The 144,123-nt window shown below is 40.1% G+C and overlaps 2 protein-coding genes across 7 annotated transcripts; both read right to left on the reverse strand.

Moving 5' to 3' along the window:
- Positions 1-894: 894 nt before the first annotated feature.
- On the reverse strand, positions 895-60,123 carry NEDD4 (NEDD4 E3 ubiquitin protein ligase). 5 transcript variants are annotated; one of them, XM_030497134.1, is made up of 29 exons: positions 59,940-60,123; positions 48,008-48,081; positions 46,306-46,384; positions 45,181-45,219; positions 44,691-44,744; positions 25,424-25,474; positions 22,586-22,647; positions 19,755-19,857; positions 18,702-18,871; positions 18,004-18,121; positions 17,714-17,881; positions 15,858-15,923; positions 15,130-15,249; positions 14,529-14,735; positions 13,657-13,734; positions 13,363-13,417; positions 13,214-13,272; positions 12,237-12,302; positions 10,072-10,301; positions 9,331-9,452; positions 9,161-9,231; positions 8,019-8,114; positions 6,855-6,928; positions 6,646-6,706; positions 6,019-6,078; positions 5,811-5,918; positions 5,092-5,188; positions 2,761-2,833; positions 1,200-2,683 (listed from the first exon to the last, which is right to left on the reverse strand). In XM_030497134.1, the coding sequence occupies exons 1-29, from the start codon at positions 59,982-59,984 to the stop codon at positions 2,581-2,583; spliced, it is 2,709 nt and encodes a 902-aa protein (XP_030352994.1). In that variant the 5' UTR covers positions 59,985-60,123; the 3' UTR covers positions 1,200-2,580. The 5 variants fall into 5 exon arrangements, 3 of the variants coding, with proteins under 3 accessions (XP_030352994.1, XP_030352992.1, XP_030352993.1); XR_003993098.1 differs by lacking the exons at positions 44,691-44,744; positions 45,181-45,219; positions 46,306-46,384; positions 48,008-48,081; positions 59,940-60,123 and adding an exon at positions 38,574-42,253 and having other exon boundaries at positions 895-2,683; positions 13,214-13,285; XM_030497132.1 differs by lacking the exons at positions 44,691-44,744; positions 45,181-45,219; positions 46,306-46,384; positions 48,008-48,081; positions 59,940-60,123 and adding an exon at positions 38,574-42,249.
- Positions 60,124-70,176: 10,053 nt separating this feature from the next.
- On the reverse strand, positions 70,177-119,931 carry RFX7 (regulatory factor X7). 2 transcript variants are annotated; one of them, XM_030497274.1, is made up of 9 exons: positions 119,599-119,931; positions 97,529-97,562; positions 89,806-89,888; positions 88,857-88,979; positions 82,742-82,858; positions 79,996-80,080; positions 79,106-79,313; positions 78,155-78,450; positions 70,177-77,219 (listed from the first exon to the last, which is right to left on the reverse strand). In XM_030497274.1, the coding sequence occupies exons 1-9, from the start codon at positions 119,742-119,744 to the stop codon at positions 73,905-73,907; spliced, it is 4,407 nt and encodes a 1,468-aa protein (XP_030353134.1). In that variant the 5' UTR covers positions 119,745-119,931; the 3' UTR covers positions 70,177-73,904. The 2 variants fall into 2 exon arrangements, with proteins under 2 accessions (XP_030353134.1, XP_030353135.1); XM_030497275.1 differs by lacking the exon at positions 119,599-119,931 and adding an exon at positions 95,874-95,950 and having other exon boundaries at positions 97,529-98,378.
- Between the last annotated feature and the right edge of the window lie 24,192 nt (positions 119,932-144,123).

Raw genomic sequence — 144,123 nt, forward strand, 5'->3', positions numbered from 1 at the left:
TGCAAGAGCAAGGGTTTGCAATGTTGGTCTGTCTCCACTCTGCCACTGCCTCACGACAAACAGGTGGCCTAGGACAAGTCCTCTCCTGACCCAGACCTACAAAGCTCTGTACCAGCCTACCACCCCTTACACAGATCTCCCTGCAGCAGAGTGGCTCCAGCCATACCAGCCACATCCCTTGCCCCTCCTGGTCCTTCCCTGGCTGCCTCTGAGCATGAGCAGGCACAAGAGGTGGGCCCCCTTGAGCCTGCAGCATCCTCCATCACAGCTGCCTCGCTCCCTTCACCCTGCCCCAGTACTTAGCACAATTGACCTCTCTTCTCTTACTTTAACCACCAGCTGTTATCACCATTCCTCAACGAACTTAGTTTAAAGCCCACAGAAGGGAGCATCTGCATTCTGTCACCCACCACTTCTTGGTGTGAACTCTTGGTTCAGGCCCATCTGGCTCTGAACCCTTCCCTTAGTGAAACTTGTTCCTTTCTTCATCTATTCCAGCACCATAGTAACTTTGTAAATTCATACCCAAGGGTGGAGAAGCCGCCTTTCTTCTCATGCCAGAAGTCACAAGCTTCCAGCTTCACCTCTCTTGGGAATCTGGCATTTCTGAGGGACCTCCACACCTTTTCCTCTCTGCCGTGTAGCATTTCTAGGCTGGCCATACAATGAAGGCTCACTGCGACCTAGAGCTCTTACAAAAACATGGCATTAATTTTTCACAGGCTGCATATCTGGGAGCAGAACACCAGGGAACAGCGCTGTTGCATCTCAACACCTATAGAAAAGTAGCAGTGTATTACGATGGAACTGCTGCCCAAGTCTGCCTAGGAGCACTAAACAAAGTCTTGCTATTTCAAGACAATCAATTTGCACTTGGAAGAACTGAGTCACAACTTATTAGAATAAACTTTTATTTACCGCTTTCGGGATCCTTATTTTATACTTTATGCAACAAACCCTGCTACATTCAAATCTATACAGATTTACTGATATATCATTCATGTTTTACAAAACCGGATATAGATTTGGGAAATCTGTATAAGTTACCTTTATTTACATGTCATATTCTCAGCCCTAATGACCTAGACAAAGGATAAAACAAAGTGGGATTTTAAATATCCCTTAAGACCCATTACATTTGTTACATAATTTACATATCTTTATAGAGAGATGTGCTACACTTTCTTCTTGCATATTTATAAAGACTAAACAGAAATTTCCTGGCCAAAGCTAGGTACTGTCATTTCCGCAGATCATATTGGTAATAAAATGTTAAAATTAGAGCAAGCCAGGTATATAAATCTATTTTTTCTTTTAGAACCAACTTTCCTAATCACTTTAACCAGCACTTGCTCAAAAAAAGTGTTAATATTAATACAAAAAAATCCACATTTACAAAAGAAATCAACCTAATATTTATATGACAAGTTGATCTACAATAAATTGCACATTGTTGGTTATGACTTTGGTTATACTGTATTACCAAATTTGGTTTCTAGACTAACACTGGAGGAAAGAAAATATAAAAATGCAGCTGTAGAAACTAGCACAACCTGTAAACATATTACAGAACCAAATTCTGCACCTGACCACATGTGCATAACCCCCCTGCAGCTCAGAGAAGCGTGCACATATCAGACTGCTGAATTTGGCCCAGAAACCCCTGTAAACATGTTCTTTATTGTTATGTAGTGCAATACTGCAAGAATGGATAATAAAGGCCTCTATCTGTCAGTAACTAATACTGAGTGATATCCATACAAATTTCACTTTAAGATTAATTTGTTGCAAAAGGCTGAATTGAAAATATTATCCATCATTGAACTACAAATTTATCAAAAGTGATGAACGCTCAATAAACCAATGACAGTATACAAATTCAAACAAAGTATATAATCTCTCATTACAACACAATTATGCTGCTTGTCTGTTTCATATAAAAATCCTGGTTTTGTTACACTGTTTTAACAAAAGCAAGTTAGAAACAGAACTCTAACAAACACAATGTGTCAGCAAGTCAATGCTCTGCAAACCGATGGCTGATAATGCAAACGAATGCTTTCCTTTTACTAATATGCTTTGGACAGATGTGTAGCAAACAGCTTGAAGCAGCACAGATTATGATATTGCATTACATGAAGTTGGTTGGTTTTGGTTTTTGGTTGGTTTGGTTCTTAAAACAGTTTAACAATTTCAGTTGTTCCTCTTAAAGCAGCAATTCAAATTTACACTCTCTGCAAAGATTTCTTCACAGTTTTACTTCAGTAGTTTACTGCAGGACAGTCTGTCAAATACTGTAGAAGAGGCAACTGCTTAAAAATATTTTAGGTTTTGAAATACTTGGCACTGGCCCATCCAATGTGTATATTGTAGTTATTAGCAAAGTACACAAAACTGTGGAAATGGCAAAATACATTTTCAGAAGTTAGTGAATTTTGAATACTTACTTTATAAGTAATACTATGAAGATTCAATAGCCATGTGACTAAATACAATGGTAGTCCCTGGAAAAATCAAATTTGTCTGTAAACCCTTAAAATTAAATTGCAGCACTGGACCAATACAAATTATGTCTGTGTCTTAATCAACCCCATCAAAACCCTGAGTATTTTCAATCGCCAGAAGAAGTTTATCCCGTAAATCTTCAAACGAGTCATATGGAGGCAAATCCAAGCGGTTAAAGCTGAAAAACAGATGAAAACACTTAAGTATTTCATCACTCTTACAAAAGGTCATGATTTACCTAAATTAAATACTGACCAGGTATGAGCTCTTGGCAGTTTTTCAGGGGTGCCCCACTGTTCGACTGTAAACAACTGTGGTCCATTTGAACCTGCAGAAAAGAATACGCCATTTTTCACCCCATTATCAGGTTCTTTTGTAATCAGAAATGCAAGTTAGGAAATGTTTGGGGGTTTTTGTAAAGCAATTCTGATTTCTAATGCAATTAGTCAGAATTATTTCTTCCTGTGTCTTAATTTCAGGAGACTTTTACCCCTTAAGCTCAGAAGTTTAAGACCTAGGTGCATATGCATAGTAGTTGGCATTGAAAATTTTATACAGAAGACTATAATGTATACATTTTGCAAGTAAAAATTTAGACAAACATGAAAATAAAACAAAAGGAGGAGAAAGCCCTTCCACAACTACTAACATACACAAAAAAGTAGGAAATACCAATCAATGCACAGAAATCATACTTCATACAAGTCTAGTGAATGAACGAGATATGTCAGTAGTTGCAGGAACACCTCCAGCTCCTCTTCTTTATTTTCTTCTTTGGGTTACAAGCTTCTTCAACAGAAAAGGCTGGTTAGAAAAGCTACCTAGTGAGAATGCCCGAGATAAGGATGAAGCAGAGAAGCAGCTCTATGACTGACAGTGCATCCTACCACGTGACAAGAAGATAAACCTCCTTTTTAATAGCTAGATAATAACAACTCTGTATTTTAGCTATCCAACTAATTAACTAGAGGCTGACAAAGCAGGCTGAGAGGGAGACAACAAATAAGAATGCCACGTCTGTTCAGCGTCTTAATTCTCAAAACGAGTGGATTTGCTTCCTGACACCAAGCACTCCCTTTTTATTAGCAGAAATGCCTCTCTGGGCCAGAAGAGGGAGATCTCCGGCTAGAAAGCCAGCCCTAGGGCTGCAGCCCGAAGGTGGGGAGGGAACAACGACAGGGGCAGCCCGGCAGCAGCAAAAAGCCACGTACCAACACGAAGCACTGAAGAACCACCTACAGTTCTTCAAATACAAGCAGATACTGAAAATGTGATTGTGATCATTACTGGGGTTTGGTACGGATGGCATGCTGGCCACAGTAAAGCAGAAATAACTGTAAGAGAAAGAAATAAAGCACTGTGCAGGACAACTGCTAATTGAATTTGTCATTAATGAGTGAACACAACCACAGGCGCTGGGACTTGGCCACAAGACTGCCCAAGGATATCCTAATCCCTGGGTAGACAGGAGCTAAGAGCTTCAACGGTTTCTTTTCCTATATCATTCCTTAGTTCTCTCTGTGATAGTGGTTTTTAGACAAATAAACAATAAAACAGAGGCAGCAGAATTCCCACTGGGTTCCACTGCAATGAGCATGTGCTGTAAAACCAACAGTATCGAGGTTCAGGTGCAACAGCAGACACATGGCTCAAGTCTGCTGAGGGCACTGTCCTTCCCATCGGAACTCTCAACTCTCTGATGGAATGTGAAAAATAAACTGAGTATTTACGATAAAAAAAAGGAAAAATGGCAATACATCATGGGTGGTATTTGTTCACAGTTCTAGTGGTTTACAAACAAATTACTGTCTTGTTTACACAGAAGGAAATGTTTATTCAAACATGCAAGTTAGGCTCTTCAGCTATTTGCAGAGGATCTCAAGCACTTTTAGCCTTAATAAAGTAGTCTAGCAGAAAACATAATTGCTGATGGCAGCTGAAAAGACTTCCCATAAGCAAAACACCCCAACCCTTTGTGGGCTGTTATATCCGCTTGCTTGAGGTCTTTCCACAGTGGTTTTTCTGGCTTTGGTATTGAAGTCTGCTCCCCACTGCCATCTGCTTATTTCAGCCTCTGCATTGTAGGTTCACTACTTTTCTTTTGGCATTATGTTTCACTTGTGTCATTTCAGTGGTCCTCTTTAGAGTCTATCGTTACAAACAACTGTATTTGTACAACTGTAGCTTGTGAGCAGATAAAAGTAGCTCAGGAACTTAGGAGAATCTCAAGTTAACTACTGATGCCAGCATGTCTTTGTAATCAGAACTTAGATTACAGAGAATTTTCTTCAACCTCAATCACGTTAAACAAGGATTTTTGCAGTTCTTTAGGACTTGAAAAATCCACATTCCTTTGAGAAGCCCTATACTTTGAAAACTTCCAAAACCAGAATTAAAGTATTTACAGAACATGGGAAATGTGTGATCTAAGTCACTCTAACTTTGCTTCTTCTAACTGCCAGTATATAACCCATTTTTAAAGCAAAATTTGAAAAATTATGTGCCTATCTTTGAAGTCAAATATCATGACAATGTCAGTATCAAGTTCTCTGTTACTTAATTGTGAACATAATCGTAAGTACTCACCATACAGCTCAGCAAACCCATTCATAGGTACACGTGATGTGCCAGTAACAAATTGAAGTAATCTTATTCTCTTTTCAGAGTCCATCATTAAGACTGCCTATGTATGATTAACAGTTAGAATTAAAGATTTATTTTTATATTAAGATTTAAAGCTAGCAGATTTATGCGACACAGTTTCTATTTCTAAATCATTATCCTTTACATAGATGCATTTTTTTAGTGACACATACAGATCACCTCTCTGCCTATTGCTAAAAGCTATGAAGTCAACAATTTTTTAATGGCACTGTAACAGGAGTACAGTTACTGGCTTAGCAGGCTGTTAAAATACTTCCCTTGAAGATTTGGCCCCTTACTTGCTTTGAAGTTCCCTGATGTTATGAACTAGCAGCTAAATTCCTGTAATTTATTAAACAGAAGAGTTTAACACCTCTTTAGTGTAACCATGCCAGAAAAACCTACACAGAAATATTTTTAACCCCCGTCAGACATGGATTATTTATTTTTTTAAAAAGTAAGCATCAGTAGTGTATTTACATTCTTAGCATGCATCTCATCTTTAGTTTTCTTACTTTCTTAGGAGTTTTAATGGTCAAATATTTACAGGTAAGTAAATTCATGAATCATACGATAATCTAGCATAGCTGAAAGGCAGCAGCTTTTGAACAGGTTTTAAGTAAAAAGAAATAAATAAATAAAATATAAGAACTTCATGATACCTTCCAGAACCATTGTATTACTTGATGGTTTACGTTGTAGCCATTTTTGTATTTTGTATGTAGTTTCCAATCAGCCACGTCCACATCTCCCAGTCCACACATTAATAACTACACAGATAAATAAAACACAAAAACAAACACCACCAAAGTTGAAGTCAGTAACATTAAGTTTGAACAGAATTAGTTTTCTTTTCCATGATACACTTACCTCTAGCTCATTTTCATCAAAGATTTTAATCAGATCCTGCGGTATTAGTTCAAAAAAGCCCTAAAAAGATGAGGGAAGTTTTTAAAAATCAAGTCAACATTATTCAAGCATTTTTTGTTCACTGAGAACAATCTTTAGACGCTTTAGTAAACAGAGCCAAAGCAATACAGCAAATAAAGTTTTTGGACACCAGCAGTCCCTAGTTTGGTCATGCTACTTTTAATTCTGACTTTTCTCACGTCTTTTTTGTGCAACACTGCTTGGTAAATATGTAAGTCCGAATATCATATATACAAATAAGAATAAAGCAGCTGATTTAAATCAAACTAACAGAATTAATTTTCTTCTCTGCAGAGATCATTAAACAGTTTGCACTACAGCTAAAGCTGTTAGCCAGGATTGAGAAATAAGCAAATTTTTCAATATGAAATAAACACCTCAATAAAATGCATCAGAAAGATTTTTAAGTCTGAAATAATTCAAAGCTGACACTACAAACAGTATTACTGCCTTTTGTAACACCTGTAACAACATTATCTGTGGGTCTTCAGGATGTCCAAAAAAGCTTGTCTTAAAATTAGACAGAACAAGTTCTTAAAAGAATTTATTTTGTAATTAAAACTATACCTCTTTAAAGGCTGACATTTGTTTCTGTACTCTGCTCACAAATCTCCACTGAATTACCAGACTGTAAAAACAAAACAACAACCCACATTTAAAATAAATGCAATTTATATACAAAGCAACAACCTCCTTTTGTTAATACAACTAAGACAGCTCCTGTTACTAGAGGGGCAATTCAGTGAGACACATTACACATAATGACCACTACTTACTGAATGTAGTCTCTCTTGTTCTTGTTGGTGACAACTATTTCTGATCCACCACTTTTCAATTCATGTTGATGAGTCTAAATGAAATATACAGAATAGGTCTTACATGAGATAAATATGTAACAAAATTCACGTGCTGATATTAGGTGATTTAGTTAACTCCTGAAGACTGCAGAATTTGAAAACTATGGGAAATAGAACCAGTTTCAAAGGTCACATAAATAAACAGAATTTGGTTCATTGCTTAAAAAAAATATATATTATTCAGGGATATAAGACTCCAAGGGGGCAATCTCAATTCTTTCTCACCTGTTAAAATAATCACCTGAGTTTGCATATATGTTCTCAGTAATGTAGGCTTCACTAATGGCATATTCAGTAACCCAGATTTTTTTTCCAAATTTCAAAGAAAAACCCTTACGGAACAGTATCAGCAATGGTCCCGATAAATAGGTGAATGAATATGCATATCTATCTGTTACATACCGATTGGTACTACTAGAACCTCAATAGACAAATATCTGATTTTCAGTTCATTACAGATGTACATTTTTATGCTCCTACTTGGGATCACTTTAGTTACACAAGACCACAAAGGCTATTATCCTCCTTAGATCTACTTGACACCTGTAATTTGGAATTTGTATTTAAGACCTGTCATATTTCTACATGACTTATCTTGGATAGCTTTCTACATAACAACAGACTTGTTTATTCCATAGTTCTCTAGTGCTTCTTAGAGAAAAAAACCCTATTATTATCTCTCAGTGAAATTCATGATTCCAACCATTTCCAAAAGAGCACATACTTTCCAGCCTACCACATAAAACCAGTGCCTACTCCAGATTAAGTAACAGGACCATGGATATCTTAATCTCAGTTGCACTCACAGCAACAGCTACAATTCAAGTACTATTTAAGAAAAAAAAAACCATGAGCTATTTTTTAAGCTTTTGCTTATTTCCAAGTCCTTTATCACATCACAGCCAGGCTAACAGAGCACTGCATAAGCATGTGCCAGCTAAAAGCAGCAGCTGAGTGAACAAACCAACATGACTGTGAATGAAGGGTTTTTCTTAATACCATACAGATAAAATCAGCTAAATTCATATGTCAAATAGTTTTCTTTGATGTTTTGTCTATTCTACTTTATATAAACATACGAACCTGACCAAAAAGTTCCTCATCAACTACAAATCTGAGGTCCAGTTCTGTTGGATCGTTTTCAAGAATCCATCGCAGAGAATTGTAATATTCACTATCCTAAAAGAGAGAATTACAAGGTAGTAAATACAAAATAGAGCAGCTACCTTGGAGCTACAATAGGCTCCATTACAGCCCAGTGAATGCTGCTACCTAGGATAATCCTGTCTTGGTTACAGAGACTCTGCAATTGTACAAAGCTACAAAGACATCTGAAACTCAGCAATCTCAGGACTAAAAATCTCTCACGTAGCACAATGGTGATAGGATGTCACAGCACTATCTGAAGTAATGTATTTTGAACTTTTCTCCAACTCTCAGCCTGTATTTATCTTTAGTTGTGGCTGCCCCATCCCTGGCAGTGTTCAAGGCCAGGTTGGACAGGACTTTGAGCAACCTGGTCTAGTGGAAGCTGTTCCTGCCTGTGGCAGGCAGGTTGGAACTAGATGATCTGTAGGAACACTTCCAACCCAAACCATTCTATGATTCTATAGTACTGGAAAAAACACTTAAAAGAAAACATGGCACATCTATAAATCTACTACTGAAACAGATAGGAACTATATTCTTGATTCTTACAGGACAGCAAAATCAGTAATAGATTGAAAAGACTGAACAAAAATCACTCTGCCCACAACTACTCTAGATAAAAAGCATTATCAGGGAACCAAACCAACAAGAAAACTATAAGGGCCATGCTTTCCTCTAAAAATGTTACGTTATATCACTCATTAGTATTTTCAGTCTCTGAAAGTATAATACATTTCTTTTTAATAATCAAAAGACACCAACTAATTTAAAAAACAAGTTGAGACAGGGATCCCAAAGATTTTTACAGTTAATTTTTAAAACCTTAGAGTTTAAAAATATTTTAGGAAAACATCATATGAAGTTCAGAGTAAATTTTTCAATATGGCTTAACTGACTTAAACCAGAGTCTATGTCTCTCTTATTTCCTTTGGAATTTTTAATTCCTATACAACTTAGACTTACGAAAGATGTAGCCTAAAAGATCTTTGAATCATGCACAATCACAATGTCATCAAAGCTATATATATAAAAAAGACCATGAAACCCTAACATACATGATAAAGCAAATTACATACCACAGACTCCATATCATGAAGTGTTATTGGCTTTTGGAGCATCATCTTGTAAAAAGGACGAATAAAAAAGGCTTTAAAGAAGAACAAATAAATTGAACAGTACATAACTTAAAATTCAAAATACCTACAATATTAATCTAAATAGTATATTAAATAAAATAAATACTAACCATCCAAAAGTTTGCCATGGTAAACAGCCATTCCAGCTACACGACCTATAAACTTGAAATAAGAGAGATGATCTTCATTGCAAAGTCCAGAGTTTGGATTGATCTGCAGAGTATAGTTATCTCTGAAGTTGAGGGAGGAAGCAGGGAAGAGAAAGAAAAACAAAATGTTGTGCTATTGGAACTGTCCCACATTTGAAGATCTGAAAGACATCACTGGTTAAATCAGATATTACTTTTCATGAAGTTGAAAAAATAATCATATTTGGATTAATAAATTGCTAATCTAATATTAAACAATACTCAATAGAAGATTCTACTGGCACAGCATAAATAAGAGTTTTGAAACACTATGAACTACCTTCATAAGTTAGAGATATACCAAAGAGCAGAGATTTAACACCTGTGGTTTTTAAAGTAGTCAGAATAACATTCTCTGCATTATTTAATACTGCCTCTTCTGTAAGTAGTAGATGGTTGCAAGCGGATGCCTGTCTATGCAAAGATGACACAGGTTATGTTAGATTGCTGAAAAAACAAAAATACTGGTACTGTCTCTGCATTATTCTTCTGTCAAACAAAGAACTAGATGCAGAATATTGCAGTTAATAACTAAACCCTCCTATATAGTTGGAGGGGGGAGTGAGGGAGTAATTCCATTCTTAGAGTAGACATGAGAAATACAGTTGATCTACTTTCCCTAACTAAACTAGTTTTCACATCTTCCAGACTTGTATTACTTACGTTGCTGAATATTCAAACAATCCATAATAAGGATTAAACATTTCTTTAGAGAGAAGGAAGAACCATTCCCTGGCCACTCCTCCATAGTCTAAACCTTTTTCACCATCAAATTCAATCCAAAGTCTTGCTTTAAGGAAATCTGCTCTCTTTACAGCTATAATCCTTCTATAAGAATCTTCAAGGATTGTTGTGCGATGAATTTTCATTTCAAATCTATTTGGAATATCACCCTAAAAAAAAAAAAAAGGAAAAGAAAAAAAAAAGGAAAAGATAGAATAAAATACAGCATCCTCTAGTCTTGCAGAGTGTGCAAATTCTATAAACAGACAAAGAATGGCATGCAAATCCTTTACTTAAAGGATTTGGAAACATAACACAATATGATTGACATAAGGTTCTATTTACATAGAACATGCATGGAGAGTTTCAGATACTAAATTCTATTTCATACCAAGGAAATAGGGTTAAAATAAATTCTTACTAGTAACAGCATATGCCCAGTTGCTCTGCATGCACCAAGGCATAGGATTTTTTTTAGCACTGAAAATTCATCATAATTTAAGCTTGATTTAAAAGAAAAAGCAAAGAAACAAATGAAAAAAAAACCCCACCACCAAAAAAACCCCCACAACCCACTCAGAGTAAGCCCCTAATAAGCCAGGAGTAAAACTTTGTTGAATCATTAAATCACTGTATAAGAATAGAGTATTTTCCTGATTTCGGTTGTTTTCAGCCAGTTTATTTCAGCAATTACTTCAGGCAAAATTGAGAAATTCAGTGAAAGTGGGAACAGGAAATTTTAACTCGTGCTGCTCTATGACTCAATGAGGATGATGCAATGAAACTCAATATATTTCAAATTTCAAAGAACACACTGAGTAGAAATAATGAATTTTTGAATGCAGAAGTATTTAATAAATCACTCTGAAGAGCACATTTGGATATGCTTCCTTTTCATTTTCTTATACTGCTTAAATGATCTATCTTAAATTACAAAAAACCCCACCTAGAATGCTGCATTTAAATGTAGTGCCTATTTATCCAACAACAGCTTTATCCAAACTATAAACAAAGTATAATTGCTTGGGGTGGGGGAGCACATTATTTGTCATTTTCCAAGTTGCAAAATACTTTACAATATCATATCTATTTACATGGAATAATAAAATCAATTCCTGAAACCAAACTTGGCTGACTAAAATAGCATTCCATAATTAAATCTCAATATAAATCAATCCCTAACCCTAATAATTGTTTAGGTATTTGTGAATGCTTAAAAGGCAATAGTAACCTATGCTTTAAAATCTACGTGTGTATTTAACTCTTTAATGACTACAATTACATTGTGTGGCTAAGATGCCCATCACTTCTCAGATTAGGATAATGACATTTGAATGAATGCCAAGCTTGTTTGACTAAGAATACAAAAAGTGAGGTGCATGTAATTGCCTGCAATTTACATGTCAGTTCAAAACACAGAGACAGGATAGAGACAGACTTGGTAGGTAAAAGGTGAACTATGGGTCTAAACTCAAAGGCTATATTCATATATATAAAATATCTCCCGAGGATACCAAATTTGACTGCAGTTCTGCAGAGAGTCATTGTTATCTGAATATCCAGATGCTATTTAGAGTCTTTTATGCTACGTGTTATAAATATACCTGGCACTGCCACTTCAAACTAGAACTTGCAAATGAGATTCATAAACTTAAGATTTTAAAGCTATAAGAATTTACTGCAGTCATCTAGCCTGATCAAGATGACAGTACAGATTTCTATCTGGACAGTCTAAAATCTATTCGGAGAACTTCTATTTCCACATGCTGAGTTCCAGAAACTATTATGCTAGATCAAGGATTTCCAAACTTTTCTGTTGCCAGCCTGCTTCCAAGTTCATGAGTTATTTTAACCTTTTAGAATTTTTACTTTCTCAATTAGATCACTTGCAGTCTCATCACTGCATAAAGCCACAAACTCTACTGTCAGAATAAATGCTACTTGTTCCAAGCCACTGCTTCACAAATGTATTTGTGATCTGACAGTAAACTTATCTGCCATAAGCAGGTTACAAAATTCAATTTCTTTTCACTGTAACTTAAGCTTTCCTTTGTTTAGGGCTGTAAGTTTCTTAACCTTCTACTGCATTCCTACTGATTACCAACCTGTTTCTTCAATTTCTTTCTGAAGAACTCATACTTCCGCTTATAGTCCCTGGAGTAAGGCACAGCCTTTGGCGGAGAAAAAAAAAAAGAAAAAGAAAGAAAAATAGTGCTAGAGATACTCTTAACAATTCATGTAATAGAAACTACTCTATATTTGTGAAAAACAGACAACGCATTTAAGTTCTGAGAAAACAGGAATATATGTTTTACTAAGTATGAGGGGAGACTTTCAGTTTATAAATACAAATAGTTCAAAACATCTGGAATGAAAAGTACTTCTTTGTTCAGATCATTTGTTCTGATCAGTTCCACAGAATTTATCCTGTACTGTACTATTAGCTGATGCAAATAAGATCACTGACTGACTCAGATAAAAGCGACCAAAATGCTTTTGGTGACTTACATAACACATAGTCTTTCCCTGCTGTATCATGACAGACCTGGCTACAATCACCTCTGTTTTCCACAGACAGAGAAGGTTGTTTACATATGTGGGCTATTAATAAACACAGATATCAGATGAACACTAAAACCCATCTATAATTATAATGTGTACCGTCTTTGCAATTAGTCCTGGTAATTTTGCACTTCAGATTAAGTATCAAGGCTAGATAATTATTTTTCAGTTGGAAATTAATTTAATTCCTTTTAAAGACTTTTCTTTTTTTTTTTTTTTTTTTTTTTTTAATTTATTTTGGACACTGTGGATAAAAAATAAAATTCTTTGTCTGCTTCAATCCCCCTCGCCCCCCCAAACTTTCCAACTACTATGAAAACTGATTTTTCTTTCTGGCATTTAAAAAACATTTCCACCAAAAGCTTTCTAAACAGTCCTGAAATCAAGAAATTAAAATGCCTTGTTCAAACACCCTGGAAGTTTCATCTTCTAGACTAAATACCAGATAAATGACAAGTTTGTTTGAATTCTATTAACAATATTCCTGGAAAATACATAAAGCTACGTAACGAAAGCTTACTGGTCCAGTTATTGCCACATTCTGCAGTCGAGGATCCTCCCACTGTGTTTTCTTTGTATCTGCAAGACATTTCTTAATTAGTTCCACTAATTTAGCTAATGTTCAGATTTAAAATGATGAGTGGGTGGAGAACACTACATAGTACATACTGTGGTTTATGAAGAATATTCTTCCATCTGTGTGAGTTCTTTCTTCCCACCCTGGCTGTAAGAAGGACATACTTTGATTACAAATTTCTGACTGTATAGTTTGCATAAAACTCAGCATGATCTGCAATTGGAGGCATTTCTCCTTTCCATCTACCCTCAGCACTGGAATTCAACATAGAGTATTTTTTTGTATAAAAAAGCAGGCTCCATTTTCTCATGTGCAAGTTTCGATAGGGCTAACCTAAGTAGTTCAATTGTTATATCAGCAAAAAAAGTTTCAAATTGTTTACTCACTGGTAATGGGCCCAGATCTACTGGATCTAGGGAAGTCTTTCTCCTTGGATGAGCAGAAATTTTCAGTCTTGGATCTTCCTTTGAAAACAAAACAAGTAGCACGTTAAAATCCTTTTGTTGTTTTGCTTTTAAAAACTTCATCTTTATTAATGATTGTGTAAAGAATCTGCCTACTACCATCTAGAGAGTTGTTGCATATTCTGTAGCCTACATATTCTGTAGTAGGGGGAAGGCGTTTGTGTAAAATGAGGTCTTTCCATAATCCTAAAGAAATGAATATTCATTCTGAATCAATTTAATGCATTTCTCTGTTTCTCATTCACTGACAGTAATACAGACGTACTCTGTAAATGCTGAAGTCCATAAGCAGTGGCTAGTGGTGTTCAGTGCCACTCTGTAGAACTGCAGCTATACAACTCCCTCATCCATGTTGGATGAGGCCTGCTTTTCACAGAAATCTGCACTGTGCACTGAACCATGTGACAAATTCAAGGTAATGGATTTCCTGTAGAAGGTAAGTTCACAAAACTGATTTCTGTTAACAGGACATATAAGCTAGCATAATTTTATAGTTATGACAGAAGAGTCATGTAGGAGATGCTTTATGTCCGCAAAACAAATCCCTATACACATCAGTATTTTCCTCCTTCCAAGCTAAACTTTCAAGTACCAACACAGTTTGTAAAATTCATAATGTTCTACTCATGATAGATAATGTAAATGACTTTGCATTTTTCTTTTACATATGTTTCTTAAGGGACGTGACACAACTATCTTGGCACTAAAGAAATCTACAGAAGCTTGCTGAAAGCAGCAAAGCTTTGACTCGAAAGGAACTGGAATTTCAGTCCATGAGAGCAGTTTTCCATTACCCATGTTGTAGTTTTGGTATTGTGGTCAATAAAGAATGGTCTCCCATTAGGTGCATGTCGAACTTCCCAGCCTTTAGGGAGAAATCCTTGCTCCGTTTCAGGCTGCTGCTGAGAAGACTGTTGTGATGAATCACTTGATGTTGCTTGTGATTGTCTTCCCATAGAAATGCTTTGTGTAGCTGACGACTGACCTGTTTCCGTAGCAGTCTACGGTAAATGACAAAAAAAAGTATCAAATCAAAGCCCTGTAGAGCAATGTATTTTTTTCTATTAACCCGTGTTTTGATTCATGAAAGAAGTTTCATAAAGCAAGTGCCAGACACTACACAGATTTTAGTCTAATATCAACAACACTGACTAGCAATCACTGGTTATGTTACAAAGGTTAAAAGAAGTCTTTCATGGTACATTCATAATGGAGTGACTTGCCATAAATATTACTGTGTGTAACTCTTGTTGCATTCTCTCACATATTTTATGTAGTGCTTTACCAGTTTACTCCCTTTTGCATTTCAAAGCAATCTCTACTTTACTTCTATTATGTGAAATGTTTAAATGGTTAAATGATTTAAAACATTAATGATTTGAAGACAGACAGTACCTGTACAACTGGTTTTACCCAGGTGGTGGTTCTAGAATTGTGGTCTATATAATATGACCTCCCTTTTTCATCTTGTCGTTCTTCCCAGCCTGGGGGTAATCCAGATGAAGTAGGCAGTAACTAAATATTAGCGATAATAGAAGAAAAACATTAAGAAAACCATGAAATTGACTGAAAAGGCTTTCCTCTATCCAGTTAAAACAACAGAACAAGACTATAATTCAGAAGGTTCATGATTTTCACAAACAAAATATAAAAGCAGTTTTTAAGTCCTTACTGAATAGTATGAAGTAACAGGTTTTTTTATATTCAAGCTCCTCCCCTAAAAGGAATCATATTTATACCTGGCTTAGGTATGGCTGATCCAGCCTAATACTTTGGCTTATAGTTTGCAGCATCACCAGGAAACATAACATAAGGATAGTGGTACGGCTTTTACTTACAAAGCAAACAATTTGAAAAATAAAACTATTATCTTCATGGGAAGACTACTTCCTTCTGCCTGCATTAAGCTAATGATAAACTAAAACCACATGGTTGGAAGGTGAAAGCTTTACAACTGAACCCCAGTCTTGCTAGACTCCTAATTGCAATTTTGTTAGGACAGCTGCGAGAAGCAGAAGGCCAAATTTCATTTAAAATATCAGCACATAAGAAATAGTTTTAAATTAAAAAATCCTTCAGCTTCTCTGCTGCCCAAACCTGTTTCTTTGGGGAAAATGACGTACCACTGGATGTGCAGGCTGCTCTTCAACTCTGTATGTTTGCAGACTTCCTCTTCTGCTGGAATGGTTCTTCAAGTAGTAAAGAGGAATGACATATTAGTTATTATTGCAGATTTAAGGATGGCAGCAAACAGTCAACAATGGTTATCACACTTTAAATATTACAGTTTTCATCTTGAATGAAGTGTCTTACTTGTTTTGAAACATCAATCTAATAACATTTCTAAAATTCCTGTTTTAACACTGCTAGAAATATTAAGTTCCACATTCTATTATAACCTTTAAACAGAATAACATAGAGGCTTGTGAAAGTTCTGAAAACCCTGACAATAGATGTTTTCACATGTAAAACACCGGAGTGAATTATAAGCAGTTACATTACAATTGAAATGACAGTATAGAACTTAGTGCATTACCCTGTCAGTAAACTAAAGCCTGTGACAGATCGGGGCTAACATAACTTTTCAGAGATTAGATTAAGTTAATAATGACAATATATGAGAGTCTGAGACATCCAGTTTGAGAAGAGTAACTCAATCCCTGGACCTTGTGTAGGCATCCACCTTTCAGCTTAGAATCATATTTAGATTTCATCTGCTACAATTGAGCAACTGTATTTCATCTTGCTCCTGAACTTCCCAGTTTATTTGAAGGACTGTTACCTCTCCATGTACCCTTTTAGAATGTTTCAAAGAAAAAAGCATAATTAAGTTTTTTTAGTTTTTTTCTTTGGGGTGATGGAGGTGAAAGGAGGTAAGACTGTCGTTCTAGCTGGCTCTTGCAAATAATTTGAACATCTGCCTCTTCCTTTGCTTAGGCCACCCAAGCAAGCTGAAATACAGTTTTCTTGTTATCCATAGGATTTTGAATAGCAGAGATTGAGTAAAGTCTTGTTACTCTCACTTTGCTGTTTCTAGCGACACTAATGATGCTTTTGTATCAACTTAGAAAAAACAGTCAATTCCAAATTTCCATTTGAAATGGCATTCTCAGCATCACAAAAGCTAATGATTTTATTTAAATACCACAACCTTACAGACTGGATGGTCTGGGTCACCTCTATAGGCTTTCCTGAATGGACAGCGGATTTCTCAAGTCACATATCATGTTACTAGGCTGTTTGTGGAGCTCGAGTTTCACAAGACAGCTGAGCATATTTAATTGCTTGCTACCACTGAAAAGACAAGTCTCACTCCTGGCTATGCACTCCTGCTGCTTCCCCTTTGCTACCATCGTATTTGTCAGACAAAACAGCATGCTCTTTCAGTGTGCTAACTGCAAATAAAAACAGAGTTGGGAGGAAGAAAAGAGAACAGTTTTCTACTGGGTTAGCAAGCTGAACAGACTCACTGAGAGGTCGCACAAGTTTCCTAACTGCCACAGGGCTGTGGAACTGTACAAGCAAGGTCCCTTTTTCACTGCTACGGAGGTACCAGGTTTACTCAGACCAATCATAAAATCTTTCCCCCAATATTCACATTGAAAAATAAGTTAAGACTTGCCCTAGTGGAAAAAGTAACCAATATAGCACAACTCCTTTAGAAATAAGCTGTCAGGATATAGACAGCTTCCTTCATCTCTAGTTTTCAGCAGCACTCAGTATCACAGCAAAGGGTAGATTTACAGACTGAAAAATATTTCATGCACGTCTGTTTCAATCTCAGGCAGAAATTCATATAAGCAAAGTAGGTAAGAATAAAATGTTTGCTTAGATGGGGTTCTAGAGTAAAAAGATTCTTAAATCCTCTGTATTCAAGATGAAAAGAAGTATTTATGGGTCTAATTCTAACAGTAGTAACATTTTGTGCAAAATATTGTAGATATTTCTGTACATTAGAACAATGAGAAAAATGATTTACAGTGTAGGTGGCTGACTGGCCAGTAGCTGAACTTCCAGAGGTAGTAAGTCTGGTATTCAATTCTTCTGCAAGATGAGTCTGTATATCAGAATTACTCTGAGAGAGAGGTATTTGAAGGTTCTGATTGCTATACATTGTTGCCTCATCTTCAGTTATAATTTCCCAGCTCTTTAAAAAGAAAATAAAGAAAAATTCACAAAGTTATTCCAAATTACAAATAGTTAAGACAAGCTTTTTAATCAGATAAAAAAGTTACTGGCATTTCAAAAACATCTAGAGATTGTTTTTACCTCAGGGGAATCTCTGTTGTCGAGATTTTCTGTATCCTCTGATATCTGTCGCCTATGAGTGAACACATGCTGGGCCTCCAACTGCACACTACCAATGTCTGCAACAGCTACATTGTCCCTGTTGAAGGACAGGAGAGAAGTCAGCACACAGTAGCCATGTTTTACCTTTCAACAGTAAGCTAGGCTAACATCAAAAACATACAGAAGGAAAAGAAACAGTGAGCTATAAAAATAAATGTAAACTGTTTAAAAAGAATAAGCATTCATGTCCACGTAGCGTAGGTTTAACTAAGAACCAAACAGCATTCCAGGTATTATTTTTGTAATTCACATGCTAAGAAAAACCACTACAACTGAAAAAATCAAGGTAAATAATTCAATGCAGTCCCTGCTGGGAAGAAGGAACCAGGCTTAGAGCTGGAATTGAATTCCCTTCCATTTCTATAGTTTCTATCTCTTACAATTGCAACCAGTTTCTATTTGAATGCATACTTCCAGAGAACAGAAAGAACACTGTGCGGTTAAAATTACTATTAACCAGTGACCATTACACATGGGCTTGAAGGTTAAGTTATGGAAAAGCTCTCTACTAATTCTCAAGCTGTTCACTTTCTAGTTGTCCTCGCTTTCAATGTAACTGGAGTGAACTAGTTACACGAGTTAATATAACACTTGAATTTTCAGGCCAAAAGACGTACTGAGCAGTTGGTCTTTTCCACTGTGTTCTTCTGAATTCGTGATTGACATAGTAGGTCCTGCCGAGGATGTCTTGCCTTTCTTCCCAGCCTGAAGGCAGTGGAGGAGATTCCTGTTGCTGCTGTTGTGGCTGGCTAGCAGCATCTGGTTGGTCCAATATAATCCACCCAGGCTGAGAGATATAATATTGACTACTTTTAGTATTACCAAAGTTAGAAAAAGTATTTCTATTTATACCATCCTCCTTTTAAGGTGCAGTTCCAGTACATCCTAAGCCAGTAAAATTGGCTCTGGTTTTATTACGTATATTTCTTAAGAAATGATAGGACAAATTATACGTGCAGAAATCTTATTTTCAACTCAAGTTCTTTAAACATATTAGTATCAGAAGTTGTTTATTGTTTATTCCAGGAAAACAAACAGCATTCATAGAATAGATTTTAAAACATAAATTTCATTTCATAAATATGTCGCAAATGTACTAGTCAGATGAGCATACCATTTTGTAACAGGAAGTTTAATCACAGCAAAGGAGGCAATGCTGGTTAGAGTTGTTTAAGTTTTGGAAAAAAGAAATCCATTGATCTAAATTGGATGTGTTTACAAAAGATTCCAAATGTAAAGTATTTAAGATCAAAACATCCCTATAAATTGGAGAGAGTTGAAATTCTAAAGCCAGCAAGATGTCAGTGTCTGGCTGGGGTCAAGCAATGTTAAACAGCAGTAAATATACTGGGCAATGATACTTCCATTAATTCTTAAACAAGAAGAATTACATAGTCATATGGCAAGTCAGTACCAGAACAAAACCAAAAGCCTAACGTATGTTTTCTTTTTTAGGTATATTGACAAAGCCACCCCTTTAGTTAGAAAAAACACTCCAGAATTTTTACGCAGTCTTACAACTTTCATCTAAGATACAAGCCATTGCTTTTAACTGTTTCTAAAACACTATTTATAGTTCTGTGATTCCTAACATTCCTTTTTACTGTAACCATCCTTAATAGCTGAAGACATTTGCTAGGCTTTTCAGCAATAAATACGACTTTTCCCACCTCTAATTCTTCCGCCTGTTCTGTGGTTTCTTCTTCAGACCCATTGCTTTTAGGTAAGTATGTCATTTTTAATCGAAGGTGGCCTTTAACTCTTGATTTATGGCTGCAGAAGAGAAAAGAAAATGTTCTTATTGTGCACTTGTTAAATTGTTACCTGGAAATAAAACAGCTGAAAAAGCAATGCTAGAGGATTCCTTATAAGTTTATCAACACAAACTTGGCTTTTTATTATTTAATGAAGTTAAATAATGGTATTGAGTTTTCAGACTTCTGAAAACACCTTGATATTATGTATCACAACTAGAAACCTTTCTTGCCAACTCACTCTTCTGAAAACTTCCCCAGTAACCAATGAACAAGAAAATACGAATAATGACAATTTAAGTCATATAATTATGATAATTTGACTGTGTGCAGTCAATCTATCAAGCATTATATAGGACTACTTTCCCTAGAATTTCAAGTTACAGCAAGCTCATATATACCTCAGCATCTGCCTCTCTGTATTTAGCTTAATGCCTCATTAGAAGCCTGAAAATAGGATTTTCCCATATTGATTTTATTTAACATTTTCACTTGGTAAAGAAACCTGCCGAATTATCGCATCTGTTTGACTATACGTATATTAAAATAAAAAACAAAAACCAAAACCAAAAAACAATTAAAAACAAAACCCCCAAAATAAACAAACAAACAAAAAAAACCACCCAAAAACCACACAAACACACACTTCCCCCAAAAAAGCCCCCACCAAAAAAGAATCCTGAAAATATCAACTACTGAGTAAACTGGATACCTGCACACCAGTTTATTAAAGAAATAAAAAAACCAAACCCAAAACAACAAAAAACCCCAAACCAATCCACATCACTAAGATCTAATGCTTTGGGTATGGTTTTTGTTTGTTGCCATGCAGAAAAAGTGAATTAGATTTTCTGGTATCCATAAAAAATTTCATGTTGATTTATAAACATGTTGGTTTATAAACATGTTCATTCAGACTGCATTTTAGTTTCAGAAAAGCCTGTATCTCTTTGAAAGAAGTAACCTACTCTCTTTTTTCCCAATACAATAGTTGAAATAATGCACTTCAGATATTAACATGTTAATAGTTCTCACTCAGCTTGAGGTATTGGAAAGATAGTAACCTTATTACTAATATTCCTAAGTAAAAGCAAATATGAGCAAAACTGAAGAGCATACATTAACAAAACTAAAGCATCTAAAAGTTACAATAAGATTTCAAGGCAGAGCAGTGCCCAAATCTCTGGCATTACAAAGCATTGCCCAATTCCTGTGGTAGCCACTACAAGAAGAGGTCAGATGTTTGACTAACAAACAACTGAAGTTAATTTATGTAGAGACAATAAATATTATTCTTTATTCATTTCTAGGATAGGGAATGTAATATTCAGAATAATAGGAGATTAGAATGAAACTTAACAGTCACTAACTCTGTTAAAAACATCGATCTGCTCAAAACTGAGAACTAAAATACTTCTGCTACCAACGTGGCTAAGAAAGATCTAATACATCCCACATGTTATTTCTGATGTTATTTCTAAATTGGAACTTATTATCTGAAAAATTAGACATGCATTTTATGTATTTTATTTCTAATACAAGTTTCTTAAAACCACTCAGATTTAGGTTAAAAATCTACATTTTAAAACCAAACATGAAACAATTAACACTAATAGAATTAAAAAAAAACCAAAAAAACCAAAAAAACACAAAAAAACCAAAACAACTACTTTTTTTTTTTTTTTTTTTAACACAGGCCTGAAATGTTAAGCAGCTTTAAGTTTTTAAGTATAAGTTATGTTTCTAATTAAGGTCAGGTGAAACTGCTTACATGAAACAGGCAAAAAAAAGAAACAGGAAGGCAGGAAACAATTTCGAGTTGAAGGGATAAATGATTTACGGCGTAATATTGGTGACCAATTTCACTGTTCAGCAAAACAGTAAATTGCTTCAGATGAAGTTATAAAATGAATTATACCATGGCCTGAAGAAAAATGGCCTTACAAAATTATCTATAAGTATTTAAACAAATTGTCATGGTTTAAATCCAGCTGGTAACTAAGTACCATGCAGCTGCTCACTCACAGCCCCCCCTTTCCTGAGTGGGATGGGAAGGAGAATCAAAGGAATGTAAAACCCACAGGTTGAGATAAGAACAGTTTAATAAGTAAAGTACAATATACCACTACTACTACTACTACTAATAATAAGGGAAATAACAGGGGGAGAGAATACAAAACTAAAAGGGGAAAGGAAAGGAAAGGAAAAGAAAATGATAAAAACAAGTGATGCACAATACAATTGCTCACCACCCGCCAACCAATACCCCGCCTGACTCGAGCAGCGATCTGCCCTTCCGGGTGACACCCCCAGTTTACATCCTGGGCATGACGTGCTGTGGTATGGAATACCCCTTTGGCTAGTTTGGGTCAGGCGTCCTGTCTCTGCTTTCTCCCGGCTTCTTGTGCCCCTCCTCACTGGCACAGTATGAGAGACTAAAGTCCTTGATCAGAGTAAGCACTACTGAGCAACAACTAAAACACTGGTGTGTTATCAGCATTATTCTCAGACTAAAGCCAAAACGCAGCACTGCACCAGCTACTAGGAAGAAAATTAACTCTATCCCAGCTGAAACCAGAACACAAAAGCTGACTTTTTAGTAGAATCACAAATACTTTACTCCATGGATGCTCAAATTTCTTCAATGAAAACATAAAAATGTAGACAGTATTTACATATGTACAAGTAATTACATAACAGCATTTTTTTGATGTGAAAGTTAGAATTTTTATGCAGTATTTACTAACCTTCTTGGATGAAGAACAAAATCCTTAAACGTATATGGTCTCTCCATACTTGGATTTTCTGTCTGGAATAAGACAAGTTTTTTCAAGAAAAATCTGTACCAAACACTTGAAGTTAAAGAAAATTATCAGAAATTCACAGTGAGTTTCTTCAAAAGCCAGATAACATTTTAAAATGTAAATTATAGCTTTGAGTAACAGCGATACCAGCTTTAATCCTTGAAATATGACTAAATCTCCACTTCAAGAATAAAAAATTACCTTTCAGTGTATATATATACACTACAGTTTCTAAAGCACAGGAAAAAAACCTGTTAAGCCTGAAATCAAGAAATAGATTCTCAATTTTCACATTTAAAATATCTACCATAAGTTCTTTTTCCTCCCTCAGTATTTTTCAAATATTTTTCCACAGAACATACATAAAGAAACATTTCTAGCTTTAGGACTTGGCGATAAAAATAATCACAGAAGGATCTATTCTGAGAACATCTCCGTTACGATTCACAACAGTGAAATTGCTCAACAGAAAGAAGCACAGAAGTAAACAGACATAATTTTATCAGTACACATTCCACAGACAGGTAGAAAAACATACATGAGGGATCATTAAAGAAAACAAAGATATTTATTTTTCCGATTAACAAAACTATTTATAATCCATTTGAAGTTCTGCAATTCTTACAAAACCATTTGATTTTTACAATACCATATGTTTAGGAACATTTGTCAATCTCTTTCATGAGTCCTTTCCTCCCCTCCTTTTTCAGCTGTTTGCAAATTCTGGGGAGTAACTTTATGTGCTTGTTAATCAATACATTTTAACCATTTCAAAAAGTACTGTATAATACAAGGAAAGACTTGCAATTGCTTTACTTGTAGGCCTTTTATTTAAAAACTATGGTACATGATGCAATCTTCAAAGGTTAAAGTAATAGTATTTGTAAAAAATGTGTGTCAACGTGTGATTCAAAAGAAACAACAAGAAGAAAAAATAAAAATCCAGAATCTAAAGGTTAGACATGATTAAGATAGAGATTTTAGAATGTTATTTGGAATTGTTGAAATTTGTTATGAAAAGTCCTAAGATTAAGCTTGACTAAATTTTACTGAATGTGATAACTATTACATCAAATCTCAGAAACAAAATGCTCTCTTGTATTTCAGACATCTTGGTGTAAGCCCTTACTAATGCAATTTCAAACTAATACATTCAAGTTGAAGTGTTCCACCCTCACTGAATTCAAAAGCGGATTTTCATCCTGTAATGATGTATTACACTGGTGTTATCTGTAAGAACAGGTTCTACAATTACAATATGAATTGTCTTACAATTAAGGTAAATACTTCTTTGAAATTAAAACAAAATTAAGCTTGGGGTTTGGTTTTGTGAGGTTTGGGGCTTTCCCCACCCAAAACATCTCCCCAGCATTACATTATTTCCACCAACACACACACTCAGACACTGTGGAAATACATCACAGAGGTGAGAAAAAGAAAAACATTATCTTCTTAATCTAAGTTTTATAATGATTTATTGGCTTTCCAAAAACAACAGTTGCCTTAGATTCAATACTTCAATTAATACATTTTTGGTTTGGAAAGAGCTAAATCATATCTGCCAACTATCTTACTTTGTAGATGATTTGCCCTTTATACATGTTCCCAACTATCAGTGTTTTTTGTTATGAACACTCTGTATTTGCATAGTACCAAGCAAAGCCAAAACTGCATGAAATAAAGAATTTATAAACTGATTTTATTTATCCAAGATATATTTACTCATGCAAATGAAAGACTTTCCAAAAACTCCACCTGTATTTGTGCCAGTAAAGTAGAACAGATTTAGATGGTAAGACTAAGTCATTAAGACCAAGAAGTAACCAGGAAGATGGAAAGACAGAGGACAGGAAAAAGTCAGCATTTGAGGAAAGGTGAGAAAATTGAGAAAACTGCCATGAAAATACTTAAGTGCGGCTCTATAAATTAGTTCATGCTAAGACAAAACAAAAAAAAGGGAAATGCACCAATATCTCCAAAAGAATACAGACACTGCTGTCCAGCTTATTAATGGGAAGTGAAAACAGAGTCAGCCTTCTCCAGAGGGACATTAGAGCCAGTCTTTCCAACCCACCTGACTGAGGCAAAGGAGTTAGTGTGATCTTGTATCCCAGTTACAATGGGAAACTTGGAAATGTTCTGCCACGGTTGTTAGTCTGTCTTTAAAACAGTTGCTTATAAATCTGTTGGTATTTGCTAATGTTCTGAAACCTCAGAAGAAAATGAAAAGCCTCACTTATTTCAGTGTTCTTGGTGATATTTGCTTAAAACTAACAGTGTGCTTTGCAAAGGGAATACAAAACCAAAACCTAAAAAAATATATTTAAAAAAAAAAAATGTACAAAGCAACCCTAGCTCTATTTACCACTATTTCCCACTTACCCTTTCCTGTATCTGCTTATAAGAATAAGGAATATTAAAAGTAAATGTAGACTTTAAAGTATGTTGAGAAATATGACAATAATTACAATCTCTTGTCCTCAGGACTGTTTCAAACCTTGCATTTTTATTCTTGAAAAAGCTAAAAGCACTCCTAACTCTTGTAAGCAGCAGAAACCGATACCTAAACACAAGGTAACCTACATTTTTTGATGAATATCAGCACTAAAAAACCCTTACAAATCCACAAAAGAAAACCAAAACAGAAAATCCACAGAGCAGGAGAATTTAATCACTTATATTATGAATACAGTTGAATTCCTTAGAAGACTAATGCAGTTACATAGAGAATCATTTTTCCCTTTCACAGTCTTAAAACAAAAACAAACATAAAATACAAACCGGTAACTGATAAAGAGGAATATCCACTTGCCCAAGAAAATCATCTCGAGTCTACAGAAAATAAAAACAAACAAAAACACAGAAAGTTTAAAGTTGCAAAGTGTTTTAAAAACATTGTTCCAAAGCCCTGATAGCACAGTAACGGTCTCTAAGAATTTGAAGACACTCTTAAATTACAGACAATAAAACTTGTACTGTACAGAATGAGTTCTGACTCAAGACTCAGAGACCTGGACAGTTCAGCCTTCCTCTAAATAAATGAGGATTGAGAGAGCTGGGGGTACAGATTTAGATTGTTTTTTAAATCATATACAATAATGCTAATCAAACAGGAGGGGGTTGTTCAGCATGACAACCGGGAATGTCAGCATCTCCAGTAGAAACATCGTCCTGAAGGACCTTCCTCCTAGGAGCACCTGACAATTTCTTTAAGCCAAGGCAGCTGTTTATAAGGCATATATAAACATTCTTTTTCTTTTCAAAATAATACAACTACTGGCAAAAATAAGGCAAAGAAAAATAAGTTCCATGTATGATAAACGCTTTGGAAGCTCCAGTAACTCCACTGGTCCCAAGCCTGGCAATAGGGGCTTCACGTCTGGCATCTTCCCTACCCCTCTGCCTGACATTCCTGTTAACATCTAAAAAATGTGCTAAAACTCTATGAGAAAAACCACTTGCCTAGACACATTGTGGAGTTTAGTTTTAACAACTAAAATCTGAAAGATTCTGCCCCAACTTGGATGTCTGGACTGTCCAACTGTGACCAGACTATGACTCCAGCAACTTTGCAGCCTGATTCCCTCCAGCATATGCTGTAGTCCCAGTGGAGGGTCCGACAATACCTGGTATCATTGTATAGTTTACTTTTGATCACTGATTTTTGCCTGCCAAAGAAATTAAGATTTTAGTAATCACACAGGTAATTTCAGTATTCGCCGATAATCACTGCCAACAGCCAAAGTACTTTACTTGACTCCTCGCTGGATTACTGGAGCATATGTTGGTTCGAGTTCAGTTGTGATTTGAAAGCTTTTACAACACTCCGCCAAAACAGGAAAACCTATTATATGGGTCATTTAACATGAAGACATATCACCGCCTGCGTGCTAAAATCAAGAGGGCATGAAATTTTTAAAAAGGTATGTATAAGCCTATGGCATTTTTCAAAAATCTAATCCATAACAAGACTACATTTCTGTCACAAGACTACTTTCTTTGCATAGGCAGAGTAAGAAACTGTAGAAGTCTTCAACAGCATAGCCTGTGTAGCCTCTGGATTTCTAGTCTTCCTGATTTTTCCAGCTAACAAAAGAATTGGTGCCTATTCTTTCCTAAATCTGTTGGTGTACCACAAGCTTTTATTCAAACTCATCACCCAAGGATTTTGATGGCCTTCTTCCAAAAAAAACTTTCCACTCTGAGGGTCTGCATCTCACTGACACCTATTCCCTTCACCTCAGGGCCTTTCACTTCTCTTCTAGTACAACTATGTTTTTAGTTTTCGATGACAATGTTTTACAGTATTAAAGCTCCAGTCCAAGCTTTCTCATTTGCTGTCCCATTGATGCCATTCTCCATTCAAACAGCTCTGACATTAATGGCTACAGGTATTTCTTGAAGCAGTTCCTTCTCCTGTAAGAACTCTGGTAGCTTTTTCTTTAGCTCTGTTCTCTTTAAGTTCGCCCATTTCATCTTTAAATTATACATGCATATGGAGAACCACTGCCTCACATTTGTATAAAATTTTTATACCTCAAAAAAAGCACAAGCAGTCTGCAGAGCTTGTCATAGATGATAACATGCTAGAAACCTAGAGATACGTATCTTCAGATTGAATTTGTAGTGTGTATGTCTTACATTCAGATTTGAAGGGGAGGTGGAAATAAAGACGAAACACCCATCTTTTTAGTTCACAAACTCATTCGAAATAAAACGCTACAACAGGTTTTCATACCTGAAGAGTCCGAAGCTTCGCTGAACTACTGAGGGAAAACTTTCTGTATTATTACAGACCACAAGCTTCTGGAAAAATATAGCTATCATTTTTGCCTATGAGGTTCTTTTTAAAATGGCACAGCACATACCTTAGACATGTTAAAAGGCTTAGTATTTGTAAAGTTCTTGGCAATCCTCAAGTGGAACATGCCTTTCAAATAAATTACTGGAATGTGGGACAAAAGTCTGCTGTATTTTAGAAAACCTCAGAACATTGTGTTTGTTACCAGCATTATTTTAGTACGGGCTCCTGTTATTCACTTTATTATTCTGCTGCCTCTGCTGCTATTTTTAGCAGAGCTAGCCTCGATAACCAGTCTTTAACAGCACTTTCTCCTCCAGCCAGAGAGTAAAATCCTCCAGTGGAGATTTTTGTTGACCTCCAAATAACTAACACATAAATCAGATAGCAGGAATGCTCTTCAGCGATGTGCCTCACTATGACAAGCTGATTAACTGCCTTCAAAGAAATGCCAAAGAAGCTCTGAAACAGACATCGCACACAGTAACAATTAAATGCCAATGGAGCTGAAATTGTTTGGATCTCCATTTCATGAGGGCAGGCATTGCAGTTTTTTCAAGACAGACAAGTGGGTCAGTTGTTCTTGTCAACTTCTAATTTCTTAACAGCCAGAGAACTCAAACTTTCTGCTTGCCAAACCATAAGCGCATAAACCTCGATTAATGATATAGTACACAAACAAAGAGGCCTTTTATTTTACTGATTCATTGGTTTAGTCTATACAAAGTTATTAAAAACATGTGAGGACAGACATCTGCTGTATACAATTCATTTAAAGAACTCTGGTGCAATGCGAAAGTGAATGCTCAAAAAGGAAAAGCACCAAAAGTAATCCAGTCCAAAACTCATTTTCATCTATTTTATGAATATATACTTAAAACACCTTAACAGTTAAGATTTTGGATTTATTTTTTTTTCTGCAATTCCCATCAGAAACTGGATAGAAATAGATTTTAAACAGACATGCTTAACTGAGTTGCACACATAAGAGCAGTACTGAGCACATTACCTCTAATTTATCATTTATGTTTGAATTTGTAAATTTATCAATTTATGTTTTAAGACAGTTAACTGAATTTAGTGCCTTTCCTAATTGCTGGATTCACTACAGCGCCTTCTGAAACAGCTCTTGTATAGGACCAGGGTGCTGAAATAAGAGATATTTTCTCTACCAACTTGTGTGACTGATTTTGTTGGTGTTAGTGCATGAATTAGAACCTAAGTATATTCCCAGTCTTTCTCTGACTAAACAGACAGCATGTTGTGCCTAGGCCGGTCTTCACACAGAAATCTACAGCTGTATGGCCAAATGAGAAAGCATACAGCTTTTATTGGAGGGAATGTAAGTATCAATTCAAATTGAAAAAACAAACAGTGATCTGGACTATCACTGCTTAAGAAAATAAGAGCTCAATAGATGCCTTATAAAACCAACATTCTTCTTGCTTAAACACCCAAACATCAACATTAGATACAAGCTTGATGAGAATGGAAAAAAAAAAAAAAAAAAAACCCAAATACCTTTCCTGAGCTACACTAGCAACCTGAAAAATTTTTCTTCTCATGCTGTGCTGAGCATATTATTTGGTTCTCTTGAACTCTAAATCAAGGAAAGTGAATTTTCTTCCATCAAATACTGCCAGCATATGCTATTCGTCATGGGAAAATAAGAGTTTCAAAAAGCAAAATTCAATTACCATGCTAAGATCTTACCAAATTCTTGGATTCTAAAAGTAATGTTTCTATCTTGCAAAGTGACATAGTTTGATGCATGGAATTCATTACACACTCATGTATTTTTAAGGGGGAGAGGTAGATAGTGAGGAGAATTTTTTTAATACCATGTAGGCATTTCTTTTTAGTTGTCACCTATGGTCAACTGGGTACGATACTGAGACAACCGAATCTATCAGCATTTTCAAAATAGAGAAAATACGTACTGTCAGATCAACAGTTATTATGCAACATGTGTTTCTGCAGGACCTTCAGCCTTGCTGGCTGCTTCAACAGCAAGGTGTCAGCATAACATGCCTCAGCAGTTTTACCATCTGTTTAACGGACAGCATTTAGAAATGACACGCAAGTTATTTTCACTAATTCTCCCCTGCTTCCAGAGATATTTTCAGATAACTGCTTCTCTAAAAAGACCAGAGCAAAAGTGTCATCTGTTTCTCTGTTTATAGCTTACACTTTTTATTTAGAACCAGAATCTTAGAAGTTCATATTTAGTACACAGTAATTATTACTCCACTGAGTGTTTGCTCCTTTGAGAGCTTGTGCTGTGCTTAAAAGTTCACTAACAAAGCAAGTTCAGATGGCTTGCTTTCCTTTTTTTTTTTTTTGCATACAAGGATTCTCACATCGATAACAGGAAGACGGGAAGTTGTCCAATATAACCAAAGCAAACTTAAGCGCAACATAAACAGAGAACAAGTCGAAAGTTAGTAATGAGTACATTTTATTCATCAGGAATTTGAGTTCCTTTGGTTTTATGGACATATGTGCCAAATAAGTTACCATATAAAAATCAGGAACATTACATTTTATGAAAAGTCAAGAGCCAATCCAGATTTGGCCTCCTGTGTTAAACCAACCAAAACTGGAAAAAGTACCAGAAAACAGTACCAAATATTTAATTAGGTACTATTTCAACAAGCCATTTCCTGACATCGTCAGTTAACTTCATAGTAGCATAAACCAGAAAACTTTTGCATCTATTTGTGGAAGCTTTTGTGCCAAATTTTAAGACTTGAAATAAAGTTTGAAAACAAACTCAAGTAGTAACAATTCCAGACGCACTTCTACCTTCACCAGTTAACACCATAAAACTTAAAATAGTCAAAAAAATATAAACCTCTATTAAACATTAAACCACATGTGTAACTTGCTCCCTGAAATAAACAACAGATAAACCAAATATGACAGATGTTAACCTCAAAGGCTAATTAACACACTCAGCCAAAGGACTCACTACACAGTCAGCTTTTTGTTATTCAGAGCAAGAGAGAATAAACAGAATATAAAAATAAAAAATTACTAAAAAAAAAAAAAAAAAAAAAAGAGGCAAGCCATTTGCCTGCAAAAGGCAGACAGGCAATCAGAGCATCTCTGCATCATGGTCTCACTTCTGGGAAGTTCGCTAGGTCCAGTACAGTGCCACATAGATGATAAATCAGGTTGTGCCGGGAAGCTGCTGCTTCTTCCAGCCCTGGATATAATGTTGAACAGTTGGGCCTGGATGTACAAGTAACTGACCCCTTCTAAGAACCTTCTGTGAACATGGACCCACAGCAGGGCTGGATGCAGGCTGAACGGCCTCAGCCTGCCCCAAAGTTAGTTGAGCAGTTTTCAAAAGCGTTCTTAAAGTCCGCTGCTCTGAGCTACTGCTGATCCAAATTCAACATCAACACTAACTCAGGAATTCCCTGCGCTTTTGCACCAGCACTCAGCTGGCGGCCACTGCCAGCCACGGTGCAGTTTTCCATGCTCTTCTGCTCTCCGCATTAGACCTCAGCTACCACCAATCTGAACACCCAAGCCCTACCTACTGGCCTCTCCCAGCTCCAAGCCTACACCTACTGCTGCCAGTCCTAAATGTAGACAGATGACCTGGCTACAGCAGAACTTCCTGGTTTGTTTTAAGCTGTGCTATGCTCAAGTTATAAATCGTATCTGTCCAAAACCAGTCTGTGTGAAGTGACCTTGGATGCCTCAACCTCTATGACACACAACAATTACAAGGCAAATAATCCACCCACAATTACTTTACAACAAAAGCGTTATTACAATTTATTTCAGATAAGCTCAACAACATCTCTTACTAAAATTACATTACACTTCCCACATTAGACATGAGTTTTATTGGCCTGTAATTTACCAGATTTTAACCATTTTGGATTTGTTTATAAGCTAAGTATTTGTCCCATATTGAACTTTCTAGAAACAATGATTACTACAACAACTGACTAAGGTAGAAACTATTGAAAAGTAAGTAGTATTCATCATAAATTCTGGAAACCTTTTTCTTCAAAAAGCCCTTGTGCTTTCACGTTTCTGAACAAGGCCCTCTCTCTTATGCTAGGAAAGTCACAGATTGCCAGAGAAATCATCCAGGTCTAAAAGAATCCAGTTCTGTGCCTCTTCCCACATTCCTCTTACTGAGTAGCTGCAGTGTCCCATTTGCATTTTAATATGCCCCAACTTCAATTACTCCAGTTCAAGTTTGTATGTAATTTCAGCCAGGAACTTCCTGATGTCCTCCCTAAATTCTGTTTGCTTATGTCACAGTTGATACAGCAGCCCAAGGTCTAAACAACACATCTATCTGTAGGTCTAAAGCCACATCTATCTGTAGACTTTTCAGTTTACCACAAAGTGCCACAACAGAAGAAAAAAATTATAAAGAGAGTGATGTACTCTCTTAAAATAAAGATTATTATAGATCCATAAACTAACACTGAAATGAGCTACAAATATTTCACTGGCTGTATTTCCAAATCAGCATGTCCTGTTCGTCGCAGGGAGTGAGGAAGAAAGTTCACTTGAAACAGAGACACTTAACAGAAATGCAGGGCAGTCTCCTTCAGACAAAGGTGAAACTCAGTTGAAAGCAATGACTCCCCTGAAAAGGCCAGTCAGTTTAGCTTGCTTGCTCAATCTCTGAAATTCATCCACTTCGGGAAGATGAGAAAACACGTGTTAAAACACAGAACACCACCCAGCCCAGGGTGAGGGGAGAACTTGAGAGAGCATTTCTACCATCTGATCCCAGCTGGCTGCAAGGGCTGAGCAGGCACCAAAGAGCCTAGTAATCAGATTAATGTTCTGTGTAGCTTTGTATCCTTTCCCTAGTAATGGCCAAGAGCAGATGCTGAAGGAAATAATGAAAGCAGTGGTTATGAATAGTACTTTCTCTGATATATCCCCATTTCTAATGAGTAAGTGATCATGGACTTACTGATCCCAACGTCAAAATATATTTTGAGAATGTAATACTCTTTGATGGACCTTTCTTCAACTTATCTAACCTCATCCTGAAATCCATTTCTACTTTTGGTATGTACATCTTTCAGCAGTGAGCTCAGCAACACATAAGAGAACATACTTGTTTTATAAGAGTGGATTCTCTGTTTAAATTCACCTCCCCTGAACTATAGTTTTATAAAACTCCTTTTGCACCACTTCCCTCTACTCCCCCTCTGCCCTATGCTGAAAAACCCTTGGCCTACTTAGTGTCTCCTCACATAAAACTTACTCCAGTCTTGTGACCACTTTTGGTATTTTCCTAGCTTTGTTACACAGGCTTCCTGAAAAAAAATATGCATGCCATGCACATGTGTGGATTTGTACAACTCCAGAATGGTGTTTTTAATTTTGTTAGTTTATTCCTTTCCTAATAAATCCTAACCTTCTGTCTGCCTTTCAACTGTCAACAAGATTTGAGCTGACATTTTCCACATTTTCCTGACCAGTATGGGAGATGATCACCAAGACTGCATCATCAGCTGGTTTTCCACTGTGTGCAGTATTTGGCAACTATCAACACTGATTTTCAAATTGTCCATTCTATTGTCTAGTCACTTACAACCATGAGATTTTCTGCAGCTTCAGAGGTGACAATTGTGACTTTAATTAGCAGTCACGAATGATGAAGTTTTTTATCTACACTTTATGTCTTAAGAGTATTTTTCAGAATTTTGCTAACGGTTCTTGTCAAATATTTTTAAATATTTGTCCTACATTAACCTACATTAACCTACATTAACCTACATTAACCTACATTAACCAGCTCACCCATCTTGGCTTAGCTTAAGACAAAACATCCTTTTCTAAGAGCAGTGCTCAGTCTCCCTCCTTATAAACACAAAACATGTCATATGTCTACTAAATCTATTCCATGCACTCTTTCTTCTAGACTGACCTGTTGCAGTAGCCTGTAGATGCCTTTTTGGCCATTTTAAATTATCAGCATAATACTTACCTTCCTTCAGTAAGGTAACCTGATAGATTGAGAGATTATTCATTATAGCTGGTATTTCAACAATTTTATAGCTGAGCTTCTTGACAATTCTTGGGAGGATATGTGCAGGTGCTGTTAGTTTGTTAGGGCTCCTGTCTTACACTATAATGCTTACACAGACAGATTTCTACATCACCATAACATTTTCCAAGAAACGTTTTTGTTTAACCCAAAAGGTTGATCTAACCTCTCACAGAAAACAAAAAGAACATATTACTAAAAAACATTATAGTCATGTCCATGGTCTCATATCTGAAAGCCTCCGAGTTATAGCCTAATCAGGAGTAAAAGGAAGACTATCCTGCTTTGAGAACAAGTTTTACTTTAACACATCCTTAAATATATACTGAGTCTTAAGAGAAAAAATAACTATAGCTTGTGGCTACATTAAAGAAGTCACACAATCAATGCTTCTCATTCTCTCCTGGTAGATGAAAAGGACATGAAACAACCTGAAGGCTGGATAATTTAAATATTTATATAAGCTGTTTCAGGAGGCCTGCTTGCATGGTTTTGCAGTTTTAGTTTCCCCTTTTGTTGGCATGAGAAACCTACCCAAATGAGTTCAGCTGCAGGCTACAAATACAACGAGGTTAATCACAATTGGTGCAGAGCACAATCAAATCAATCTATCCTTAATATGTACATGTGGTGTTTTCTGGTGACTACCAAGTGCTCAGGCTTTGATTTACAGGGTTATTCAAGTGTTCTGCCCTGACATTGTTACTTACAGCATGACCATATTCTGAAAGTTACATATGATTCACTGTTGCCAAATACAACTTGGTAAAACTGACAGAAAAGAACCTTTGGGATGGAGCCGATACCAAATAATATTAACTGCTTCCTTTGCTAATGCTTCCATGTGGCAACTGCTCGCAGCTAGTCCTGGCTGTAAGGTTTATCACATCCTCTGTGTGTAACCTTTTTCTCTCCTTGAAGAGGATTGCTAATAAAAAAATTAAAGGCATGAAGAAACGTGGAGAAGCTGTAACAAAACTCTGCATTCAAGCAAGATGGACTTGCATTTAAGCAAATACCTAAAGGAGGCCTACAAGAAAGCTGGAGAGGGACTTTTTAAAAGGGCATGTATGTAGTATCTTGTAAGATCCTTCAAGATATGCAATACTAAACAATATGAAAAATTTTAGGCGATGAGGTTATCATAACACAATAGCATAGAGAGATGTCAATTTGTGCTTTGCCTTGTATTGCCTCTATAATCTTTTGCTTCACCTGCCCCTTTTCCATCTCACTTTCTGTTCCCAGATCTAGGACATCGATCCCCATGCGGCCCCTTTACTGAATATGCAAAGATCGAGGTAAGCCACAGTTGTCTTCCCCTTCTCTTGACACTTCTCCCTGATTGGACCATTATCTTCTGCAAAGGATTTCTGCTAAGAGAGAAGCTCTATACTTAAAGAGGATCCAAAAGAGAAGACAACCTCAGACTATTTAGTGCTAACTTGTGGTACAGCGTTTATCAAGGGAATCAATATATTTCAGGCCAAGTTCTAGTCCCCTCAGCATATTCAGATCAGCTGGGAAGCAAGTCAGAAAAAAGAGAGCCATCCTCACACACATTTTGTCCAAAATATACATTTAGTACTGAAAGATTCAAATAGCATCTCCTTTTACAAATACAGAAGGCAGAGTTCCAGAATATGGTGAAAAAAAAAAAAAAGCTTGAGAGTTCCAACTAAAGGTTTTCTTCACACAAATCTGACAGTAGAAAAAAAGTTTTGGTTATTCTACACCACCTCTGAAGTTTTTTTGCTTCACAAATGGGCATTTCATTCACTAGAGACAAACCTTGAGTAAATAACTTGTAAACAAAAGGACAATAACATAACAATTCCCTTAGTTGTACAAGATATTATTTTAAAGGTATACAGTTGCTGAAACAGATTTGCAAATACATTTATGATATTCACATTATGGAATCAGCAGTGATGGGGAAGGAATGGCTGATGTCAACAGGGATGTCAGCATAATATTATTACACTTGTGGAAGAGATTAACACAGGTTTTGTTTGTTTTTTTAAGCTTGTTTATGGTCTACAAGAAGTGGAACTGTAATCACTGCTTCTGCCTTCTCTGTACCTCTTAAAGCTTAGATGTCTAAGATGACATGCAAACTGTTCCCTTACTTGTACCTTCCCAATTCACACCTGTGATGTCAAAGTGCTTTAGCTGCAGATTTATTTCTACCCTAAGCAGGAGATAGATGCCCTGAAAAAAACTTTCAGAACAGAAATACAAAGTCAAGGACAACCTTCAGTGCTGCAATCATGAACTACCTCTTCCTCCTGCTTTGCATAAGTAAAATTCCACTATCTACTGCAGAATCTATTCAATGTTTCCAGTAAAGTTCAGCAGATGTAGGAGGGCCACCACCATTCCACATTTTTAAATTTAATTAAAAATAATCCAAGGCCAGTTGTCATGGAAATGGAAATGTGGGTTAGGTTTTAGTTTTTGGGTTTTTTTCCTGTGGGTTTTTTTTTTTGTTGTTGTTTAGGGTTTGGGGTTTGTTTTTTTTTTAAGTCAGCCTTTAACAAGCTGTTGATTATAGAAAGCAGGAAATCTGATACGAGGTGGCTGAAGGCTAGTAGCTAGGCACGTAAGAAAAGAATGCATAGACCTTTCGCTGCTTCAGACTCTGGAGTCCCTGGCCAAAGCACTGATTTGATTTCATGACTGCCCTGCACAGATAGCTGACATTACTAAATGCTACTCCAGTATCAACTTGTTAAATTTGAACCCAGACTCAGCATATCAATATACTAGGCCAGACTAACTGGAGTCAAGAGAAATATTTTGGGAGTTGTTTATTTTTAAATGAGTCACAATACACCATGATAATTAACTGGACTATATAATTAAATGATTGCCATAGAACCTATTATATTTGTCACAAAGACTGTAATAGCAAATACAAGAGTATTTATCTATTTTATTGCACTGAATTGGTGCACTGTTATAAAGTCAACTATGCTTTATTACTTAGTTTGGTGTGAGAGGCTTTTAAATTTCTTGATAACACGTTTTAAGCAAAATAATTTCTTATAGAATATCCTATAAACACTCAAAGGGCCATTTCAGGACTAAAAGGTTCCTGTGCCTGTTGTGCCATAAAGAAAACCAAAACAAGTATACTGCTATAAAACCTTTAGTGTCCAGTTTGTCTGATGTCAGAGATTTTCAATTTGTATGTAGACATGGCACAAATCAAAATATTTGTAAATATATGAAAAGTACAAGACAACCACAACAACTTGGGATTCAGACTTTTTTTTCCTGTTTTTTACTTTTAAAGTTGTCTCTCTCGTCTTCTAGTCAGAAGCTGAAATCTTAAGAATTCAGGAAGCTTGAAACATGCTGCTACAGTAATGCAGTAAAAATGGTCAACTACCCCAGAAGCATTCTATCAAGTGCTTTAAAAAGTTAAGTCTCCTTAGATTTTATGTCAATCCACTGTAAACACTGCTCCCAAGAAACAAAACAAACTATCGTCAGTCCAGTGTCCTGCAAGGTTTTCTGGAAATGTTTGCTAACAGTCTAGTCTCTGAACTTAGATTCTATTTAAATTGAATTTATTAAAAATTCACTCAGTATTAAAATATAAAATATCTTACATATCAACTGACATTAAACACAGGCGAGAAGTGCAAGTTGACAAGAAATGTACTTGAAGTGCATGACTCAACATGTTTTCCTTTTTACAATATACTTCTTAAAAATAACTAGATCCAGACTACTTAAAATATGTTGTAACCTGTTTCTGCTTATTGTGGAAGTCACCATCAACTTTACGGTTTGATTTTAGGATGAGGAATCACCAAACAGTATCCATAATGATTACCTGAGATCCACTGTGAATTTTATAATGAAGCTTAAACACAGATCACAGTTTTACAAGAGGAAAAGTGCATTTTTTTTCAAACTCTTTTCAATCAAAAAGCAATACAAAACTTCTAAGAAGTCAAAAACTGTAGAATCACCACACACTAAGGGCAACAGTTGACTGAAAGTTACAGGCTAATATCTCCAAGGTAATTGTACTTTCAGTTTAGAAAGGGACTGTCATAACTATGTATCTTTGGCATAAGCCTTTTGCTTAAACAAGCATGTTAAATTGTAGTAGTGTCAACTCACAGAGAATGAGATCTTAAAACAATTTTAGTAAACATTATTTGTTGCACTTTTATCTGAATTCACCATCAAAACTAGTATATACTAATCGGATCATTCAAGTCTTCACAACGTTATTTAAACAGGTCTTAAAATCCACATTTTTTGTGGCTTTTGTCTCACTAACAATACAAAACTGCCTTACGAGTTTATAAGAGCAAACACACTTCTGCAGTTTAGTTGGGACATGAGTTTCATTACCAAAAAATACATTTAATATAAGCCTTCTAGACGCAAGTACTATAATTTGAACAGCAATGTTGTTGGGAGAGGTATTAGGTTACAGTGTACTGCGAAGGCTGAAGTAGTGGTTGGAAGGAGGGGGAAGAAAAAAGAAAAAAAAAAAAGAGGAGAGGAAACTCTGAAAATTCCTGTGGTTCAGGGTGTATGCAGAAACAAATGGTATTTACAGTTTCTCTGCTCAAATATTACTTATTTTTAATTCTACATACAAACTGTTATGTAAAATAAAACATATATGAAATAAACCTAGAAGATTCTACAGTAATACACTCATTTTTAACCATTTTATACGTAATTTCAGTAATTACTATTAATTTACTGAGATGTATTTATAACACTTCATCTGAAGTTTAAAGAATTCCCATGTCCACATAACTAGTCAATAAAATCCCCTCAAGTTCATGTAAACAGGAAACTATTGTTTCTAATATATTAAGTATTTCACTGTAAGACCTATTCACCTATGCTACTGTATGTACCATATTCTAAGAAACAAATCTAAACCCCAAATTTTACTGATAATATAAAAACTAACTTCCTAATGGTGACAGCTTGACACCATTAGGAAATTCTGAAATCATTGCGTTTAAGTCTCTACTATAAATTTGATTATTTTCTAGTTAAATTTCCGCTGTAAAATACTGTCAAATTTTTCTATAAACCAGAACACTTACCTTATGGGGCCTCCACAAAGAAGCACTAGACATTTCCCTTTTAGAGGTTCCATATCTTTTCTTAACAACAGTTGGTTCTCCTTCATTCCCAGGTTTGAACTGTATGTGCAACTGAGACGTCCTTCCACTATGACACTTGCTGGATAAACAGCAAGAAACTTTTTGACGTGATCCTTCCAGCGAAACACTTCTTTGCAAAACATGGTGGGTTTTGCTCATCTGTGCATTTGGTCTTTCTGGTTCATTTATATTAACCTGATATTCTGGATCAATTTTTGAGGGTAAACATGCAGATGTGCTACGTGCCAGTTTTAAGTGAGGGTATTTTGCACTGGAGTTCAGATTTAACTCTGGACTGCAACAGTCATTAACCATTTCACTGCTCGATGCAAATGCTCTTTGAGAGAGATGAACTGAAACACATGAGAAGCCATCAGATACTTCTTCACTAGTTGCCTGCTTGGAACTATTCAAGATTTGACTTTTGTCCTGTAGCGATGGATTCAAGTAAAGCGGTCGAATGTCTCTGACTTCATCAGAAGAGCAAACCGTTTTAGACAGTCGAAGTCCATTGACTGCTGTCGAAAGGAATCCTTTGGAAATGGTTTGATCTTCTTTTTGTGCCAGCTCACTAGGAGAAATAATTAGTTTATGAGATGTTTGATAGGAGCCTCTATGTGGTAGTTGACCTGAGCTTACTGGCGAAGCTGGAGGAGTACTGGAGGGACTCCTAGGAAAAATAACCAGTGATGAACAACGTCGCAATGGAATTTTAGTTTTCTTCCTTACTGACAAAGCATCTTGGTCAAAAGTAGTTTTAGTTCTAGACAGACTTTCCCGAGATGAGCTGCCCCTGTAGGGATTACATTTGTTTGCAGTGCTTCTATATGAAGAATCACCATGAATACTACTACAGAAAGTACCATCACCTGTTGAAAGAGTGCCACTACCACTGTCACTGATGACACTGTTACTATATGAACCTCCATCGCTTGTGGTACTTGCACATGATCCGTAGTCACTGCCAGCACTGCTGAACGATCCACTGTCACTGGCTGCAATACTGCTAAGGCTGCCATTGCACAGAACGGTATTGCTCAGAAGGCTATCATTAGGTCGATGATCAACCACAATTCTAGCTCCACAGTTTCCTTCATTACCAATACCAATGAATGAAGTGTCTTCAGCAGTAGGTTCAGCATCACCAGACCGAAGACATCCACTATACTTTCTAGACTGCAGGGAAATGTGCAGTGAAGTGCTCTTTTTTATTTGCAATGAAGAAACAGTTCCACTTCCCTCTTCATTAATTACTTGTTGCATTACAGGTGCATAAGCAACCTGTCTAGGAGTCAGTTTCATTTGTGTAACATTAGGTGCAGAATTCTGCAGCTTTTTGAAGTACATACAACTGTTACTATCCGACACATCTTCAGAGGTTTCTGATAATGGATCTGTGTTGCTTCTTTGGGTAGCAAAATGCAGTCTTAACCGTCGTGCCATTTGTTCTCATTTCCATGCATGTTAGCAAATGAAAACCACAAAGATCCTTCAGCAGAAATGCTACAGGCAGCTGCACAGAACCTAGAGCTAGTACATCACAGCAGTAAAAGTCCATAGAAGTTGCAGTCTTTGCCCTACTTTCTACAAAATACTAGTGTTAAAAAAAAAAAAAAAAAACAAACCAACTGTACCTCTTGAAATAAGTCAGCGACTCGTTGAACTGCAGTTTCTGGACCGTCTTTGATGGCTTGCAGTCAGAAAGCATTCATTTACAAAGCACTCATGTTCCAGTGACCTCAGCTGCAACAACTGACAAACACTACTGACCTTGTTTCAATTATACCTTCTGCAATTTGCATAAATGAATACAATAATAAACTTCCAGTACTTCCAAGTTTAAAACAGCAACTCCTGCTGCAGCTGCATGAGCTGAGTCAATGTGTCCGTACTTTCCTCAGCAGCGTATGACTACTAATATTTTTACCCATAGGTTTAGAATTACAGGAAGTTGGTAGGAATGAAGTCCCATATAATTGAGTATCAAGTCTAGGATTGAATTTCCAAATAGTAACCATGCTAGCAAACTGCTGAGGTCTGAATTATGCATAAACCAGGGAAATAAGCCTCCTCCCCTTAAAAAAAGGAAAAAGAAAAGAAAAAGAAGGCTTCCTGCACTATTTAAATAACACTTTAAGGAAATTTGGCACTATTTCACAATCTACATGCTGTGAGGCAATCATACTTTCTAAAGATCTGCACATAGTAAAACCTCTCCTGCCAATTAATTCATCATTTTCAGTGAAGAATAACTGAATTGGAACCACAAAAAGTTATTCTGATTACTAATTCAGCATTTCTTTTCAGCCTCCCATTTTAACCTTTCGTTTTATACATTAACCTTTCTACAGTACAGCTATTAAAGGTAGAAAGAAACAAACTATTCTTACAAACTGAACTACCTCTTGTGTGCTGGAAGCCCACAATAAGTGGACATTCATTAGAGTTCAATATGGCATGTAAATACATGAGCAGCTATGCATATTTTAGCACACTAAGCTAAGTATGCGCAGAGAAAAATATGATTACCAAGCACAATTACAGAAGCAATTCTGCACCACTATATACAAACTCATACATTCATGGATAATTTTTGTTCCGTTTTAATTTTTATTAAAAAAAAAAAAAAAATGATCAGTATGTCAAGAAGTCAATATACTGTCAACTCTCACAAGAGTAATGGCATTGAGAATTCCTACAAAATGTTTCACTGGCTCCTGTCGTCTGATAAAGTCCTTTGCTGGCACCTAGTGGGACTCTGGAAAAAAGACAATCTTGAATTTTGCTGTTAAGTGGGATTTTTTTGTTGGGTGTTTGTTGTTTTGTTGTTTGGTTTTGTTGGGGTTTTTTTTGATTGGGTGGGGGGATTTGTTTTTGGGTTGTGACGTTTTTGGATTCCAAACATTTGGGTATGAATGTACTTTTGAATACAGAAGCCATATATGATGCAGTACTAAACGCTACTCCACTGACATGAAATTACTTAGTGCTGCTGAAAAAGTGCAAACAGAAGAGAACACTAGGCCATTTATACTTTTATAGGTCACACTACTAGATTTTTTTCTGCTCCGTATTTATTTAACCTTTACTGTATTTTAAGCTAGAAGGCAGTAAAATTAACATTTATACCTCCTTCCCAAAAAAGAGCCAAGAATCAAATTCACAGTACCCTGTCTGCAAGTAAAAAATTAGTTTTCCAATTATACTCCCGGGCTTACTTAACCTCCGTTACCTGAATTCCATTATTAGAATGCAGCAATAAATGAATACTAGCTTATTCATAAAAGGCCAACAAATACAATAGTTCATTTATTTCATTACGCTTTGCCAACTGGACTTCTTCTAATGTTTTCTGTTGTAGGGGGACTGAGATGGGAGGAAAAGAGGGAAGGAAAATACCATAAAAGACTCTTTTGGTCTCAGTTTCAAGAAGACACATTTGAAATTCAAGCAATATATATTTAAAAACCTAACAAACAAAAAACAGACACAACCAACCACAAAACCCCACCCTAAGATATGCAAGTGAAGAGTAAAAACATACATTTCTTAAACCTTCTTTTCTCCCCAACAAAGCAACACTGTCTCCCCTAACAGATCCAAAGTGTTTTTCCAATTTTTAATAAAGAAGCCTCTAATAAAACAATAAGCTGCCATAGTTCGGTAATGCAGGTTTAAGATTTAAGTGAAATATCACATCACTCTTCCTTAGCTGGAACTGGATAGGTATAGCCAGCCAGCTACAGCTTCCTTAGTCAACATAAAATGGCTTTTAAAATACAAAACTCTATCTTGCTGAATTAGAATATAACAAAACCAGTATTTTTTTCCCTAAGTACCAATAGGTCCATCCAAATCTTAACATCATTGACTTCTTAAGCATCAATAACAGATTCTGGCACTTCTATTGAAATATACAAACACGTGACAAGTTATTTTAAGAGAGGAAGAGATAGCAAGAAGTCATCTAGTCCCTTCCTTCACTAGTCCATCCTGACAGATTTTTCTAATGTGTTTTTAAAGGCAACCATCAGTAAGGATTCCACAAACTGCTCAAGCCCTTTATTCTACTAATGGTTTGCAACAAGCCCATAGAACAAACTGCATTTAGTGTTCTCTTTACCAAATCCGAGACAGGCAATATTTGAAAAGTTTTAAAGCTATTACAGAAAGATTTTAAAACTCTAATTGCTGGTAATATAACCAGTGCAGCAAGACTGTGAATTTAAACCTAACATTGGAGAAGATAAGTCTTGAGACTGGTTTTCAAGAAAGCAACATTTATTAAATACAAAAAGCAGGGATTTCAGGCTTCAACTTATCCCCAAAAGTTACAGTGGGGAAGCTTGTCAATGCTAAACAACAATCACAATTAAGGCAACAATTGGACTTATTTAAAACAGCTCAAGACATCCAAGATACAAACTTAGTGTTTCCAAGAGCAAGCTAAAGAGAAATAGCTAGACAGCCTTTACCATTCACCAAATGAGAGATGCAAAAGATGAAAAATATAGGGGTTATTGTAGAACTATACAATGACTGATGGGGTCACGATGCCTTGATTTCTAAATATAATCATACACAGGAAACAAAACACCATTTCCAAGTTGATGCCAGTAAAATGTTTTATTGGTTCCTCTCCCCTGAGCAAACAGGCCAAATAACTTATCTACTCTAGATTAGATAAAGAATGCTATGGAATTCTCGTGGTGTAAACCACAAAGAAAGCATTGGCCTTCACAAAAAAAAAAAAAAAAAAAAAAGAAAAAAAATCAGGATTCTGACTTTCTAATCATGCCTCCTGGCTTCCAGGGGGTGGCAGTAATGTTCCAATGACTAACGGACAAAGTACTTCAACTTCATGAAGAATACACTGTAGCCCACAACGTCATGTTGAGGTGAACATCTGAGCATCCTGAAAAATCCTATTTAACCTGCCAGGTAAGCCACAAATGCTGGCGATTCCCTTTAAAATTACTTTCTAAAAAATAAAATAGAGACCATATTTGCAGTACTTGGGACAGGTAATACCACCAGTCAAGAAGTAAATGGTTTAGTCACTGTGCAATACCTACAACCAAGAAAGAAGCCTCTTCCTTCTTCTAATTATTCTAGATGTTTTGTGTATATATTTACATCCATTTTCATTCACTCTTCCCAACTTTAGCAGAGCTGAAGCTCCATAAAAGATACAATGGATTACTGAATATATGCAGAAAGCATGAGGAAAAAATACTATTCTTCATAGCCAACACACTATTCAAGCACAAAGAGATCCTTTGTAACGGCTATCGGAATGAAACTGTGTTTGGAGTACAAACTAAAGAGCATTCAATTGCTCCTATTAGTTTCAAACTACTGCAGAAGGAAAAGGTATATACATTCAAGTGATAAGGAATGTCTGTGAAGTAGCCCTAGGATGCAAGTGTCATGACTGTACTGCTACCAACCTTACTCATTTACAATAAAACACACAGACAGAATGATAGGGAAGTAGATGTCTTCCCAGTAAAATGAGAGCATGGTCAGAGGAGGAGTTTTGATTTCACCGAGAAAATAAATGCACGAGCTATCCCTATCTTATGACCTGCCATTCAGAGAGTGACACCGATCTATACAAGATCACAAACCACCATCCACTTGTTCAGATTTTCAAAGAAAATGCACACCTGCTTTCTTTCCTGCCACTCCTCACACGCTGAAGCTGCTCACACCATGTACCAATACACCTACTTTGTGGGAAAAATACATGTTCAATACAGAGCTTTCAAAAATCACTGAAGAATGTGGCCATATCATTTGAAAAGCACTGTAAAAGAACAATGCTTTTATGACTTTAAGCACATTAGAAGATAGGAATAATAATATAACTGCTTCAGAGCATCACAAAGTGTAGTAATGTCAGCGAAGTAAATGAATCTGGTCTGCCTTCAGCTTTAGGTTTCATTATAGAAGTTAAGGGGGTTTGGTGTGGGGTTTTTATCCATGTTGAATCCAGATGAGCTTACTTTCATTCAAGTCTTTAATATATTGCAATATTAACAGAAAAGAACCTACCAAACGGTTTTCATCAAACACTTCAAAAAGGAGTCTGTGTTTCTGAGGATTAACCTGGGAAAAAGAAATATGTTAACAGTTAAAATATATGCTGAATACCAGCATTTGTCTTCACCAAAATCTCTGTGAAGTGCAAAAGAAATACTTAAGCATTAAATTAAACAGCAAATGTACATCTTGTTGCCATTCACTATGCATTTCTAATGGAAACAATAAGCCAAGACTGGTGCTATCCCAAACTGTTTTTAAATCCATGTTCATGTTTTTAAACATTCATGGAATAAAGAAGATAACATCAAGACTGAAAATCTAACTCTGGCACAAACAAAAACATTAGCAAATGTATTTGTCAGAAAAGCAGTCTCTGAACCTTTTTGAACATTAATTACAGACATATTTCTAATTTTAAGCTGAAGTAGTGATAAAACAGTTTTCCTAATGTGCTAACATTATATCCAACATCGGTAATAAGGTTATAAAAACCACTTACTCTAAATAAGAGTTCTTCATTCCACTTTGGGTTTAAGGACTGTATGGCAGGGAGTGGTTAAAGAAAAGGAAAAGAAAATAGGAAGACAGCATTGGTTATTTTGGTTTTGGTGTATGCTTTGATCTTTCACGTCTGTTTTATCCCATGTAACAATCCACTTAAAGTACAAAAGCTTTAAACTTGATATTGCACATAAAAGTCACAGGAGTCTTAAGACTGTTTAAAACGGTGCAAAATGGAGACAAGTGTTCTCAAATTTTGTCTAATCCCCTGGATGCAGAGAAGGGCTCATTATGCAGTCCAAACCAGTTAATTTATGGTACGTTTTCAGTAATAACCACACATTCCTCACACGCAAACATATGTTAGTCCTAAGATTATGAACTCTTAGCAAACGCCAAATCTCTCAACAACATAATCTAGACAGACCAGGCACAGGTGGGCCATACACCATATAACCTGCTCAACTAAACACATCTTTCAACTGTGGCTGTTTTTAAAAACACTAGAGATATTTTCAACTCTCCTCACAGTTAAATTAACAATTATCAACATGAAGGGAAAATGCATGAGCGATCTTGTAACATAAATCACAGCCACTATCTGAACAATGATTTGGAAGAGTACTTTCCCTCTCATGCATACAACTTTTCATTTTTATTTGATCTAATGTAAGTTACCAATGCTAAGACTGACTTTTTCCTGCCTATATTCTTGAGAAAGGAATAGTAGGAGTAGTATCATGACTCAGGTGAACTGTGCAATATGATATTTAAACACAACAAATCAGTTTTATGTTTCAAACATATATAAAAGTTGTACAGCAAGAGAGATACTTATGTCATTAAAGATCTCACAGAATCAGAACAATCCAATTTTTCCATTATTAAATAGTTTTGAATCCACACTCACATCTTCTTTAGTGTTTCTCTGCCTTTCACTATAGTTATTGAAGAGAAAATACCAAAATAATGCCATAAACAGGGATATAGAGTAGGTCATGGAACATTCCTTTCCCCATTCCGTTCACTCAAGCGACATGAATTCTCATATTTCCTGTAGTATTAACTTTTCCTCTAGAGCCTGACAAAAAACCACCACACCCATACAGATAAGATGGCTAACCTTTTTAATAGTTTTTGTCTGAACACTGGTAAGGACTCCATTCGCTGGATCATACACTGTCACTTTCACATATGGGTCACTGAGAGAGGGAAAGAAAGATAAGCATGCTACCACATATCCTTTTTTGTCAGCATTATTAGCAGTTGATTTTTAAAAGGCTTAAATCAATAGAAGCTGTGAAACTAGGAGTTACAGTTACTTTATGAACACCATACACATTTGTACTTAGTCATTTTCTAAATAGAGATAAAACTAATCTGACCATTGTTACTGATTATGACCATACTAACTAAGCCATTTAATACTCTGAATATCACTACAATTTGATTCTCCTCTTTCAGAGTTCCAATTTCATGAGGACAGATTTAATAAATCCTCAAGCATTTCAACAAGACATACGTTAAAAAAAAAAAAAATAAAATCAGTTGTGATTGAAAAAATGTGAAGCATTAAATCTCTTATTTTTAACAATTTACAACACTGGAAATTTAAGTACTTGCTTGAACATGCAGTATTTTTTACTAAATGTTCTATCAGTTTTGCAGAGCGAAATTCAGTTTAACCTGAATTTTTCTGTTGATGAAGGTGTCCTAATATGGTTGCTTAGAACAGCCTACTGCCTCAGATTTGGTTTTTTCCTTCCTGTGGTACAATAAACAACAGATTATATGAATACCTACTTTTCATGAACAGAGCCAAGGCATTCAATTGCTCAAACAGAGTAGCAACAAAAGGTGACCAAGACTGTCTGCCACATGGCAAAAGAGCATACAGTTTTCACATATTTAAGATATGATCAGAAAAGCTGCCCTATTTTGTTTAAAGCACAAAAATTGCTTGTGAAAAAATACTGAAGAGAGACTGTCTGGCTTTAGGGAAAATAGGAGTATCATAAGAGAAATTTTTCTAATGCTAAACTCATGTCACACGTTAACAATTTTGCTAGTGCTAAAATAACAGCATTCCATACATATGCCAAAGTGGCTGACAGCAGAACTAGTACTAAATCCATCAGTACTTTTCTAGACCCTCTGTACATGGGCCAGAAGAAGTAGCTTTAGCACAAGCTGCATGCTGCCACTTGCCAATTCTACAAGATCCTACAATGCATTTCAATTACCAGTTCAAAAGTCTGATCTTTCCTGTGGTAAAGGTTAGTCACTTTGATTGTTTCGTCCCTTATACAGGCTGTTAACTGTCAAATATGTACATACCCAAAGCCTGCAGCCACTGGCATGGGTTTACTACATCTATAGAATTGGTGGATGCTGTTCCTCTGCACATAATTTGAGTCGAAATAGTCTTGTTGCTACCATTATTTAGCATTGCGTTCCTTCCATGTCTTTAAAGCACAGATGAGACAGTTTTTATTATAACTGAACTGTTATTTTAGCTCAGTCTACCTAAAGTAAGATATATACATGTATATATTCTCCATGGCAGAACTATTTAACCATGAAGAGAATTAAGCCTTACTACACATTGTTTTGCCAGTGTATAAGATCTGTCCAAATGAGTCTTTGGCAAGCAAAGAGGTATCTTCACATTTATATTGTCCCTGATGATTTTATAAAGTCACCAGTTAAAACAGTTCTGATGTTTTTGGAAAGAGACACTGCAGGCTTTACTAAGATCTAAACAGATGTGGAAAGAAAATAAAGAAGCAGCTGCCCCTTAATACATTAACAACATATATTCTTACCTGGCTCCTAAGATATCCTTCTTGGCCAGGCCAATTCCAGCTATAACCTTCACCCTGACAATTCGTGTGTTCTCCTAAAATGAAAAATAACATATTCAAGATGCAGTCATATATATTTTTCAGACCTATTTTTAACTTTTAAGTGAAAACAATGACTGGCATCATTTTGAATTTACTCTGAAAGCCAAGTAATGCAGTTACTTGGTCTGACAGAAACAGCTTTAAGTTTCAGTAGCAAATTTATTCTGCCTTTACCCCTTTTAAAGTCTTCTCACCATCGTATCCACATGCGATGGTAAACACAAAATCAAAAAAAACTGTGGAAGTCAATATAGTAGGGTTTGGGGGGTTTAAAATTGCTTTTATTTTGTTTCTCAGCATTCTAAAGGAGTGGGATTTTGGTTTGAGTTAAGGTGCTTAATTCAACATGACTATTAACCTTCTTTCCATTTCCAAATTGTTTCAGCAGCAGTGGTCACCGTGTTCCCCCAGCAAGCCTCACAACACACTTGTATTAGGCTGGATTCAGTACGGATGTACTGCACAGCACACGCATGAAGAGCTTCTCCCAAGGCAATGGTCAGGCCAAGCTGCTAAAGCCGCGATTCACACAGCCCAGTGACTTCTACTGCTCCCAACTGCTCCCGGGGAGGCAAGCATCTGCGAGCTGTTTCCACGAGCAGTTCCCGTGTTTTTCAGCAGGCAATTCTTTGCTGTCTTTTCAGAGTAGGCAAGGACCTTCTTGAGAACATGCTGTGAACAGTGTAACAATCTCCGGTGCACATGGAACACAAGGAATGGGTTGCCATGTACATCTCACCAGCCATTCAAGTGAGTTGCATTAAACACTCAGGCAAATGCGTATGGACCAAGCAAGTTTTCACCTAATGGTATCTTGGCATTCATCAGAGGGTGGGAAATAAATTCTGACCACAAATTTATTTCCTTGGGGGAATGAAAAGGGTATCAAATTTATCAGAACATATTAATAAAGCAGTAAAGAACTCTGGAAAAAAGGCAAGAATAACAAATTCTTGCTTCCATTTTCACTCTACAGCACAGAGAGGCCTCATTTAAACCACTGGGATTTCTGAAATGACCCGTCAGCAGGGCAAGATTTTTAAAAAATAGAAAACTATTTCAGGTACACATTATTCAAATTACAGCTTCACAGGAGCGACATAAGCAATTACTCTCCTCCTGTTAATTAATATAGCCCTGCAGAGTCCTGCACAGCTCATCTGGTAAGCTGCTGAATTCAAGGGGGGGCAGAAATCCCAACAGCTGTGACCATGTCAGAGGAAGACAACAAATGAGCACTGTTTCTCTAGAAAGCAAAATGCTCTGCAGACGGACTGTTTGTAGGCAATGGCTTGTCAGACACACTTGTGTGGAAAGCTGAACCAGTCTAGGTGGTTAAGGAGTTAAAGAGATACCAAGAGCAATGGGTGAAGCAACAGATGTTGTCCCTGGGGCATTCCTGAATTCCACATATGATTCAAAGTGCTTTCAAAAGGAGACTTGTAGGCAGAAAGTTCGCCTTCCCATTGGTCTCCTGTACAATCACAGGGCTGGACTCCCTAAGCAATACCAACTGGAGGGGTTTGTAAAGCTAACAGAGAGAAGTGCATGCTAATCCTGAGGCTAACAAGGTAAAGCTGAAAACAAACCACTACATAAGAATTATTTTAACAAAGTTTACCCCACTCTCTGTAGTCCGAGGTGATTGCCAGGGGATTGAGATGAACAACTACCTACTACCTACTGACAAATACCAACCTACTGATGAAACAGTCAATTGTCCAAGACAATTCCAGCCAAATCATAGGTCTGTTTTCCACCTTTGCCTCACAGGAAATTATCTCCTTCTAGGAAATTTAATAGTTCAGAAAAGAAAAACCTACCAACCAACCATACTGAGCACTACTAGTAGCAGTCCCAAGCTTTCAAAATTCTTAGTCATAACCAGGCTTTAAGGCACATGATGTTACCAATATGTTTTAAGACAGCAATAGAACTGACCAAATTTAAGAAAAATTAAGTATAAAACTATGCTGGCACCAAATAAAGAAGAACTGATTGTTACTATTTTTGTATATCACAAATATCCTAAAATATCCACCCTTGTCTTACATTTCAAAACAGCACCCAATTTGGCTCCTATCAATTACCTGGCTTCAGTGACATTCAACATCAGCAAGTTTGGAGACTACTCAAGCTGAGGAGCATCATGTGTGCACTTCTGCTCTTACTGCGCATTTCTGCACTTCACTCGGCGCACCACCACCCCCTCCCAACAAGAGGCTCCTCTTGTTGGTCCAGCCCATGGGACCCAACTGACAAAATCCAGCGCAAGAAACAATCTCACCATCTCCTCGTCAGAAAAAGAGCAAAGGCAGACACTAGCATAGGATAAACCCCCCTAAAAGACAAATACCTTTTCTTTCATCTGCATTTAGTTGCTTAGACTACAAGCTTTATTCAGCTATTCAAGCATGAGAAAAGTAAAGACAATTAGATGCTTTTGGGCATCTTTTAAAGTCAGGCTTTTTAAAGTCAGTGCCCTTTTAAAGTCAGGGCATCAACATAGTCCACACTGGGGAGATCCCAGAAATAGCATTCAAGCTCCTCAGATTGTAAAGTTGGCTTAATCACACAGTTTACTTATATCATAATAGAGATTTGAATGTATTTGAATGCTGTTTTACAGAAAGACAAGTTGCCTTGTATGTGACCTCAGGAAACTTGAAGCCACAAACCTGAGGCTGGAATGATGAAGGTTAATTTAAACATGCCTTGCTGAGAGAGAGTTTTATTTATTTGGGACCGGTGCCAAACTAGGGCAGCTACAGAATTTTATTTAGCCCAGCAGAACAACTAAGCAAGCTGACATCTGCTTATGAACTGCCATGTAGAAATATCCTCCCAGATTAAAAAAAAAACAGTTTTAAATTCTTTCTTTTCCAAGCCATAAAGACTAGAAACTTCAGGGGGGAAAAACCCACACTAACATGCAAAGGCAATACTTAATCACAAGGGATTAGGTTCCCTATTGTCTTGTCACGCTAGTGTGCAAGGCAGGTCAGGAGAAATTCGGACAGCTCAATCCAAACACAGCCAGAAAAGCCTCACACTGGAAGATCCCATTACACTGCAACCCCGCACATCCTGAAGGGGCAGAGAGGCCTGCTGACAGGATACCCGTCTGCACCGTGACCATATGACCTCTTCTCCCTGCTCACTGACGACAGGCAGAATTGCTAAGGAACTGCTACCTCAGCTCACAAAAGCTGTCCCAAACGCAGTGATGCCAAAGCAGTGAACATCCAAATATGTTCCAAATGAACATCCAAACATCCATGTTCCAGGACTGCCTGAAGCTAATTTCATGCAGCTAAAAATTAGGCGGTGCAAGCTCTGCACAGAGACAAAGAATCAGATACTTGATTCTGGCATCCACAAGGAATAGGTTCAATACCAAAATTTCATGGTTTCAAACTCAATTTTGAACTTTTTCATTCACCTTGCTCAGGAGATCCTTATTGCCCCCTTCATAGCCACACATTCAAGAAATGGTGGATTTGTAACTGCTTCTGATCCACAGGCAACTGCAACTGGATAGTGGTTTTGTGGTCCAAGAAACACACAGGCTGCAGCCTGTGCCTCTTCTACATCAACCGCAAACATTCTCAAGCTCACCTTGCTACTCTTTTCCACCACTGCAGTGCTTCCAGTGGCTCTGGTGGCATTGGAAGGGATAGGCACCTAGTCAGTAACCAGGAACATGCCAGCTACATCTAGCAGCACTGCAGCTTGTCTAGGAAACCGCTTGCTCAGACCAATTTCTCTCCCCAGGGGTCTCTTCTTGGCCATAAATGCCTACCCATGCTTTTGCAGTCCTGACATTAACTGGAAGGGGTCAGTCTGAATTTACTCTGTCTGTGCAGCTGAGGAGACTGAGTATCACTGCTGCTTTGAACACACTAGGAATCTTAGAGGTTTAATGCCCTAGTACCCAGTTGCTCTGCAACACAGACATGCGCTTTGAGAGACATGCACACATAACGGCCCATCAAAGGCAGGAGCTCTGGGCAGAGTCATACAGGGGTTGTCTGTATAGATGGAGCAAAGATGTTCAGCTTCTTTTGACATTTGACTGCCAGCCACTTTGGAGACTGGAGGGAGAAAGACAAGGGGCAGGGCGGGGGGGGGGGGGAGGAAGGAACGCAATAATGGCCCCCAACACAGCATCATATACAAAATACAAGCAGATCATTTCACCATTAAAACTATCAGCTGTAAAGCTGCTCCCTCTGAGAACACAAGTACTCCACTATGAATCAGGCAAAACCAGTGTGGGAAAACAAGTATTTGTTAAACTACTGAACCTGCCCAGGAGTGGCTGCATAAAACTGAAATCCAAATGACACCGAGTGTTTATCTCGGTTAGTTTGCTCCTCTCAACTTAAAGGATAATTTATTTTTAGAAGGTATACAATATTTTTAAAGCTGAGGGATGGGATAAGGGGGGGGGAGGGATAAGGCTACCATATATTACAGACTGCCCTGTCCAGAAATTCTTGGTCTGATTATGTCAGGCAAAACATCCTTTACAAAGCTGAATCAGCAGGTTAGTCATCTTATTATGAACTTTCAGATTTTATCATTATTCTATTGTTAGTCATATTAGTCCATGCTAAAGTACACATTCAAGATTAACTGGTCAAAATAGCTGGGTCTGCTAACCCTTGCCATTTTCACAATCTCTTAACAACGAATATGTTTACTAACAGATCGTATGGAACAAAATGATGAAACAGGTTTCTGAGCTGATATGTAGACAATCAATAACTTAAAGCCTCAAAGCCAATGCCTGCCAGCCTGTGATACTTTGTATGCCTAGTTTTAAAATGTGTTCTCTACACAGCAAAGCAAGAGTCAGACTAATAAGGTGGCACTTCCAGAAGTGGATAAAGCTCATCTGCACAAAAAGTCACTATAAATCTACCTAGATTCAATTAATATACATTAAGGCGAGAAGTTCTTGAACTATTCATTTTGGGCAAGAAACCAGCATTTGGAAAGAAATAAGCTTTTAAGGAGTTTAAAACGTGCTCACAACACGATCAGAATCAAATGGTGTTGCCTGGGTTACAGCTGTTTGTAGTCAATGACTATAATAAAGGACAAGCGTTAACACTGTCCACTCTCACCAACAACCTTCCAAAGTTCACATGGCAGGAAGATAATGCTAATGACAACTGGGAAAGTGACTCCTGCTTTAGCGGTGAAAGTTTAAGACAGAGCAGAAGACAGAAGAAAAAGCACATGCAGCGAGAAAGCGTGAGAAAAAAGGCACAAATAAAGACACTATGGCATGGTGATGACTGTAGTACAGAACATTGAATAACGCAGAGAATGACTAGCAAGTGTGATCCGAGTCCCTGCAGGTAGGCTCCAATCTGTGAGCGTGTGCACGTGCGTGTGTAGAGATACACATATGTGCCTGAAAAGTGTGTTGACAGTTTCACAGACCGTAAATGATGAAACATTTCCAACACAAACCAAATGCGAGAAGATTCACAGGATCACAACAAAGATTTCTAGCTTGTCACCTTGCAAGTATTAGCTGCTGCCTATACCTGAAGCCAGGGAGCAGGAGAAAAAAGCTCAACATTTTTCTTTTTGTGCATTGAAACATTATAATGTTATGCCAGCAAGAGGTATTTACCCTTGCCAATCATTGATGTCTGCAACATCCAATAATTCAACTACGAATGCATTACACTAACTGTTCTCCTTCACTTGGAGCTGTAAGACACAAAGCATAACAACATGCTATTATCTAACTCAGTGGCTATAAAGCTCTGATGTTAATGTAAACACTTCAAGTCCAAACAATTTTACAGGAGTCTCGAACCTGAGAAACAGATTGCAACTTGCTGAACAATGATTCCTGACACATCTCAAACCTCCAGCAAGTGACTGATCAAAGTCAGATTCAGCTAAGCAACTACCATACAGAATTAGCAGTTTGATGTGTGCAAGACACATACAAAATTGAGACAAAATAATTGTCTAGCAATAGAAAAGTTTTCAACTGAGAGGGGTTCTTCAGAGTATGTATTTGATTAGTATTGAAAAATTATTTTTATTGGCTTTCCTATTTTAATTTTGGTTCAAGTTTTGGTTTTGCTTTTACGATACACTTCTACAGAGAAGACTCAAACAGGATGTAAGAAAAAAAAATCAAACCCAGGATGGTTAGTCTAATGTAAAACATAAAACAGTAGTATCTGCTGGGCTACTAGAGAGCTTTTTTTGAGGAAGCCAATACAAAAGTGTCTGAAGTAGTCTAACAGAGAGCATGCTTTGTAGTAAAGAACTGCTCTAGGCAACAACATCCTGTTTTTCTTTTGTTCCAGTTAGACAGGTCAAGAATCAACTGCCACTAAGTCAAGCCACGAAAAGAGCATCGAAAGATATTACAACGATAAAACTGTACAGCAGCATCACCTTTGAAGATTCTGGTAATATCTAGAATTACATTTTAAGGCTTTCTTAAGCTTCATATCATGCCTGCACATAGTGTACAGAGATAACAGAAAATTCAGATTTGGGTATGTGCAGATAAGGCAAGCTGAAATAAACATACGAAGAGTTTGGAAGTTCAAAACTGAAATCAGTAAATAGCCTGGCCTAAAAAGGAAGGGCTGTTCAATGGGCTGGATGTGTTCTACATCCAATGTAGAACGATCCCTCCCATCCCATGTACTGAGCTTGAGAAAGCCAGTAGAAGGGAGGAAAAAGAAACAAGATATTATCAACTATAATAGAGTGTTCAGTGCACATCTACACAAACTGCTGAACTTATTAAGGAACAGCTATAAAACAGCAAGAAAGGTCAGGACACTTGCATGGGTGGAAGTGCACTAAAGCCAAGACCTTGTTAAAAAATAAGTACTTGCATAACGGATAGACACCACGAATATATAGTTTCTTTTATAACATGCTTCTCAAATGTGTGAGACGCCTTACTCAAGGTACCCAGCTTTACCCTACTAGTAGCTTGTATTTCAAGCACAAATCATTGACTAAAGACAGACATCGTCACATAAAAAAGCTCTGAAGCCTAGGAGCAGCTCAAAAACAACACTGAAAGATTACTTACAGCTAAACTGACTACATAGTCCAGTTGAGTCCATAGCTTCTTGCATCTGCCAATTTTAGCAGATAACACCATTGTGCTGCTATAAGTTAAAAACCCTGTATCTTAGCAAGTTTCCTAGACTGTATCTCTCAACCAAGAGCACTTTTTTCAAATTGCATTAAAAGTTTGTTTTTTATTTCGAGGGGTTTGGGGGATTTTTTGTTGGTTTGTTTTTTGGTTTTGTTTTTTCTTACCTTGAGATCATTAGTGACCATAAAAGTTATGTATGAGTGTTTCACAACAAAAACATACTCCTTAATTGCATTTACTGGAATGATAAGCAGTCTTTTATCTCAAAGAAAACTTTCGGAGTCTGAATAATTAAGGATTTGGCTCTTCCATTACCTACACTGAGGTTAGCACAGAAGGTTTTTCCTTAAGCAGCCCAGAAGATACTGACATTCCTCACCTGTCTAACGTTAAAAATCACATTTACAAACAGACCTTCCTCATATATTATAAAGAAAGAGGTACTAAGAATTTCAAATAAAATTCTTCAGATCTTAAACAAAGAACTCCAGCACATAATTATAAGATCAGGCTAGCTAAGAGCACTTAGATATTCTATATTCAGCTTGACCAATTCCATCAGGAGATAGAAACAAAGTTGACAGCATAAGAAACAGACCAAATGAAGTTGCTGTTAAAACTTACCACCTCATTTGAAAGAAAGCATTTCCCACAGAATGGTGAGCTTTAGTTGAAGGAAAGTAGTTCCTGCAATATTCAGACCTTGCAAGTTAGGCACACACATGCGACAGGTAACCTCCAATGATAACTTTTGTTAGCATCATGAGTTATACTAACTGGCAATGCTAACATTCCACCAGAAGATGGAAATAATGAAGGAGACTGTTGTCTTGACCATTCCTTCACAACCCAAAAAGCACCCTCTATGGTGACTATCAGAGCCAAACCATTTTTCTTTGAAGAAATCCTCTCAAAGCAAGCAAAGCGAGTTTTAGACTCAGGAAGATTCCTATTAGAGAACTACACTAATCAATCTTGTAAACATAATGAAAGTAATTAACTTCCACCTGCTCGTTACAGCCCAGTCTTACTAACTAAAAGAACTTAAACATTAGTCATACCACAGGAGAATTTTGTGTTCATAAATAAGGAAGTCTCATCCTTCAAGAAATGCTGGCTGTTACCAGAGATTGTATTTAACACACCTTTTCGACTGCAAATTAAGGAAAAGGTTCAAGACAAGAGTCCACTAATGCAGTTATCCATTTGCCTACAGAATTTTCCTAAATAAATAAATAACAAAAAAAAACCCCATACCAAGCAAAAAAGGTTAATGTTTTCATCAGAAGCAATCCAGAGGAAGACGAGCCATGTCAGTCTCCAACAGATTTCTGGTCATCAGCATAATCTCCAAAACACAGCAATATGAAAAGGATTGTGGGGTAAGGTGTGCAGGAGCAGAGAAACAAACCATGTATCCAAGATATTCAGTTTACCAGCAGCAAGCTAAATAACCATAAACAGCCTACTCCAGAAGTATACCCTAAAGGAGTACAAAAATACATCTAAAGCTTTCTAGAATGGAATACCACATGCTTATCAGAAAACTTGTGACCTGCAGAAAACAAGAACACTTGGTCTACATAGGACAGCTCTTAAGTGATTGAGAAACCTGAAATGGCAATGCAGATAAAAAAAGCTAGTTACCTTATAATGATATTTAGTCAATATAAGAAGAGCTATGCAAAATAAGAAAGTCCCTAAGTCAGGCTGGGAGTGTAAGAACACCGACACAATGAAATTTTTAAATTAAATTGGCTATGAAATAGATTAATATCGACAAGGGGCATAATTTTAACAAAAACCATTCCAAAGCCCAACAATGCAAGCAGGTATTTTAATAGAAAACAGAAATAAATACATTTTCATTCCGGACAGTTCTTCAACAGTTATATTTTTAACCCAGCAGAACACTGAAAAATGAGATTCCTTTTGTAACCAAAAAAATAACAGGAGTATTAACTGGGATATCAACAATTCTTTCTTCAGTCTTTGAAATGTCTCTCAGAAATTACTCTTAGAGTAATGCTGTATTTAGTATTGCAGTCAATTGTCACAAAAGCAAAGTAACTGGAAGTGAACAGCTCAATGTCAGAAAACACTTGACCAAAGTGTTTAACCCACAGAAATCCAAGTCTTAGAAACTTGAAAGTTTTGTATTAGAATGTCCCTCAGACAAAAACCCCGTAGTTATGGACAACCCACCTCAACACGCATGTTTAGGAGCACCAGCAAAGTTACCACTGCTAGGACAAAGAAAAGCAGCAGCAATTGTGTTAGTCCACTCCTGCAGATCTGAACCAACACTTGCAACTGCTTGCAAAGGTAGATATATCCGAGTATGCAACAATAGACCCTGCTCTGAATACAGAATTATTAGTTTTCCCCATTGACTCTTCTAGTGCTCGTTCTTTCAATATCCAAATAAGTCATAAGAAGTCCTATGGATGACAAAAGGATATTATATCCCTTTTACAGAAGAAAATCTGAACCAGATAAATTAAGGACAAATATACATTCTAACACTGCATTCAACTGCCTCAACAATTAGACCAACTTCTCACCTTCTTTTGTTATACCATTTATTTACAATTACTACGTTTACCATATAATTATATGCAATAGCTACAACAAATCAAGATGTTTCGCAGATAACGCCACTTCCTTTTTACCAGACAATTTTAATCCATACCGCAAGCAAATCCATCTTGTAGAATGGGTCGCAGAGCAGCCCTGGGGAAGCAGCAGTGTGCAGACAAACTATGAAAAGCTTGCAAAACAGGGGTGGCGGAGGCTTTTATAGAGAACTCTTTGATGCTACTTTCAGTATGATTTGGGTTTCTGACTCTGCATACACAAATTCGCCACAAAACCACTATCTTCCAGATTTAAACTCCGAGAAGACACAAAAATACAATCTAGAGAGGCAGAACCCTAGTTTCCATTATAGTACCCTAGGCAAAAGCAGCTGGCAGCAGTTTTCCTATAACCCTAAGTTCATTCATTTTGTCACTTGTGCATGCAGAATAACATGTGAAAACAATGAAGAAAACTGAGTTCTTTACATGTGAACCAATAAGGACCAACTGAGTATCAGAGTCTCTGATCATAAAGAAACGGCATGTTTCACATTTGTAACTAGCAGAAGTTTGGCTAAGCTTTTGAATTACGGAGGAAGTTGGATCTGCTGATTTGTTACATATTCGAACTTTCTCTCTCTTCCCCCAGCTGTTCCAAACGAATGTGTTCATGTTCAAAAGGATGGAGGGAAGATCAGAATTGTTCAATTTTGACCAGATTTCAAAATTCTCAAACAACTAAACTGACCAAAGTTTAATAAAGTTACAAGAACACCTGAGGCATGGAATGTTTCAGTTCAACTAGATAGCCTCAAAAAGTTACCGGCAACTGAAAATAGGATCTTGCAATGAGAAGTGCTACGCAACCCTTGCAGCATGCTGGGATCATTTGCTGTTAGAACTCCAATGCAATTCAAATATTAGGATGAAAAAAAAAAACCCCACCCCAAAAATACCAACCCACAACTTGAGAGCTTTGTAGTTAGTTCTCCAGAAGTGAAGCAGAACTTGAGAAAAAGAGCCATGCTACCACAGACTAGGAAGAATATGTCTTAGTTTTACTCAAATTAATTCCTGCTAAGGACAACAAGTGTGCATCGACACAGAGATCATCACTGCCTGGACACAAAACGTTGATCAAAAACCACCTTGGTGAAATATCCTGTTGGCTCAAAGACAACATTACTGACATTTCACACAGGTCACCAAACAGCTTTTGGACGGACAGAACTTTCAGTATTCCTGTACCTGCAATTAAAAAACAACGTGACCTTCTTCCTTCTTGATAAAGTTAACTATTCCATCAACATCCTGCCCTAGGCACAAGCCATACAGACGATGCAGAAGCCCACTCCACCCGTCTACCATGAAGCACAGTAACGGGTACATCAGTGCCAGCCACCTTCCAAAGACCCCCGTGCTCAGGAGCTAGGACCTCATGACAGAAGCGGCTGCAGAAACCACCTTCACTTACCCACGAGTTTATTGCAAAGCCCACTGAAACGCTCACTAGAGCTCACACTCTCGCTCATGGCAACGCACAGAAAAGCACCATCGCTCAGGCCCCAAACCATCTTTTGTACAGTTTCAATCCATGCACCGCTTCAGTGGTTCAAATACTGCCTGTGAGACAGCCCGAAACAAAGACTTTATTCTTCAGCACCGGGGCACGGAGCGGGGGGAGAAGCGGCCCCGCTGCACCCGTCCAGCTCCGTCACGGGGAAGTTGCCCAACGCTCGCGAACTTCTCCGCCCATAGCGGCAGGCTCGCACGGCTCAAACACAGCCTGCAGACAGGAATGCCGCTGCCGGGGACACGGCACCCGCCTGACTGCCCGGCAGCCGGACGGGGCTGGCGGGGCCGAGGGGAGCGGGCACGGAGCGCCGGCCCCGCGCTGCTCCGCTCCCGGGCGGGCCTGCCGAAGCCCCCGCTTCACCTCACGCCTCACTTCACACCACACCTCAGTCCCGCTCCCGCCATCCCGCCGCCACGCCGGACCGCGCCGGGCCCGCAGGAAACCCCCGCCCTAAGGGGAGGCCCGGCCCTGCGGGGAAGGCGCCGCCCGCGCTCCAGCGGCGGGGCAGCGCGGCGTGCCGGCGGCCGCAGGCCTCACCTCCTCGCCGGGCAGCCCGAGCACCTCAACCGGAGAAGCCGCCATGGCCGAGCGGCACGCGCTGCCCGTGGCCCCGCCGCCGTGTTTACCCGCCGCCGCCGCGCGCCCCGCCGCCGCCCCGCCCACAGCCCCGCCCACGGCCCGCCGCGCGCGCCAGCGGCGGCCGCCCCCCGGCACCGCGAGCGCGGGTGCGCGCCCCGCTCCTCTCACACACACACCCTACCCCCCCCTCCCGCGTCATCTGATTGGCTCAGAAGCCCGCGCCACCGCCCACCCGGGAGCTGGCACCTCCTCCCGATTGGCTTCCCGCTCCGCGCCCCGCCCGGAGACACGCGTGGCGCGGGCAGCCTCCCTGAGCTCCGCCGCCCCTCAGAGGGCAGGGCAGCGTCGTGCTACCCCTGCGCGGGGGGGCGCCTCGGCTCCGTCATGGCGTGGATAAATTAGGTGTAATAAACGTTTTCGTTGTGGTTTACATTGTCGGGATCTTGTCCGCATCCCTGCGGGCCAGGCGCACGCTGTGGGAGCTCTTGTCTAACCCCCTCGCACCCAGGGAGCCCTCTGAATTGCGAAAATTCGGGGAAACTGAGAGGAAAAAGTAATCATTGCCAAAGGACCTTGCCAGCCAGGGCAAGGTAGTGCTGCCTTGCAGGGTACGGGAGGAGGAAGGAAGTCCCTGCTGTGTAAAGACCTGACCTGACATAACACCCAAGCAGGGAGAACGCCAGAGGAGAGGAAAAGATAAACTGTAAAAGCCTTCTCTGAAACCAGAGCAACAATGTTGTAAAGAAAAATCTGCTCTGCCCTCCCCACTCAAGCTTCCCGGCGGTACAGCAACACATCAGTCAGGAGCATGGCTGCCTTAAGCCGAGCACTTGAGGCCATTCCCAATCACCATCCAGTAGTGCTTCCCAGCGTCACCCGCACTCCCGCTGGAAGGCCCTCATTCCATGATGGTGTTGTAAATGGCTTGAATTCACACCGCCTTCGACAGCTGTCTGGGAATCACTCAGGAGTCCCTTGCAGAGGACAACAGGAAGAGCTGTGCTAAAAACACTATCAATAGAGTGGTTTAGGCTGAGCTTTGTAGCCATAAGCCAGAGCCAAACTCCTCCAGGCACTGTACAGTCTGCAAGGACAGAGAACGTACCTTCATTTTAGGATGGACACATGGCAAATTGCGCATGTCACTAACAACTAACAAACATAGCAGCACACGTACTGTCAGGGAACTGTTGTTTTTTGTCATCCTTCAGCTCATCCCACCTGGCCCCTCACGGCCTGGGTGACCTACTTCTCTCATCATGCGATGAGAAACTCTGCCCTTTCCACAGCAAACACAGACCCTGGCTCAGCTCTTTGGACTGTGCCCCAAGCAGATCACAAAACACCAGGTAACTAACACCTCCACAGCGGGGCTCAGGCAGGCCTGTGCCCGTTATCACACACACTTGGGCTCTCCTCCCAGGGTTAGCAGGAAGCTCTGGGGAAAGGCAATCTCCACAGCAGCATCAGTCTGTGCATGTTACAAAACCAGTGTAGGGTATTACCTATGAAAGACAGAGTGAGTGTCTGAGAAACAAAATGGCATCCAGGCAAGTGTCTTTGTAGTCATGATTGTCTATGAATACGAGATTGTAGAAACATGGGAAAACAATGTCTTTTATTAGATGAGCTGATAAAGTCTAAAAAAAGATCCACAAAAGCTTTTGGGTAATTCAAAAGAAACAACCTAATTCTGTTTCTGGATCTAGCCTCTGGACACCCAATGTTTCTCTCCAGCTCCCTTCCCTCAGCCTTGCCTAAGAGCACTCTCCCAGCATGACTTTAGAGGCTTGTCTCAATGTAAGTGGGAAGGTTCCTGGGTGACATCCAAGCAAGGAAAACCTGCCTAAGTTACAGCAGGCACGATTCGCAGGTCCACTTGCTTTGTGAGGCTCTTGTGTCTGGGATTGAGCCTAATGTTGATTAGTAAATTGTTCTTGCAGCTTGCTAGAAAAAGCATGTGGGTTTCGGGCTGTTAAGCATGAATGCCTGGGTTTGCAGTGCTGCCTCTTAGACTCTGCTAGAGTGTACAAGCCATGTCTGACAAAACATCAGAACCCCAAAAGCTTAGGGTTTGTTTTTTTTTTTGGGGGGGGGGTTGTTGTTTGTTGGTTTGGGGGTTTTATTTGTTTGGTTTGTTATTGTTGTGGTCTTGTTGTTTGGTTTTGGATTTTTTTAAGTTGTATTGGTCAGTCTAATGAAAGATACTGGTTTATCTCTCCCTACAAATCTCCTACTACAACATTAATGTCACTTGCCTGAACTCTGCTCACGTGTTTTTCTGCAGTCTCAGCCTCAGCTTTTCAGTACACTAGAAGGCTATGAAAAGAAGCACTCTCGAGCGTCCTGAAGTCCTGTTTAACAAAGGCCTTGTTTGTGAATGTTTTATTAGAGCATTACTTACTGGGCTGTTTTGTAAGACACCAAACTTCAAAGATTACATTCTGAGTAACATGCCATTTCAATAACTTTGAAATAATGCCCTTTTGAAATTAACAATAGGGCATGAGCATACTCTAGTTCTTCTATTATATTTTTTAAGTAAGTGGCAGAGTGTAACACAGCACTGACTCATTTTTTTGAGTGGGAAGACCACTGATTGACCAGGAGTTACAACACAGTCAGATCCCAGATCCTTAGGCAGATGACCTGCTACCAACAAGGCTTGTGTTTCTGGGTTTGTTACCCAGAGGTATCCATATGCTAAGATAAGGTCTATGTGCATTTTCAGTGGGATCAAGTTATCTTCAATATTCCAGCAAGATATCTAGCAGTTCACTCAAAATAGAAGAATTTTAAATTATTCTTTTACTTAAAAAGAGGGGGAAATAAACCACTATTTATTGTTAACAACCATTCAACCAATCTTATGTAAGATATATATCTCCAGCATTTAATATTTCATGGTCTTACGCAATTACAAACTAATAGTGGAAGAGAGCTCTTCCTCTTTCTGCAAAGAATTGATTCTCAGTTGCAGAGAATAACCTGTGTTTGGATCATCTGAGTGCACGGGAACACTTTAACTGTATATAAAGACCATTAAAAACATATTAATATTTTATCTCATTACTCCATCCCAATAGGGAGGTCTCATCTGCTAACAAAGAAGCTTGATTTCTCTTGTCATCTAAATTAACCCTCAGTCCCATGAAAGATGAAAAAATTACAAACTTTAAAAATATTTTCCATCTCTTAGCTCATGGTGTGCAGCCTGATTGACTCAATTTGTGGTTGGAATTTTATATACATTTACAATATTTGGTTTGCATCTTTCTTTACCGCAAAAGCTTTTATAAGATGAAAAGAATCCATACGCTGTAATACTGAACTGCTTTGAAAAAAACAGAGCAGAGTTTGTTCTTAAAGGAGAAACTCTTCCTTTTGTTGGGAAAAGAAGACTTGTTTTAGAATTCCAAAGGGTTATTATAATAAAATAATCTTTATTTTAAGAATGTGTATTAACTATAATAATGGTGAAGTTATAAAAGCTAAGACATCAAGTGACATCAAAGTATGATTTATCTTCTTAAATACAGGGTGCACGTTTGCTACAGAGGATTTTAAATCAAATTGGATACATTTAAACCAAAGGAATCAGAAATAAAACAAAAAATCTGGATGCAAATGACACAAACAGATTTCTGCCCTATTGTCTTTTGTTCTACTGAGTCATACAATAGAAAATGTTATGATGAACCACTCACAACATCACAGTGGCAGGTAAATGGAAAGCTACATACAAGAGGGAATTAATAGAAAAAAATTATATTGCTAGTGAGTCATTGCTATGACTAAGAGAAGTAAATACCTATTGATAGTCTAGTAATCTCAATTTCTCTACCATGGCAATGACTCACTAATGAGACTCATGTCAGAGATATAGTTAAGAGCCCAGGATTTGGCTCTATGGTTACGTGCAAATACGTGCTAGATGCTGGCGCTTAATACTAGATTTCAAACACCAAGATAATAAGGTGCAAATCTGATGGAAAGATAAAACTTAAATTTCATAAGCAAGAACTTTAGTCTGATAAAACTAGAGACTAAACCCAGGCTGACTGTTGTCTCTGCCTTGCACTGCAACTAAACTGCCATCAGCTCATGCTCAGGTTTTCACCAGCCCCTTACTGCACCTTTTCATTCTCAGTTCTCCATAGTCACTGGTTCTGTTTTCCTCAACTTTTCTCCTTTCCCTTAAAAGCAACATATCTTCTGTCTGGATACGTGTTGCTTTCTGTGTTGCCTGCTGCCAAGCTGCTGCCTCCAGCTGTCTCAAATCCTGCAGCCTTCCTTGTCCCTGCGGGATGACAGCGAGGTGTGACCATCACCCAGCGACAGACCTGGTGTGAAACAGAAATCCTCCACTCAACTAGATCTTTCCCAGGGCAGCCTACAGACAAAACGTAACACTGCTCTCAAAGCGTGGGTCTGTGCTCCCAAGGCACTAACACCAGCCTGGGCCAGCTCCCTCCACTCCCCCCACAGAGATCCCTGTCCCCCAGGCAAGCTGCTGAGACCTGCAGCTCTCAGGGGGAGGCAGAGAGAAGGGGAAGATGTAATGAATGTTTTTCCTAACTTCTGTGACTAGCATAACAGTTTACAGGCAATTTTTTTGAAATCTCTGTGGCCTGATGAGCAAACCTGAACAGTAAGAAGAGCAACTGTGGTGGAGGTGGAAAGTCACACTCATTTTGTGCATATGCATTTGAATGAAGTGGTAAACACTTGTCTGAATCACCACCACTCAGATGGTATCTTTCTCTCCCTATTTTCAGCATGAAGGGGAGGAGAGCTGCCAGAACAGGAACCCGGAGGTGCTGAGCTCCAGTCAACTGCTGTCATACTGTTCGCAGCTTAATTCACCACCAGCGATCCCATGGTTAATACAGTCATTATGAATACTTCTGCTAACAGCTCAACCCATCACAATGTTACAGAACTAAGTTCCTTCCAGAGATGATGTATTTGGGCTTTTCTTCTTTAAATACCTTATCATTCTCCATATGTGTATGAAGCAGTACATACTATATGCTCTTTGTCAGTGATTAAAACATCGATAAATCCAGAGGAAGCTACTGTTCTGACTCAGCATGTGACTGAACAGCACTCGATGCACTCCCATCTTCACACTTCTCATTCCCACACGAGATGCTCCTGCTCATAGCGTTTCTATTAGGAAAGTAGGATTAGTGAATAATTGCTGCTATAAGTTGGTTTTAATTACTTCTGAGGGCTTTTTAGTGTTCAAATACTTCCGAGTACACCCATTTTCAACGCGCTGTCTTTGGTCCACTGATTGGCTTCCAATGGAGTTTGAAATGTTATCACTGGGAATTAATTACCGATAGGGCCAAAGCAGATGCAATAGCACACTGCTCAAGAAGTGTCCACACATCTTCCGGTCTGGCTGCCATATAAACTAATCCCCCAAGAAAGTACTTCTAAAACGAGTATGACCAATAAAGATGTAGGGCTTTGTGAATGCTGTAAAAGCATACCTATTAGTGAGAAGACTGTTACCTCTGCCAAAGGGAGATGCAAATACCCTCCTGAATTCTATAGCTACCTTTTATAAATGTTGTTTATTTAAAAAAAAAAGCAACTTCAGATAATTCCTAAAACAGTAAAATAGTTCTAAAGTTACGTGCAGCTTAAACAGAGCTTGCAATTCCTTATTTGCAAGCGCCGAAGTCTTACACTTGATGGCTGAAGTTATTTTGCTCTTGCAGAGACAGCCATTTTAGGCCTCAGCATTAGTTCTGCTTTCTACAAGTACTCCTTGGCAGAGCAGGTTTTAGTTATGCCACTGGCACAAGAACCTAGAACCTAGAGCACAAGAACAAGCGCCCTTGGACACAGGCGCTTCATCTCCCCTCTCATATATACATACATAGCAGGAGAGATTGTTCTGATTTTTCAAAGCAATTTGAAATAGAATCAAGGAGCATTTTGTTCCAGTCAGAAATAATCATTGCTTATACACCGATTTTTAAACACCACATTTCAAAATGCCTCCTCTTGTCTCAGAGCAAGGAGGAATTGGGCTTGATCTCTCTGGGAAATGATTATTACAGTCCTTGGAACAAGTGTCCTTTTGAAGTACTGATATGAAGCAAGCAAATTGAACACTTAAGGGTATTTTTGACGGAGAAAGGAGATGAGTGAGTCCTAATCAGTTAGTTTATAATTATGTAGCTGTGTTTTCCCATCCATACTAAAAACCAAAGAACAGTATTTGGGAAGAGGGAGCCCAATAGCTCTCTAACATAAGCGTGCTGAGAAGCACAGTTTTGTAGTGCCGGGTAGGCCAGCTACCCAAGGAAGGCTGCAGGAACCACTTCTCTTGATTTCTATCAGCCACCCTCCTCTACAGAGCACTCAGAAAACCTGAGGCTACAAATGGACTCAGCTCCAGCAGCTGCCAGGTAACACCTCGTTCAATTTAGTCCTCACAAAAATCCACTAACAACAAGCTAGTAACTGGGTATAAGGCTATCAACTCCTGAATAAATGGAAATATATTTTCAGTTTCCTACACATCTCTTTTTTCCTACCTTCAAGATACATGAAGGCTCACATTATCTGAAACAGCAGCTTAAGATCCACTCAAAATTCTATTCTAACGGGCATCATCTAGTTAGGAAGTATGAATAGGCAAAGTTCCAATGATACACAGCCTATAATCCACATTAAAGCAGTTTATTTAAAAGGAAGCTGACAACAGAGGAAAGATGAGCCACGGGGATAAAAATGGACCTTTTTGATGATTTCAGAGCTGAGGCATTACCAGATATAGAAAATGGGTAGGCAGGCCCAGGAAGAACAGACTCAGGAGGAGCCACGACAAAGCCGTTGGAGAATAGACATGCAAATGTTCCAAGGCAACACATCTGAGTATTTACATCCCTAGTAGGGCATCTCCTACGTATTCAAATCAGATAGCAGAAATGTTGTGACCTATCAGGAACTATAATCACTTGGTTATATATTCTACATTATATCAAGGTAGTCTTTCATTTTGGATATTTAAACGCTGCAATCTGCAGAATGAAACTGCTGTCATTTTAGCACTGTATGTTTTCGAAACAGATGTCTCCATGTCCTCAGTTCACTTTTGTCTTACTCACTTAGTTTATATTTTACCCCTTCTTCTTTTTTAACAAGTTGAGCAGGAAAAGAAAAGGAGACTAGAAGATGTGCAATTTCATTAGGTAATATTAATTATGCTCTAGGAGGTGCTGGTTTCTTTTGGTAACAGTAACAAAGGTGCTCAGATTCTGTGAAGTATTGCTTAAAATGCCATTTTTGCTAGAGCTAGCACTGTAAGGACAGAGAGGGCAGTATACATGTATACTGCCCTCTCTGTATACAAGTATACAAGTATACAAGTATACAAGTCTTACATGCCTTCAGATCTCCAAGCTACGCCATTCTGAACAGGCCTCCAATCCACAGGCAGATCTTGCTTGTGGAAGGATCACCCCATTTTGGTCATTTGAGCTGCTATAGGATTTTCTTACAAGCAAACAACTCTGTCTGTCATTTCTACTGTCGGGCAGAAAGGATGTTCACGTGAGACCTTCTTGCTGCACTTTCAGACACAGGCAAGGACACACAGGTGGTGTAATCACCAGCACTAGTGGGAGCTGCCTGCAGGCTCCTCTGCTATGGTCACCTGGCCAAGTTTACCCTGCAGGCAGCACATACGCACGGGCCTGGCCATATTTAGGTTAATAGTTAACTGTTATGTGGATCACTAACTCCTTGATGTGTAATGGTCTTCTGGTCTGGGTGAATACAGGTAACTACTAGAAATGCTAAGTTTCTAGGTTTTATTGCACTCCCTTACGTGCATTTTTCAGGAACATCTGAAGGGTACGGTCAGGTCACTGCTCATTTCGTAAGTTTGGAATCGTCTTCCAGAGTATATTTTTCTTTTATTTTCTCTCCTTATCCAATCTTAACTTGTGCCATTTGTAAGAGGGGGAGGAAGGCAGCAAATCCAAGCATTGGTTATCTATCTCCTTACTTACGCAACAGAGGCAGCCTAGATAATTAAAGCTTGCTAATGAATGTGATGATCATCAAGTATTACGCTTTAACTTTGCCAGAGTGAGAGCAGCCATGCTACACAGTCGGATCCAGCCAGGTTGACTCAACCCTCCTGCCTTAATGCACATGCTGACACGGCGAGGTTCTAAGGAAGCTCCAGAGGTCAACTAGTCAATACCCCATGCCAAGCTCTGAGCTGAGCACTGGGTTCAGATCGAGCTCCTCCTAGCTCCTGGGTCTAGCAGAGCAGCATTCACGGAGGCAATTTATTCTGTGACCACCTAATAACGCAGGGCATCTTTATCTGGAGAAGACGGTGGCATCAGTTGCCACTGTATAGACTACATGAACAAGTCCTTAAAACCCTAGAAGGGGAATTCTATTTACCAGGATCTCAGCTGCATTCACACACGCAGATTTGTATTTCTGAAGATGTAAAAATATTTCTGAGCAGTTGTTTAGATTTTACTCTGGAGGTCTTTATTAAACACATGAACATCTAGTCATTTTGAAACACACAAAGCTCCTGACTTCAACATTTCAAGGTAATTTTGATCATGTGTTTAGTTCTAACATTTCCACCTTCCTAAGTCTTTGCTGTTAGGCCATTTCCATTGACAGCCACAGATTTGTTTGCTTTTATGACCCTTTTTATTAAAACCAAATCTTTCTGGTCTGCAGCTGAGTGGTTCCAATTAAAACCCGTTATTACTTCAGATGAACTATCAATTTCTAAAATAGCCTTTTATATCGCCTACATTACATTCCAGCTCACTCCTTAGCAGTTTTTAATCTGTACTTTTTATGACTGTGGAACATGGAGAAAGCATGTCCGTGAATTGTTGAGAACTCTCTTTAAAGCATGTTAATTTAGGATCCATTAAGATACATTAATGGCATTCCCTCCAATCTCATGTTAAAACTGATCTTTCCAATGCCCTTTCATTCAGGTTGACTCATTCATTTCTCCCTGATGACTGTTTTTCTTTCTTGACAAACGTAAGTGATCTTGTGCCACCATCAGATCTTGCCACCTTCCAGCTCATCTCGGCACTCTGGAGTTTAGGATGGAGTCTGTTAACCACTGATCTCTTTCTGGCGTGAAAACCTCATTATTTATCCTCACCCTTATTTTCTCACAGCCAGTTTCCGTTCTGTGGCAATACTTTTCCATTGTGTTCATGTAGATTGTGCTGGGAACACTGCTGGGTTTATGTATGATTTTACAACCCAAATAAAGGGCTCCATAGACCAGAACAGTGCACGTTCCCCTTTACGGCAGCAAGTCAAGCTGCACCACAATACTATCTTGTAAGAGTGTTTTACTAGAATGGAAAAGCAAAACCAGCCAAGCACCGCCACCGTGGACGGCTGTACCAGCAATGGGATGTTGTATGCCACAACAGCAAGAGCCACCACCCAGACAAGAAATGAGCACTTGGACCAGCAGCCACACCAGGCCGTCCGCAGGACAGAGGAGCTGCACGTGATGACAGCTCTGGCCAGCACAACTATCACCACCCCGTTCTGAAGCACAGCCTCGGCCAAGATACGATTTTAATGTTTGATGGCAACTTTGAACTGCCAGTTCAGGTTCAATCGTAAGCTGCAGCTTTTTATCCCTCAAACGTTACAGTATCACCACACAAGTACTTACCACTTAAAAAGGGATACCTACAGGAATGCAATATAAAGTGGATTGGTCAGAAGCTCATTAGCACCAACTCTTGAGAGGGCACTCTGAGAGCACAGACTGACCAAGGCACCCCAGCAAGGAAGATTCACTTTCATGCTCAGCTTTAAGTGTACAACCGGGCAGCTGTGATCAGTCTTCAACACAAACTAGAAAGCCGTGTATTTTAGGGCATCCTTAATGCAAGTCTTCCATGTAAAGAAAAAACTCCCAAAGTCATTTTAATATAAAATGTTTTTATTGTTTTTGAAAACATTTAAAAAACAATTTTTGAGCACTTTCAATAAAAAAAATAACTGAAATGCTACTGCAATATTCAACTACTGTAGTTTCAGCAGTACAACAGACAACAAAACACTGGGGAAAGAGGGAAGAAACTGGATTTCCTGCACTAAATGAAAACGTGGAACAGGGATTTTTCTTTCCTTACGGTGCAGTAAATAAAGCACAGTATAGTACAAGACTATTATATGAACCTCAGATGCACTGCACAAGAAACGCTTTCCTTCTTTTCAGTTCAGAAGTCAGTGCTTATTGCAATTATTTGCAAATTATTTACTTCATGAATTCTTATCATGATAAAATGATGCAAAAATGTTTTTCAACACCAGAACAATAAAAAATAATCCAAGAAAGGAACATATTCAACAAGAACTAAGCTGAAGTAGTTAACATAAAAAAGTAAATAACTTGTGAATAACTATGCTCACCTGGTTAACACTGAACCAGTTCAATACAGCAAAAGAATAAAAAAAAAAAAAGTGGTTACAGGAATATATCTAGTACTGTACAAGATTAAGTCATTAACACTCATGCACGTTTTGTGATCATGTATTAACATGGTGAAGCAAACTAAACTTAATTTTTCCTGCTGTAATATTCTCATGTAAGAGAATAATAGAAATATCTCATTGAGATCAATGCACATTGCTACATAAGACAATTTCACCTGTCACTTTTAATGACATTTTGCCTTTTAATAATGAAACACATTAAAAACTTCTTTTTTTTTTGTTTTGCCTTTTTTTTTTAATTTTAATCTGTGGGCTGTATTTGTTGCATTTATCCTAAGGAATGTGCCTGCCACAGGTTCAACAGAATTTTAGTGCAATATATGAACCCAGAAAGTTTGCTGGACTAACCAACCAACCCAATTTAAAGTGTTTGCTGCAATACTGTACACAGGGTACAAATTCACTAGTTTTTATACTTTAGCAAAAACTGCTATCAAAATAATTCACTTCTCATGTTAGTAGGAAGCCAATAATGTAAACAAGGGGTCAGAACTGTCTCAAATTCTCAGTTTTGGAGTATCTGACAAGACAGGCTTCCATTTGTTAGAATCACAGAATTTTCCTTTGGGTATTGCATACTTTGGTGTGCAGTAGTGCTCTGTCTCAATGTATCGTAAAGAACCAACTAGCACTAAGTACAGGGACCTAACATTATCAATTGTAACACCAACACAAACACCTCTAAAATAATACACACCGATGTACAAAGCTGTGCCTTGGATTTTACTTGAAACAATCCTTGTTCAGATTTAACACTTCTTAAATTAAACATATATTTGCTTCAAATCCACTGATTATAGAGCATTTCCTCTAATTAAATCACGTTAGGCCCAATGTAATGCTTGTACTTAACGATAATGTCAAACGCACTTTTAAAAACCTTTGGTGACGGCTGCATAATTTGACCGCATCAGCTTTAAATCTGCTCTTGCTTTTCTGAGAAAGGCTCTTAAAAAACTAGTAGAGCTGGGCAAAAACTTCTGTCCCCCAAGCCCACCTCATCTCGGTGTCAGCGACCCGGAGGCGAGGCCAGCCCAGCAGCTCAGGCAGACACACGGGCTGCTGCAGCGCCAGTGCTCGCGGCCTCCCGCGCCGCTCTCCATCGGAAGGTAGGTTTGCCTATTCACAGTAGTGCTGGCACTTCCCACAGGGTCAGGGAAAAACAACCCAAACAAAGCAAAGGTAAGAGGATGTTCAGCACATCTCTGGCAAAAGGCCACAGGCAGGTCTGGAACTCAAGCCCTGCCTTGGGCAACTTTAGTCTACAAGAAAAATGGTTCAAGCCTTACTGGCAGATGCTTGGCAAGATAACAAGCAGAAGGCTACCATGCAGTTTTCAGTCTCTGCCCCATTTCCTTAACAAAACTTAAAAGGATCACTTGGTCTTAAACAAAGCAAACCACACTATCGCACATCCACATGCTTCTGGGAGAGAACTGAACTCTCCAAGTTTGTTCTTGATGAAGCGGCAAAACTTGAGATGCAAGCACAGTGAAATCAGGCCCCTGTAAGGTGCTACAGCTTGGCACAACTGTTTGTCCCTGCAGAAGAGGCCATAGACTGGTGATGAATCGAGGCAAGAGCAAGAGAAGCCGTGGTACACCAGCGCCTCAAGCGCCAATGCAGCTGCACAAGTTGAATCAGCACCGCCAAAAAATTGACCATTACTCAAGTCATCAGCAAAAACTGAAGAAACAGAAAACTACCAGGACACTTAAAAAAACACTTATCACCTGAAAAATCTGAGCATCTTCCCCTTAAGTAAATCCAGGAGGGCTCATAGTGCCTCCCCCTTCATAAATCCATGACCACTCATTCAAAGTGATGCAAAAGAGGAAAATGTTTCTGCTCTGCTTTCTGTTTTATACGTGTTAGTTCACAGGAGAGAAAATGTTATTCTAAGCTTAAGGGATGGTATCGTAGCACCCTCAGAGCACCACCTCTTTTGTAAAAGCTTGCCTCTGCAAGTCCTCTTTCCAGCATCAGGGCCATGGCCAGTTAAGTACCTGTCTCTTTTGACCATTACAGAGATCCATGCCATGCTGAAAAAACAAAAGGTCTTTTTTTTTGGTTCAGGTGAACTAGTCAATCAGAAGTCTAAATCTCATTTTCCAGAGGGGCAGCGAAGAACTTCTAAACAACCAACCACCAAACAAAAATGAGATCCACCAGTCCTGTCAAATCATTAACGAAAATGGAATTCAGGCTTCTAAAACAGTAAGTACTTTTGAAAGAAAGATCACTTCTTACTGTGTGTCTGTAAAGTGCCTGGCAGTATTATGGCTCTACATGAAACATTTTTAGATCAACCATATTTTCTAATATTTTAATAATCTTCTGTTTTTTAAAAAGAAAAAGACAGAGAGAAAGAAAACCAGAAAGGCTCAACCTACTGAAACACAGAGAAAAGACTATCTCCCTACAGCCTCCACTAGGTTAGAAAAGAGCAAACTTATCTTTAAAGAGCAAACGCATCTTTAAAATAGTATTTTAATGAGCTCCAGCAGCTCTTCTTTTTTAAAAAAGGAGGGAAAGTATCACACGTTCCTTCTCTAGCATTGATAAATAAACAGTACCTATCGCTTTAAAATAGGGTGTTATGCCTAGATTAAATCTCAGTGCTCAAAATCTTTTCTCATGAATTTTACCTAATATAAAAACACTGAAGTGAGAACTAAAATATCAACTATGTCATGAATACTAATGGATAAAATAACTACATAGATTTATTTCTCTTAAATAAAAAATTTAGTGCATCTTTCTTTTTCCTTGATCGTTCCTGTTAGTTTTTCCTATCTCTGTGTCTTGCTAGCGATGCCAACGGCACCGGTGCTACAGAGATTGCCCACAGTTCACCACTGAGCAGTGCTCAAGACAGCTACACAATGATCAGGCACCTGCATGTCAGTGACCTGGCTCACTTGTACCCACCCCCTGCACCTACCTACCTGCAGGCATGCTGCATTTCAAACCTGAACGACAACGGTCAGTAAGGATCATCCACTAAGAAGTAACAAGCAACGCAAAGTCTGGCAAGCCTACTGACTTCCAACCTTCCCAAAGCCTCAACCACAGCTGCCACTGCTGGCTGGCTATCAACCACTTCTTTATTTGCTACAGTAAGAAATGTTGAATGGGAAACACTATAAAATTCAAATTTTAACACTGGCTCCTTGACAGCCCATCACCTTCAGAGATTGGTTTAAAATTGGTAAGACTGCTTCTTCCCTGCTGAAGAATGAGCAACAGGTACAGCAAACTTGTTTAAAAATGCCACAATACATAGCAAGTGTTTCTGCTGCGGGAGGCACTTCCATTAAGACAAATACAATACGTCTGTCTCTTAGATACAGTGTGCTACATACATATTATAAAACAAGATTAACCCAACATTTCAACAGCAGGATGATCCTTGCTCTCCATCCACTCAAATCCTGATGCAGTCATTGAGTTAATGGATTCATTGCAGATTTGTTGAAACAAGGGGTCGTTTTTTAATTCCTCCAGTGTAGCATCATCGTCTTGTCCCTGCTGACGACCTGGATCAAACAGTAGATTTGTGTCTAAAGTATTCAGATCGTTAATGCTGCCTGAGAGCTCGGAAGACAACCTGATGTCGCTGGAAAAGACAGATGTAACGTTATTGAGATCTGATGCCACCTGATTCACCAGCTGCTGGTTTGTTGGCAGACTGTCCTCGCCTAAAATGTCTTTTACAGCACTGCTAAAATCTAACTGCTGCTCTCCGATGTCTGATTGTGCTTGGTTATCTCCAGAAGAAAAACTGATCTGATCGGTGCTGCTGTTTTTTGTGAGGTAATTTGGTGTTTGGAATTCATAAACCGAAGTGCTGGAATTGATCATATTTTGTGGGTTGGCACTAGGAAAAGCGGCAGATGTCTCTAAAATCTGAGTGAGATTCATCCTGGCTGTGTAATTAGAGGGCATGTTGTTCATTCCCAAACCTCTCACTGCATCATCACTATCAGAATCAAGTTTGTTTAACAACACATTGGTTATTTTTTTAGTGTTTGTTTGTTTCTGAAGAGACGGGAAAGCTGTCTGCATCATCACAGTCAATGGGACTGACTGGCTTCTTTGCGCTATGTTATTGGCACTGGTGTCTGCATGGATATTAGCAAATACATTGTGAACTTCAGGAGTCACCGGACTTCCAAAAGGCGTCAGGTTAGAGCGCGGTATATTTGAAACAGGGTAAACGGTGCTTCCACTGAGATTCCGCTGGCGATGGACAGCAGGGCTCACACTCCGGCATCTCAGACTGTTATTGAGAGAGGAACCGGTTCCTTTGTTGTCCAAAGGAGCAGGAACAGCAAAGCCCTCTTGCTTGGTGGTGCTGCTGACAGGAGCTGCCTGGTGCTGCACAGGTGAAACAGGAGTCACACGGCCAAAGTGAGTATCGTGGTGGCGCGGCTGGGACTGGTATGACTGGCCAGGAACAGCAAAAGCGTGAGGTTTCCTGAAGCGGTCTTCCACCAGCTCCTGATAGCTCGTAAGGATGCCGTGGTTTGCAACAGACGAGTTGCTAACGCCACTGTAGCCATTATTCATCCACTCAAGCTTGGTTTTGTCAGGATGGGTAGCCATAGGCCGCTGCATTGGCTTCACAGGGCTACTTGATATAATGCTGGCATCATGGTAAGCCATACTGGAGCTGATGGGAGTAAATGCAAATGGGTTTCGGCATTCCACGGGACTTGGAGGAACGCTGCTGCTGCAGTTTGAATGCGGCGTGCCGATGGGAGTATGCCGGCTGCTTCCTAGGGCACTGTCTACAGGAGTCGTCTGAGCCAGCCTTGAACAGGGGCTCTCTCGGGACATGTTCTGAGACCCAGCGATCATTTCGGAGGTGGGTGTTGGAGTCGGGGTTGGGGTGGGAGTTGGGGTCGGGGTGGGGGTAGGAGTGTGAATCGGAGTGCTGTTGTTATGGATTGAATGGTAGAAGTGCGTGCTGCTGGGATGAGATGACACAGGAGCTCCTTGAGCAGCAGTTTGACTCTGAAGTGCCATTCCTAGACAGCCACCGTAAGGATGGGAATTATTCATGGACATTTGCTCCTCCATGAGCACCAGCTCCTCCACAATGCTGTCCTGGGTAAGGTCATCATCAAATGAAAAGAAGTTGTCGTTTGACTGCGGGACTGTATGCTCAAACTCTTTCAGCTCCGACTGCAGAGGTAACTGATTTGAAGACTGTGCTTGTATTTGACCCAAGGAGGAGTCCTGAATCTGGCTCTGTAACTGCTGATTGTACACATCCTGTTGCATACCTTCACAGTCCACTGGCTCCCACGCCGATTCCTGTAAGTCACTAGAGCCAGAGTGCCCTGCAATGGTCATAACACTGATGTCTTGCTGCTGTTCACAATTCACAGATGCAAAGTCAGAGGTTTTGGTGATATGGTGCCATGTATTTGGGTTAAAGCTGCCATCAGATTTTGAATCATTCTCTATGATAAACAAGTTTCCTTCCAATTTTACTTTTATATCTGGAGATGATGCTGATGCAAGCTGCTGTACTAAAGCAGAATCACTGGTATTTACATTGGTGCTCAAAGAAAAGTCTGTTGTTAAGTTTGCTGCAGCTGCAGAAGGTACAGGTACCTTCACAGGTATGTTGCTGGGAACTTGAGCAAGTGTTGCTGTATTGTCACTGTTTGCTAATGATCCAGCCTTCGGAGACTTCTTAACACTGTTTGCTTTTTGACCCTCCACAGCACTACCAGCTGAAAGCTGCTCCACCAGTGGTTTCTTTACAGGTGGCAGCTGGGAATCCTGAAGTGTAGAAGGTTGTCGCTTTCTTGGACTTTTAGTGCACGTTTTGTCTTTAATCGCAGACTCACCAGTAGGAGGTGAACCGATGCTGGTGCTGGACAAGTTTTGACTGGCAACTGAGAGCTTTATAGTGCTTTGATTATTGCCTGCTGAAGAAACTGGTGTGATCTCATCAGACTGTGTTTTATATTTGGTCCCTGCTTCTTCAGCTCCCTGATCACAGCCCTTATCTGGTTTTGTCTCCACAACATCATCAGCTGAAACCTTCAAGGTTGCAACCTCAAAATTAATTAGTTGAGCAGGAGGCAGGTCAGGGGTTGCCTTTACGGATTTAGACACATCAGAGCTCTCCTGGCCCTGTACTGAGTTCTCATCCAGCAATGCTTCAGGTTCCATTTTGACCTTGACCGCAGGTGCAGCCACAACAGTGCTAGGCTTGGATCCTGGAGACTGAAGTGAAACAACAGATCCATTTTTGATCTGTGGACCAGTCCTCCCTTCTTCCACTGCTCCTGCATTACTGCTACCTGAAGGCGTCTGTTTGACGGGCACGCTACTGCTGCTTGGGGCAAGAGATATTGCTGTCATTTTTACCACATTTAAGGAATTCACATGTGGAGCTGGCACAACAGTCTTGATTGGGCTACTGGTGAAGAGCACCGTTGTGGGAGAGCGGATGGTGAGAGCACTGGTGTTTGCTGGTTTCGGTAAGATCTGCGGGTAGCGATGCCGGGCAGAGCGGTCACCAACCGGGCTGGCGGGAACGTTCTGGGGAGTCTTTGGTGGCTGCTTGACTGATTGCATGTGCTGAGTGACCACCTGAACGTTGAGCGGCAGGACCTTGCTATCAGACGATCCCATAGGACTTGGAGACGTCACCAACTGCCTGGTCCTTGGCACCTGTAGAGAGAGAAAAAGGAATGGCAATGAAGCGAGGAAGTCCCCAAAGACCATGGACCACCTCATCCCCAAGCTTTCAAAGGTGAAGGACAACACAGCTCAATACACCAAAGCTAGTGAATGTCACTTTGAAACAAAACAAGCTCTTCAATTATACACAAGACAATTTCTATTTGTCTGCTTAAAGACTGGTAGACAGATACATGGCCTCAGCTTTTAATGCATGAGGCACTGATCTACACGCTAGTCTGCTCTTCTGCTAATGAAAGGGTCATTCTCATACAATCCTTCACAACATGGAACAAAAAGACAGATGTAGAAAGGTTAAAGAGGAGAGGATGTGTTCAAAACACTGCTCATTGTTAGGGTTTCAAGAACCGGTTAAATACAAACTCACTATTGGCTTACCTATTGAAATCTACAGCAGAGCTAACATCCTAAAAACCAAATAACCTTCCCCACCACTGCCAGCCCAGTTCTATATGGCTGAAAGACAAAGATGCTCCATACTACAGACATTCATGCAAAAATAAAACTGCTGCTGTGCCTACATGTGCCGAGCCCACAAAGGGCAATTTAGATTCCATAGTGAGGCTCAACCACCCAAACAACCAGTGTGAGCTCTCTCATCTGGTTAAACTTTATCTAAGGGCAATTATTCCCACATATAACCTTAATTATTGCTAGCAAAAATCCTGCTGTCAATGACTTCAAAGATGAACTTTCTCTATGCTATGTGATCAGAATTCTGCTGCCTCCGTATCGATTCCCATAACTGTGGGATAACACAGTCACTGGGACATGAGAAGCATCAAGGGACCCAAGCCTTTGAATGGAAATTGTTTTTCTATCCCACTGACACCCTGGCTTAGTTACTGGCAATTTACAATCCTTTCATAAGGTGGTTTCTCTAGAGAACTGCTGGAGGACATTACCGGTATGGGGCTGGGGACAGCTGCCACAACAATGCCAATAGGCGGAGGAGACAGAATTGCAGGACTTCCATTAGATATACTGGTCACGCCGTTGGTTGTGGTGCCTTCCGTTTTCTTTGCTGGAGACTCTCCTGGCAAAGGAGACTGCAGTTTCTGTTCTTGCTGCTTCTTCTGGATCTTACGCTGCAGCTGCTGCTTGGCATCAACAGGAGATGGCAGAGTTTTCACTTGTGGTTGAAAGGAATTACTTTCAGCAGTAGGTATAAAAGCTGAGGGCTGGGGGATCCCTTTTATTCCTGAATACAAAATAAGAATGAATTATAACCACACATACCCTGTCTGCTCTAGTGCCACTTCTGTACCTAACCACACAGAACACATAGCAGACATCTCTACAACCATTCTGGGAACACCCATGAGGAGCTCCCATACACTTCAGCCTCAAATCTACTCAGTGTTTCAGTTTATTTCCACGTTTGTGGCAAAACCTCTATCTGTTAGACATGCTGCTAAAACACTTTGTACTGGCATCTTGTTTCCAGTAATCCCAAATTGCAACTTTTGTGTTAGCAAAACTAAAACCCAACGCATTTCGTTCAGCTGACAGCAGAGGGCAGCGGATGTGTTTTACATGAATCTTTAACATTCATCATCTACCTTGTTTTTGTTATCAATGTCTAAGGCAGCTTTAAAAACAGAAAATCTTTCCAGAAAGCTGCAGGTCTGTATCACAGAAGAGCAGCTCTGAGCAGATGATACTATCTAATGGCAAAGCATTAAACACAATGCATTTCATATGAGAATGGATCACATTAAATGGATCACATTAAAGGCCAGGTTGGACAGAGCCTTGAGCAACCTGGTCTAGTGGGAGGTGCCCCTGCCCGTCACTGGGGGTTGGAGCTAAGTCCCTCAAAGCAGGTCCTTCGTGTGTTGGGTTTATCTCATTACCTGCTGGTGCTCCTGCCATTACTGTTAAAGCTGCCATCGACTTGGTACCGATATAGTGACTTTTCACAAGGAAACGAGCCAGTTCCAGGACCGTATCAAAAGGCTGGCTCAGCACTTTCTGGGCCCATTCACAAACAAGCCGGCAGGCTGCAGAGACGACTTCCTCATCAGCACTTTGCAGCTGCCCAGATGGCTCTGCCCCATCCAACTACAACAAACAAAAAAAGGAGGAAAGGTTACTTTAATTATTAAGGGTCATTAAGGCATGAAAACCAAAATAAGAGAGCAAATGATAATCAGAAACACACAAGAAATTAAGTATGTTCACAGTCTTTCATGAAATTAGCAGAATGAAATCACAACATCGATAGAATTCAACATGAAATGTCTTAACATTAATTGATGCTTGTTTCTGAAGGCATTATATAATGCTAACATTTCTGGAAGAAAATCGCAGACTCCTAATATCTGGACCACCACCAACTGATGCTCCCTGCAGCCAGAGTCTCATCAACTCAGCAGGCACCACTACCCAGGAACTGCTTCTTTCACTGCAGTTCCTCTTCCCTTGCATTGACTTGTTGGTTTTGGTTTGGGTTTTTTTATAATATATGGTAAAACCAAAACAGAAACAGAGTTAGAAAGATACAGCTTGTGGGTAGCAACACTGTGAAAGTCTGCTTCACCTCCTAAATTAGTTTAATAGCACTGCAATTCATTCTGAACTTACATAAAAACATCAAACAATGATCCAGAATAGAAGTATTGTAAAGAAAAATCTTAAAGAACTACAGAGCTCCTCACTTTGCTTTGAAAACTTCAGATGGAAAAACAACATAATAAATGTTCATTGGCAGAAATACATATAAATAAGCAGGTACGTATCATACCCCATCTCCAGTTTTGTGAAAGTCAAGGTTGGGCAGTGTTGGCATATGCACAAAAGCCTTCTTCCTCAGTCCACTGTAGCAATATGTGAACAAGAATTAAGGTCTAAATAGTCTGCTTGTTAGTTGGCGGGTAGGATGGAAGGGCAGCAATTCCTTTGATACCCCTCACAAGCTTTATAAGCAAACTCAACAACAGATCTAACAATTACTGTCACTAACAGTCTCAGAGCCAGCCAGAATCAAGAGCCTGCAAATGGCTGCATTCTTGGGCATGTCGTTGGGCTTCTCCATCTACACAGAGGAGCAAATGATGCTGGGTGAGATGAATTTAATGTGATGACTTAAAAGAACCACTAAACCACACCAAGTACTTTCAATCAGCTACTCAATATCTAAATGATAAACATAAATTTGGACTACATTCCCTTCATAAACCAGGCCTAAAACAAGATGGAGAATGTATTTCCATAAGTTAATCACTATTAAAAAATGTGCTCCCAAAACTTAAGTTTGATTTTGAGTTGTTCTTTTTTGCCTTTTTGATGAATTTTCTGACAATTCCTTCTCCTAAGGGACTTCCACAAACTACAGAAATTCTCCATAACAACATAAAGTGACCGATAAAGACATTTCTTCCTAAGATTTCATACAATTTTTGTGGCTCTCTCTCCACCCATGATAGTTCTTCTGTACAAATATGGATACAAATACCCAGATTTGTTCTTATGTTGATCTCATCAAATCAGTACACGAAAATATACTCTCTCCATTACTCTTACTCACTTGTTTATAGGTCTAAAAATCAAATCAGCCTTTTTTCCTCTCCACAGCATTACTCTGGGAGTTCACATACAGCTGTGTCTTCTCTGCGACACACAAATCCTTTTCAGGACTAATTTTTCACATTCTGTAAATATGTCTGTGTTTCTCTTTCTTTGACTATGAAGTTTGCATTCGCTTGCATTAACCTGGATTGAGCACAATTACAGTAAAATAAATGTAAGGAGGCTGGATACTAAGTAAGTGTGATATAAGGTCACATTTAAACCATTCTGAATTAGAAACTTAGGAAATAGATCTGAAAGAGATATCCTGGGTCAAGCTACAATTACAGCATTTGATTTCCTCCTTAAAACTTCTCTAGTTCTAACCAGAACATCACTACTAAGTTTTGGACTCTACTGCTAGATAATCCAACACCGTATTCTATGAAACAATTGACACAATTTCTCCATTTACTACTACATGGGAGGTTTTTTCTCCTCTAGGGAAGATAAACAGTTCTGGGCTGCCTGCTAGCATTTAATTCTCTAAGTGCATGCTTCAAGTGAGACCTTGGCAAAGGCCACTATTACAGTGTGGCCACATCATTACTGCTAGTTGTTCTGAGTGGTTTCTAATTAGAGCCTACAAGCACCTTGATGCCTTTTGGCCTTCTATTGCTCTCCCTCTCTCGCTTACCGCAGTGGCTTAGCCTACCCAGCACATCAGAACGGAGCAAGAGTGGATCCTGGGGGGTGCAGCAGGCACCATCATGGTGGTTTCTATCAATTCTCAAGGGAAGACGTAATTCCCAATCTGAAAAAGACAAAATTCTTGCTGATGAAAAACCTGCTTACGTTGAAAATCATGCAAAGATTTTGTTTTTAATGGAACATATCAGCATGCTAAAGATGAGATAAACTGCAGTTCAGTCTAAGAAAAGGCCGAGAAATTCATGTCCTTGTAGCTTTTAGACTTGATTACTGGATTTTTTTCCTAGCAGAGCTTCCTGCCCCTACACTGAAGCAGCAGAACCACCAGTGGTATGAGCAGACTCTTTTGCACAGTATTTGGCCTGAATTCTTCACACTGGCTGCCTATTAACTGGCAAACTTATCTGTCCCAAGATCTAACTGTGTGTAGTTCTGCTTGTAACAATTTTGTCTAGTTACACTATGACAACATTAGGTTTTTAAGTACTTTAAGGCTTGTATTAAGTTACCATTAAGTGGGGTAGTGTTTTTGCATGCCCTCTGGGATGGACTATTTCTCTAACACAGGGAAGGAAGTGAATTCCATCTCTGGGCACAGGGACCAAGACTCTGCAGTCAAGAGACAGAGACAGCACCTCCTAGAGGCTCCTGCTTTAAATTGCCCTTCCTGTCTCAGGAGGTCTGAACCATGCAGTGAAGGAAGTTGTCTCCCTCCTTGACAGCAGCACAACGCTCGGATCGTGCCTTCCTGTCCCAGGTGAGCTTTTGTGATGACTTCCCAGTTCCCTCTTCTCTTCTAAGCAATACTAACGGTTCAGGAAAGGCAGTTTTATGAAATACCTGTAGTACAGATTAAGAAGGATCTTTAGCTTTACAACTAACTTTTAAATCACTGGTATGCACAAGTATAATAGAAAAGCAAGAAATGTTCTGATAATTGAGCTCTACTACCAATAAAATATTAGTCACTGCACACACATAAGGCACATTCCTTTATTCCATTACCTCCCTTTGCACTAAACGATAAAGCCTCTGATTCCTTGCTGCTGTGACAACTAAGCGTCAGAAGCTAAATTTAAGCACTTGCTTCCGAAGTTATATCTTGCAACCTAACACTACTGCAATTACTAATTTTTAAAGAACGTTGGGAAAGTGCCTGCATTTTTTATTTAACATTACTTCTACATTTAGCTGGTAGTTAAGCCATAACGACAGATGTTCTCCAGGCAAGTGCAGAAGAAGTTACTGAGAAGTGTTCTAGCAAAGGATATTTTGATTTGCCTCTTGTGCCTAGACGGCGGGCCTTCATATTTGGAAAGACATTTTTCATGATCTTTCCAAAGTCAGCAGCACTTAATGGGTGGTAGCCAAGATTGTCACAATAGCTCCTGCAACAAAGAGAAAGAAAGCGTGAATGGAATCAAAGTTAATACAAGAGGCCAGCCTGCATGCTAGACTCCATCAAAGGTTTTCAAAAGAAAACACTTATACCCATCCATATTTAGAACCACATTTAACATTAATGAAGCTATCCACAACGAATTGAATGCATTAAAAATGTATAAACAGAGCTATTAATACCATAGTTTTTGCCTTGTTCTCTACTGAGTTCAAAGACAAGTCATGTGGAGATATAACAAGTAGTGGCATTATCTAGAGCACAGTTAAGATTTACTCCACAACTTAGTTTGAAGCATATGTTTCAATTCACTTATTTTAGGACATAATAAAAGCAGAGATACTGTTCTAGCCAGAAGTATACCTGAGTGTGGTAATGCCCAAAATCCTGCAGGAATATTTGAAAAGCAGTAAGATATTTGTCAGTGTCCGGAGAAATATTCTGCCTAGACAATCTCAATTCAATGGAGCTCAACAGAACTCAATTTAATAAAACATACCTTCCCAGGGAACCAGCTTTGCCTTTATAGGTGTAACAAACACACACTGAAGGACCTAGTCCTCTTATGACTGTACCAGCACTGAACTATGAGAGCTGCTTAATTATAGACATCTTTGTATTAACAGACCTAAAATAACAGAAATTTCAACTGCCTCTGCAAATGTAGATCTTTGTGTGACTGAATATGCAACCTGATGGTACAGGGGAATAAAGCAACAAAAGGTAATTACTCTTTTAGGTTTACTTATTCTGGTAAAATGGGCACTGTTATCTGTCCTCAGTTCTCAAAAACAACAGAGGGAAATTTGTTTCAACATCTGCTTAAAAAAATATCTCCTTGAGGCAGGGAACAAGAATCATTGATTTCACTGCAAAACCTGAATGTTCTGGAAAATCACAAACACATGAAACCAGAGGAGAAAACTGGGAACTGCTCTGGCAGGTTTACCTACACAGTAAGTGCTTAAGGCTGCACAACGATAAGAATGCATACTGCCTTTTGTTCAAGAGCCTTGTGGCACTTCACAGATGTTACCATGCTAAGGCCCAAAACACACACTGTCAGAGCATTTTCATTCAGATATCCTACAGTCACAGAGTCAGCATCGGATGGCAATGACCTCCCTTCCTGTGAAAAGTCCCACCAGCAATGCACAAAAAACGATCATCTCTGAAAAGAAGAGGTGACTCTGTGGGCATCAGCAGGAGAGCAGAAAACCAGTAACTTCATACACCACATTGCCTGCTACTCTAAACAGGTACATACATGGAAAAACAAAGACAGGCAGACAGAGCAACATTCCTGAAACAGGTCCTTCATGCCCAGTATAATCTCTTAAAACTGGGAGCAATTAGCAATGGCATTTGCATCCAAGTAGGCCAGTCCGAATGTCTCTGCAGAAAGATGTTTCTGGAGATACTGCCACTGCATTTATTTTCCCCATCAAAATACTAGTTATTAGAGAGCAAGTATGTGCTGCTTTTGCCTTGGGGGTATGTAGGTATCCTCTACTTGGAAAGTACCATCACAGATGTCATGATTTTGATGACAATAAACAGCACAATTTATGCTCTTTGGTTGTGACATTTCCCTGCAGAGCTTGTGTACACCTGCTTCCTGGCCACTCTGTCCCAACCGGGAGATGTTGCCTACAACCTGGAATACAGTCAGCCGTTAGTCTAGTCTCTCTATGGGACATCAAGAAGGTTTTTATCCAATTTCATCTCAATGCAGGTCAGTCACAGAATCTGGATTCTATGTCCCTTTGAAGTCATTACAAAGGAATGCTTCTCCTGCCTCACAGCACCCTCTTAAGGAATCAGACATTGCTTTACGTGTGATAGATGTCTATGCAGGTTTATTTTTCGGCCCTTGCATCTTGCCAGGCCCCAATAACTTTACTCTGAAAATTCCTAAAAGGTGGATCTTTATTGCTTACTTATGCTGATTAGAGGACCTTAACTCTCATCTAGCATGCAAAGGAGGGCTCTTTGAATTTCTCTGCTACAGTCAGCACTATCTTTGAAACTCCACAATGTTAGCAAAACAAAATTAAAAAACTAACCCAGCAGAACAACAGGATTAGGGACCTACCAACCTACCAAAGTTAAAATTATTCCCTCCATAGGAGAAAATAAACAAATGACAAAGGAAAAAAAGCTCCATTCCTCAAGTCTAGCACATCTGTTTCAAGACAATTATTTGCTAGCAGCACAACATCCAGTTACGTGGTCCCCTCATATCCATACTGGCAGTTCCTGCAAGCTTGTGATTTCTGAGCCAGTATCATGTAATTTCAGTTTTCAGACAGATCATCCCATGTGGCCCCTCCTCCTCCTGGCTCAGCCGAGAACCCTCCATGTCCATCTGTGGTCTCTCATTGACTTGACAACACGTACCAGGAGTCTCTTCCCTGAAGCTCTTCTCTCTGCTACTTGCACTCTTGGCACATCGCTGAGCCCAGGAGCTGTTTTGCTTATTTGAAGGGTGGGTGGGAAACAGATGGGGGAGGGAAGGTCTGTGCAGAGACAGGAATGACAATGGGCACGCGGTTGCTTACATTCCTTTGTACAGAGCTCCACATCATGATACGGAGAAAAGGCCTTCCCCCCCTGCCAAGATCTTCAAATTATATGTACTCAAGACATAGATGACAGTAGGAGTGTACTTGAAGTACAGCGCCCAAAAAGCCCATGAAGACAATCAGGCTATGCAGCCCAGCCTACATAGCTTCCTGGGCAGAAAAAATAATATGAATAGCAAATGATGAACTTCTCGCATGAAATGAAACAAAGATCTTGGCTTATCCAATCCAGCAAGAACTGGTCTCTAAGACTGGGTTAGAGCGAAGAACCTTAGGAAGAGGTAGGCTCTTATTAAGCTGATAAAAAATTCTAGCACAGAAATAAATCCAAAAAGTCATGTAGGATGGAAACCAGACATCTGAAAACCATTAGAGAAATTAAGTGCAGGTCAGACTCCCAAGAGCAGCAGTAGAGGTGGGAAACAGCTGCTTTAGATAGAGTTTGATTGGCTTTTAAAAGAATATATAGGTAGTTGGTTATGACAGAGGACTGGATATACAAGAAGTCCCAGCCTGTTTCTATCAGGGAATTTTACATGCAAAACACTGGTTAAGTGCTATCTAACAAGACTAGTATCTTGTGTCTTTTATTTAAAAGGCATGGTATTCCTATACTACCACCCTCTTCTGTGCTAGCTTCTGAATATTCTTCTAACTTGTTGGCTAACATTCTTAACACTTAGTGCACATAATCCACACATCAGAGTGGCCCAACAGCCAGGAAAGCAAGGATTAATGATTTACAGACTAAAGGAAAGAGATACAGGATGACTCAAAGACCTCATAATCCATATTAAGCATATCAAGTGAATCTTCAGGGCACCAAACTTAAACATGAATGACTTTCTTTCCTTGCGACATTGCAGTTGAAGCAAGATAAGAGCACCCAAGTGTTTACTGAAGGCTCAACAGATCATTTTGTGGGCAAATGGGGATTTATCTGCATACCTACTGCAGGACTGCACTTAGACTCAGAATCTTAATTCCCTAAACTGGCTGAATCTACATCTGGCTGCCTCCAGAAGGGTGTTCACTAATAGGGAGAAGATACCCAAATAAAACTGACTTGGAAGAAAACATTGAAAGTACCTGATGGGAAGCAGCATCCATTCTCTGCAGGATACCAACATTAGGCAGCTCTCCCTGAGTTCCCATAGTATTTTCCAGACTATCCCCCATAACTCCCAGAAGAAGCTGGCAGAACTGTGTGTGCCCACAGAAACAAAGCTTCTTACAGCTCAACATATTCTATCAGTGCAAGCAGCCTCACAGCACCAACAAGCGAGGTGAACCAGTTCTCATCTACCTCCTTTCTGAAATTCAGCTGCAAGCTCTCAACCTTCCCAAGTGCTACTGCCTTGTATTATGATGCGTTTTTCATTTATTTTATCCCCTTCAAAAGGGAGAGGAATCCATTCGCTATAATCCAGAGATGCGAATTCACAATTAAATAGAAGAGGAAGAAAACAGAAGAGTCACTGTGTAGAATAAGCTCAACAAGAAGCAGCTACAGAAACATGGAGGAGCTGCAAACACCATCAGCACTTGCCAGTGGTGGATTTGCGCGGACTGCAAGCTTCTGTCTTTCCTCTTCATTGAAAAAAACCAACCCAAGCACATGAAAGGTGATGCAGAAGCCCAGTAGTTTTGCAAGATTTATTTTGACCAAAATTTAGAGCATGAATTGAGACGCTGGTGTGACGTGTCACTCTTCTGAAGCCTTGTAACTTTGATTTATAGTGCGGAGTGCATAAGCTTGCTCACTGTGAGCTCATGCGATGTCTATCTTGGTACGTAGAGGAGAGAAATGGTAACTTGTTAGTATGACAGAGGAGCGTTTTGAGAGGTTTTAACACCCTTAGGCAAAGAAAAATGACTTATCAAAACTAACTCTCATGTATTTATGTCTGTTCCCCACCTCCCACTCCAAGACTACTTTTCCTTTGGTGTGCAAGAATAACTCATGAAAATATTCAAAGAAACTGAATATTTTAAAAACAGAACAGATGCTTTCAAAGGAGAACAGATTCCAAACATTTGATATTTTCCTGAATATTTGCTTACCACCCTTATTTTGTTAGGGGAGGAAAAAAAAATACAATACACAAATACTTGATGCAGCTACATACAAAAGCCATCCAAATTTCACACTCCACAATCTGTAGATGATGATTTTTCCGGGCATCTGCAGCTTGGCACAGCATGGAAGCCAAGCAGATTTGTTGCTGAAGCAGGCCATAAATTATTTAATAAGAAATATATTTAAGAATAACGCTCCCATCTCTCTCCCGCACAGCAGCTGCCGCTGTTGCTGTGTCTGCGCGAGCGGCTGCTGCTCGGGGATTGGCCACCCCGGCACGTCTGTGCCATTGGCTCCACTTCCAGGCTGCGTCACCACTCCAGTCAATGGCACCATCTCACAAATAGGTGTGTGCATGTTTATCAACCCCAGGCAAGCGAATGCCATCATGTTTCAGCTCAGAGTAAAAACTTGACCAGAGAGAGTTAATTAAAAGGAGGTATTTGTGGAAGGCAACCCTGCAATAACAATTACTAAGGGCTGAATCCTGTAGGCACTTAGGAGGTGAAGGGATTCAGCTCACTGCAAATTACTGTAATCGTTCGGATTATGGAAATATTCATACTAGATCATAAATCTGTTATTCATCTTCAGGCAACCAGGCTGAAGATGATTATTCTCCTCCCCCCCCCCCACCCCTCTCCCGCCCCAGGGAATGTTCTGTAAATGAATTCAAATCCAACTTCCGTCAGACAGCTCCCTCTCCCTTGCTTCTAATCGCTTTCCCGTTACATGGTAGCGTTGAGACTTGACAACACAGACTCACAGTGGCCTTGGTTACTGGTTTCATACATATTCAGATATATAGTTCCTCTGTAGAAATCAGGTTTGCTGCAGGAAGGTCCAATATTTATGCATTATTCTGGAAAGAAAGGTGTGATGGGCTAGATCTTTTGTGCAAAATAGCTGCATATCCAGGAGGAACAATTCAACCTCTCAACCTAGTTAATGCAGTCATATAAGGCAGCATGAGCAAGCAGACCAAAAGGTACCATCAGATAGTAACTGGTGCTTTTTACCTGCGCTGCTCTGCCCACAAACCAAAACAATGTTCGTACAGATATTTACGTGTTAAGAAATGCTTGTATCTTTCCTTCAGCATATGTAATGTACAACCCTAAACATCGCAATCTTATCTTCACTGTCAGAAACAATGAATACGGTTTGCCTCACTGTAGCTAGAACATTCTCAGGTACATCAGTATATAAGGCCTTGTTCTACTATATGCACTCACACACGTACACCAGTAGAGTGCCTGTAGGGCTAGTGTCATCCACGCTCACTAAAGCCATATGCACGATTCCAATTCAGAAGCACTCACTTGTATTCATCATAAACCTCCTGCTTGGGAAGGGATGTCTCGGGGTGCTCTTCCAAGGTGTTCCGTATCCACGAGAAGGCGTGCATCTGCTGGGCACGGCTGGACGACATGGAGATCTGATCGCTAGTGAAAGAAGAAGCAATGCTGATGAAGTCTTTGCTCCATAGCTGCTCCTCAGTTACAAGACTTTATAACTGTCTGCCCACGCAGGCAGGCAGAGACACCAGAGACAGCGAGGGATGCTATCTCACACACTTAACTATTCCTTGAGACATGGGCAGCAGGTATCTCCCTCTTTCATCCACAATTTAACACATGGACTCCATGCTCCAGTTCCTGACTGATACACAGCCATGAGTGGACAGTGATGGGTGAGAGTTCACCTACTTCCCATCTTAAATTTATTGTTCCTTACTGACCACCTCTAAGCTTTGCCCACTCGGTTTCCCAGCTGCCCTTAGCTAGCAGATGCTGAGAGTGCTTCCTGTAGGCACCTGCGGGCTGATACGCATCCTATTGGGAACACGTACCAGTTTTGTGATGTTGTCATCTGCAGCTTGGTTTTCTAGACCTTCCTTTAGTCAAACAAATGTTACCAGAAATACCATTAGTTCCTCTTTCCCCCACCATCACATGTGTTGCTCTATTATCACTTCCTACACAAAAAGTGAAGGAACGATTACACTTGGGCTGCAAAACACTTTCTCCGATGACTCTTGCGTTTTAGGAGGTTTGTACTTACAAGCTATTCACGCACTAAAGATTCCAAAGTTAAAAAATCAAAACAGCACAACACAATCTTCAGGAAAAGAAGAGTCCCTAATGTTTAGTAAAGGCTGCTTCTGCTACCAAACACATCATGTGAAGGGTTCCTCAGCAGATAAGTGTCACGGGAAGTAAAGTAAGTTTTCAGTACTAGCTGCTCACATTTACACACTTGCACACATACCTTTTGTCTCCATTGTTGGGACCCGAAGGCAGCTGAAGGTAGAGGTAGAGTTTCTCTAGGTCTGTAAACTTCTCAACTTCTTGCTAGATAACAAAGGTGGTGTGGTTTAAAAAAAGGAAAAAAAAAAAAACCAAAACCAACAGTGGGGCAGGGGGAGAAAAGGCAAACAATAAAGTTGAGTTTGACAGCTAAACACTGCCATCCAACAGCACAGTCCTAAGTAATATCATCTTAAACAAGAAAATATTTACTTATGTAAAAAAAATGTGACTTCGAGCACTCTGGGACTAGAAATGTGATACTCTATTTTACATGCATACCATCGCACATTAGAAAGCACTTGTCCTCACTACAAAGTTCACATGCAACAAAAGCAGAATCTGTTACTGACATTTTCCCAGGTCACTTCCTTAACCAGACATGTAACATGTAAACTTTATCTTCTCAGAGTACACATGAAGCAGCTCTGAGAACGCAGCATCAAAACCAGCTATGCTGCAACAACAGGGGATATCAGACCTGATGCTGTGGAACCACTATATACTAATAGTTAAGCATCACAGACTTCGATGATGGCATTTCATAATCTGTTTATATACATATGTGGGTTTTTTTGTTTGCTTCCTTTGGAAATCAGAGATATTGAACAGGTACTGAAGACAAGGCATTCAGTTAAGATCAATCTTAGCGATTTCAGATTCTTCCTCCAGTGGATACCAGCTGAGGATCAGACACAAGGGGGAGTTTTACCTGGTGTATGCAAACAGTGATTGCTACACGCATACTAGCTTTTGGTCATCTGAAACCAGCTACATGGACTTAGAAATACTAAGAGAATCTGTTGTGGTGATGTGCTCAGGCCTGCTCTGCAGCAGTACGAGTAAAGCCATGCAACAAGGAGCAAACGGGTTCTCCTTCAGGAAGATGCTGCAGAAGTGGTACACCATCAGTACAGAATCAAAGATTCACATGATCCCTTTTTAAGTCAGAATACAGCTTTTGGATTACAGCTAAAAACCAAACACTTCAACCTGCGGCTCCCTACCTACCCAGCCATGTCCAGACCCAGCTGGCACCAAACTAACAGCAGTACCAGAGAGAGGTGAGCTCCCACTTGGCCTCCGCTGGCTTTGCACCCAGCACACAGGTCCCCTCCCGACCCCAGTCTCTGGGCAGGGACCAGGACATGCTGCCTGGGAAGGGTGCTGGGAGGGTGCGGGGCCTGCTGATCCCCACCATCTAACTGCTCCACAGAACTGGGCCACCAGCGATGCCACAGACGTTCCGAGAGCCAAGAGAAACGCTTCCAGCAGCAGCCAGGTAACAGACACCAGATTTGTTTCTTTCATAAGCTACAGCAAACCACAATATCTGGCATTTTTTTCTTCCGTCTGACAAACTCCTGAAACTTGCTGATCCCGATTTCCATGTGGCTCTACAGCAGCTTACACAGCAGTGGTGCTGAGACCACCAAATAGCCGAAAGCTATTTCCCAACTGGGTGCATTTTGTCAAATTCTCAGTTCTTGCTTTCCTGCGTAAGTCACAGAGGGTGAGTTTTCCTTTAAGTAAACCCATTATTGAAAGAGCAATGTTCTTCGAAGAAAATCAATCACTTATTTATTAAAGGACAGAAATTTAACAACTGCAAGAAAACTTGCACGTCTTTATTAGACCTCCTCTCCTTTGAGGAACTTAGCAGCTTTTTATTTTAAGCAGCAGCTGCCACAGCAGCACACCAAAGGACGCAGCGCAGGTGATGTTACCTTGCGTGGTAAGCGCTAACCCATGTGGCAAAAACATCCCAAGCAAAACATAAAACCCCCCCATGACTTTGACACTGAGGTGCAAAACTACCTCTCACCTCCAAACCTGATATGCCAGAGTGCAACATAAAAGGTGAGGTTTTAGAAGAAACATTAAATCTTTCATCAAAATATACCAAAGAAGATACCCACTGCAGCTGAAGCAACTTCTGCTGTGTCTTGGCAGAAGGAAGGGCTGCAGGAAAGGGCAGTAAAAGTGCATCCCTAGAGCTGAGGCAGTGGAGGATCACGGCTTCCTCACATCCTCAGCAGAAGCAGCTGGACAGTGACAGTTTCTCTCTGCTGTCACTCAAACTCCACTCCTCTCCACGCCTGGTCCCATGCAGCACTTTCTGCACTACTCCTCCAGCTTCCAGCAATGGCTGCAGGGCAACCCCGGGGAGGCAGGACTTCCTCGAAACAGGAGAGTTAACACACAGCCAGCAGTCAAGGCAGTCCACAGAGGTAATCCTACCTGGGTGATAATTAGATAACCCTAAGCTTATTAGATGAGACTGAATCTATTTAGAGAAAATGATCTTAAAACTGAAGAAGTGGCAGTGAAGAGATGGAATGTGACAGCCAGTACAAGTAGATTCAGGAGACATCATGTTTTGTTTAGTTTAAAAATTTGTTAAACATTATGTTTTCTTTCGGTTGTTTTCTCTAAACATTTCTAAAACTCTCAAAACTTTGTTTACAATCTCAGTAAGTACGATCTCTTCTTCAACCTCAGCTGACATCCACCAGTTCTCAGTGCTGAAGGTCTGGAATTTGGTAATAACTCTGTTACTGCAACCGTTCAAAGCATCAAAACTTTCTGATTTCTTAATGCAATCAGAAAAGAAAGATGAAGAACATTTCAGCTGGCCTACTGACTACTGACCAAGATGAAAAAGATTCATTTATCCTGAGTTTTACTTTGTGCTAAGTTGGATGCATATGGAAATGAATAAAAAGAAACAGAACACAAAATATACTATAAATTTTCTCCTACACCACCCCCCAATTAGGTCAATAAGTCAACAGAGTGGAAAAGAGTCAAAACATCAAAAGGAAGACTGGGATGCTGGCATCATGTTGGGCAAATTCCACTTTGCATAGCCCTTTAAAGCTTATGCTACAGTAGTTTTTAAACCCATACAGAATGTAAAATGTCTGGGGAATCCTTATCTGCTACTTATAAGTAAAAATCTAGCTTGAAGTTTCCTGACCTTGATTGACTGGTTCTATCAAATCACACTGTCTAATTCTCCAAAGGCTATTTATAAGCCACACTTCTTGAAGCTGCATTAGAAAAATGCATAAGCATGCTAAACTGCTTGCAAGACCAAGGTGCAAAGCCATCACAAAGCACCCCTGTTACTCTTGGTCTTCATGCATTATATTTATCTCCTGTAACTGGAACCACAGCAAATACAGGAAAATTCAGTAAAGATGGGGAGTAAGCAGTGTTCATACTTATTTTCACAACTTAGCTTCAATTTAGCCAAAACTTGAGCGGTCTTATATTCAGAGACAGAAAAACTAAGGACAAAGAATTACAAATGTCAAGTCATAGCTAAGCAAAGACTTTCAGTAACATAAAGCAGCAGTAATCTCTGATACAACAGTTACCAAATATAGATAGTTCACTATAGGAATGCACAACATATGTAGCAAACGAATTAAACCAGAGATCCATTTATATTTGCATTATTAGTGGCCAAATGAATCTGTCCTTTTGCTGTCTATGACACACACAACAAGGATCTCTTAGGAACAGATGCAACTTTCTTTTTTGTTCTAACAGGCATTTTGATTGAGCTGTGAAATAAACCAGAATGGCCAATATGTTGTGTTTGGTTTTAGTTTGGGGTTTCTTGGTTTGGGGTTTTTTTTTATGAAAATAACAGGGTTTGACATCTGGTTTCATTCTGAGAGACACTAACTAGACACTGAAACTTTTTGCAGCACAAGACACAAAAATCAGTTCAATACAGAATGTGGTTAAAGACTTAATCTGTGTTAGAGGAAACATGAGTTTATTCATGTTCCTGCTTGAACCAGAGAACCTATAGATTTGAATGAGTGTCTTCAGAATCACAGAATATCATTTAAGGCTTCCTGACCGTGGTGGATTGGTTCTCTCTGCCTGCTGACCTACCGTCAGGTCACCAACATTAGTGAAGTTTCATCCTAAAGTCGTCAAAAGGGATTACCTTGGGAAAACTCCAGGGAATGTGCTTTTTCTGGATTGTTTTAAAGAAGAAAATATTTAGTCAGGCCAAACTTTAGATAAGATAGAAGAAGAATACACTAAGGAAGAATTAGCAGAGTTACAACTTCTGTAATGAACACAGTGAAAAACAGCATTCAAGTTCGAACTATTTCATATTTTTCCACAGGTTATTTCTGTCCTCGAGTTCTGGTGAAGAGGAGCTGAAGGCCAGGGGCACTGCTGCAAGCTTTTTGGAAGACTACTATTTTAAGAGAGCATGGAGTGATCTTAATATTTCTTTCCACATTTTGAGTATTTATAGATACCTATACTCTAATCGAAGCAAAAAAGGCTATGCCAATGGCAATGTAACTTCCACCTACCGGCAGACTGGTTCTAAAGCTTGTCATACTTCAGCAGAACAAACATCTATTATTTAACAACCAGACTAAGAATAGCCAAGCAGTCAAGCAACCATCTCCCCACTTTGTGAATAGAGAAACAAGAAGCAAAGGTTAAATAATTTGCTCAAGGTCAGATGGTTTGTTGGAAACATGATCAAGACTGAAAACAGCTAATACTTGAAACAGAACCTCTTATCCTAAAAAGCTACTAATAAACACATTTGATGTGCTTTATCTGAACAGAAGCAGAAACATATTTCAGGTGCTAAATATTCCAAACAAGCCCTAAAAACACATGGCAGCTTTGCATTGACAGTGCCCAAGCCAAAGCTTCATTGAGTTTCTGCCCATCTCCTGCAGGGCCAAAAGACAAGCTACCCCCTTCTCTGCTGCAGGACCAAGGCACATTGGTCCTGCTGCTGCCCACATTGAAACTCCTCCAGCCATCACCAGCTTTGGTTTTCATGGCCATCAATCCAGCACACTCTCACCAGCAATGACCTCTTTGCAGAGGATTAAGGAAAGAAACTTTAACCTTCTTGCTGAGTGATTATATGGAGCACACAATTTTAAAAATCAGGTTCAAAAGTTCACTTAGTACGTGGCAACAAATATAACAAGCAAAGTCATAAGAGAATCTACTGCTAGACATGTTTACTACAGTTAAAAAGATGTTGTAATGAATTTTTAATGGCTGTTTACACCACAATTCTTGCTAATTATCTTTTTTGGATTGCACAGAATACAATGATTTTCTTATGATCTTCCAGAAACTGACAGTATGTCAGAAGGCAAGTGGTGCAGCCCAGCAAGTAAAAGGCAAATAACTTTGGTCTCTTGTATGACTAATTGCAGTTCCAGTGCCCTTATAGTAGCTGTCTTCCACAGTCCTCTGCTGCTAGCTACCTCCACAACCAAAACTATTGCCATTACCCCAGTTTCTTCTTCCTATTTCTCTCTCTTGCTATCCTGTGTTGAACTAGGCAGTCTACATGCTGAAGAGCATTGTGTGTGGCTCTGCACACTGCTGCTGTGACTGCTGCTACCAAACACAGCTGGTAACAAGCCTGATTTTTCCTCTACTGCTGCTTTTAAGATTGCTAGCAAACTGATCAAGTTGAAATGCTCCAAGGTATCATCAGCACCTCTCAGTATAACTGAAAGCTAGTCCCAGATTTCCTCCTTACAGTAAGGAGGGAGACAAGGGACACACATTCTCCTCTGATGGTTCATGAGACTGATTCAAAAGCTCTGAAAAGGTTTCTATCTGAACCAGACATGTAAGAACGTGCTCTTAAAGGAAATGTTCTGACCTGCATAGAAGCTTGGAGTCTGACTCTCTGCAGGCAGCTGGGACCCCAATCACAGGACTGCTCTGACAGATCCATACACATTCCACCAAAGAGGCAACCTGCTCATCTACTTTCTGCAGGACAAAACTGGACAGGGCTGCAAGGAAGCTCCAAACAAGTTATTTAGAGCTATACAGTCCCAGTCTGGTAATTTAACTTTCAGATTCTGTCTTGCAGCTCACGGCTTTCCAAAAGCATGTAAAAGTGCAGAAGCCATTTTGTCAGAATTCAACTTAATTTTTATTTCCTGAAGCTGTTCTGATGTTGGATTTTTCTTTTTTAAACTACTTGAACAGCATTAGATCTACCTTTGCTAACCTAGAGTGACCTTTCCACTGTTGAGAGGACTCCTTTGAACTCATCGGCAAGACAGACAAGGAGGCATCTGGAACAGAAAATTAGACCATCAGGACACTGCTGCTCTGTTCCGAGTCAAGCAATGGAGACTGCTTTGCCTCCAAAACCACTATTCAGAAAAAGAGCTTGTCCATCCAATGGATGAGACCCACACAAACAAATGGGCTCACACAAACTGATAATCCCTATCTCAGTACCCTAGGTCCGCAAATCCACAGAATTTAATGCAAGAATAGTCCAATGTCATGCCATTTTCTTAAAACAGCTTTCCAAGAAGCAGATGACTGGTTAATCTCCTACTTATGTACTCCCTCTCTGATGCTACTTAGGAACACTTGCCCCACTTCCCGTTTTTCACCACAGAAAAACCTGGTATTGAAAGTTTTACAAGTGCAATTTTGCAATTTGCCACTGAAGACTCACATAAAAACAACATTAAGATCTTATGACACCTGCTTTGTGTCCACAAATGTCAATGAGCAATAATGAGGACAAAAAATGACATTTTGTATCACAATTTTAGTTGGATGCATTCAAGAATTTTTAAGTACAGGCAAAACTGGGTCCACGTTCATCTGCAGTACAACAATACAGCTTACTTTAAACCTCTTACTACAGTAAATTAAGACAAGATTTTAAGGAAAGAGAATTCAATTTCATCTGAATTAGCCTACGATAATGTGACTTTAAGGAGTATTCTTTAGCGCAGCCGTACAGCTGAACAGATTCTGTTTGATCGTATCCAGATGGTTGTGCATGTCATCATTTTGTCTCACCCGCTGGTACTTCTGGATGAAATGCTGAAGGTAGAAAGTCAGAATAAGCAGACCCTTCCAGTCTTAAGATCCATGAACTCAGACACCAATTTAAAGAAATCTGCTCACTATTAAAAACAAACAAAACCTCTTTCTAACCTCGTGCTAGATATTGCTTCCCAGAAATAATCTCTAATCTAGATCCTGTTATTTTAATGCTCAAAGGAAGATGATGTTTATGCATTTCAAGGGCTTTCCTTCTTCAAGAAATTGGGTATCTCTCTGTCCTAAGCAGTATAGTGGAGCTAACAGGGCCAGAGATAGTGTGCAGCTTCCGAGGTTAGCAAGACACCTGCAAGATTTTCACACCAGGACATTAGTCCACGAGGTTTCGTGTGAACATGCAGTTCAACCTAGTTCCTTCCTTAAAAAATAGTATCAGCATGAATTAACTGTTTCAAGGAAACAGCAACATAATCATTGTCATTAAAGGCCTAAACAGCAATGGAACTTGAAGGCACAATTAGCTTCTTGCATACTCTGATATGTGCAATACATATCTTACATTTAACAAAATCATGCTTACAAAAGCACTAAGTCACCTTCCTGTATCTATACTGACAGTTTTACAAGTGGCAGGCAAAGAGAGGTCAGTATTTCCATGAAAAATAAACACCAAACCCACATCATGTATTTTTTTTGGCACTGGGAACTAATTTTGATCATATTTAATGGTAGTACCTTAAAGCACTGCTAAGGAAAGGCTTCATAACAGCTGTCAGCCTCCAGAGCCATCTATTTTGGTCTTGCAGTTTATTAAATATTGAAAAGCATTCTGGAGTTGTACTTACCAAAATGCAGTCCACTTTAGATTGTACAGTTTTGCTAGACGCAAGGGAAGAAAGAGAGAACAGAAATCTTGAATTAATCTAAACAGCAATGACAAAACATTACATATTACAATTTCTATCACTATACTACAGGCTTAACCTCCTGCTGTGAAATATCCTGCTAGTTCATGGAAGAATCCTCATCCGGCTATTTTTTTGTAGAAAGTCAGCCCAAACTTAACTGTTTCTTAGAAATCTTAGTAGTTCACTCACTCATATAAGAACTGGGGTTTTTTTTAAATGAAGTACCATTGCAACTAGGAGCTATTATCCCAAGTTGCAAAGCAGCCAGCATGGATATTACTGCATTTACTGTAAGCTCTTCCACAATTCAGATGCATTTTACTTGTTCATCTGTAAACACAGTTACCACCCCTTCTCCCCACACTTCAGTAAATCCCACCACTTCAAGGCATTTATTTCTAGCTTTCCAAAGAGCTGCTACAAAGCAGACACTTGGTATCCCACTGGCAAGTTAGGAGTTTTCCATGTTAGTCTCACTACCTCCCAGTTGGCTTATTAAGAAGCCACTGGGTGGGGACTGAATTAAAGTATGCCACAAATGACCTAAGTACATGTGCCAAGGAGTGCAAACAGTATGGAACTGATTATACTTCATATAAACACACCCATAAGCAGCTTTTGCATTTCTTCAGTGTGCTGTATTTCACATGCTTAGTCTAACTGCATTAGTTGAAGGCATTTTATTATTGCTCTGAAGAGGAGCAGAAGCTTTAAAATGCAAAAAACCAACAGTCTTTACTGTTGGAAAGCTACTGAACAAGCACTAAACATCAGTTTTCAGAGGTCAGGAAGCAATTCTTTTCCTAGTAGAATAAAACATAATTCAATCTCCTGTTAACACAACAAAACATCTGATTTCCAGTTACTTTATTTTTTTACAGGTGCTACCACATGCAGAGAAAGACCAAGGTATCTGATGGATATACCAAAATCATAAATAAGAAACACGCAAAACAAGTGGCTCTAGTGTCCGGCAGTGATAGGAACCAAAGCACTGAAACAGCACTGACTGTTGTATCTATGCCAAACGGGCAGGAGCTTGATTGTCCTCCTTGTTACAACGCTACATTTTGAAACACGACCATCTGCAAATCTGTTTTGCAGGAGCTGCTAATACTGATGCCCCTTCCCATACTAGAACTGCATATGTTATAGTGACAGAGTACAATAAAAAATGCCAACAGGTAAGAATATATGACCAGTCCACTGAAGCAGATACATCAGCAGACATCTACTTCAACTGACTTCGTGTAGAAGACAACCAGTTGGGTGGACACTCAGGAGCACCAAGATGGGAGTAAAGCAGAGATGTTGGGGATTTGTGAGAACAGGGAACACTAGCAACAGTAAAATGGGAACTTTTCCTTGCCTTAGGGAAGACAATCACATCTACTGTAGCAACTGCAGAAGGGAACACAAGTGTCATCTCGCTCTTCAAAAACCACCAACTTACTAGAAAAGTCTAAGGACACCAAGCATGGAAACCTCCTGCTGCTAAGAGTTATCACACTCTATCTGACCCAAAGCTGACCAAGGCATGCCGACCAAAGTCCTGCTGAAACAGAGGGCTGCTTCAGCAGGAGCCTTTTCTATGGCTTCACACGATAAGCTTAATGCAGAAAAGGAGCATAGAGAATAAAGGGATGCAGGGTACAGGCAGATCAAACTTGGTCCAAATAAAGCCTCTGCTCTGTAGACTTGCAGACGACACTGTGCACTAGGCTCTTCAGAAGACCACACTTCAGCCAGCATGCCCTCCCATCCTGCTAGGTTCTGCCAAACTGCGCATAAGCATGCCCATTTGCATTAGTATTTTCTTCTTGCAGAGAGAAAGAGGCAAGTTGCCAGGAGGCAGCTGGGCAGGAGATCCCTAGAGCTGTGCTTTTATCTCCAAATATCAGTCTGAGTCAGTAAATGTAAACTCTCAAATTTAGTTCAGGCTCTTCCAGTTGTGACCTCTGCTCCTACAGCACCGATCAACAGTGTCAAGAAGCTGCAGCAGAAGAGCAATAATAAGGCCAGCAAATGCAGTTCCTCTCTGTTTTCTTTTCGTCAACTGGTGGCGCAAAAAGGATAGTCAAGTTCACGTCCTTCAATATGCAAGCAGATGTTGTGACATTTTAAAAGGCAAAGTCCTATGGCTTCAGCAGGGACAAACATGTTTCTATTTTAACAGCTTTTTTGTTTTTCAGCTCCTGTTCCATGCTCCCTAGTATACTGGGAGGACACCATTAAAAATGGTTAGTGGTAAACTGAGGCTTCTTTTACCCTAGCCAGAGCACAGGTAGGTTAGCATAGCCTGATTCTACAAAGCCTGTGCCTAATGACAAAAATGCTTCTTATTTATCTTCCAGTGGAGTTATCCACGTCAAAGTCAAGCAATGGCAACCCTGAGGAACCAGCCCTTTGACTGGGAAGGTCCTGGGACAGGGAACTTCTCATGGTCCTGAGCACTGCACAGAAAAGCCCTATCTGGTGACATGGCAGGACACACATCTCCATCAAGTCAGGAGATAAGAGGACAAGTGACAAGGGTGGCAAAGGAAAAGCCATTCCAGTCATATTGTATTTGCCACTTTTGTTTATTTCACCCTTCTCCTTCCTCCACTAACAGGACAGGTATGTTTTGAAAGCTGAAATTTCATTTATAAACAAGTCAGTCTGTTTCTGCCTCTGTCACATGAACCCCTTACCCAACACTACAGTAACCGCAACCAGCAATCCCAAGAGCAAGGCTGAATCGGGCCCTACACAGAGCAGTTTCTGACCTTCGGAGGCTGCTACCCACACACTCTGCTGCACGTCCAGGAACAGCTGCAGGAGAGCAGAAGAGTGATAGATGTTCTCACTAATGAAAACAACCGGCTCAATCTACCAGGGACCTGAGCCCATCGGACAACTAAACTTAGAAACCGTACCGTAAGCCAGCAGCCAGCATTGCTCCACCTGGGGCTTGCTGTGACCCACCACACCTAGAAGCACAGCTGATGCTACCCTCTCTTTGGTAGCTCTTCATGCTGACAGTCTTCCTGAAGTTAAATTCGTTCACTTAACTTAATTCACTTAATTCAACTTAATTCAGGCTACTTCAAGTAATTTCATCCACAACAAGAGTTCCGATTCTAGGAGTAGCTGTCTCTTATGAGTGATAACAAAGGTAGCTGCTTTTACAGATACCTTAGATTTTACCAGCTTGCACCAGATATTGACCTACCACAAGAACCTGGGAGCATAAAACTATACATCAAAACTTTGCTGCTCCTCCTCCCCCCAATTCGATGACACTATCACAACCAATGATGATTCTTTTTCTCTGTTCATACCAGCATGAAGACAGTTTGAAAGGCCCACTGAATGACTTAAGACGGATGTAGTCCTGTTCTACTGTGTACCGCAATGCTCCTCAAAACATCAACTCTTCCCAAACACCACGAATCAACTGCTTACCTCTGAAGAGCTACCATCAGCCACTCAGACACAAGAACCCAGCTTCTATGGCTTTGTTAAACAGCAGAGAAAAGGGGGTTTCTTAGCCTGTGGTTTAGAGCGGCTAGCAGAGTGGCTCCCTGCAAAAGCCTGTGTCCTCCCATGGAACAGGCTGCCTTGGGTCTGCAGTGGAAAGCCTTACTGGAAAACCTCCAGCCCATCTTAACAGCCTCAGCTTTTGACTTAACCTTTAGGACCAAGACCTTTGAGAGAATCTTGAAGGTAACCTTCAAAGGCTGCAGTAATTTAACCTCCTAAATGCTGAAGCCACGTTGACAAATGCCTTAGAGTATCTTGGGGAGAACAGGGAGGGGGGGAAATCAGACTAACACATTTCCTCAAACTGCTCTTCTATCTTATGCCAAAGTATGCATGCCTGCTTTCCTTGACCTATTTATGTATTTCTACTCAAAACAGCCCCATTTTAACAGCTCCAACTTGGCATGGGCAGAATGAGGAGTGTGTTCTCTCCCCAGGTATGCAGCTGAGTTTACTTTGCACCATGGAGAAAAAGCAGGGGTAGGATGCAAGGAGACGTAAATTTATTTCAAAGTTGCATAAAACCAGATGCTGCTGAACCTTCCTCTATTTAAGCAACACTTCACTTTCAGGAACAGATAGCTGAACTTCACTGAGCAACATGGGACTATCGTACTACAAGAGGTGGCAGAATTCAGTTGCTCTGAATTCTATTTCCTTAATGCTGCAAATAGTAGACGCCATATAACCACAAGGGATATGAGAAGCATTATGCCTGTGAGACCAGAAAGAGGAAGCTGGTTGGGAGGGGTAAAAGAAAGCCCTTATTAGCTACTGCCTGGTTAACTCTAAGCCTTCTCAAGCCTGCACAGCCACTGAATCTAACCCTTATCAGCTTTCCAGCTGCAGAGCATTCACTCCCTGTGAAAGCCAGCAGCACAGCAAACACTGGGGGAGCATGCGCACAATGAACACACCGTAGGAACACCCACCCCCTGAGCACAGCTCCTGTCCTGGGACACACTGTGCAGGAGGATGCCAGTGAAGGGGCTCTGGGTTGTGTCCCTGGCAGGAGGAGGACAGCAGCACTTCCAGGACACTGCTCTGGCAGGGGTCCTCCCAGTCCCACAAACCACATGGGAAGCAGCTCTCCTCCTTCAGGCACTAGCAATAACTCGGTCCTCGAATGGAAGAAGATGTCAATGACAGCAACAAGTCCAGTCAGCAAAATTCAGGGGACAAGTGGAGCCACAATTTATTGTGCAAGATATCCTAATGGCTTGACTAGGTGGTCAAATGTAGAAAGCCCAAGAGTCATTTTTTCATTAGAGGTTTCATACCATCAGTGAAGTTCCCACAGATACTCTGCATTCCCTTCAGCCCAAGACTGCAAGTATTTGCATAAGCTGGAACACCCTCCCAAAAGCAGCCTCTGCAGACGTGTTTCGTGTGCTTGGTACATTTTGGACAGCCTAAGCAAAACATTATTTCTGCCGAACCCTAATGCAATTAATGAAGAGGAACCACTTTCCATCACTGCTAATAGGTGTGCCATGCATCATGAAGACAGGATATGACTCCTGACACCACAGCAAGGGTTCCCCACTGCAGGGCTCCAGTTTCCAGTACTCCTGCGCTGCGTTACATTATTACCCAATATACAGGACGCAGTAGGAAAAGTTGCAACTAGAACGGAAAACCCCAGCATATAGTTACTTATCATGGGCACTGTTAAGTAGTTACCATCTCAGAGGGAAACCACCTACCCTCTCCGACAATTGATACAGAGAGAGAGGAGGTTTATAAAGTTCTAAAATAGCTTTGGAGAAGGGGAAAAAAAAAGCCAAACCAGAAAGCTTCTAAGTTTTTTCTCTTGAGAGTTTAGCACAAGACCAGCAGCAACTCAGCACAGCTGCCATGGAGGAACAGCAGCAGGAGCTGTTCAGGGCCACAGGAAACCTTCCCAACTGCTCACTCGTAGCCCACATGTATGACCCTAACACTGTATGGCCATACACTGCTGCCCCAGTACTTTTACTCAGGTATCTGAAAACAAGCCTTCCATATGAGAAGGAAACCCAAGACAGCACTTAGAGCTGTCTGCCAAGGAAGAATTATTTTGACCGCATGGCCTTTTAAAAATTACTCAGGTCCGAAAAGCTTCCATTTCCCACTGCACCAGCCATTCCCCCATACAACCTCCGATGTTGTTTGTCAAACTATGGAACAACAGGGTCCAGGGACAGTCTTGAAAGGCTGCTTCTCTGGGGTGCAATACCACATGAGCAGCATTTCCCAGGCCTGTATCTCCCAGGCACAGGAGGTATTCGGGTGCTGATAGCAGCCAGGAGCTCTTTTTCCTGTGTGGTGTCCTCCTGCCTCTTTGCCTCTTGCAAAAACCCAGTCAGCTCCCAAGGAAGGCAAGTCAGACTCCACTACTAAATACCAACAGTGACAGTTTGGCCAAAGTCATCTTCCTGAAAGTCACGCTAAAATAAAGGGTCATTATTAAACTGACCATGCATCCTTCTGGAAAGATTCGATCACTTCTACAAGCCTGATGGCATCAGGTGACATTAGAAAAAAATAAAAATCTATTTACTCTGCATGCTGTGAGGAACCACTCAATAAAAGGATTAGCAACCCTATTACAGTAAGTGGTACTATCAGAAAGGTACTATTATCACATCCTTACCACGACAAGCACTGTGTCCCAGCGGTGCCTGCAGGATTCAGCCCTTAAATCTTAATCTTACTGAATTAATGCTTTTCTTTCTTAGACTAACAGCTCTAAATATATCTTTATATAACCTTCCATTCAGAAGCACAAAGAAACGTTAAACTGGAGCCAAGGATCATCTAAGGAGAAAATTATGAAACAGCCGCCTATGTGTGCTGCTACTCAATTAACATCTTAACATATGCCATGTTACATTGTCTGGCTTGGCTCATGTTGATAAAGAAGTAAAATGGCTGTAAAAGCATTTCAATTAAATATTTAGAAAGCAGAGCTGCAAAAGGTTGAAATATGTTTGAGTAAGCGAAATGCTGACTATATATACTGCTCAGTTAATGGAGTAAGAGCTTTTGCTAGCACAGGTTACTGAGCAGAGAGAGCGCACCCAAGCTGGGCACGTCTGCCAGTCAACCCTGGCACCCCAGCATGAGCGCAGGTGTCCCCTCCCATCCACATCTCACCCTCCGGCATGCAGGAGCCAAAAATCAGGTGGCTTCTGATGCCACCTAGGGGCTCTCTCCCTGCCTGCACTCCTCTGTCCCCTGGGGATAATTCAGTGTCATGCCTTAAGGACAAGGCGCCTGAACCTAGCACAAACACAAGCAAAGAGAAGGAAAACATTTAATACAAGACGAAGTAAATCCTCCAGTATTCAAATGCAGATATAGTCTTACTCCAGGTGAAAGCTACAGGGACTGTAACTGCATTTTGGAAGCACGTGAAGTACTGTTATTTCCCTAAAGCATAAAAATAGCCACAAATTGTGTCCATTGGGAATGTAGAAAAGTGTCCAACCCTCAGGCCTCAAAAAGTAAACAAAGCAAGTATTCACCAATTTGTAAATATTGGCTCTTTCAGCTTCAAGGCAGACTCCTCCTCAGTCCAAGTCAAACCACTCTTCCCAGCAAAACAAGCCAGGAACAAGCACAGCAAGCCGATACAACAGTGCAACAGGGGCGAGCTGCAACCATTTTATCTTCCCTGTGACCTAATCTACCTCCTTTCACTCACCAAAAAGAATAAGACTGACCGGTTTCCATCTGACACGAGGAGGAGCAGTGCTGCTCCACAGTGCTGAGAAAAGTAGTAGTTCAGCATGCCACGACATTTTAAGTTAGTGCAGGTTAAAACTGGTCAAGTGCATGACTTCAATGCTTCTTACTAAAATGAATATAATTAAAATATTTTACATAGGATAAAAATTTAATCCTTTCACCATTTCTGACACTATGATGATATTCTGAGTGTTAAACAATACCAACGATACAAACAGCTGAACAAAGAAGGAAGATAAGGCTGCTAATGAAACACCCAAGTCTCCAACATAGCCCATTGTAATGAACTGCCAAGAAATAATTAGCCAGCAGACATCAGCATACCTACATCTGAAATTTAGGTCTACAAACATTTCTTCTAGCTCTCTGAAGAAATATGGCTGTATTCAACGCTAAAGGCTTCTTCCACAATTCTTAAAATAACTGGGAAGAACCTACAACAGCCACACAGGCCAAGTGCTCTACTCCAGCACCAAGCCATTTAAATTCCAGGGGGGGTTTACATTTATTTAAACACAGCATTTTGCCACAAGTTACTTTCATGAACTCTTAGAAGAGACAAAGAGAGTGCTTTTACACAGCTCTCACCCTGGTTCTTCCAGCATTGCTCTGAATTTGAACCCATGCATATTGTTATATTCAGGCAGGACTCTATTCCAAGGATGCAATGCCCTCTGTACGTTATGTGGGAAGATGATATGATGAAGATGATATGACTTCAGAGGAGCTGCATCGTACATTTATTACTAACAATCTACATGGGGCACTGCAGGGCATTGTTCTAAGATTAGTCTGCAAGGATCAAGTACCTAGAAAGGCTAAAAACAAAAAACACAGGGCGATCTCAATAAAGTGACATGGAGAAGTCACTTAAGCAGGAACTAATTCTGAAGTATGTCTCACTAAAAGCAGAAAGAATGGATAGATACACTCACCAGATAGGCAGGTTTGTGGCTAAACAGCAAATCAACCATCGCAACGGCTCATGTATTTCACAATGATAACTCGTGCTCTTAAAACCCATTATGAAAAAACAAATCTATCTTTGGTTGCATCTGAATTCAGCGTACAGTTAGCTAAAGATCTGCTGTGGTATTTTCAGCCATGGTCAGCAGAAGCCTAATCACATTATTACTTAAGGCTAGTATTTCTAAGGGTTCTGAACTGGAGATGCTCTAAAGTATGGTGAGATTTTTCTCCATCCTTTGTCCCACATGGCTCTAAGAAAGGATGCCCAGTGAAACTACTGGGGTGACACTCAGCAGCAGCACTCAGGGTCAACTGCATCGCACTATCAGCCTGGAAAGGAGCCCCAGCCTTCGCACCATGCTACCACCTCAAGAGTACCTGGGGCCTGACACATGCTAGGAAGCAAAGCAGCACTTGGAGGGCTGCAGTGGGGCTGGTTAGCCACCCAGACACCGCACTGGGGAGGTTCAGCTTAACCCACACGGCTTCCCTCACACATGCTTTGTCCCCCCTCCAAGCCACAGACATCCATCTCTCCCCTTCACATTGAACAGCTCACCCACAGGCAACACTGACTTTCTACAAACAAATCCAGCTTTTATCTAGACCCCTACTCCCAATGCTGCTTGCAATATCCCATTACCTCTGCTTCTGCCTGATCTCCAGACGTCTGCATCCCTCCTCCTCTTCACTCCCTTTCCTCTCATGGCTTTCCACCACATAGCTCCTCTGCATCCTTTTTTCTACTTGTGGAACCTGCACCCAAGTGCTGACCTTGCTAACTCCCAGGAAATGTAATTCTTGCAACCTCTTAAGTTTCCCTGTGCTGAGTAATGCCCTGAGTATCTACAAGCACTCTCCAAGCATTTGCCTACTAAAAGGGTCACTTCTTTCCTGCTAGGTGGCCATGACTTCCCTGCCACAGGAAAAGCAACTTCTCTCCCTGACCTGTGCCACACTGCTCACTGGCACATCCCATAACCCTACTCCTGTCCTTGACTTTTTCATAGAGGAGAAAATGTAAAAGCTGAACATATGGAGGATGAACATGGCACTGCTGCCTGGTGGTGACAGCCATACAACCTCCCATCTCAAAATCTCCTCCTTCTAGTTCAGCTGCCACAGGTTCTTTCAGGCTCCATCCTTCAGCCTTGCACCCGCACACTGGGGCACTTCTCACTCACTCCAGGCACGGAAACTGCCTGGTGTCTGCATATAAAAAGCTGCAAGTAGCCAGAAGTCTCTTGCCTACCTCAAAGGTTGGTTCACTGAATGCTAAAGCAGTATAAGCCCATTGGTTTTCCACGCTCTGTTTCTGAGGGTAAAAAAAAAAAAATAAACCTAATAGCATCTTTTAAAACGGTTTTAATCCCTAAACTGGGATCTTTAGAAAAGTTACAGACACATGCTACTCTTATTCTCAAATATTTTGTTTGGAAAGTTTGATTTCCTCTAGCCTACAACACAGGTGAACTTCAGTTTACATGCAGGCTCAAGAGCTTGTCTAAACCTGTAAGCTGCACTTGCTTTAACTTCAAGCTGAACAAAATTTAATTAAGTTAAAGTTGTGTAAGTTCACAAATGCGTGCATCTGTTTCAGTTTGTTCCTACAAAGCTGGGTTTGAACACAACTGCACTCACTGCTGAGTGGTAGGTCATAGCTTAACTGTGTCAAGCGAGCATCTTTCACAAGGCTGCACTGCAGGACCAGTTGCTCTAACCCAGGATTATGAGGCATCCATCAGGCCTGTGCAGCTTCACAGCAGCCAGAACATACAACCCTTCCGCCAGCGTTGCATAAACTACAATCATAGGGCAGATGAGCATCATTCACTCAGTCACCTTCTCTCCACCCACTACCTCCTTGGCCGTAGGCTGCCTCTGTGGCTGTGATGAATGAACAAGCAAGTCTATCAGATTATTTCTTTCCTCTAAAACCTCATTTATGAATGGAAATTATGAACAGCAGGCATCTGATCAGTACTTAATACCCCACAACTTCAGGGTTCAGTACTCCATCTCCTCAGAACAGAGGACAGTGTACGCAGCCAGTTTCTTGCAGGCAGACTGTGCTACGCTTGGCTCTGCCACCCCATCCTACTTCTGTGGCAAACTAGGGGGGTGGGACCGAAAAGCTGAGAACTTAGCAATTTTCTTCTCAAGTAGCATACCTGCCTTGCAGCCACAGCACTGTCCATAACCATTTTGATACCTATTTTAGATGTTTTCGTATTGTCATGGTTTCCTTTTAAAAACATAGCAGAGCGCATGTGACCTGTCCTAGTACAAAGTACTGAAGCCACAACCATGCAGGCCCCTGAATTTAGCACCCTATTAAAAATGATTTGCAGAACACTTGCATGGATTCCTATTCCTAGTATGTCCATTTCAAACATTCCAGGGAACTCCAAATTTACACCACAATTTAGTTAGCAAAACAGTCAGAAACAGAAAAGGCTGCGCTTGACTACTAGAACACACATCAGAAAAGCTGCATTAAACTTTCGACTTTCCAAGTATAACTGCACCAGAGAATTATATGTAACACGGCTGTAGACAGAAAGCTACTCAAGCAAGATTCACCGAGATAACCCCACTGTTGAAATCCACCTGTAGGCTGCAGCACAGAACTGCTAACATCTTTCAGCATCTAACAATTTACTGAAGTATGCTTGTATAAAAGTCTTGCACTAATGTTACCCACAATTACTTGTCTGCTGGGTCCTTCCAGGAGGAGACATTGTCTAAGAGCACTACAGAACTGATCAGTCTTGATTTTCATTCCTGTGAACCACATCATGCGTAAACATGCCAGTGGGAGAGCAGATGTCTGCATTAAAGGAATGAAAATGTCTTTTCCTGATCATTAACACAGTTTGATTTCAATTTTCAAGGTGAACTATATGCTGCTTTGCCACTCCCTCACAGAGCAGCTAAACTAATCAAGCCAAAACTGCAGCTCACTCGAGTTTGACAAATTTAGGAAAAGACCATCTCTTCCAGAAGAATACAATGTACTTCAGCTATCTCCTTATACCAGATTGGGCCTAATTTGCCACAAAAGCTACTACTATCTAAACTATTCAATGGCAACTAAGAACTTTTCTGAAGTGACAAGAATCACTGTGAAGTGATAAATAACAATGATTAGATTCTGCACTGCAAACACCCATTCTAAATATTTTCATCCTGAACATCTGCAGCTATTGATAACATCCCAGTACATTTATGTGTGTCTACGCACTCAGAGAGAAACCTTCCACACACTGAACCACTGTACACACAAGCTAAGTTTTCTTCTTCAATTAAGCTAAAAGTTTCACCAACTTGAATGTACAAACCATGATGGTACATGAACCTCACATTCTTAATGCCTCCAAGAGACGTAAGCTTTTAGCAAGAAAATGATGCCGTCCATGGGGATATGTGCAATGAAAGCTAAATGGGGACTATTTAAACTCACCGGTACTAAACAAAAAAAAAAAAAAAAATTACTTGTTTTTTTTCATTTTTATTCTCAGCCTGAGAGATCAAGAGTATTACTATTTCTTTAGCCGTTGTAAACCAGGAAAATTGACTACTCACAGTGTACATTCAGGCATACATCTACAGGCAATCAGACACTTAGCTTCTACTTGGAAGTAATCAGTAAGAGACAGTTGTCAATATCTTTGTGGATCAGGGACTCAACTATACAGGTTACCAAACCTTCAGGGTCAGCATTTTAGCATTGTTTTGCATAATAAAATAATTTACAAGGTTATTTTTTTAGACCCAACTATCACTATATACTGCATTTAGACAAACTTTTGTGTGATGTAATTAAACCACACACAAACCAGCATTTCTAAAGTGCCATAAAAAGAAAAACCATGCTTTTTCTTATGTCTTCAGCACATTTGTTGATTACTTGGGATTTTGTTTATTTGACTCAGTAAGCTATCTCTAGTTGTTAAATTCAAGTGATGGTTTCAGTTCAAAATATGCCTTTCCATATTTTTAAAACTACATCCGTCAATCCCATTTCATCCACCTGATGAATGGAAGAGGCAAATACACTTTTCTCTCAGCTGCCAATTCTCTTCTCAACTTTTTATGAGTTAATCATGGAACTATACCACTGAAATCAAGCCTAGTGAAGGTCATTCTGCAAAGCAGGCTCCAGGAGCCAAAAGCTGGCTTAGCTCTTCAGCAAACTGTGGTTCCAGGTGTGCAGCATACAATTACTGCCAGTGAGTAATTTGACTGTCTTTTAAATATGAACTAATTTATTTAGTTTACATGACCACTAATAGCAACTGTAGGCCCTAGCACAGCTCATCATTTATAATGCTAACAGGCCTAATAAAAAAGAAAATAATCAAACTATAAAGGGAATGGGCAAACTTTTTAAGTACCCTTAATGAAAGAAAGGCCATACTTTGTCAGAGCTGGAATAAAAGGTTCCTGTGGCACAGTCTCTGACTCCTGCAAGATTATTTCAAAACAATTTTTGGCCATTGCTTCAGACAGTGCCATCACAGAAGAAAGAGCTGCAACTTTAATGCAAAGGCTGAGCACTGGCCAGCCGGCTCACAAGTGCCTCAACTGCACCTACCAACTTCCATATCATCAGCACAAGGATCACAGAGCAATCATCTACCTTTCTGTGAGAAGCACAAAGCATCTGAATCTGAACATAGCGTGAGAGATGGCAGTCACAGGCTGTGTAAAACCAACAAGCACAGCTCGCTTCGGCAGGGTATTGTCCTGCAAGGGAGCATCCCTCAGTGGCAGAGCAGGGACCCTGACAGGCATTTGCCACCTGCGTGCTCTCCCAGAGAAACGACTGCCTGCACACCACCAGCATGGACAATAAACCTGTCCTGCCGGAGGATACCCAGGCCTAAAGCAGAAGCCTCGAGTCCCTGTTTCAGATTGTCTCCAGACACCCCACTCACACGGCATCCAGAACCACCTTGCCCAGTTCTTCCCTCAGCATCCAAGCCTCTCAAGTACTTTTCTCCACTGAATTAGCAATATAGCTAGCATGACTTTCTGAATGAAAGAGTTGTCACTATTTTTCAAAGCAGATTAAAAAAAGGACTTAAGTCCATCCGCAAAAAAATATTAAATAAATGTTAAAGCTCTTCAATTTATAATTGAAACAGTTACCACTTGTGGTACTGTTTTTTGAAGTCTGTATTTTAACATGGCAGTGGTTGTGAAGAGGAAGGGAGAAAGCACACAGTATTTCAACTGAAGCCGCAAAGACTACTCCAAGTATTTTCAGGTGATTTCTAAACGAGGGCAAGAAGAAGGTGAGGAAAACACAGGAGAAAGAATTGCCCACCCTATTATCCAGCACACCTTGCTCACAAGCTAATTCTTGTTTGTCTGAAGGACACTTGAGGCAGACACTTCCAGACAACCTCGTACTAAGAAAAAGTTCCACCAGGCTGTTTTGCTGACAGCTTTAAAAATAATTTAATTCACTGCTTTATAGGCAACCAAAGTAATGAACTGTAATTCCTCTTGTCCAGTGCAATCCAACTATTTCAGTGGCAGGAGTCCCAACAACCTCATAGTGGTACTTCGGAATCTTTGACTAAGAAATACAGATTGCCTCCATGCCTGTGAGACCATCCATCAGAAAGGACAGCCATAAATCACAGACCTTGACATTTAACCACAAGTTTCTTCTCCAGGGGAGATAAGAATATGCCTCATTTAATAAACGAGTTCTTCCCAGGTACAAGATTTTCTTCTCAAACTTGAAGTATCTGACAATTGTGATATCACCCCCAGCCATCTCCAGGAAAAGGCTAAGCAGACCCATCACTCTGAAGGACCACAGGTATACCCCATAAGACACACATCTGTAGACACATCCCTCATCTCCATAACTGCCACGCACTGCACCATGTGGTATATTTACAGGTTATAGTTAGAAAGAGTAACAGGTCACACACCCATAGCAATAGATAAAGATGAGACCACTCACCAGTGGTACCAAGCAGGCCCAAAAGGAGAGGTCTGCCACCCGCAAGAGGCCCTCACGGCGCACATCCCACCACTGAGACCATCCCCATCCCCAGTCCCACCTGCAGCAACACCCAGCCTCCCCACCTGCACTGGTACAGTGTCACTGCAGCAACCACGAACAATTGAAAACAAGCAACAGGGAAAATACTTGGGAAGTTTTGAATGTTTTTTCCACTGTCTTAATGATTAAACATTCAGCAACAGAAAACACTTGGCAGCTTACTGAAAGCCTGTTGATGGCACAGCAGCCGATAACAAGCATCCTACTTGATGAGAGATAATCCTTTTTCCATTAAATCAAGAAAGCATTAAAATGGAGACAGTGGCTAACTCCATTTAGAACAAAACAAACCCTCCAAATTCCCAAAGATCTGAGGGAACAAGAGGGAACACCCCAGTACTTTCAGAATTTTTAGATTTATTTAGGAGATTCTTCTCACTGACTTGAAAGTGCCAATTTGTGCTGACCTTCTGGTTGGGCTCTTCCTAGGTGACAGAGCACTGCATTTTCATCTGTTCAATTTACCTTTGAACCACCTGCTGATAGCTTTTCAAACATACAATCCAGCATTCTACCTGGACTGCTTCAGAGGCAAGCTAGGAAACTACTTTCACCTCCTCATCTTCACAGCTTAAAAACAAGAAAAAAAAAAAAAAAAAAAAAAAAAAAAAAAAGAGTTCCTCATTTATACATGAGGCTTTGTAATACTAGATATTAGAAAGGCTTGAACCAAAAATCCAAATTTGGATCCTGATCTGAATTTTGCAGCTCTGGCCCTTCTCCAAATACTTCTGTTTGGCAAGCGGCGGAGTGGAGTAACAAGAGAAGGCAACATACATAAGTTATGGGATCTGTATAAAAACATTAAGCTCAACCCCTGCTCTCAAAACTACACATACACACACACAAAAAAAAAGACTAATAAAACCACCCCAAGCCCCAATTAATTAAAAGATTAATCAGTGCTTCAGTATAAATCTGATCACCCAAACCTGAGCGGTGCCGTCATCTCACCACTTATGGTATTTTTTTCTGATTAATTTATACAGCATCTGGAAAATTGGGGGGAGGGAGTGGGGTGCTTTAAGTGCTCTTTTCAGCTAGAGATTTGGATTCCTGCTCTCCGGTGGCATACAGACACATGCAAATCAAATAGACCTGCCCCAAATGGCAAGCAACCCAGCTAGAGAGGCCTGGAAGGACAATCCTGCAATTCTGTGCTTATTAAGAACTCATTAGAAATGCTGCTCTGAGTCACAATGTCACATCATCTGACTTGCCTCAGCGAAAGGAACTCCTGCAGTGGAAAGTAAAATGTTTATGAAACAAGGAATTGCATATGTTTGATGCTGTGAAGTCAACAATTCAATGCACTCCTATGCATTTTAAATGAACAGCAGTAAAACTTCGCCAAATCTTTTATTACTTGAATATTGTTTTCCTCCCATGTAGTTTATTAGATCCTATTGTTTCAAGAAACAAAGACAAACAAAACCCACGAGCAAGAGTGAAAAATCCACTCTTCCTAAAAGCAGACTGCATTGCACAGATCTTGTTTTTTCTGCAAAGCTATTCCATCCAACTCAGAGCCTGGATATTCAATAAAACCTCAACTCCTTTCTCAAAAGGTTACATAAAGGTCAGCATTCATTTTATACAGGTTTATTTTCTAACCTTGTAAAAACGCGTGCAGACCAAATTGGCTTCCACACCTGCTGACCTAGAAACTCCACCACCGTGGTGGCCGTGCCCCGTTTTGGAAAGTTACTTCTCCTCCCACACCGATCTGGCACCGATCGCTGCGTGCCGCTGACCTGCCTGCTCCCGGCAGCCCGTGCCACAGAGGAAGGCTTTCCCAACAGCAAAGGGATGCAATCAGCAGAGAATAGTAAACGCTCTTTAAAGCCACTTTGGTGAAAAGGAATTCTTCCAGGGGGGCTTCCCCCAAAAAACAGGGTTTCCTCTGTACAGGAATGTGTAGTAATAGATACGGTGTACCTCGACCTTGTTCAAAGCAATGGAAGATCTCCAAATCAAACCATGGAGGGGATGCAGCAGCCACCCTCTAGAAAAATAAGTCAAGTTGGAAAAGTGACAAATGGTGGAGGATTTATTTCACCCAGTTCAAGAGATCTGCACCACAGATGGTTACACGCTGGCACACAGTTTAAAATTTGTTTACAGTCAAAGAGAAATAGGCACGTAACACGATCAGATAAGATTGTTTTATGGAAACCCTAGGAGATGGCCATCACCTCAGAAGTCCATTTTTCTCCACAACAGCTACAAGTGAGCTACCTTGACCAAGTGGCACAGAAACAGAGTCAAATCAAACAAATTCCACTTTCTGCCATTATCCATTTGCGGAAGGAGACCGTGAAGCAGAAGGACATGCTACCAAATGCTTTGCCCAAGGAAGGCTTACCTTTCCTGAAACCACTAAGAACTACTCTAAAATATGGTCAATATTATTAAAACATGCTAAACTTTTTTCCTATGTATTTGACTGCTTATACATCATGCTAGGAAACACATTGAGGACAGGCAAGTCTCACCATCACCTGTAAACAATGGCACCATAAAGCCAGGGAAAAGTGGGTTAGTGAGAAGAAATTTTTGCAGTTTTACACAGCATCTCTTAGCTGAGGGGCTCAAAGTATGTTTTCAAAGCAAGTAAACACACTTCTGATGATTTAGTGAAACAAGTGCAGCCTGTATGCCTGTCAATTACAATTATTAGCTCTTCCTCACAATAGTTACTCTTTTATCGAAGAATTGTAAGTTTTGTTTCACACCTCCAACAATAAATTAACCAGAATGAAGGAGGGAATGGTGGCTGGTGCATGGAATAACCACAAAGAATCTGTAATCTGTTAAAGGAAATTTAAGTTTTCCACTCAATTTTGACAGACCATTTAACAAAATATAGAGGTTTGGGGTTTTTTTGGTTTTGGCTTATTTTCTCTTATTCACTGCCTCCCTCTCCCAAACTATAGAAAAACTGAAAAAGAGTAAATGCAGATGGATTGTCTACAGATTAATCTAACCTGACTCAAGAAATCAGGGTGGTTTTTTAGGAAAATACATAAAGGTTGTTCTAGGAATTTCAACTGGAGAAGAAAACTACCAAAAAGGTGTCTGCACCTGCATTTGCAAAGAGCCTGAAACACATACCCCTTGAGCTTTCCTCTTCACTGCCAGGTATTTTATTACAAACATCAAGATTGTCAATCATTATTTCTGCTGACCTAACCATACAAATAAGTAGCAATTCCTATTATGAAAAATCTCCATGGCATTTCCCAATTTGCAGAACATTTGCTCTGCCAACAGCTAAGTGACTATCCACACTTGCTGACAATGCCTAATGAGGAGCAATGGGTGCAGTGGCAGGAGGTAGCAGGAATGAAGCGAGTCACCAGAAAGAATGGAGCCTCCTGAAGATTGGAAAACATTGGTGTTACGATCAGCTAATTTGGTTTTCCAGCACGATACCAAAAGCCCAAAACTAACAAGGGTACAATTCACTTTCTACTCCCCCTTCAACATGAGGCAAACTGGGCCTTAGGACATGTAATTTTGGCACTGCCCGACCTAGCTCATGTGGTTTTCCAATACAATTTCTAGCTAGAAGAGCAATTTGAGGACAAAAATTATGGATTTGAAATCCACACCCACATCCAAATGAAATGGCTGCAAAAGCAATGCTTTGTGTTTGCCACTCCATGCTGCCTGGTTCTCAGCTCAGTTTACACACAAGATACTGGAGAGGGGGAGGAGAGAAATTAATCTCTCAAGCAGAATTATTATATTCAAATCCTAACAGATGCCTTTAGGTCAAAAAGAGCTGAGATGCAGGCAAGGTGAAAGAAGCTTGGGCCAACCCATGCACAGATGCAAGCACCAGATTACTATTTACAACAGTAAACAAGTACTCATTGAAGAATCATCACCAGTTATTTGCAACAGTGCACAAGAAAACAAACCCGTCTGCACCTTCAATGTGTGCAGCTCCAGACTGGATTTTAGATTAATATAGTGAGCAGAGGGATTAAATTGCCTATAACTGTTGGTCTTTTTCTTTCATGCCAGTGAGAGCAGACCCTCAGCCAACACCATTCTCCCTTAGTCATCTCTGCATCTCAATCCTTGTTCCCCACTGCTTTTACATATGCACATCACTGGCTGTCTTCAGCTATAGGGTATCTTTGGCAACTTAATGTAATGTTGAATAGACTCGGTGTTCACCTCCATATGTCCAGGTACAGAAACATCATACTTATACATACTATATACAAATAAAACATGTTTGGTAATAAAGTACCCTCACCCGAAGAAAATAACTGAAACCCCTTTAGTCTACATGCTCAAGACAGCTGACATGGGAGGTTTTCCCTGCCTCAGGCTCTAATATCTGGACAAAAAGCTATTAATAAATATGAAAGTTTTAATGAATCTAAAGGGAAATAAACCCAGGCAGATTAAGGCCCACTGTCCAGTGAAGACCAGGGCAATTTACAAACCCACCCAACCTGACACTAATCAGCCAGGCTGGGCTCCCAAAGACATGCCCTCTCTGTCTAGACTTCTAATCCGTCAACGGGAAAAGACATCTAATATTATTTTTGCCCGTTTCATTGACACTGTAAGAACACATCCAACTGCCTCAGCCACTTACATACACAACACGAAACAAAAATTGACACCACTTTGCTGGATGAGCTCAAGTGGGGCAGACAAGAAAAAAAATGCAGTTCGACACTGATGAGCTTTAATTACTGTAACCAAAGAGCAGTTAAATACCTGCATGTGATGTTGTAATGCAAATAAATACTTTCTGATTTGTTTTTAAGCACAGCTAAGTAACTCTTCTACTTTCCCCTCAATCCAAACTAATGGTCACTTTATATGCCAAAAAACAAACTAAACAAAAAAGAAAAAACCAAAACCAAACCAGACTGCACTCCTAGCAAGCACATTTTTAAGTCTTCAGTGCATACACTGACCACGCCTGCAATTTTAAGCAGTAGGACTTAACCTGTTGTTTCATTTTAAAGGGACTCCACATGTTCACAACTACTTGAGATACTTCTGTCAAACTATATTTTAATTTAATAAACAGAATAAATTAAGTACGAGTTAATGAATACCTCATTGTCCCGCTTGAGGCCTACATCACACACTATATTTATATTTGTCTGTGCAGTGGAAGGACATGCACAGACTTGTTTGTGATCCTCAAGTCCAGTATTTCAGTAGCTGCTATATTTTGCTATACTATTTTCATTGACAATGCCATTTGAAGACTGAAACCCTTTGTAAAAAAACAAGCAAACAACAAACACAACCAACTAAAAACATCCACTATGCACAAACATGTGTAGGAGAAAAGAGGCAGGGGAAAACAATACAGAAGAGTACTAACCTAGATGTGCTAAACCCTTTGGGAAGCAAAGGAGGAACTGAACACACCAACCTGCCATCACACACAACTGGCATAGCAGGGGACAAGGGGAGGAAGAGGAGGGAAGGCAGAAAAGAGGAAGCTCTCTTCTGCATGTTACACCTAGTTCTGTCAACAGCAGAGCACTGCCATTTTCACAAGGAGCCTTCCACAATCTCTCCCACTGTTTATCCATCACCAGCACACAGCACCCAGTGAACAGAACAGCAGATCCAAGACTGCAACTACAGAAGGAGACTTTCCACTGTTTACTCCCAGTACAGTGTGCACGACTTCCCTGGCAATGCTCCTCATCCTTGCTGCTCAAAAACAACCACTGCATCTACATGAAAGATGCAAATTAACGTTAAACTCCAGCCTTAAATGAAGACTGCTTGATCACAACACAGAAACACAGAATTTCTAGTAGTCCCAAAGGATTTGAAGATATCAAATAAAATTCTTTTTTAGAAGAAAACCTTTTTAAATAACCTTATCTTCAAATACTGCATTTCAACAGTATAACCTGCAGGGAATGGATACTGCCTGAAAGCAGCAGGGAAGTCCCAGCCCAGTGCAGGAAGCAGGCAGCCAGGAGGAACACTCACACAGAGGTGAGGAACCTCTGTGAAAGTACCAGGAGACAGGGCTGCAAGGTGCTGGCTAAACCTCTGCTGGTCACAGGCAGTTGGCACTGGGCAAAACCCTGCATTCCTTTGTACCAAACATGGGCTCAGGCTACCCATTAAGTTTACCTGAATCAAGTAAGTAGCTTTCACTTAAAAGGCTAACATACATGCTCTTTTTTCCCTTGAGAAGAAAACCTATCATAAAAGCAGAGGTTTTACTTAGTAGCCATTTTGTCTTCAACTTGGACATGATACCTAATCTGAATGCAATGTAAACATGTTCTCTGAGGCTCATTTCCAAACAGCATGTTCATGGAAAGAAAAGAAAATATAAAAAGGCCATGACTAAATACCATAATAAATTAAGAGGGTGTGAAGATTTTGTGATCTAAACAGACAGGAAATTCTGCAGTTTGTATTCCTTCTCTAGGTCACATTGCAGAGAAAACCAAAACAAAAGGTAGCAAGTGTGGATTAAGGACAATGAATTATTACTGTTTAAATTAAAAAAACAAAACAACCAACAACCAAACAATAAATGCCATGTCAGTATGCCATACAATAATAGAATCTGAAGACGAAATTACATTTTGATTCTTTTTGTTTCCCAGCTACATCAATTCAAACCATAAAAATCTAATTACAGTATGAAGTATTACACAAGCTAGATCAGTATGTTTTTATTAGGATGAGGACATGTGTATAAATATATACATATGATGTGTATATATAAAGGAAAACATCATATATGAGTAACCTATACTTACAACTCCCAACTTTCACAATACTTTTATCAGCCCCCTCAGCCAAAAGCAGCTTTTAAAAACATAGGCAAAATACAAATGCTGCAGGTGACAGCTTCTTGCAGATTAAAAAACAAAGCCCAAGTGTTTTATTTGCAGTGCAAGCTAAACTCCATTTATCTCTTTCCCCAAAATGCACATAAAATAAATATTCCTAAGAAAAAAGTTGGTTTACTATGAATTTTGGTTTTATTTTTAAGAAAAAATACCCCCAAAACAACCGGATTCCTGTGCAGGAACTTGCAAACCCTCATCACAAGTTTCAGCCAAAATTGCATTTCAATTGCCAAACTGGAAACTCAGAGCAGAGGTTTACAGGGAAGCTGGAAAAATGCACCCTTACTGCAACGCTCTGCATTCCCTGCTGCACCAACACTCTGTGCTGGGGGTCTCACGTGAACGTGAAGAAAAACATGCATAGAAACAGGGTGCCGTGTAAGATGCCCACTAATTAAAATGCCTTCGGCAGGTGAGATTGCACCCATCCGCCTGAACAGAGCCGCCCCGTAACTACCATTATCGCCGCACACCAGCGGGCAGCACCACTAACCCACCCCGGCACCGGCGGGCTGCCTCATTCCTGGAGAACACCCAGCACCAGGCAGGGCAGCAGCGCCGACCCCGCGGCCGCCCGAGCGGCACCTGCCCGCGGCCACGCGTGTTTTCCGCGCTGCGCGGCTGGGGGCGCAGCCCCGCGCCTGCGAGGGGGAGGGGGCAGGCGGCTCCGCGCACCCCGGCACAAAGGGGCCGCGCTCCCCCCCTCCCCGCGCTGCCTCCGCGCCGCGCAGCGCCCTCTTCCCTCCCCCCCCCACCGCGTACCGAGCCCTGGCCTGGGGCCAGCCGACCCGGGCGGCGCGGCGGCGGTGGGGCCCGGCCCTTACCAGATGGAGCTGCAGATCTTGTGCTGCAGCGCGCTGGCCTCGCCGCCTTGCAGCCCCGGCACCAGGGCCGGCAGGGTCCCGCCGGGCACAGGGGTGCCGGCGAGCCGCCGCGGCGGCTGCCCCTCCGGCTGCTGCTCCTCGGCCATGGGGGCGCGGCGGCGGGGACGCGGAGCGGCGCTGGCCGCACTAGGCCTCTGCCGCAGCCCTCGAGTGAGTCGCCTTCCCCTGTTGCCCGGGGGACATCACGGGCGGAAAGCCAAGCCGCGTCCCGCCGCTACGCCGCAGGATGGCGAGCCCGGCCCGCGGCACGGCGCATGGCGGCCCGGCCTCCGCCGCCGCCCCCGCGCAGGGTCGCTCCGCGCTCCCCCCGCCTCGCAGCACCTGGCCCGGCCCGCCCCGCGCCGCCGCTCCTCGCCCCGCGGCCGCCGTGCCCGCCCGGGCGCCGCAGTGCGCAGGCTCGGCGCTGCCCGAGCAGACGGGCCGCCCCGCGCCGCCGCCGCCGGGGAGGAGTGGGGGGGGCCGGGGCCGGGGGCGCGGCCGGCGGCCGAGGCGGCGAGCCCGAGGTGGGGGGGGGGGGTCCCTGCGATAGCCCGGCCGCGGGTAGTGGGTGCCCCCGGAGCGGCCCGGCTGTGCGGGGCGGCCCCCGCTGCGCGCCGCGGCGAGAACAACACATGTGTGACCGTGCGTGTGTACGGGTTTACAGACGGCTGTCTGTATTTAGTGCACGTCGGTGTGCATGATCCGTACGGGTGCACCGAGCGCAGAGCTGCGCACTGGAGCCACGTGAAGCCCGGTCCTGCGGCGGCGGCGGCATTACATCAGCGGGCTGCACCACAGCGGCTGCCGCCGGCACCTTCCCCTGCCCCCCGCGCGGGCAGCTCCTCGAGTCATCGGCTGGTGACAAATAAAATACAACAAATTCCTCGCTGCTCCCATGCCCCTGAGGTGCCGCCAGCCATCGAGGCAGGCCGGGCCGCCCCTTGCCCTCAGCCTTCCGTGTCCCCTGCACGTAAACGGGGCTGTGGTGCCATGAGTCCCACGGGCCTTTACCTCCAGCTTTCTGTGGACAGAAAAGCCGGCTCAAGCTGCCCCTGTGTATCCCCTTTTCCCAATGACTCCAATTCTGCTAGTGTCCTGATGGGAATTCACAGTTTTCATGTTCAGCCCACCCGGGTAGCAGTCGGCAGGGGACGGACACACAGGTCCCCTTTCTGACAGTGGTATGCAAGAATGAAGGAGTGACATCCCAGCCTATGCTGATCACAGAAAATGTGGGCCAAAAGACAACGTACGGTGTAAAAATACATGGAGACGGCATTGCTAAATGTATGAGATGAGTATTTGCAAATTACTATGTCACCAGCCAAAGGGATACTTCGCTCACTCTCCACTGCTCCAAAATCAGAATATTAATGGCTATATCAATGATTGTGATTTTCTTCTCCTTATAAAGCTTATCATCAGAACCACAAAAACTAAGCTTTGTTGTTCCTGCCTCTTATTAAAAGATTTTTTTTAACTTTAACTGAGCATTTCTGAAGGGCATCCAACAAAAGAAGAGAAAACACAAGTAAAAATTGTAATCAGAAGTAAACAGAAAAATAATCAATTTTAAATCCCCAACTGTTATGCTTTTTGCAGGAAAACTACTTCGGTATGCATGTAAACTTGCACAGGAAGACAAAGGTGAATGTCCTGGGTGACATTTTCTAGTTTTGTGGCAATTTCTACTTAAGACCAATTGGATCAGCAGCGCCAGGGCTGCCCCTGTGGAGATCTTTAGTTGGATCCTGTGACATCTGCCTGACTGCAGCCACACCCACGGGGATCCCAGCCCTAAAAATGTTCTGGCCAATGCGTATCTATTAGTTCTGGCTGAAATTTATAGGCCTACACATCAGAATGAAGTTCAACAAACGTGGATCATGTTTACAGGATTGTAGACTATTACAGTAAATTGGAAAAAAAACCCACATCATTTCAGGGTTGCTTTCAGTCTAAACTAGCAGTGGGAAGACAAATTTATTATTTAGTTCCTCACAAATATAGTTCCCAGCCATGTCAAATTGTCATCACACTTATGTACAGCTGTATGGGCATCATGTAACCAAAAAGATAAATGAATCACATCTCTTCTGCAAACTGTGCCATGTTGGGCACAGGCTGGCACCCCAGCACCGCCACCATCCCCCTGTACTCACACCAGGTGTTTTAGGGCAGAATGTGATTAAGTTGGCACAGAGATTAAATAAGTGGGCCAGACTCCCAGGCTGCATTTTTGTGGTGGAAGTGGTCAGTGGGCCTCAAAAGCTATGTCTGTATGCCCATATCTCACCATCAATTCACCTTCTTTAAAAACAACACAACTTTTTTTCTGTTCTTTTTTTGGTGTGAAGAAACCTTTCAACTGCAAGCCAGTTTCTACTGCTGTGTTTGAGTAGTAGGCCCAAAATTAGACTGTAGAGGCCCGTAATGAGATCAGGGTCCCATTTTGTGTAAAAAAAGAGAGGCTTAGCAATAAAGAAGAATTTAAATTCTTCCTCTTAAAGAAGTTTTTTTCCCAGCATGAAGCTTGAAAGAAATAGTGCTGTGTTGTGTAGAGGTACAGCAGAGCAGCCCACACTCTGCTCTCCAATAGCCTTTTTCATATTAGGAATAATTCCCCATTGGTGCTTTCCCCACATTCCCTCAGTACGACTGACCGCGGGGTTTGGTGCAGGTTTGTTGCACTCCTGTTCTAACACCAAGTGAGGAATTTTTCCCTTTATGCAGTAGGCAGGCCCATGAACAGAGGCCATTTTAGCTGATCCTACACAACCCGCTGAGCTTGCCTAGTGTTTCTTGCAGTCTCCGCACTGCAAAATAGGTGAAAGAAAAATGGCAGCATCTTATACGCAGTTTACATGATGATAAACAACTAAAGTGGTGGACTTGGCAGTCCTGGGGTAATGGTTTGACTTGATGATCTTTTAAAGGTCTTATCCAACCTAGTTGATTCTATGATTATAAAGCAAAGAACAAATAGAACCAAAGTAATTGTGTAAACAAAGAGCTTGTGCTGACAGAATTAACTTGGATACACTGAGGGGAATTACTTAACAGCTAAGAGACGAACCTGAACTCAGATGGACTGACTGGAGGCCTCCAGGGAATATACACCAAGGACCACTAAAACTGTCTGCTGGAGTTCTTGTACCTAATGGCTCTGAACACCTTCATTTGACGCAGAGATTGAGCTCCTGGTCAACACTGTATGAAAAACATACAAAAAGTAATACAAAGGAGTTAATTTTAAGTCCCATTCCTGTAAACAAAGGCATGTGTGAAAGTTTAAGCATGTCAGAAACCTGTCCAGTATCTGCAGGACCAGGATCTTTCATGGTTTCTTCACATTTTCCAAATGTTTGTTTTTATTGAAGAGCAGCAGCTGAGCTCAGAGCAGGTAGGCCAGGAGCTTCCCTTCCTCCTTTCCTTTTTGCTCTGCAGACAGATTTTGCTCATCTAGAAACTGATGTTGCTGTATTAGCACTAAAATTCCTGTCTCTTCTAACTCAGAAGCTCTGGAAGCCTGCTGCGCTAGGCTGACGTACTCATTAGAGGCTGACCTTCAAAAGAGAATGAAAGAGCTGTTTTGGGGAAGGAAAGAGCTGGCCGTCTGCACAAAGACAATCTCCACCATGCAGTCCTGTGAGGTGGGAGCTAACTCCATTTTGCCAGGTTAATTCCAAAAGATGTGTTTATTTTTCCTCCATTTCTGGAGCTTAGGCTCTAACACAAGCCCTCTCTGTGGTGAAAAGTTTTGCTTAAATACTGTTTAACCTATTTTCCTGGATTTTCCCTACTGTACTTTACCATGGCTTTGTTTTGTTTTTTCTTCTGTTATGAATTGTCTCTGACAGTTGGGGAATATAGCATCTCATGCTTTCAAGGAGGAAAGCCTCACTACCCTTTCTCCAGATAGCAGCCAGCTCTGAGGGAAAGACACTTCTCCTTCTCTCCTGGCAATAGAGAGGGATCTGCCACCTCTTGTCTAGCACAAGGCCAGAGACTGCACACTGAGAGACTAACCTGAGGTATGAGGCCGATAAATAATGAAATTTTGCTATCTTTATCCTCAAGACAAATATAAAACATATTCTGTGAGGATAATTGACTTTAAAGGCTTGCTAAAAAAAGTCACTTTCCAAAAGCTTTAAACGCTGGTTCAGTGAACTCCATTTTGACGGCTTTTTGCAACTCTCCTTCCCTAGGGATGTCTGTCTCCGTTTATCCTGAGCTATGCCCAAGACATCTCCCTCTGGTTCTCTTTGTTTTGTTATCTCGAACCATGTGTAGCGCCTTTAAAATGAAGGTGCAATAACTGGTAATTCACCTAACCATTTTTAATGAATACTTCAACCTTTATGGTTTCAATGATAAAAAAAATATAGCCAGTTTACCTAGGAAACCTTCAAAATCATACCATACCAACTGACAGGGGAAACTGGGCTGTGTTCAAACCTGGTAGTGTAAAGGCGGCTATTTTCATTGTAATGAAATCCTACTTGACCAGAGGTTTGCAAAGCTCTGCTGGGTCTTGCAGCATGTTTGGAGTGGGTGCAAGTGTTATATGATGGGCAATATTGCAACATGGCAAATAACAGGAAACATCACCAAAAATGCTAGGGAAGTCTGAGGTAGGCCACGTGATCACGAGTCCTTCTCCAGCAAAGAAAGAGTATTAGCTACCACTCTGACTAGTTATGGAAACAGTTTTCTTGGCAAGCACAGCTCCAGTTCTCTGCCATCTATTTAGTCATTTGTATCCCTGCAAGGCAGTTTTAGGGCTCTAATGAAATGGGTATGCAGCCCTTGCTCTGTGTAGATGTGGACCCCTACACAGATGCCTGATCTTGTCAGTTGTCTCCAGAACCCAGAGGTTCAGTACTGAGGAGATTCTGACACAATCAAGGCCAAGGAGAGAGAAATAAATGCAAGTTTCATGTAACAAAGCGGTCAACACTTCAGTCTTTCCTTGATTTATTTCCTTTTGAGATCCAGTAGTAAACCGGAAAAGCATTCAAAGCTAAACATTGCCTACCTACAGAATGGCTTGAGTGCAAGGAGAGGGCCACCTGCAGTTCGCAGGGTCCTCGTTACCTGCACAAAATCATGACCCAAATTATGCCTCACATGGTAAAGCGGTGGCTCCAGGTACCTGATAGCAAAGAATGGGAGAGCACCAAATCCCCGAACACAGAGCCATATAGCCATATAGGAACCATGAATTTCAGCTATGTTGGTCCAAACTCTGGGTGCCCAGATAAGCTATGGATGTTCTTAATCTTACTGCTGCCTAAGGGAATACTGGAAGATTTCCAAGTCCTATGGGTTCCTGAGAAATTTGTTTGCTTTTTCTCCTGTATGAAAGTTGGCAAGGCAGTGATCCAGCAATAAACAAGTGCTTGCAATTATGGCATTGCCCTTTGATTCCCCATCTTGCAAGCAGGCCGTGTCTTGAAAGATCAAACACCAGCCTGAGGACACACTAAGGATTTTTTTCCTCAGAGAAGCTGCCCTCCAGAAATGGGGGGAAAGGAAAATGCTACATGCACATTGTACCTGTAGAGCAGACAGGTAGACCCACTCAATGCCATAGCCTCCCATTTTGTCTTTTTTCAGCTCTCTGTTCCTGACAAGACAGTGGGGTGTCCCATCAAAGATCAAGGCAATCACATCTCATCACTAGTGGTTTATGTCCATCTGGTTTAACACTTCAGTTCTTCTTAGTCAAAACTCCAGCTCATCTTCTGACTGGCAGCTCCACCATGCCTGAGCACCATGTCAGGACTCTTGTCCACAAAGGCTTTTGCCCTGGGGGTTGCTTCACGGACTCTTCACCACCTTTCCACCAACAGTCACTGCACCTCCAGCACCGGTGGCTGCAGAAGACAGCGCTGCCGGTGCTTGGGAGCGGTGCTATCAGTGCCTCGTCAGGACGCAGCAGGAAATGTCTGGCCTCCGCTCTGTGGCCATCTGCTAAAACCAGGCCTCCTCTGGCGGGAGTCCAGCACAAAGTAAACAGAGTTTCACAGCCAGATTTCAAACAACAAAATAACTGAGAAATATGGCTCACTGCTCCTGGTTTTCAAATTCAAAACATGGAAGTCCCTAGAAGCAAAAATCCTTTATGGATCCTAAGACCTTTGGCTGCCAAATGGGTTCATTGCTGCTAACGCTAGGGAGAAGGTGCAGAGAGGTAGCAATTTTAGTTAGCTACACCTAATTAGTTCAGTTTGCACATTTGGTAATTTTTAAGATGATTTCTTTCTCAAGATCAGTGATGGAGAAAAATTAAATTGTCAAACTGGAGATTTCTGCTTCAAATATTTGTATGGGAAATGTATATAGAGAGAAAAATTCTGACTCTTGCTACTGTACAATATTTTTCATGGTATAGAAGAGAGATAAGGACTCAGCGAAGTGTGAATCATTTTTTAAAAGAACAGATTGCCATGTCTTTTAAAATAGGTCAAGTTTTTGGCCTAGTTTCCTTTAGAGTGTCCCTTAAAGCAATGGGGTTTGCATATCCATGATAGTGTCATTGCTTTTTTTGTTTTTAGCCACATCTATGTGTGGCTCTGGTTGTAAGGCAGAAATGTTCTAGTGTAAGACTACAATGGCAAAACCCACATGTCTCAAGCAGTATTTCTGAACAAGTTACACTGAACAATAAAACCTCAGCAGTGGCTGCATTTCATCCTTATGTGTAATGTTATTCTGGAACAAGTGACTAAGAAAAACCAAACTATAAAAAAGGTGATGGCCAGTGAAGCCAACACCTGCAGACCCAAATACTGTCAAACTCAATCTATTAACTCTCCAATTTTCAGGAGGGTTAGCACCATTGTTTGCTTTCCATCTTTAAACTGATTAAATCAATTGATTAACTTGATTTAAGTAGAGAGTAGAATTACAATAATGACATTTAGATTGAAGATACACAAAATAGTACTTATAAGAACAAACCAAGGCCATCTATGTTGAATGGAGATAAAATACAACGGTCAGCTGTCAAAACAAAAAGAATCTGTACATGTACATTTAGATTCTAAAAGATTATGTTCAAGATATTTAAAGAGGGAGGAAATTCTGACTGCAATATTAATTAATATAGAATAAATACCATCTGTATGGAGCAGTCTGGTACATATATTTATACATGCATCTTTCCTCTATTAACATAACTTAGGTATAATACACATGTATTTATGAAGTTACATAGACATAATTATTCAATATAATACACATACCAGTAATTGCGGTTGGCTTTAGTGCAGCTGTATGGAGTGAGACAGGACATGCAGAAGATTTCCTTCATCCCAGAGCCCTGGAAAAAGACCAGGTACAAATCAAGAGTGGTTGTGCTTGGAGAATACAAGGACAGGACTTGTCACTCTACCTACTCTCCCCTGAGGCTGAGGTGGGAGCTCAGCATATCCTTATTAAGATGCAGGTTCTTCTAAACTAATCCATAAGGGATAGTGCCCTTCAGGCACAACCCATTTAAAACGTACCCTGTTGTGGTGAAACTCGGGAGTGACCTAATGCACAACCAGTAATAAACATTAGTTGGCTCACAGTGTTGTACAGTAATAAACACACTGAAGAGCTTGTCAGTGCATGCTTCAGGAAAGAAGTACAATCTAGAACAACAGGGTCTATGCATACACTCAGAATACAAATCTTCTGCAGGCTGTGGACTTCATTATGAAAACTGTTTGTAATTCCAGTTAAGCTGTAAGTGAAAGCAATGCAAAGGCCTATCTGATATTCATCACATTGTAATGTGGAAAGATAGATCAGCCTTTAATAATGGAGACAGTTTTAAGAATACCTTTGTTTTAATGATTAACATTATTTAGCAGTGAGATTTGTAGTTGTAACCACCATCATGGACTGGAACCTTTGTTTTGTACCTGATCCTACTTTACACCCTTTGCTGAAGAACCAGTGTGAGCTATTACAGACATGCCTTTGTGTGCACAGTTTGTGACATAAAAAGGCTCAAGAAGGGGAAGGAGGATCTTTCTTTTTGCAGAATATCACAAAGTGCAGGAAAAGTCACCTAGAGAGCTCCCAAGGATACTGACATGTGAACAACCTCTTTCACATATTACTCCCACCACTTCCTGTGAGACAAGATTATTATGCACACAGATCCGGTTTGAGTTTTCACACTGGCAGTTCCTCCCAATACTGCTCATATATCAAAATCACTTTCACTTCATAATAGGTCATAAATTCTTCCAATAATAATTCTAAGAATATTATCTTTGTCTGCTACATTATAAATAATTAACTAAGATGCCAGGCAGATTTGTGCTGCATTTGATAAGTAGCAGGAAAATGTTAGTATCTCTGCAATGATCCCATTTCCAATAGCTGGCAAAGACTTATCCTGCAAAGAATCCCACTGAAAGGTCTTCTTCAGCATGAATATGTGATTGCAGAATTACTCAGTAAGGACTGGAGGACTAAATCTCATTAATTTATAATCTGAATCAAGTTGGGAAAAAAAACAGTCCTATTATCTATGTGCATTGAATAAGTTTATAAGCTTCACAGGGAGGTTTCCTCACCAGCACAGAGCTCAGTACAGCATGTACATTATTTTTTATCAGAGTGAAATGTAAGAAATAAAATACTTTTTTTATGATACTATACGTAAGTCCAGATTCTTAGTGCCTGTGTAAGGAAGTTCACACTGTGTAGTCCTAAAGTTGGCAGCAAATCCAGATTTCAGGTGCAAAACAGTAGCTCTGAGTGGAATACCTGCTATACAGAACATACGGGATAATTACATTGCATGCTAAAATAAGGCAACTGGCTCAGCTGCCTGAAGGACAGGGTTTTATTCTGCTGGGCTGAAGCAATCTTCTGTGGGGTTGGAGCCAAGAACATTGAAAAGAAAATGTTGATCATAATCCATCTGGCTGAAATCTTATCCTATCTAGGCACTGGATCTAGCTCAGAGCCAAAATTAGGCTATCAGGAAAGGTACCACTGAGATGGGGATGAAGCCAGTTCCCAGTTGAGGGAACCCACTCCATGGGCAGATAACAACATGTGAAAGGGGGTGGGAGCGAAAGGCTGAGTAGCAGTTTGCATGTAGCAGTGAATGAGTCAGCAGTGGTGGTTATAGTCTTCTCAGTATCCACAGGGATCTTTGTGGTCCTAACCAACGTGTTTGGGTTGGATGCTCAACCTAGCAAAAAACACAATAGCAAATGAGTTGAGATAGGAGAAGAATGGCATCTTTTATCAAAAAGCTTTATCAATGTCTCAATTAGTTGAACAGTTACACCATCACTACTCTTACAAATCAATACCACATACAGCCAAGAAACAGACATTCCCATACTACTAGGCTTCTAACATTCCTCTAACAATTCAAAAGCAAAACAGACCAAGATATAAACCTCAGTATGAGAGAGCATGTCACGTCCTCTCCTATTTTGAAGGGAACCTAAGAGATAATCGGTGTATTTAAATAGCTTTTTAATAAATACTATGTGTGAACTCATGGAGGTTTGGATAAAAGCTGCCATCTTACAACTGATATCATCCAGGGATAGGAGGAAAGCATGGGGATTATAATTGATAAAATGCTGGACTTTACTGTTTGGGATGGCGCTCAGAGTTTTGCAGCAGTTTTAACCTGAATAACCCCTAGTGGAGCAGCTCAGTTTACAAACCAGTGCACTTTGCAGCTGGATGTTTTATACCGCCATGAGAAGACTAAAATAAATAAATCAGTAGGTTACCTTCCTAACTTTATTTTCCTGAGGTAGATAATTTTCTTTCCTTCATGAATCAAGGAACAGATCTCTTTCAACATCATGGAGAAAGGAAGTAGGGGCAGCTTTGCCTTTGCTTTTCATTTTCACTTTAACCCACAGCATTATTTGATCACATTTTGTTTGTTAAAATTTCCCATGTTGGGGAGGATGGGGCATTTATTTGTTTGTTTGTTTGCTTCCTTTCTAAATTTCTCCCCTTTCTGTTTTGAAAACGTCCTCCTCCTGAATTCTGGCAGATCCCAAACTCAAAAATCCGACTGTCTGATCCCAGTTTAAGAAAATTGTTCTTTACCCAATGCTTTAAGTGCCAAGTAGCCAAATATGACATTAACCCAGAAGTAAGGCTTTTCTCAGATATAGGCTGTGTTCTGTCCAGGTTCGGGGGGTAGGAGAAGTAACATTTAGTCCTTTTATTAACATAGCAGGCACCCAACTCAGAGCTGTGCCTATTGAGGCTTCTAAAAACAGTTTGCACTGAACATGCCCTCTGGCTTCCTGGCAGGGCTACTCCCATACCAGTAACTTGATATACTCACTCTTGGTCACCATAACACCAGCCAAGCACAGGGAAATAAAAGCATCTTTAGAAAATACCTCAATGGGTTAAAAAACCAGCAGGGCACAGCTACCAAAGCCATGACTGAGATTCTTCCCTCTGCAGTGCTGAGAGGGGGCTCAGTACCTTCTGGCTGTTTGCTACTCAAAGAGGAAAAGGATGATTGTGCATATGGCAACCTCTTGCACAGAAAATCTGTTTTCAGAATTGCAGCAATTGACTAGTTTGAGTTGCTTTCTTCCTCCATCGCTGTGATAGGGGAGGGGGCAGAAAGGTACCAGCTCTGCTAAGGGCACACAGAATGGTTAACTAAATGCTACAGGCCCAGATTCTGCCCTCCTTGTACTGGTGCAGTTTATGGCAGATGATGCAGTTGCACAACCATGTTAGAGGACAAACACCATCATGGCAGAGATACAGAGCTTTATTACTAGTGATTTAACTGTCAAAAAGGAAACAATATACTCCACAAATGCCTGGTAGGTGGTTAGAAAAAATTATGGTTTTAACCTTATCCACGGTCTATTTAATCTCAGATTACAGATACAGACATAAAACACGCTGATGTTACTTTTAAACATACCAGACTTGCCTCACTGTGAGATACTTTCATGGTTTTTGTTCTGAACTTTTTTCATTTTGATTTCTTAAATAGAAAATTCTACATCACAGCACACACGTGCCTGTTGTAAGAAACTACTACTCTGCTTTTCAAATTTCTCCCTTTCTGAAAGCATAGACAAATTAACAAAGAATAATCATAGTCGTAAAAACAATCTGTCAATATTTACATGCTTTACATGCTCTTTCATTTCTTGGTCTTTCTTTGCTGGTTTGATACTTCAAATAAGCCCACTATGTATCACCAAGCCCTGAATTTAATAACTTGGGAAGATGGTATTTTGAGATGCATTTGCATTAGCAAGTGAAAATCCAAAGGGAGTGAGGAAAAATGTCCTCAGCATGATTTAATTACTGAATGAGAGGTCAGGATATAATAGGATGGGAAAAAAAAAGCAGCAAGAAAAAAAAAAGCAGGCAACCAGACTCCAACTAGTGAGTTGAGCAGCTATGTGCAGCAATGAGAAGGCCTGTGGGTACATTTGCAACTTCCTCAGACACTGACTGTCAAACTTCAGATTGATTTCTACTTCTCTTCAAATAAAGATGCAGCTAAGACATAGTTATGTCAGGTCGTTTTTAAACTCTTCTGCTCATCTGTGGTGTTTTGATATCACTTTTTAGGAGTCTAAGGAAATCCTTTTGAGAAAGAAGAGAACTGGGGATTGAAAACTCGCAGCTACAACAGCTGGTGCCCCAGGCACCGTCTGGAAGAAAGAGCAGTTTAAGAGCTATCGGATTGCTTTTCCATCTTGTTGGCATTACAGCTTCATAGCTCTAAGTTACTGAGGATGAAACGTGGATATTGATAGATATTCCAGCATAAATATAATTTCACACATCAGAAGTGGAAGCCTTTAGTGCGACAGGAGCAGGCCCACCGCGTTAGCAGGGGCATCAGAGCAAGGTGAGTGAATGCTCTGATTCTGTTTTTTTTTAGTTGCAAGTACATAAGCATTGCTGCTCCTGAAAAACAATTGCTATAGCATTGCAAAGAATAACTCAGAGCAAGTATGAAACCAGAAGTACCACCACATAGACACAGCATCCTCTCTCTTTCTTCATATTGAAAACCTCTCAAGATTTTTACAGTTCTTGGGGTGGGTGATATTGCACGGTCAGAGAAGGTATCTGGAACACAGCACAATGCTTTCAAGGGCAGCACACCTGAATGCACCTAGTCAACTGGTGTCTGAATCCTACACTTCGGAGAGCAAAAATGTGACACAAGGCATCCCAAACCCCACAAATGGTTCCAAATAGTTTGTTTTCCAAACATTTCCAGGTGGTTTGCCTATTTTGAATTTCTCAGACACTTACGGATGGCATAATCTTAGGATCAAATTATCGTGCCAAGTGTGCACAAGCCTCTTCCCAGAAGGTCTGGCCTGGGGATGAATAACGTACTTGGTGCATTTGCAACACAATTACTAGGCAGAGAACAGTCCGTGCACTGCTCTGCTCTGCAGTTTGCCTCAATTCAGACACTGAAGCTACTCGGTTGAAAGAAGCAGCTTTACAGTTTTCCCCAGAGTACACTTCCCTCCTAAAAGTCTCCCACATAAGCATTCTTTCTCCTGCAGCTCCTCCAATGCTAGCAAGTGTAGGAGGGCTGGCATTTTTGGTGCAAGAATACTTGAACCCTCTCTTCAGTGTCTGCTTTGCTCCCTTGAGTACATTTGCAATTAATCAGAGGAACATACGACAAAGGGTGGTCTGCTGTGAAAGGCACCCAGTGCATTTGGACTCAATATCCCTTCATTTCATGTAGATAATGATGCTCTCTCTCCCCCTGGACTGCCTCTTTTCCTCAAAACTGCTGAGCAAGGAAGACTAGAAGTTTTGTCTGAGGAAACTGAAAACAACAAAAGCTCTGATCTGCTTATGAAAAACGCTGTCAGAGAGCCAGGCTCTATATTATATTGTCTAATATATTGTAGTGTATTATTAAAATTGAAGTTGAATTAAACTTGAATTCAATTTCAAATAGATCATGTGTGAAGGTGAGCATTCTTCAGATTACCTTCAGTACTTTCATGTATGTTACATTGATTTTCATATAAACATTGTATGATCTTATGTGGTATGTAGTCAAATAGCTGGAATCCATTAAAACCATGCTCCAGCTGTGCAATCACTGTCCTCACAAAAATACACTTTTACATGTGGTTAATGCCAGGAAGAATCCACAGCTTCAATTATGAGAACATCAAAATATGTTGTTTATTGTAGGAAAAAGCATTTGCAGCAATTTAAAATATCCAGTCAACACCACACTGCTAAATCTAGATAATAGAAATCCTGGAGAAATTTGAGCTAAATCTGTCTGGATTATAGCTGTGGGATTATCTGAATGCTAAATTACAGTATATGTTTTACTCACAAACATGAGCACAGTATAGGAAGACGGATGACTATGCAGATCACAATAAAACCCATCCCCAAGAGACTCTTTCATACACTAGGTAAACAACCCCTCTCAATTTATCAGGCATTCTGGATTGAATTAGTGCTATCAGTCATTTACTTTGCTGTTGCTGTGTGGAGGAATATGGTTTAACTTGAACAGCTCCTTTGGCACCAGCAAAATAACAAAGGTTTTCTCTGTGCATCCTTCACGACACACAGAGTGCAGGAATATTAATCAGCTGCTGTGTTTGTATAACTGAATTAAAGAAAATACAACTGCAGTGAAAACCAAATTACATGCAATATTGAAAGAAAAAATGAACCCTGGTTGTCTTGTTAAACCTTCCTTTCCCCTCCCCCGTTGTTTACACACCAGTGTTTCTGGCTTTCTAAGGCTGTACAGTGAATGAACCTGGATTGACCTGACACATAGCATCTCTAAAACTTTCCCCTTGAATGATTCACAGATGTGTGAGCTGTAACCAAAAAAAGCAAAGAGGGAAAAGGCAGAGTACTGCACAGGCTGAGTGAATTTGAAAGAGGTGATGCTGTCCAAGTGTGCCACTCCTGAGTCTCTCCTTCACTGCAAGTGCACAGCTACTGATTAAAATACACATTCCTTCAATTGCCAGGTTAGCTCGGTTTGATGACTGCAATTGAAATTACCTTCGGTTGTGCTCATGCAGGAGTTATTCTAATTCCTATACTCACATATTAGTTTGTATTACTCTTTGGTGCTTTTTTGGAATTTTGGGCAGCAAGGCTGCATGTCCATGCACCATGCATTTACATGAGGCTTTCCCGGGGAAGAAAGCTGGACAGTAATTGCTGCTTCCTGTGAACAGCTACCAGCTGATGTAGATATGGCCACTTTCATTTCCTTCTTTCTCATTCAAACAGCCTATGTAGCTCTGTAAACAGATTAAATATAATTTTGGATCCTGAGAAACTGTCAATATAATCCTTTGCTCTCTGGTGTTTGAGATGATGAAACATGGATGCCATCCTTCAGTTTTTCTCCCTCAACCAAGGGAGTAATTTCTCACTATTTCTGCCGCTATTTTGTCTGCTTTTGTGATGAATCTGAATACTAGTTGACCTAGAACACAAAAGCTTGGCGTTGCATGAACTGTCTGTAGACTAACATTCTCACCGAGCTGAACCAGAGGCGGTAACAATGAGATATTTTAAGAGTAAAAGGTTAAAGCCACCTAGACACAGATATCACAGCACGAGCGGAAAGCTAAGTTACTGAGCTCAGATCTACCCTGTGTCAATGACTGCAATACACTAAGACTCCAGACCAAACAGCATCAGTTGCAAAGGTGGTCTCTGGATTGTGGTCTCTGCCACAAAAATAATATGCAGAATAGAAAAACTTGAAAAATAGGCAAGTGAAGGAGCATGGGCTGGAATGGGCTAACATGAATGCTTGGGGGTTTTTTTTCTAAATTGAACTAAACTCATGTATAACAGTGAATTCTAAAAGAACCTGGAAAGAGACAGTACAGTTTCATACCATGTTACTAATTTAATGGATAAATACTCCGGGGGATTGAAACATTAAGAAAAGATTTAAAGAAAAAGAAGAAATCTTACTAATCTCAAACAGTACAGCAGAGCCATAGATCAAACAATAAAATAGGGCACTTCATATTACTTGCAGGAATGCTTGATACACTTCTCCCATCTCTTATATATTCATTACAAAATTTGTTCTACTGTAGCGCAGACATAATTTAAACTATTCCCCCTGCCAGAAGAAACCAAACTTTAAAGGCAAACATTAAACTGACCTAGCATGTCTTTCTGGAAAAATAAATATGTTTTGATTAGCATGAGCAGTGTTTCAGAAGATGGATCAATTTCCATTCAAAAGGAGAGGAAACAAATTTAGAAATCTGATTCAGCAATGTAGTTAGATAACAGCTCACATGCTTAGCACTATATATGAGCTTAACCACTTTCCTGAAACAGACTTCCAACATTAGAATAAATCTCCAACAAAACTCGAATTTTTGTCAGATGAGATCTACAAAAATATGCAAGTTGCGGAAAATATGCTTTCAGCTTTACACAAGTAGTGCTTTCTTCATTGTAGCACCCTCAGATCAACAACTGCCATTGTCACATGGGTAGCTTTGTAAAACTCCACTGACGCAGACCTGGACACTGCTCTATAAAACACTGAATGCTCAGACACACAAGTGGTAGGCACTTATCTAATGGTTGTTCAACGTGGCCCAGAAAAGAGGTAGTTTATTTTAATTTCCTATTGGAGAGCTGACCGCATAAGGGAAAACACAATTATACATGGCACGGAATAACATTATGTGCAGCTTTATAGTTAATGTCAACACACTTGGAAAAGCTGCATGGAAAAAACCCCACAACCTTAGTGGAGGTGGTTCCTCTACTACAGGCCAGCACTTAGTCATGGTGCCAGCGTAGCACAGGGAAAGGATGCATGATTGCTGTTCATGCTGTACTGACTTCAAAGAAAAATGAACTTATTTTTCACTACCATTACCTGCTTTTTTTCTCTTTCACAAGCAACATGTTACAAAGATTTTTCCAGTCCTTAATTTCCCATTGTGTGCTGGTTAAGCGATTTCTTCTCATCATCTTTCCATGTGCTTGATTTGAAAGACAGTCATCAGACAAACCTCCACTAACTCTATTCATTGCTTTTTCAAAGTTGATGTGCTAGACTCTACAGCTCTCTTTTTGCTGTCCCAGTTTGACTTCAGAGACCTTTCCTTTAGGTCATTCACCAGGGCTAAATAAGCTCTGACAACCCTTCTTAGGGATCCATTTTCCTTCTCCTCAGTTCATGTGATCTCTAGCATCATCTCCCAAATCAGCCAGAGAAAGTTCCTTCTCTGATTTCCTCCACACATGGGACAGACACTATTTTACTGTGCCTCAGACCAGTGAATGGAGCAGAACACGTGAGTTACTCAGGCCCACAGCAGATTTGTTATACAGCACAGGAACAGAAAACAGGAATGCTGCGAGCAAACCCCTGACAGTTTGATACCAGTGTCGGAAACCCATAGTCCTCTGCTAACAGCTTATTAGAAAATACGATGATGATTTTATTGTATTCAATATCTCCTTAATGTGATTTCAAATTGGAAGTATTTCTTTTCTAATCGAACTAATTCATCTTCTAATATTTAAAACAAGGAGAAAGCTTAATTAATAGACATCAGCAACTTCACATAACCAGCATCACACATTACTTGTAACAAGACAGTCCCTAAGAAGAGTCTCAATATGTTTGTTGTCACTGAATGCATTAAAATTCATGTCAAAGATAATTACTTCCTCTATAAATAATGTTTTTACGGTGAGTACAGCAGCTTTTCATGTTGCACAGTATCAGTTGTGTGGGTTTTTTAGTGCACTTTTGGACTTTCAGTTTGCACTAAGAATATCATCTGCAACGCAGCTGTTAGTTCAGCCTGGTTAAGAAATGACAGGCAGGTGATCCTCACAGAAATGAAGTCACCATTCTGGAGTGGAGGTATGACACTAGCTTATGACAATTTCAGTCTAGAATTGTATCATTTTAAGTTTTAATTCTACTTAAGTACCTTTTAAGACTCAGTATACAATGACAAGAAGCACTACAGAATCACATTTATAACCAGAGCTGTTTAAAATGCTGATTTTTCATTTCAAAAAGTATTAATGTATCTTTACACTTAACATTTTAGTGTAAAATTTTAAATTTACTAATATCAGCAAAAATTTTACAATTAATATCTTCACTATTCAAACTACCTGTTTACAGTGAGAATTCAGCTTTTCTTTGATAGCAAACATTTGCTTTCATCTCCACATTCCACTTTCTGCTTCTTATGCAGTGGCACGATCTTGCAAAATCTGAGTTGCCAACACTGGAGAAGAATGTCCAAATCTAAGCAAACAAAATAGCTGTTCCAATGGATCTTTTTCTTTTGATCAGGTTTTAGGGAAAAGAACCCACAATGTAGTCTTTGAGCTTAAATGCCTTTGGAGTGTTCTTTTTACTCAGGACAGCCAACGGCATAAATGCTGATTCATTCAAAATTAACATCAGCCAGTTTTTCTTCTCTCCTACCTTGTTAACCAAAGGTTCAGAGCATTTGAAGACAGACATTCATTTAATAATGCTAATACATTATTTCACAATAAATTTTAAAGGAATGCACAGCCTTTTACGTGCCACTACATTACTTGTACATCTGTCCTGTAACACCCAAGGAACATACAACACCTAAATTAAAGTAGGGATTCAACTTTGTTTGGGAAAGAGGACAGTAAGGAGTGGTGGGACAGAAGCAAAGGCATTTTTCCACTTTGTTTGCACATGCAACTAATATATTTTAATTTCTGCATTGGGTTTTGTCAGGGATTTGAAATCTTATGTGTTTTGTTGGGTTCTTTTTTCAGAAGGCCTTCTCAGTTATCTGTTAACTGTTACCTGCTGAGGCATGAATCCCGGGAAAACCTTAGCTGCTCTAAGAGAAACAAAACATTGTGACCACGCAACAGAAACCTTTAAATCTCTGGGAATGTAGCTCAGTATTCAGCCCAGGGTTATTTTTGCCATAAGTAGTTTCTTCAAAAAAGATAGATGTTTCACTGTGCCTGATCATCCCACAGTAGTTATGTCCAAATCTTACCTCTGCATTCTCTCTTACCCAACAATTACCATTAGAGAAGCCCTGCTTTAGTTTAAGCTAACTTACACATCAGCACTGAGGCTGATTGCTGTGATGATACCATTGCAGAGCCTATGAACACACTCAATGTATGTACCTTTCAAAAGACTCACTCCAATTTGAGTTCATGTATAGAAAACAAAAGCCCCTGTGCTTTTCCTGGTGCCTATCCTCACATTAGGCCACATCACAGATATTGCCTAATGTTGTACTTGGATCTCAAATCTGAGGGACTCCTTAGAGTGCTGTGGGGCATCTGCAGCAAGAACCTACTTTAATGGCAATTGTTGGGGCTCAGCATGCCTAGAAGTGAGGCCTTGTATTTTTAAAAGCTATCAAACATTTTGTTGTTAAAATAACACCTCTTTTTTGTGTGGCAGAACAACAAAAAGAAAACCCCTCTGCATTTCTGCTGGCTCTGCAATAACAACAATTGCTGTTGGCATTTGTTTATGAAAACAGGCAAAAGATAACAAACTAACCTTCTCCCTCAGCTACACATCTTTTACTACAGTTATCAAAAAAGTTTGTACCTCGCTTAAGCTGAAATAGTTTTCCGATGCAGTTTAACACAGTAACAAGGCAAGTGCGTTCATACTGGCAGTTTACACAAGGCTGTGTAGATTGACTTTTAATGCATTTTATTACACCAGAACAAGTTTTCTACCAGAGAGTAGGCATTAGCAGGGCAGCCAAGGGCTGAACTGACAATATAGACTGGATTAGCATTTCTTTTATCAAGCAACATAGAAAGAGCAAATGCCAAAAGATGTGTTATTCTAGTTTAAGGCTTAACATTGAATGCTAACATCGACACGTTTAAAATGTTAGAACTTGTTTGTGCTTGTTACATAATATTAATTTCCTTGGTGATGCCACACTATATTCACTGAATATTTTAGAACCATGATGTCTTACTCTGCACTGAATGAAAAATTAATAAAAATATGCAAGTTGATAGTAAAGGCCAGATCTGTTGTGGTGGTGTCAACACAGCAGAGCGCTTTTGGGAGACCTCATCAGCATTCACCCTTCATATGCATGCTCAAATATACAATGTGGCAAGCCCCCTGAAAGCAACAGTATAAAAAAGTGTTTTCTAAATGAATTTTATGCTATGTAGCAGAACATAATCTTCCAAGTGAAGAGGAATTGGATACAAGTGACGACACACCTATGCAAATAAAATATTCATGAAAAGAGTCTCTTTGGCTCTTTCAGGCTCCAGGGTTTTGGGTTCTAAACACATGATTGGATTTCTTACTGACAACCGCATGGATAGGAACAATAAATGCAGGCCAGCAATGAAGGCTGTGATGAACAGGAATAGCATGTATAGATTTGCACTTGCTCCTATTATAACTGCAGGGCTCTGCATCTAGGTGACAAGATTGTTTCCTTTTCAAAATCTGCCCTGTCAACAGCATGCCTCTTTGCTGAAGAGTGAGTGATTTCTTCTTAGAAGCAGCTTGTTACCTCTCAAATTTAAGTGAGATGGGGTTGTTTTCTTTAGGCAGAGCTCTAACTTGTAAAGTCACAGTCTTTACGAGTCCTGATGATCAAATCTAGGGAAAAATATTAAGCCCAATTTTATTTCTAGTTTGCAATTAGTAAAATGAAACTTGGGGAGGAGAAGTCACTGATTCATCTCAACTTATTTAGCCTGTGTTTGAAATAGGATGAGGAAATGAGATTATTTAGGAAAAACAGTGTACTTCCGGAACAGACCAATCAACATTTGATAAAACTATCTGGTAGTAGGGTCTAAGGGACTGATTTTGGTCTATGGATGACATGTAAAAAAGGTAGGAAATGGGATAAGATTTCTAGTTGTAGTAAAATTATTATTTTGTGTTTTGGGGAACAAGATGGGAAAACAGCATTTGTGTATGTTGCAGCAGCTCATTCAGGGTACCTTCCATTAGCAAATGTGTCTTAATAGGAGGGATTTACATCATTAGTGAAGGATATTTCCCTTTTACTTGGACATTGCCATGTTCTGAAATCCTCTGAACCACTGCACTGGAGGACCATTTTCTATTAATTTTCCATGTGGCAGACTGTTGCACTGGCAAACTTCTCTAGTTTTTTCCAAAAATACCAGCTACTATTACAACAAAAAAATCATACAATTGTCATAACAACCTGGTAATATCACAGTGGCCACTTTGAAGAGTGGTCTGAAGAGTATTTGCCAAACCTTTTGATCCCTAGTAATCAGAACAGAAGTGCCCAAAATCCAGAGATTAAAGGATTAGGCCTCAAGAAAGACTTGTGGTATTTCAAGAAAATGTGACTGATGCTCACCACTTATTTTTTACAGTGCTGATGAGATTTAGTGTTTAAGGTCCTTTCCTGTTCAGACATAAAAGCTGCTGTAATCAGAGTATTACTAGGGAAAACTACTCTGCTCGAGGATTCAATATGTTTAAATTGTTGAGCCAAGGTTATTGTTTGGATTAGGTTAGGAAGAATGACACTGAAATAAGTAAGCCCCAATAGTACAGCAAAGCAGAGGAGAACAAAGAAAAATGTTTGTATTTTTAAATAGCAATCTGGATAGCCTAAGTATGCTGGTTATAGCTATAGAAAAAAATAACTTAGACTAGCCTGGAAACTAGGTATTGTATATGTCTACACAGCTACTAGAAACAGAATAAACATTTCCATTGCACTGAAACCCATATGAAAGCAAAACTGGAGACACTGGAGATGGAAGAGACTTACTAGGTCAGCTTGCCCACCTCCCAGCTGCAGTGCCCCTCAAAATCTAATGCTCAGTTCCCACCCCCCCCCCCCCCAAATTCTGCCACACAAAACTTGACACAGGCAACTAACATCCTTCAGGGTCATTCTGCTAGAAAACAAAAGCTACCAGGCTATACTGACAGTAAACCAGCTGCGGGTACTTGCCAGTAAGGTCCAAAGATTTTTTCCAAACTTCATATATCCAAAAAGCTAGCAGCTTTTTCATAAGAAATACATGGCTATTAATAACACTTGGTCTTTTAGGGAGTCATTAGAGATGCATGAGAAAATACCAGCACAAAAATAGGTTCCAATATACAATCATGCCATTTCAAACACCATTGGATTATTATTACTGATTAGGGAAAAAAATCCAACAACTGTCTGGGCAATTCCCTCGATGTCTGGATTATTGATTTAATAGCTACACATTGTCTAGATCCTACCACTCCACTACTGTTTGAAAATGCTGTACATAAGTTTACTTCTTTTTTCCCCTATTATTGCACAAAAAATATGTATTTTAGTCTGATTTTAGATGAATTCAAGATTAGATGTCACTTCCATTCCACGTAATAGGAATATGAAATAGCAATTGTATCTTTTAAAATAAAAACTCAGATGAGTATTTAGAGCTAAAAAAAATTCCAAGCTTTCAGAAAGCTGCTAAGTATTAAATTTCACCTACAATTCATTCCAAAGTTCTGCTCTTCCCTCTCTCCCCTCCAGGAAATTGGAACTAGAAAAACGAAGCAAAAATTTAAGGTAGGGAAACTATTCAAGTGTGAAGGGGCTGTAATTGTTATAGTTGCTTAGGTAACAGTGGTATGTTTTGCATATGTTTGGCATCCTCTCTGGTACATTTAGAATAAGTAAGTAAACAAACAAACAAACTGCCTGCTAGCTTTACATTCTTTGCCTTCATCTGCGAGTGCTGCAGTCAGCCTGTCTCTGCTTTACTTCCTGATGACTGGGCTCAGCCTGCGCAGGCTGTAGTTTTTGTTCTGCATGGGGCTCCCTGTGCATGCCCTGCTTGTGAAGCACAGTGATAAGAGGCATGGTGTGAGCGGCAGCTTGTGTCACATGGACCATGAGATATGGCAGCACTGTGTGGCACACACAGCTGCAATGGAGGCAGCCCGGGTACTAGCACACATCTTCCTTGAATTGCTTTGGATTCTTGTGCCTGAACAGGGGTGAGAAAAGCACCAGAGTTCAGACCTGAAAGTGTAAATGTGGTGTGGTAAACAGTCCCTCCATGACCGCTTAACCCGGAGCAGGGTAATCTAAGCAGTACCATTGATCAAGTAAGTGGTCAAATAAACTAGCTTACGTGTAAGAATGACACACTTCATGTCATTCTGCCCCAGTGAAGCATCCCTCTTTCCTAGGATGGAGGTATAGCAGGCAGCAGCAAGTCCTGTAAAAGACATTTTCATCTAGAGGTGGAATCAACAGAGGTAATATTTTACTACAGGCCTCTCATACATATATATGTTTAATCGAATTTGGCTCTGCCAAAGCCAATATATAACCCTTAAAGTGATTCTTTACTAAATGGCAAGCATTTGTGGATGGATATATATGATGCTATTTACTTGTTTACAATGTGCCTTACTAAAAGCAAAAAAACTCCAAACCCACACAAAGAATTGAGCAGGGGTACCAGCTGTTGTCTGTTTTTCCTGATACATTTGCAATGATTTTTATGGAACAAAATGTTGTCCTAAACCACAGTTTTTCCTCTGTTTCTGACAGGTAATGGGATATACAGTGGAATCCTGTCCTTTCCTATAATGTTGGCTGTTGGTAGTATTCTAGGTCTGTATTAAATATCACAACTTTTATGAGAAGCATGGAAAATCCTGTAAAAGGATTCTTTAAGCCAATAAGATGATACTATGAAGAAAAAAAATGTGTCTAAAAGTATAAAGATAGTAACTTCACATAAAATTATTGTGCTTTTGTATCCTTATTGAGGGAGGAAAGTGAGATCACAACATTTGTGGCTGCAGAAGGAAGAGGGCCATGCGTAACAAATAACACATGTTCTTCGGTCTAATCAAAAGTAAACACTGAATATTGATCCTCAGCAGTCTTCTGCACTAAACTATTCTAACATCATACCAGCTGTGCACACTTTTCTGTCCTGAACCACTCCGACCAGCTTCTGCGATCTACCTCCTCCTTCACTGGAAGACCAACAACGGCAATGCAGTGAACCACTTCGTTTCAAATCTAACATTTCTGTTAGAGCCATTTAATTCTGGGATATTATAACTCTAAAAAAGAAACAACCAACCAAACAACAAAAAAAACCCCACCACCAAAAAACAACCCCAACAAAACCAAAATAAAATTGCAACACTTGGAAAACACAGAATGGTGATGTACTATTCTAATTGTGCAGGTCCCAAGCAACAGGCCCCAAGTACAGCTCATTATGATCACAAACATCAGCCTGTTTGAAAGCTGCATCCCATCTGATACACGCTTTATTTCAAAATGACAAAAACATTTTGGTTTTACAGTCACCATGTTTAGGTCAAGTTTTAAAAAATTATTTAAATGGAAAATGGGAATCTGCTAGCAAATAATGTTGGCTAAATCTTATACCAGTGTTCTGCTTTCAAATGCCTTTTTTTCTTTCTCCAGACAAATACTGAGATAAATTTTCCTAGCTCCTCATGTATGTTGCTATTGGTTGTCATCTCCAACATAAGCCTATTCTCTACCCAGTTACCAACTATGTATTAGAGAATTAACCACAACTGTTAAGGTCACATCAGGTCAACTTTAAAGAGATGAAACCTTAATGGAGTAAGGGATCAAGAATGTACCAAAATCTCTCATTTCTGTTTTCCACATCTCTGGAGAAATACTTTAAAGTTCACTATGAAATACTTACCTAAACATCCTAGTCTTTTCATATTATTTCAAATATAGGTAGTAGAATTCTAAATCCAGTTGATATTTCAATAAAATAAATAATTTTAAATAAATCACATTGTGGATCTTGGAAAAATTGTTCAAATCTGCAATTCTAACATATATATATGTTATTATTCCCAGAGGGCTCTAAACAAAAACCCCCTTGTGTTGCTGTGTTTGTTAACATACTCAACAATTTATGATATAATAAATTACCCCTCTTTTGTTCATTAAGATTTAGCTAGAAGCTGGCTAGAAAACCATGGCTCTAATCTCTCTAATCTCAACCAGTGATTTTGTTGCCTCAGTATCTAACTAGCAGAGATCCTCTACCTAATACTTCTGGCATTTTTAAGGTGTTATGATCTTATAGCTATATTGGACAAGAACTTTAAATATTTAAACATTGACTATTACTAAGATGATATTTTAGATCTGCAAAAAGTATTTTTCTTTCAAAAAATCCCATTTGTTACTGTGTGGAAAGAGCATGTTTCTCCTTGCAGCTTTCATGCTGCCAACCTTGTTTCCCTTCCGTGGCTGCTCTGTTTCTCTTAAAATTCCCCAGAATCTCACTAAATCTCACTAAAGAGGCTTCTAAAACCTTGCTTTGGTTACGATGCTTTAATCTCTCATGGAATCTACAACTTATTTCTTAACAAAATCTGTCTTTCCCCCTGTGGAGGTTTGATTTCTACTATTAACC

This window comes from Strigops habroptila, chromosome 9, assembly GCF_004027225.2.
Source record: "Strigops habroptila isolate Jane chromosome 9, bStrHab1.2.pri, whole genome shotgun sequence".
Taxonomy (NCBI): Eukaryota; Metazoa; Chordata; class Aves; order Psittaciformes; family Psittacidae; genus Strigops; species Strigops habroptila.

What these genes read in the sequence shown, in the direction of transcription:
- NEDD4 (XM_030497132.1), bottom strand. Translation starts at nt 40,076, where the DNA reads ATGGCACGACGGTTAAGACTGCATTTTGCTACCCAAAGAAGCAACACA. An exon ending in TAGATCTGGGCCCATTACCA is followed by an intron (nt 13,418 to 13,656) that starts GTGAGTAAACAA and finishes TCCTTCTTACAG; the next exon opens with CCAGGGTGGGAAGAAAGAAC. An exon ending in TTCATGATATGGAGTCTGTG is followed by an intron (nt 8,115 to 9,160) that starts GTATGTAATTTG and finishes TCTCTCTTTTAG; the next exon opens with GATAGTGAATATTACAATTC.
- RFX7 (XM_030497274.1), bottom strand. Translation starts at nt 119,744, where the DNA reads ATGGCCGAGGAGCAGCAGCCGGAGGGGCAGCCGCCGCGGCGGCTCGCC. An exon ending in GAGGTTTATGATGAATACAA is followed by an intron (nt 82,859 to 88,856) that starts GTGAGTGCTTCT and finishes TCTTTGTTGCAG; the next exon opens with GAGCTATTGTGACAATCTTG. An exon ending in AATGGCAGGAGCACCAGCAG is followed by an intron (nt 78,451 to 79,105) that starts GTAATGAGATAA and finishes TTTTGTATTCAG; the next exon opens with GAATAAAAGGGATCCCCCAG.